The sequence below is a fragment of the Oenanthe melanoleuca genome, chromosome 1A (assembly GCF_029582105.1).
Source record: "Oenanthe melanoleuca isolate GR-GAL-2019-014 chromosome 1A, OMel1.0, whole genome shotgun sequence".
Lineage (NCBI taxonomy): Eukaryota > Metazoa > Chordata > Aves > Passeriformes > Muscicapidae > Oenanthe > Oenanthe melanoleuca.
The window spans coordinates 22,491,234-22,613,129 of record NC_079334.1 but is presented as its reverse complement, the minus strand read 5'-3'; the positions used below and the strand labels follow the sequence as shown (position 1 = coordinate 22,613,129).

Below are 121,896 nucleotides of genomic sequence, written 5' to 3'. Positions count from 1 at the left end.
AGCACTGAATCGAGGGCATAAGGAGCTCAAATGTCCTTGAGACCAGGACCCCCAGCAGGCTGCAGCTGGAGAAACCATTCTCCAAGGTTCCCTTAATATCCTTTTCCCTCCCCACTCCAGCAGACTGGAGCCCTGAAGCCACCACACGTGTGTGCCAGCCAGGCTGGGATGTCCAGGCACCTGAACCCAGCAGCTCAGGGAGCCATGCTAGTGGCAAGAAGGAAATAGCTCCTCAGATAGGATGTGCCATGGCCCCATGCCAAAGGGAATAAGCACTGTTAAATGGGGGTAGCAGCAGCAAAACAAAACAAATTAAGTACACATTAAGTAGTTAAAAACAGCACATCCAAAATCCTAAAGTAATCCCAGTATCTCCACACACAGGTGCTGCTCCAGCACACCACTACCTTCCCTGCACAGCTGAGGCAGGACTGGAGCTGAACTAGTTTTACAGACCAACTCAGCTACAGCCTTGATAGTCAAATTTTTATTTAGTTTAAAATTTGACTAGTGCCTGGGTTAAGAAATAAAGACTATCACACTGGTACAGGAATGTGACCCATCAGTAAGAGCACTACAGTATCCCCATCCATCGGGCCCTGTTCACACCAGTTTGCCAGGGCCAGGCAACGGCTCCTGCTCATGGTTTGGGCACTTGGGAGACCCACAGGGACATGAGGAACCCACATGCAGTTAACTCCCCACTCTTCGGTACTCACTCTGGGTTTGTCTATCAAGTGCTTCCTTAAACCAGTGTTCGTAACTTACTTTGTCCTCAAACCCTTTTCCTCTCTTCAGAGAAATATCCAAGTCTGAAAATAAGCACCTCCCACCCCCCTACCAACCTTGTGACTCTCCAATCCCAATGTTTCAACAGGCTCACAAATTTGCTGAAAGCCCTGAGGCACCCCAGTATGATCCCCTCTCACTTTAGTGTATGTAAATTACAGGGGGCAACAGGTCAATTTGTGGGCTGGAGTTTGTGAGCGTGTCCTGGGTATTCCTTGGCTCCTGCTGCTTTAAACACTCTACAGACACCCCAGGTCAAAGCACTCGGTGCACTTGCACTGCACCCACCACCCAGAACAAGCAGCACAAATGACATGCTGCACTCTCCAAACACCCCTTGTTGTGCTTGTACTTACTCCCAGGTGTTGTTCAAGTTATGCTGGTTTTACAGGTACCACTCATCACACAATCATTGCACATTTACTACAAAATTATTTATTAGACAGCAATACACAGCTTTAGCAGGAAGCTTATATACATGCACACAACACTGCTGACCAGCCTACTCGGGGACTCTAGTTCTTTTGCCCTTGGCCTTGCGGACCTCTTCTATCAGATCTTTTAAGTACTGGATTTCCTTACTAAGGGAATCTGCTTTCTCCTTCAGGGCCTGGTTCTTCTGCTCCAACTCTCTGCACTCCCCAGACAGTGCCTCCTGTTCCGCCCTCTTCTTCTGCCGGTAACGCGTGGCAGCTGTCTTATTCTGCTCCATCTTTTTTAGTTTCTTATCTATCTTCTTCTCTCCTTTCACCTTTGCTGACACTACCTTCTCTGCAGGATGATCGTATGGTTTGGACCGCACAGAGCCACAGGGGGCATCTGCAGGGAACTGGTTGCCATTGGGGGATCCGACTGAATTGGTGGGGCTGTGTTGGGGGGTTCCCAGGTAGGAGTCTGGGCTCATGCATATTCCACTGTCATCAGAGTGGTTCTCCTCCTCTTTCTCAGACTTTGTGATCACCACCACAACAGTGGGGAACTCCCGCTTTCTTTCTCCTTCCAGAACATCCACTTCACTACCTAGTTCTAAGCTAAATGAGTGATCTGGAGTGGAACTCAGAGACCCTGGGCAGAGGGGAAAAGACCAAAGGGAAGTCAGTGGGGCCGCTGGATCGGCTCCAACTGGGGATTCGGGGACATGGGTGATGACATTATTTATCAGTGGAAGTTCTTTGTTGTGAAATTCCTGGATGGTAGCATTAAATAGATCACACGTGTCTTCCAACGTGGCCATCAGCTCGTCTGGTGAGACGGTGGCTTCCAGATGTTCCATACCTAACAGGGCATCAAAATCAAATTCCTTCAGATCCATCTTCTCCACCATCCACTCCATGCCAGAGAAGGCATCCTCTGCACAATACAAAAAGTAAATTACCACTTCAGTAAACCATCACACAGTGCAACTCAACCTTATGAAAACAATTTCATCATCTTTCTCATGTATTAGCACAAAGAATAAGTATCAGAAAAAAAATACTCTTTCACTGAGCTATAAACTGCAGGGTACAAAGCAAGCAGCTCTTGTGACATTCCAACCCTCTTATTTAAAGACCAGAAGAATTCAGGGACATTTGCAACATGCAACCACACTTTCTTATTGCTACCTCTGCAAGAAATAGTAGCATTGACATCTGCTGTGTTATTTCACGGCCAACACAAGTGGCACTTTACCACAACCAGCAATTGTGTGTGGGGTAAGAAGCACAGCACCCACTCTTTCCAAGCCCGGGTAAGGCATGCAGGATTACCTTCAGATTTATGAAAACCCAGCAATTTATTTTCAACTGGAATGTTGTGGTACTACATAATTGATGCGCTTTATGAAAGTAAGTAATACCTTACCCTGACTGCTATCTATGGTGTTGCCTATACTGTCCACAGCAAGCCAATTGGAGGAGACTGCCTTAGCCTTGTCGCTGGAGAACCCATGCGAACCGAGGGGCTCGGCCACCTCCAGGTAGTCATCTAGGAGTCCCAGACTTTCCTCAGCCACCGAACACGGCTGGCTGAAGGGGGATATTGAATCCCCCAACAGCATCTCGTTGTTCAAGAAGCTCATTTTCGTCAGCTTTTAACGCTTTGACGCCGAAGGATGTAGACAAGTAGAAGGTTTTGTCGTCGACTACAGCAATGCTGCTGTGCGCTGCCGTGAAAAACCTGCGAACAGAACTTACAGCCATCAGTATTTGGTCTGACAAACATTTTAACCTTGTCTAGCAGCGGCACCTCAGGAAGTATGGCGGAACGCAACAGATTTATCTCACGACTTTATTTCTGTGCCGCCGCGCGTCCCCGCTCCCTCGGGGCCGGCCCCGCCCACCCGCCGCCATTTCGCGGCCCCGCCGCCATTTTGTGTCCTGCCACGTTTCACCGCTCAGCGCTCTGCGCCCTTCGGCCAGCGCAGACTTAACGCTACAGCACCACAGTGTTTAGTATTAGCGATGGTGCCAGAGGAGTGACAATCCCCGCTCGCCGATCTGCGATTATACCACGTGGTTCTTACACTTAAAACCCTAAAACCCCTAATGCCCCATTTTCCCCAGCACTTCCCCCTCACGAGAGCAAAGAAACCCTCCCTGGCAATATTCCTTCAGTCCTATGAAAATCCCAGAAAAAAATACTATTAAAAACCCAGATTTCTTGAAAGCAAGGTTTCTCGAACGATAGGAAACACAGACGTTTCTCGTAAATTCTTCGAAATGGCATTTCCTGCTATTTCTGACACTGGCCGCACCCGGGGATACTGAGCCCTATAAGGATCTCCGCACCATGCACCCATTTCGCCATAACTAGCTTAATTTATTTCCATTTTAGACATTATTTTAGTATATCGAAGTATCTCCTCCCGCTCCCCGTGAGATACACACGTAACAAACCCACCCCAGAAGCCCACTTCAAGAGGGTACGGGGGCGCCTATCAATACACAGGAGAGGGAGCAGCCGTCCCTCACACACGATACTCACGCCATGGTTGCAGATGCCGGGGGTGTGCTGAGGCCGCCGCCGCTGCTGCTGCGCCTGCTGCACTGGCCGATGCCGCCGCTGGCCCTGCCGCCTTAAAGAGCCATGGCGGCCAGGGGAGGGGGGCTGCTCGTATCCGCGCCGCGCGGGAGGTGCTGCGCACACTGACACGGGCACTGACACGACCTCGCCACTCAGACACAGGAAACAATGAGGTGGCACAGGCGGCGCTCCGCTCTTATATATGAGAGCCGTCAAACCGGCTGAGACCGTGATGTATCCTTCCGCCAAGCGTCACCAGCCTGTCACCAGCGCGCCTAGAGGCCTGTGGCCTCTATTTCTGCGCTTCTCTCCTGCCGTTCTGCTACGAGTTAAACACAGGAACCGCCGACAAGACGGCACGGCTCCGCAGCGGGACAGTCAAGTAGGGACTATATGATGTATACATGCGCGCTGACACCCCCCCTTCGGGCGCGGCTGTGCCACGTGACCGGAGCGACTGAGGACGCTCCCCCCGCGGGGAGCGTTGGGGGGGAAATTTTACCCGCCAACAAAGACGGGGAGCTCGCGCGGAAAACGTCACTCAGCTCAACACGTGGGAAGGGCGGCGCTCATTGGCTACGGGCGAGTCGTTCGCGTGCACCGTGAGCTGTCATTGGCCAGGCCCGGAGGAGACCAATGCGGAGGGGAAGGGGGGGAGAAGGAGCAGAAGGAGCAGCGGGGCGGGGAAATGGCGGCTGGGTCGGTGGGGGAAATAAAGATGATTCTGGGAGCGGGTGGAGAACGAACAGCCGGGCAGGGAAGTGGTTCACAGTCGCGGCAGTCCTGCGTTTCCCCTCACATGCCCCTCTGGAAGCAGTGTGTGCTCCCCACTTTGATTTCCAACGGCCCCTTTTGTTCTCCACACAAAGCCCCGCTGAGGTGAGGCGGGAGCTGCGGCTGCGGCCCAGCTGAGGCGCTGGCATAGCGCCCCTGAGGCGGCGGCAGCCCGCCATGGCTTCCCGCTCCCTGAGATAAGGCGCTGCCTTCCCTCCCTGCCTGCCCCACACATGGAGCGCGTAGATTACGGCTCTCCGGGCTGGTGTTTGTGTGCGTGCAGGAGGGTGTCTGCCCGCAGCCTGCCTCCCTCACGGCGGCCATGGCGCCGCCTCGGCGCCGAGAGGCTGCTGGGGAACCCGGCTGCAGAGCCGCACCCCGGGCAGCCGGGAGTGTCAGTCTAACTAGTGCCTTCAACCATGCTGGGGCTGAACATGCCACAGCTGAGGAATGAGAATGGCCTCTCCTGCCATGCTGTTTCGTGCTGCTGCAGTTGCTGCTCTGTTCTCTGTGCAGCCATCACTCGTGAGAGCATTAATGGATCTCCTATAGAGACTCGCGGCTACAAAGGGCAAAGCTACCTTGGGTAGCTTTTAAAGTGAAATTTCGCACTCAGTTTTATCTGATCTAAATCAACATGCTTCTAGGAAAGAATTCAGACCTCTTCCCCCACCCTGTTCCTGCTGAACAGTTCCACCGGCCGGCCTGGCCCCAGTGAGACAGCTCACAGCAGGAAAATCACTCGGGTCAGCAGTTTTCCTCTGGCTTCAGTTCCTTCATCATCCTTTCAGTCGGGTCACACAAGCACAGGACAGCTCCGGTGAGCTGGGGCTTTTATACCTGTGTCATTCCTCACTGTGTCAGAGTTACCCAGATGCAAAAGGTTGATTTTTCCACTTTGCCAGCCTCACGGCGCCATCAGCTCTGAGAGCTGCGGTGGGACCTTGCTTGTTCAAACACCATCATCCTGCAGCTCAGCTTGCTCTCAGCTATTTGTGCAAAAGGCTCCACTATTTTCCAGTTAAGGCCTCAGCAGTAGTCGTGTAAAGCCATAGCCTTTATGTTGTTTGCTCAGATCTAACTGCCTGGAACATCTTAAACAACTTGACTGATGATTTGCAAGGATGGAGTGTGACCCAATTTCTGCTTTCAGCAGTCTAGTCTTAGCACTGTCGCTACAAAGCAGGGTATGTCACTCCGCATCTGTAACATGAACGCTGGCTGCTGAATTAAAAACAGCAATTTTCCCTACATGTTGGTTTGTCACTATTTTATTTTGGCTGGTTGGTTTTGGTTCTTTCTTTCTTTCTTTGCAAGCACAGAACTTGAAATTACTCATTAAAATCGAGGAGGCAGAGAAAAATGACCTCCAATGCCAAAAAACACCATTGTAGCAGTTGAGATAACTGTTCTGATAAATACACTAAGGAGGAGGCAGATCTTACTTCAAAGGAAAATTGAGAGGATGTGGCAGCTTTTAAAGGAGCTGAGTGGGGTGATTGGCTGTGTGGATGGGTGGACAGCACTTCCATGTCCTCACTGGCTAAGGGAGAGCTCTCACATCCCCTGCTGTGCCTGCCTTCCCCTCCTTCAACTGAAAAGAAAAGAGCGATTGTGTGACCATAATAGCAGCTAAACAAACAGAAATGCACCCAATACATATACACCCAATCCTTCATCATGAAAAGATAATTATAGATTTCTCTGAAAGGACTCTGGGAATGTGTGCGCAAGAATCACGTAAGCAAAAATGAAGTATGCAATGAGGAACTTAACCCAGATCTGCCTGTTTCCTAGCTGCCTGCTTTCCCTTTTGTGTGTGAACTGAGGTGGAAATTTGTCTGCATTATGAGTTCCAGACAGATTTTCTGTAATCTGCAATCCAGAAAGTGAACTCAAGTAACAAGAAGCCAGCCATTTAGAGAAAAGCACATTTTTCCGTGTTTGCTGCAGGACTGAATAATAACTGTTGTTAAATCATTTAATGACCTACAACCGCAATTCCTTCATAAATTATCTTTTTTCTTTTGCAGATATTATGTCAGAGATATCTCTACTGTGGCTAGACTTTTTTGACCAAGGTTGAAGACACTATTTTAAGCACAAATAACAATTTTTGTACAAACAATAATACAAGTATTTTCTAAGCACAGGACTACTATCTACTCTTTACTAATCAAAAGTTAAAAAAATAATTTCTTTCAAATATGACATAATATATTTGTGGCTCAGAGACTGAGCTGCTCTGCAGAAAATTTAATTTCCAGCATAAAAAGGTGTCTTCTGAGGAAATACCCAATTTGTGTGCATGGTGAGCGAAGTCCTGATTTATTAACAGCTTTATTGCTGTGGATGTTATTTTCCTGTCCTGGGCACCTCAGCATGGGGAACTCCTGGGATAAGTAGGATCCATCCTGACACAGAAACGAGGGCCAGCTGCAGGAGAAAGGAGCTGCTCTTCCAGAGCTCACTGCAGGAGAGAGGCCAAGGGCCTGGCTGGGAAGAAATGAAGTGCCTTGATAAATCCAGCACTGCAGAGAGCCACCTCCAGCCAAACAGCATCACCAGGAGGTGGAAAACTAATACTTCTCCATTCCTCCTCCTCATCCTTAGGATGGAAGGTCAATATATGGGCTTTAATAATATCTTTGGATTTAGGTTTGTTTTTTTTTTTTTTTTTTTGAAGTAAACATTGCAAAGGAAAAGAGGTTTTCTTCTTCCACCTGCAAGGATACAGGAGACAAGCGTGCTGAAGGCTGTTAGCACACCCCAGACCGAGAGGACGTAAATGTTTCCATAGAAACATCCCTCACAGTCTGGGCCGGCTGCTTAGGATGCTCTCAGGGAGTGCCAGTGGTAGGGAAGCTCCTGGGCCCTGCAGCAGGGCAGCAAGGGTGGTGGGAGGATGGGAACAGCAGGGGAACCAGCAAAAGTAACACAGATGTCTGCTCGTGTCCGGAGAGCGAGGCAAGCCCCACGGGGATTCTTGTGAGGGATAACTTGAGTCCTTTGGAACTTCCATCAGGAGGGACAGGAGGCCTTACTCCCACTTCAATGAACAAAGCATTTCCAGAGACTAGCAGGAATTTTTTCCTGGAGACAGAGTGCTGAGGAAAACACAAGGGAGGAATAAGGCAAAGCAGAGAAACATTATGAGCAATTTTGAGGGAGAATTACCTACAACCTCTATGGCACAGACTAATTCACTGTGCTTGCTTGCTTCTTTCCTCATGTGTTACAAACAGATTTCTGAAAGATCTTTGCTATCAGATTCTCAATGATTCTCATCTTCCATATTAAAACTAGATCAAAAAGCAAATATATATGATTAAAGATCAGGCTGGGAGGTATTAACATCCATCTTTTATTACATACAAAATAAGTTATCCATATGCTCTGTCTCGTTTGTTTTGGACTACTACACCAAATGGAATCTGTAATAAATCATTCCCTGCTTACCCACCCCCTCACTGTCTCCTGTTTTCATCCTGCAATGTAAATATCCCTGACATTAGAAATGAGACTAATAAAAAAGAGGATTAAATCTGCAATTTACATTTGCAACTTACAGTTCAATTATTTCACACAGTTATGGAAACAACCCTGATTGTCCACCTACATTTTTCTTACTGAACAAACTTGGGCATGCCAAGCACATGCTGATAGCTCACAAAATACATGTCTCCAGTGGCTTAGTTACTCAGAATCAGCCAGGCTGTGGCCAGCTGCCACAAGTAAAAACATTGTGCAAATCTAGTAAGAGGGAGGTGAGTTGTAACTTGCCCAAGCATGAGTTTCCTAAGCAAAGCTACAACTGGCTGAAAATTATGTTTAGCAAAAAATATGCATGAAGGAGGGAGAGGAGGGGGTGCTGTTCAGACCATTTTCAGACGATATTTTTAGTTGTCTCATTGTCCAGCCTCGTTTAATTATGATGAAAGGGGTCAAGAACCATCCTTCATGTGCATTAGCATGTGTGGGCTCAGTTTAGTACACAGACAAAAGCCTTCCAGTTATCCAAGCAATAACAGAACAGAAACACATTTCATGTCAACTGTTGTTCTTTGTGGGCCCCCTGCAGACTGTGTGCTCAGCGTGTACCAAAATGTGTGTACCTGTAGGTTAGCAGATCTGCTGGAGTCACACGGGCCAGGTGTCCTGTGCCCTCCTGTGCAAAAGGATGAAGAGAGTGACAAGGCACATTGCTTATTTTTTAGCAGTGTGAAGTTAGGAAGAGTTGAGGCCTGACATGTGGGTACGGGTTATGAGACTGCAGCATCTCGGCTCAAACACCAGTGAGTGAGTGAGTTAACTTCAGTGGAGCTCTCTCAGTGTCTCAGTGTCCCTTAGACTGGTCAGCACCAGCAGCAGTTCACTGCACTCCTGAACCTGGTGCCTAAAGCAGCAGCTTCAGCTGGAAAGGTTATTTGAGCTTATTTCAGCCTCTCTGCACAATGAAAGGATAATACCAGGCTGTGCACTGTGTGCTCCTTTGGGGGATTTGTTTTTCACTTCATGTCCCTTCAGAGTCTTCTGATGAGGCCAGAGATTGTGCACAGGTGTACCCTATGAGTGAGATAAAACAGAGTTCTAGGGATATCTTGTGTGTGTGTGAGATCTCTCATTCTGATGCTGGCAGGCAGCTTCAGCAAGAACACTGACACAAGTAGTTCAGAGGAAGCTCTGAAACTCATTTGAGGATAAGTCACTGTTGAGGCTGTTGCTGCCCAGCTCCCTGGGGAGGAATGCTGCAGCCATTATTCAGTAATAATTTTCCACTCTCCATAGGCAGCAGCTGCTCAGTGATTTACCAGCAGACTTTGCACTGTTTTAGCATATATTTGTTTACAAAGGAGGAGAGAAAAAATCCGGATGTTGACACACTTGTCAAGTTTATAGCTTTTTCCTGAAGGAAAGTCATTTTCCCTCCTAAGGTCTCTGTGTTAGGGAATTTGGCAAATTATGTCACAAAGATTCTTCCAGAAGACTTTGAGCCTGTTCTGCTCCCTGTACTTGTACATGGACTGACAGGTGGCCTCAGTAGAGCCTCCTCTGGTGTGTTACAGGCAGACTGGCCATGGGCAGGCTGGATAATAGTCCCCAAAGAAGACTGTAGCCATAATATTGCTGTGGCTTCTCAACCCACCCTTAGTGCCATTGCTGTGGTGCCTGGTGAGGGAGGCTTGCAGTTCTCTTAATGGGAAGAGGTTTCTGTGCTTGACTGCTGAGAGAACTGGTCTGAGGCTAAACCCAGGTGTGTCAGGAGCCAGCCACAGCAGCTCAGCTCTTTTAGGGAGGTACAGCTGCTTGCTCTTCTGGCACTCAGAGGGTGAGAGTGTTGAGGCTGTGTCCTGGCTTCAAGAGGAGACATCTCTGGGTTTGATGTAATGCTGGTGCTATCCAGGAAGGTAGCATTTGAGCTATTCACCTCAGTCATGCAGCCTCAGTGAGACACATTTGGATGCTGAGCACTTACCAGAAATACAGGTCTCCCCTAGGCAGGGCAGGCTCACAAAAGGGTAAGTCTGTCCCAAGGCACAAGGCTTGGGAGTGCACCAGTCTGCTGGTGACACCAAACATCCTCCTTGGCAGTGCACATTGATGGACTGAGGATACATTATTCTTTATTCATGATCTTGTTTTACACAGACAAAGAAAAAATACAAAATTTAAAAAAAGAAAAAAAGAAAAAAAAGAGAGAGAGGAGAAAGTCTCCTAGCACAAAACATAAGTTCATTGCCCCTTGTCCAAGAAAAGGCACCAGACTGGATGCTTTCTGCTGTCTCTGTCATGACCACAGGCAGTGTTTGGAGAAGAGAAGGTTTGTGCCTTGGTCACATCCTTGCCTCAGCAGAAAGCAGCCTCCCTGTGAATGCCAAGGGAGCTGGGCCCCTGCCAGCTTGCTCTCTAACAAGCACCATGGGAGCTGCAGCTCTGCAGCCTCTGGGAATCTGTGCCTTGTCCTGCCTTGGCTCCCGTGCACCTCGGGGCCTCTGGCAGCGCGTCGCTGCTGCTGCAAACAAGCAGCAGCTAAATATGATTCACATCTTACTATCCATGCAAGTGTTGGTACTTACTGTCTCCACGTCCCCTGTGCTAAATAAATTCAAGAATCTGAAGGCAAAAATGTCATTCTGCCTTAGTGCTTACAGGAACAATTGCTTCTTGCCTTTCAGAGAGGTAAGGAGCCTGCCAGGGCTCTAAGGGTTGTGAAGTAATGCCCATGTGGGAGAGGTAAAAAGCCAACACAGACTGGGGTCACTGCAGTGGGATGCCTTATGGGACAGTATCACCCCTGTGCTTCTGTAGAACAGTGATAATTCTGCCACAGAGAGAGGAAGGGGAAGGGTGGAATTGCACTGAAGCCAGGGAATTGTTGCTGAACAGAAGAAAATCCTAAACAAAACAAGGAACACAAGTGAGCAACTTTTGCCCATTATTTGCATGGAGAAGGCTTTTCATGAAGAATGTGGTTAGAATTAATATATATATATTTCCCCTGAGAAGCTTAGCACTGAGTGTTAATAGAGAGATCAAAGAGCTACTTAGCCACAGGAGCCAGGGAAATTGAACCAGGGCAGCAAAATAAAAATCAATCCAACTTTTAGTGTGTTTAATGTGATTTTGTTCAGAACTTCTGCATGAGTACTTAGGAAAGCTTAAGATCATGAGAAGTTTGAGTTCTTTGAGCCAAACTCTGTGTCCCACTCTCTTTGCTTTTTGTAAAATGATGGGAATGTTTCCTATCTACAGAATGATTTCAGATCTTCCCTGCCTTACCCATTGGTCTTGTTACCCTCCTTTGCCTTATTGTTTGCAAGATTATTCCACAGGATCACACACCGTAAAGAAAGGAATAATAGCCTGCTCACCAGCATATTTCTGTGTCCTTGACTTGTGAGTAATGCTGTCCTTCACAAAGTATGCTAGTAAAAATTTTATCCTTGATTGTGTAAGTTTAACAATGAAAGCTATTCCAAAAGATGTTGCATCTTAAAAAAAAAAAAAAATGTATCAAAGGTAAAAGGGAGGGGAAGGTTATTTCTTGAATCCCTCAGATTGTAAACTCAGATAGTAACTCAGCCTGACAAGGATAAAGAAGATAAAATCCAGATATCTCAAACAGTTCCCTGATTGTCTGGACTGCAGCAGTTCTTCCAGGGCTGGAAGACAATACTGGGTGTCACTGGTATGGGAGGCAGAATCTCCCATTTCTTGCTTGCTGCATCTGTGAGCAAAGCCCCACATTTCAAGATCCAGTCCCAGATTCAGTGAACCATGCTAGAGCCATTGAATAATGCAGGTAGTGAGCAAACATATCTTATCTGAAAGAGAAATTCCTCACTTGGAAGAGGCTCCTCTTTTTTTTTTCTTTTTCTTTTTTTTTCCTATGAGACTAAATTTAAAAAGCAGCAGCTGTGTACAATTTTATAAAGTTTAGAATATTAAAATAATCTTTAAAAAGCCACGGATGCAACTAAGTATTTGGGAACAAAAAAAGAAACATTATTAATGTAGTTCAACAGTTTAGCATGATTATCTCAAATTTGGGGTTCAGTCATCCTTTCTTTAAGATTAGATACAAAACAGGCTAGAATTTATATATTTGTTTTTAAAATTAAGAGATTCAAAACTAAATAAGTAAATTATAAACTCAGCTACATTAATATCCAGGACAGGACTGTGGTTATATAACAAAATGGGTGAAATATTTTGCTTTTTTCAAAATTCACTTACTTCCTTAGCTGTTTGTTCCTTAGGCTAAGAACAAAAGAGATTCAAAGTCTTTGCAGCCTGGAGAACTACTTGAGCTCTTCTTTGTAGCAATTTTTTCCATACTTGCAATAATTATCATCACTCCCCTCAATTATTTCTTCTTTACATGAAACAGACACTTATCTTTTGATCTTTCCTCCCAATTCATGCCAGGACAGCTTTTATGCAAAGATGCAAACCGCTGTATATATTAACCGTGCATTGCAGGCTCTAGGCATTCCAGGGGCTTTAACTTGAGGGGGTAATACTGTCACAGATTTCACAGAGCAGCTTATTTTAGCTGCTCCTGTAAGACTCTGTATGGCGTGAAATGTGCTTGATCTCATCTCATCTGTTTCTACCACAGGACAGATTAAAAGAAAAAAAGCCAAAGCAAGGCAGGCACGGAATATTAGAAAAAAAACCTGGAGATGTAGACTCCCTTTGTATCATGAAATACCTTCCAAAATAATTAATTACAGAGTCCTCATTAAGACAAGTCTTACAGGACAGTGTTGCCAGAATTAAGCAGCCTGGGATCTATCAACAGCAGCACGACTTCACACTTTATTTGACATTCAACATTTCCACTCCACCGTCCCAAGCAGGCACATAAAACTGAGTCTTACTGTAAAGAACTTCAGCACAGCAGACACGGGCCCCTGGCAGAGCAGCTTCCTCGCTGCCTGCAGGCTGATGCCTGGATAAGAGAGGAGTGCATTAGGGAGGGGAGAGGCCTGGCACACAAAAACCAAGGTGTGCCTGAAGAAGGGTGGGGAAGCCCACACAGGGAAGTCTAATATTCCAGAAGCCTCTGAAGTCTGGGGAGCCACATGAAAAGCAGGTGCCTGTCGGGGCACGCGGACGATCGGGAGAGGATGAGAGGCTCAGCGCCACAATTACGCATCATCTTGTGACTGCTGTGAAAGCTGCCAGGAGCCAGGATGCTGCTGCTGGAGCTGATTGCTCCCTCGAGACAAGCTGCAAAGTGCTGACTGCCCAGAGCTGCAAAGGGAAAGCAAGTGAATCAGCAAGGGGCAAGTCAGCCCCCAGGCACTGGTGTGGTGCAGAATTATATCAGCACCAAGGTGATGCACCGAGATGAAAGCAGAGAGAAATTTTCCTTTGTTTATAAACATGCCAGAGACAACCAGGTTACTGTGGAAAGTAATTTTATTTCAGAATTCCACACACTCTGTCACAGATCATGCACTTGGACTTTCCCCTTTGCAAATCCACAGCCTCCAGGCCTGGGAGAGATGAGGCATCATCTCTTCACTTCTTACTGTGTGCCCACATGCTAAGAATGAGGGCCTTGATGGCAGCTTGCCAGGGGGCAGAAAGCAGCCTCTTGATTCCATAATTGCTTTTAAACACGGGAAAAGAAATCCATCTGACTTGAAAGATTAGCAGTGGAGCTCAGCAGCAGTGAAACCCACAGCTGAGCAAATTGGTCCTCATCCTGTGCTTACAGGGAACAAGACAACAACCTCATGGGAAGCTTGTGTGAGCTAAGCTACAGCAGAACACACGGAGACATTCTTGGAGCTGAGGCAGCCACTCGCCCAATGCATGCCCTGGGCCTCTTACAATCAATCTGTCTCTGAGCTGCTCTGCCAGGAAGGTGGCTGGAGCTGCCCTTTTCACATTCAGCTTTAGGTTCTCCTGCTCTGTGCTACAGATTTGACCAGGAAGTAAGACAGCCCTCCAGGCTGTACATCAACACATGTACTGCATTTAATACTGAAAGGTGCCAGTTTGACTCTGCAACATTCTGCTTGACCCACAAGGCTGGGTGCAGCCTTACTGCAAGTTTTCTGCATACTCGCCCTACACCTTCTTCCCTGCTTCTATTGCCCCTTATACCTGACCCTGCTCTTAAAATATCCCAGTTGCAGTGTCCCTGTGACCCATCACATCTTTGGCCTTTGTCAAGACTGCCACTGCCAGGGCACTATTGCCTGCTGTGGTGGCTGCCTGTAGGAAGTGATCTTTTGCCTCCTGAGAACAGGCTTGTGGGTAGCTCAAAGGAGGGCAAAACTGAAGGGAAGAAATTATGGAGATGGTTGATGGAAGTGAAATGGAGCAGAGTTTACAGAAAAGGCAAAAAGGCAGCTTCAGTCTCTATTTGATATGCAAATTGAGCTCAATAGCAGCAAAAAAATGGCCATAAAATATTAATTCATTAGGTTGCCAGGAAGAAGTAAAAACATTCATGTAAAAAATTATATATACAGATATGTATGTGACAACTGTTCCCAAGTCATATACCACCTTTTTTTTCTTCTTTTTTTGTATCTAGAGTTTTAATAATTTCCAACCATGCTGTTAAAATGTGAAGACCACAGTACTGGAGTCAGCACCAAGTGAGGGGTGACATCACACTGAAGAAATGAGCTTTGGGGGAACTCCTGACAACCCAGATATTTTAATATTTTTGTTGACCTTCAAGTAATTAAAAACAAGGGGAATTCCCCCCAATAGCCTACAGGCTCCAAGTCTCATCTGTCTGCTTTTAGGGTAGGAAGGCTGACATCAGAAAGGCAGTGGGGGGCAAGGGAAGAAAGAGGGGGAAAAATCTGGGAACCAGAGTGAAGAGCAATCAACAGTTGACCAACACTGACTGCTGCAAAACCTACAAAACATGAAGTCATACAAATGGGATTCCTGTTAACCTTTGATAGACTATAGACTTGATATATACACACACACTTCAAAGTACACATCTGGCAGTCTAGAAAATACCAGTACCCTAAGGATTAAATAATTTAAAATGCAATGTTGCGTTATCACTGTATACAGAATGCTACCTGACAGATTGGCTAAAATGGACGGATTGTCCGAGAAAGATGCTCCCTCCCTCACCAGCACTGCCTCTAGAAAGAACCCAGGGTGAAAGACTTCCCTCCGTGGTTCCACTCCTGAAATTCACCTTGAAACTTCTCTGCCAAAGATGGGAGAAGTCCTGAGAGGAAGGGAGGAGAAAAGGAGAAAAGGATTCCTGCTCCCTCCAAACTCTGCTGCTGCAGTACTCCACTGGCTAAGGAGGCTGAACAGCAAGGGTGAAAAAAGCTGCTAAAGCAGGGAAAAGGCAAATGTGTTTCTGAAACAGTAGTTATGCTGTCTTTTGAGAGACACACAGAGCTCCAGACTCAGGGGGTACACCTTCTCTCCCACTTTTTGAAGACAGCAGGTGGCAGAGTCTACAGCCTGAGAGCAGCCATAGACAGGAGTGGGCAGAACTGCACTGCCAACAGGTCCTAACAGAAGGAATGGGAAGGTGTGCCCTCACCAGCTTTCTAAGGGTATTTGTACAATTGGAGCACTGGAAGGTCAGCACATGGGAATGAGGAAGGGGATGGACAGCCTCAGATCTGGGGAGGAGACTAAAGCACACAGAGCAGATGGCAAAGCTAATATATCCCTAAATGCCAGCTTTGTATATGTACCCTAATACCAGTGTATGGGACAGAACCTTGCTGATGACACCAGCTCAGTTCTGTCACCTTAAGAGCCTTTAGAGCTGGTGAGAATCTGGCTTGTGTGTGCTTATTCCAAAACCCTTTGAGGCATGCAGTCTTGTTTCCACCTCAAGTAAACCAGAACAGCCATAAACTCTTGGGAAAAAGATGAAAAAAAATAATCCCCATTCCCATGTGTGTCTCCCACCCCTCCCCTATAATCACCCTCTCTTCCTCTAGGCCAGACACAACTAAAGAGCTGCCTTGTTCTCCACTCCTGATGCCATTCCCAGCAGATCTGGCTAGGCAGGAACAGCAAGCTCTGCTTCTTCAGCCTCATTATACAGCCAGACCACAAAGGTTCCTTCCTCCCCTGTGACAGCTTCAACAAGAATTACCCGTACAGGAGGTTCTGTTGCAGCAGACTGGACAAATTTTGGCCCTTAATACCAAACCCAGCTTACAAAGGATGAGACGGCTCCATGGGAGCAGGAGCTGTGGAAATTCTCCAATTTCAAGCTCTACAGCCCTAAATACTGCCAGTGTAATCATTATCCACTCAGAAATACAAAAAGAACCCCATCCAAAATATCTCACTCAGTCTGCCCTGCATGACTGGGCCAAAAGGACATAAAAGAAAGTGAGACAGTGTGGGACAGCAGAGAAAAAGAAACATAGGGCAAAGTCAGGCTGTGGAAATTAAACAACCTCAGTGCAAGTCTGCTAAAATCATCACTGGATTTACCAGCCCAGTTCCACCTTCTTCAGACCAAAAAGGGTTTGCTGCAGTAAGTGTACTACAGAAGAAAGAAGTGCATAGTTTGGTTTATATTTTTGGTAGACACTTAAAACTCAGCAGAATTTATGTGAAGATCTCAGAGCTGCAGTTTTAGCCTCTCTTCCCTAGCCAATGGGTACCGGTTGGGGCAGAGATGGTGGAAATGGACCAGTAGCACCAAGAAATTCAGTGGGAGCACCAACTCCACAGCAGGAATTACTAATGAACCAAAAGGGGGGAGTGGTGAAGAGAGAGAGAGAGAGGGAGATAGGGAGAAGTGGAGGAAACATCATTCACGGTAATCAAAGTCTGCATCGGCTAAACCCTATCAACACTTCCCTAGGTAAGGCCCCATTACGTCTGCAGCAAGACCTCTGGCTCCGACAGAGAGCTGTAGAGGGTGTAGCCCAACTCATCCACTTCTTCAGGGGTGAGCTCTGAAAACAAGTTCACCTTGGGGTTCAGGGCACTGGGGAGGACACCTGCCTCCAAGTAGCGGATCAGCCCCTTCAGTGCCTGCAAGAAGCGATCAGCCAGCACGTCCTGGGACCAGTCGGACTCCTCCTGGGAGAGGTGCAGGATGACGTTGGTGAGCTGGCTGGCAGTGAGGTGTCCAAGAGCTGGGTTTAGCTTGCATACTGCTTTGAAGATCTTGAGGCACAGGCAGCGGCAGCCGGAATCCCCCTGGTCCAGGGCGTGGAGGCGAGCCGTCTCCGCCGGCCGCAGGCTCAGGCGCCACAAGTTGTCATTCTGGGCCAGTCGGTGAGGTTTGGCAACGAGGACGATGTCCCCCAGGGTCAGGGATGGCAGAAAGTCAATAAAAAGATGCCGATCTGCATCGTACTGGACTTCCAGTGTCAAATCTGCCGGGGGAGCTGCCGGACGGATCACATAGTCCAAGAGGCTCCCGATTGCTGGCCAGTTGATGGACCCAGCTACAACCTTCTCAAAGGTGTCTGCTACAGTTTTGGGGGAAAGGTAACCTCCCACCACGCAGCGGTCCCAGTAGCTGCTCCCACGAGGAAAGTACTCCAGGTTTTCTCGACGCACCAAGTAGAAGCCAGGAATGTTCATGATGGTGTCCTCCCCGGGGATACACGACCACAGGTTCTGCTCCAGCATGAGAGGTACAATGAGCTGGATGTGGTCAGCTGTCACTACCTTTCACAAGAGAGAAAAGTCAGTAAGAATAAGCTTTCTCTCTCCACATTCATTTTATTCACCACCTTTAGATAGCCTTCTGTCCAAAGGAACCTGGAATAAGGATTCAGCTGTCTCATTCTCCTCTCTGCGTGGGATTCCCAGCCTCCCTTTGTTAAAAGGCATTCTGAAGGACTGTTTCCAACCATCAGTGGGATAATTTCAAGGTATAGCCAAAGCTAGTGCTTACGTGGAATGTGCTATTTAGAGACCTGACATGGACTGCATATAGATGAATCATTCTGCCTCATACTGCTCTAAGTCTGCTCCTTGGTTGTGAGATGCAGCTGGCCTAGGGCATGGCAACAGCACATGACAATTTAAACAGGAGAGAGTATAAAGTTCCTTGACAAGCTTCTGTTGCCATGGTTTAATAATCCAATGCTACAGCTAGGTACACTGCCCTCACCTGGTCTGCCACATTGTTTAGAAAAAGGTCATTAAAGATCCCTTTTCACCAATGTGATTAAGATCCCAGGTCTAAGTTTCACTGGACATTCCATGCTCCATTCCAGAGCTCTGACTCAAACAAAGAAGTGTGCCTCTGAATCACTCACTATAGCCATGGGCATCTTGCCATCAGGGAGATATTGCAGCAGGGACTGCTGTCCAATCCAGGTCTGTCATGCATTAAAAAAAAAAAAAAAAAGGGGTAGGAAAGACCAACATGAATATTTGGGAGTTCTAAGGGAATATAATGTATTTGGATGGTTACAGAGGGATGCAGAGACAACAGATGTCTACCAGAGAAACAACAAGAAAAGCACAACTACAAGGAGAGACAGAAGGGAGGCAAAGAAGGACTGAGATATTTTGGAGAAATAAAGCAGACAATGACAGAGCAGCCTGGTCATGCCTGTGGAAATCCACGCCTGGCTCCACAGCGGGAAAGGCAACACCAGGGGCGTTGGCAGTGCCAAGAGGGAAGCCTGAGCAAGGAGCCGTGCTGCTGGCAGCAGGTACCTGCAGGCCGTCGTAGAGGCTGCCGCTGAGGTACATGTCGCGCAGGGGCATGTCGGGCAGCTTGGCGCGCAGGAAGCTGCGCAGCTCCGCGCAGATATCCACGGCCGCCTGCTTGGCCCGAGCCTGCTCGGCCGCCGGGATCGCCACCCGCCGCCGGTAGTACGCGAACAGCTTCTCCTGCAGCGACAGGCGCAGGCGCGACTTCTTCAGCTCCACCTGGCTCCTCCTGGCAGATGGCTTGGGCTTTGTGGGTCGGAAAATGTCTGCGAGACACAAGGACAACTGGTGAGGTTCCAGCTGATTTCGCTGCGAAGTGTCGCGCAGAACAGAATCTGCGGCGCGGAACTGCGGTTCCCAGATCTCAAAAAGGCCTTGGCAGACATTTTGCAGGCTTTACGCAGGTACTACTCCAAAGGGGCTTGCTGAGGAACTCAAAACATACTGCTAAAGCATCAAAAGGGACGAAAACAAGTTACTAGATGCGAAATTTAGCCAGACTAATGTTGTGTACAAGGATGTGGGCAGTATCTCAGCTCAATTTCATCAAAATTTCAGCGCTGTTACCAGTTCAAAAGATTTCAGTGTGATGCCAGACCAGTGAATAAAACACTTTTGAACACCCATCATGATCTCTTTGAGTTTTTAACATTGAAACAGATTATTACAAATTAGCAGTGAAATCCAGTCCTGACTACCATATCAGAGAAGACTGTGCCACCTGGAAATGAAATAGCTGTTGGGCGTCTGATCAGCACAGTTATTAGGATGATGAGCTGACAGATCCTGGGTCTGCCCCAGCTCAGGCCATCATAGCTCCAGTGATACCCCCCTTGAAACCTTCACTGGAAAGAGACTCAGAGGCACAATGCAACAACACAAGGCTTACATTGTCATCTGCGTTACTAAACAATGTCTGACCTGCACGGATTCTCTGAGCCCCCTTTTCTTCTGACTGGTTTCCCAAAGAAATAAATCAGTGCTTCCCATCCATTTCAGATTTCTCTTAGCATGGATGAAGAGTTAACAATGAGAACTCAAGGGGAATTACAGATCTAAGAGAACTTTGGAAGGGCTGTGATACCTGAGGGGTGCAGGAGAAGTCACCAGGTCATTGGCTCATTAAAGCAATTGCCTGTTGCAGATCTGTTTTGTGATAGGCATTTGGCCACAGTACGTGAGGAATGGCTGACCAAGCTGTACACAAACCCATCTAGCCCAGCCTCAGCAGCTGCTGCCTCTTTTCCCACTGGGTTCTTTTGGACAGATCTGAGCTTTTTATGTGTAAAGGAAATAATGCACAAAACCATAGGGAACTGGATTTCATTGTCTATTTATGAAAAAAAAAAAAAAAAAAAAATTCCATACTGAGTTTTAATTTACTTCTAATTGAAGAATTTAAGGCACCATTACCAATGTTTTTATTACTCAGTCCATATGCTTGGGGACTCCAATCAAATGATCTAGACCCATTTAACACAGCTGTCTAGTTTTTAATGTTTCCTCAGCAGAAAACCTATTGCCTTCCCAAAGATAACTTCCTTTAAAATAATCTGGAAACCAAGTGAATAGCTTGATTCTGATTTTTGGTTTAAATCTCTTAAAATGAGTGACCAGGGATAGAAAGTAAAACCATTGAGAACAAAGAACCAACCACGTGTAAAAAAACATGGCTGGATTCTAAATTACTGATTATCCCACCCAGAAAGAAAACTACAGGACACTTTCTACAGACTACTGAAGACAAACCAAATAAGCAGCACTAAACAAAGAAATGTCAGTCCAGGAATTATTGGGAAAATGGTAGCAATAATACAGAAAATAGTGTTATAAATTGCTAAACTCGAATACCACCCCCCCTTAAAAAGATGCAAGCAAACTGGAATGGCCAAAGAAAGGCAACAGAGTGCTTGAAACAAATGGAACAGCTTTCTATCAGGAAAGATGAGATATTCAGATTGAAAGAGAAAAAATGAGGGAAAATAAAGCTTAACACCATGAAGTCATGAGAGGAATGAAGAGTGCAAATAGATGACTAGTTGACTAGTTCCCAGTGTCAGTTCTGATTCTTGAAGTTACCAGTGGACCTGCTTAAAAGAAAAACATAAAAATCCCGGACCAGACAGGGTATTTCTTTCCCTGCATTCCTCTAAACAAATACAGGGTTTATAGGCCTGGATGACCCTGTGATGCAGGAGGATGGCCATGCCTCTTACCTGTGTCTGCAGGTGAAGGATCAGTGGGAAGGGTCTGCAGGGAGCGGCTGAGGCTGCTCTTCATGTCCTGGGTCAGCAGGCGTGAGGAGGAGCCCAGCCAGTTTGGCTCTTCCCAGCTTCTCTTTCCCGACTGGCTCAAGCGAGTGGGGCTGCTGGGAGCACTGATGGCCCGGTCGTACATCTAAACCAGAGAGAGTTTGAGTCACCAGGGGCTTGCATCTTACCCAGGTCTGTTGGGTTGATGTGGCCAGAAATGTGTATTCTATCACCATCTGTTAAAGCCGGGTGGGGCAGTGATTCCTTATCTCTGTGGCACATACCATCTGCTAATGGGCCATCTTTAAGAGTAGGTGGGGCAGTCATCTTTATCTTTTCCACAACCCATCCTCCCTCCAGGAAGATATCATCTGCTGCTGGCCCATTCAGTCCCACTGTATGACTGATAAAATTACATCATCCCACTGGGAGATGCTTCAGCCAGGGGGAGGAGCCAAGCCTTTCCTGCCTAGATAAAAACTGAGATTTTGGACAGCAAGTTACTTTTCTTTCCACTGGATTCCAGAGGAAAGCTGCACCTTTCCACATCATCCCTGGACCTTCAGAGGAAAACTGCACCTTCTACAGGAGCACTGCTTCAGCTGAACCACTGCAGGAGGACTGCAGCCACCATTTATTGGGACTGCTACCAACACCCTGACTGACAGGGTGTCAGGCTGTATTCTGACTCTGTCAGGGTTGGGAATGTTCTTTGTAATACTGTATTTCTATTTTAATTTTCCTAGTGAAGAACTGTTATTCCTAATTCCCATATCTTTGCCTGAGAGCCCCTTAATTTCAAAATTACAATAATTCCTCCATTTCAAAGAGAAGCTTCTGTCTTTATGGGCATAACTGTCCTCCACACCAGGACACCAGGCACCAGCGGCCCCGGCTCCTTGCAGCCGTGGCACTCACCCTCTTGACGGCCAGCGTGGCGATGCCCAGCATGGCGGCGCCGCCCACGCCCAGCACCAGCCGCGCGTTGGCCAGCACGAAGTCGATGGCGGTGCCGATGCCGTTGTCATCCTTCTTCCCTTTGCGCTGCCCGGCGCCCGCCATCCTACCTGCAAGGAGCGGGAGCGTTACGGGCGCCGGCCAAAACTCCCTCACCTCACACGCGCTGCTCCCAGCTCTGCCCCAGGAAGGGACCACCCAACCCTGCGCCCTCCTCCAACTCTGCTCCCTCAAAGAGCTGCTTGTTCCCGGCACTGCCAGGACAGTAATATCAAGACACATCCAGATGTGTTCCCACATGAGGGAACACATCCAAATTTCCAAGATTCCTAATAATTGAATAGGTTTAATGAAAGAAAGTAGAATTTACTTCCGCAGTATTTTGCGATAAAATCCTCCATATTGAGCAAAATTCAGGTATTTTTCTTACAATTTGTGCTTCTCAACCAAAGCACAGCCAATATATTTTCTAATTTCTAAGGTAACAAGTGTGGTTTTGATCACATACAAGGCAATACAGGGTTGGTCAACTGTCTGGAACAAAATGGAACCTTCCCCAAGAATTCACAGGCAGTCTCAAAGCTCCCATTCACAGATTAATTTCTAGACCGTCCAATCCCAGATACTTCAAAGACACCCATGAATCAACACTAGAGACCGCAACACATCATAAAAGGAACAACTTGCCTTAATTTGATGTTTATTCCTACCCTCGAGGCTGGTGGGTTTAACTCTCAGACAAATCATGTAAAACACTGATGTGAATATTTTCTTACATGTGTACTTTTGTGTCCTCAAGTTTCCGTTTAACCTGACCTTGAGATTTAAATTTAAAGTCTCTCTGGCCAACGTGGCCTCAAGCTGTGCCAGGGAAGGCTCAGGCTGGACATTAGGAGGAACTCCTTCACAGAATGAGTGATTAAACATTGGACTGGGCTGCCCAGTGAGGTGATGGAGTCATCACCATCCCTGGGGGTGTTTAACCTGGACGTGACACACGTTAGTTACAAGGTGGTCATCAGTCAAAGACAGGACTTAATGATCTCAGAGGCCTTTTCCGACCTAAATGATTCTGTCATCCTGTAAAACAGACTTTGCCATCACAGTACCCATAGGTGGATCCTCAGTGAACCTACACGGAAACACCAAAGAAACTCTGTACTGTGACTTTAGGTGTTTTTTCTGAATCAGTGTCCAAGGCTCTGAGCCCGCCTGCCTGCCTGGGGTGGTTTAAAACTGCCCTTTGTTTTTTCTAAAGCCAAGCCAGGGAAAATGTTCCTGCCTGGATGAACCAAGAATACATTCACTTCTCATCCCCATGCAGGAAGAACCCGGCACTTTCGCAAAGCTCACAGTAACAGCAGCACAAAGAAGAAGTTATATCATTGTAAATGACCTACCTGTGACCTAATGCATTTGTGAAGAGAACAGGAGAGCCCTCCTGGTGTGCCTGTGGTAGCACCTTCAGGCCTTCTTTCAAGAAAGTGGTGGGTAGTGAGTGTTAATCATCTCTTCTGGTTGGCGAGGGGATTTCGGAAAGAAGAGGGAGGTAAGTGGGCGCAGTGGGAGCTACAGGGAATCCTTACACCAGACCCCCGAGCCCGCTCTGCAGGAAAGCCTGCCCCTTCTCCAGCTGCCTTTCCTTGTCCTCCAGCCGCTGCAGCCCCTGGTTCCGGCGGAACTCGCGGCGGACGGAGGCCAGGTAGAAATCCCGGTCGGTGTAGCGCAGGCCGCGGCCGCGGCGCAGCAGAGCCCGGTACAGACTCAGCACGGCCTCCCGGGACCACGCGGCCATGGGGGACAAGTGTGCGGGGCGAGCGGGCGACCTGCAGAGGAGTGACCGAGCGCGGATCCGGGTCCGCTTCTCCCTTCCCGAGGGCCCCGCCGGCCGTCGCTCGGTGCCGGGGCCGGGTCGGGGAGCGGGCGGGGCGCGGGGGCCGCTGCAGCCCCGCGGGAGGAGCGCGGCCGCTCCGCTCTCACCGGGCTGCGGGCGCTGGGCCGCTCCGGGGCCGCTCCCGGGGTCACCCGGCAGGGCCGCGCTTCCGCTTCCGGGCCGCTCCGGGCCGCTTCCGGGCGCGGCCGCCAATGGCAGCGCCAGCGCCGCGGGCAGCGAGCCGCGCGGGCCTGAGGCGGCGGCGGCGCGGCGCTGGCGCCCCCTGGCGGCCGGGAGGAGCGCTGCCCGCCCGGGATGCGCCCGGCGGGGAGGGCCCGCGGGCAGCCCCGGTGCGAGTGCCCTGTGGGCTCCGAGTGCCGTGTGCCGGGCCTCTGAGGCCGTGGGTCCAGCCTCTGACCGAACAGCACCTTGTCGAACACACCACGGTAGTGAGTGACGCGTCCAGTCCGTCCTCGAACGCCTCCGGGGACGGTGTCCCCGCCGCCTCCCTGGCAGCCCATCCCAGTGTCTGATCGCCCTGTCTGAGAAGGAATTCCCCGTAATGTCCCACCTGACCCTCCCCTGGAAGAGAGCAGTGGGTCAGTGCTCTATCTCAAGGTACTTGTGACGTCTGGGATGGTTTTTACAGGCTAACTTACCAAATTCAAGCTCCTTAAATATAAGGAGCCCCCAGAGAGCAGGGCTAGGTCTGGAGGCCTCAAGGCTCTCGGAGAAGGGCAGGAGCTGGCAGCCTCTCTGGGCTCTGCCTGAACTGTCCCAAAGCCAGAGCTTTTTGCTACAGTGTCCAGGTGCAAATCCCACTTTTCCATTCTCACCTTCTCTATTATGAGGCGTCTCTGGGGCATACATATTTCTCCTTAGCCTTCTCCTCCTTGCCATGTCCTACCTAAATATAAAACATAATGTGCTGTGCCTCCCCTGGAGGGGAGGGTGAGAGAAAGAGCAAATGGTATGTGACAGAGGAGAGCCACATCACTTCACACAATTCTCAGCCACACCAGATATGACAGTGATAGAACTGAACAGGAAGAAAAACAGAAGCTCTGGACTGGCTCACTCTGTGCCAATCTCGTCTTGTTCATTTCCTTTCTGAGATAAACAACCCCAATCGTTTTGATCTCTCTGTGAACGAATCTGCCATGCCCCTAATCAGCCCTTTCTGAGAAGGGCTTACTTGAACTGCAGACAGTATTCCCAGAGAGGCCGCACTAGTGATTTACATAATAGCATTATCATATTTTCCATATTATTCCCTCCTTCTTCCTTCTGCATGCTAATATTTTGTGTGTGCTTTTTTTTTTTTTTTTAACCTGCAGCTACTCTCAGAGCCAGGGTTTGTGTGACATCCATATTATTTCTTGGGTTGCTATAGAACATCTGGAGCTTTGTAATTCTTATGTGCAATTGATTTTCCCTCTTCTGACCTTGCACATACCCAGTTAATCCTTGGCAAATATGTGGTGTTCCCCATTTGCCACATTTGCATTTTACTCGGTCTTTTTTTATCTCTTCAAGAGTCAATAGCTTTGATTCATCTTTTAAAAATGTTCGGTGTATTGCTCATCTTTGTTTCCAGATCATCAGTTCATATACTGGGCTATCCAAGACCTCAGAGCCAGCATTCAAATTCCCTACTCTTTACCTGCTGCCAGAATGAAAATCGATCTTTGAACCTTCCTCCCAGCTTCCTGCCCCCTCCTTAGGTTGTTAATCCTCAGAAATACTTCCCTTCTCACAAGCGGGCTCTGTCACCCCTGGGCACGTGTGCTGATGAGCCCAGTCCCCAGAACTCCCAAATCTGGATCAAAACTTGAGCAGCCACACGTGGCAAACCCCCGGTGCACTACCAGTGGGATCTGCTGGGTCAGGCTGTGCAGTGATGCGCTTCCCTGCTGCCCTCCTGCCACGGCAGCCAAGGACTGCCAGCTCCCTAAACGCCCCCTCTCCAGCCCGGCCCCCTTGGGTTGGGCCTGTTTTGGTGTTTCTCTCTGTGCTTTCCCCCCAGGCTGGCTGCCAGCTCCCGGGCCCCTGGCCAGCAGCTGTGCGTGTGTTTTGTGAGCTCCTCCACCCGCACAGTGCAGTGTCTCCAAAGTGCCCCCGCCCCTGCTGCACCTCGCTCGCTGTGCCGCTGCCCCACGGGGGCTGCCCACGTCTGCACGGTGTGGGCAGGGGTCTCAGCCTGCTCCTTCTCTCCTGCAAAGAGGAGGGTGAGTGCCATGCCCAGCAGCATATGACTGATGCCACTCCAGCTGCCGTGCGAGTGCCCGACCTCTGGTGGCATGCTGGGGGTTGTGAGTTTGAACTCTGCCTTGAGACAGTGAAGCTCGATCCCACTGTCTCCAGGGCTTCCCAAACTCTGCTGACCCACTGCACGCAGCTGTGGGACCCACCCAGCACCCCCAAACACCTGTGCTGCCCCGAGGGACCTTCACCCATGGAGTCACTGGGTATGGAGTTCTCCCTGTGACTCCAGCCTGTGTGTGTCCCTGTAAAAAATGGAATTTACTTGCCCTGGCAGGCCAGGTGCAGGCAGAAAGGAGGGAGCACACCTTTGCTGTGCTCCTGGAGAACAATAACAACCTTTGTTTCTAGAAATGACCAAGTGAGCTTGAAATGTCAAAGGCACCATGTGTGACAGGGCACAATAACCCGTGCTGTTAGCTGGAATAAGACTAAGACATCCCCCCCTGTCCCCGCCTCCTCAGGAGTCTCCAGAGCTGCCACTCCTGTCACCAGCCAGCAAACCCTCCCTGGGCAGCAGGGAGGTGAATGTGAGCCTCAGAGCTGCAAATGGCATCTTGGAGGGGCTCTGCAGGGATGGGAAACAAGCTGTGCTTGGAAGCAGGAGGCTGATCTCTTAGAGGAGCCAGAAGCAGTTCTAAAATGTGAGGGGGAGGATGGATAGTGACCCACCAATGATATCTGAGCTTGAGCTTAATATCCTTAGCATCTTCTAGTAAATGGACCTTGTAGGAGGCCTTTTGGCAGTCTCAGCCCCATTCAACAGCTCTGTCTTTAATTGCAGCCCTGTTTCTTTACTTTTCTTGAGCAGTTGTAAGTATTAATGGCATTTGAGGTTCTGCTCTCCAGCTGTGACGAGCCAGGAGGGGCAGAGGCCCAAGGGTGGCACACTTGGCTTCATTCCCTGAAGCCTCAGCAGCTTTGATATTGAGTGCATGCAGGAAGGAAGACAGGTGGTGGGGAAGGAGAGACCACTGGGTCATAGCCTCCTTTCAGGGAGCATTCCTGATTTAGAGCCAGGACCACGTTTTAGTAGGAACAGTAAACATCTGATCTGGGGAGCCATGCTCAGGGTATGTTTTTGACAGGGGGGAGAAGAGAAAGGTCCCAGCCTTGATGCAGCTGAAGTGGGGCTTTTCAGATCCCCAGACTTCCATCCCTGCAGTGCAGGGGGCTGCAGACACTGTCAGCAACAAGCGGTGTCCTGTGTGAAGCAGAGCTGCTGTCCCCACGAGGGGATGCACTGACACTCACTGAGGAGGCTCAGTTTTATTACCTAACACATTGAAATTGCATCTGTAGTACTTTTACAATCGGGCTGTGCCCACCTTCACTCCCAGCATGACTCGTGTTCCTTCAAACAAATTTCCCTGTGGCTGGGTTTGCTGGGGACTTTTCTCATTATTCCCTGACCAGTAAGATTCCATGCCCTGGTCTCCCCTACCCCATTTTCCACTTTGCACCAGCTGCATGCTGCAGGAGGTTTACAGAGCCATTCATGGACCCTGCTTTTGTGAGTGCTGTTGTCCTTGCAGTGTTGCATCCCTACAACAGCCCCTGTTTTCTGCAGGGGAAGTGTCAGCAGAGAGCAGAGGGCTTGCAGCTGGTGGTACCACCTGCCTGAGCTGAACTGCACATGCTGACCTCAGGCTTTCTTGTGCTCCTTCACCTGCTGTGTGCTGGGATGAGGCCCTCTCATGGGATTTTGCTTTGTGTAAGGGTTATCTGGACTCCAGCATTAGGTGGTACAGACCTGAGAAGAGCATGGCTGCTGCATCCTGCTGCTTCTCTTCTTTTTCTAAGCAAAGGCACCTATTGCACACCTTGCCCCATTAAGTCACAGACCCTTAGATTTATTTCTGTCCCATTTACCTGGTTTTGGTTTTGCTGTGGTCTGACATTCACTTCTGGGTAACAGTTTGAGACAAATGCCCTAAAAACATTGCAAAGCAAAAATAAGTGGGTAGATGTTTTCTACATTCTTTTATTTTTGTGTCTATGCCTGGTTCTTAGTAAGTGGGGGAAAAAGAATATATATATAACTGATGATTTGTTGCTCTCTCTTTGGAAAAAGTCCAGACTGCAGAACAGGGCTAAAATGCCAGGAAAGAGTTTGCTGCATAGAAGCAGGCTTATGTTATTTTATTTTATGCATTCCTTTCATAACATATTTTCTTTAATTCCAGATCCTGGAGAAGTCATTTTAGATCTTTATTCAGCACAGTTTATTTGCTCTTCTTCTGAGTTTTCCTTATTTTTAGAAAGGTGAAGTGTGTTCCCAAATTAAATTGTTACTGGGATGGACTTCAGCCAAGAGGATCCATGGTTCAAGCCGTAAGGCACAGGAAACACAAGAGTAAAACAATAGAGTTCTATATTGTGTTTCATTTGGCAGGGTGAGGAGAGATATGGCCTTGAAAGATTTGTATTCTTACATAGCTGTAATATATTTTAAAAGATAGCAAGAACTATTTTCACTTCTCACTTTGCTTAAAAAAATAAGCACACACAGAAATGCTGAAAATGTTGGGATTGCCAGATGCTCCTTAGTTCCAAGTAAAGGTTCATGTCTGGGGATCTCAGAGATGCTTACAGTAACATCCCAAACATTAGCTGAAGAGGGCTGATCCTTTACCTTTTTGCTGATGTGCTTGCCCCTGCTGCAGCTTCAAAGGCAGAGCTTGCAGCAGCCTGGCCTCAAGCCAGGCTCCTCAGTGAAGCATCCATGGGTTATATTCCTTATGTCAGCTTCTCACTTGAGTGATCTGGAGCCCCTTCTGTAGATAGGACAGTTTTGCACTGACAGAGCAAAGTCCTGCAAAGCACCCAGGTGAAGCCTTGCCTTCAGCACACCCAGGAACCTCAGGAACACACACCACTGCCAGGGAGCAAGAACCTTCCATGCCTCCCTTCTGCCATGGCTGTGGCCAAATCCTCTGTGTGGCTGTGCTCTGGAAAGCAGGGCAGCCACTGCCTGCAGCTGTGGGCACGTGATGTGAGCATGAAGCCATTAGCTGGTGATGCTCTCTGGGGCTGGGTGACTCTCTCTGGCTGCTCCATGGGCTGCCTGCCAGCCAGCTGAGACCTCACTGCTTCCCCAGCTGAGCTGCTAAAGCTGCAAGATTTAGGAGCATAATATAAAATTGCATTAATACTTAAAAACTAACTGTCCCTGCTAAGCAGCACATTAAAACGTGTCCTTGCACAGGGAAGAAATGTATCCCAGCAACAAAAACAAACAGCTGGCAAAATGGGGTCTGGCATCCCCTCTCCTGCTTTCTGAAAGGTGTTTTGAGTTTATAATGAAGTCACTTTGTTTCCAAGCACCCTGGTGTTTGGAAACAGCATGTCCATCCCTTTGTCAGCTAGCCTGATAGGCATCAATAAGGAATCAGCTGGAGCCAGCCCCTTCATGAGCCAGAGACACAGAGCCTCCTGCAGCTCCTCCATGCCCAGGATGAGCACCAGACATCCATGACAGAGAGCAAGAGCTTGGGAGAAACCACTGACTTCCAGGCAAGGTCATGCCAGAGCTCCTCCATACTGCATCACCACATCTAACACATCTGCTGGGATACTGAAATTCTGCAAAACACACAGGATTGCTTGGCATCAGATGGCTGGCAGGATCCTGATGCAATATGGTGCTTAAGGCTCTGTATCCATACCCAGGATGCACACTGCATATACCAAGATCTTTTTTGGTGTGTTGAGGGACCCTCTGACGTGGTAAATGGGGCTTGTGGTGTGGCCACGTGCTCCCTGCTGCTCCTGCAAAGGAAGGTCTCCACCCCAGACTGGTTTGTGCAAGAGCCAACCCCTCTCACTCACAGAGGCACTTGAAGGTCCTGCAGCAGAAGCTCATGCTTTCCAGGGAAAAAGGTCTTTTTTCAAAAGAAACAAAAGAAATGTCATTTATGTTACTTTTTAAAATAATATCAATGTCAGTAAAGATGAGGCAAGAAAAATAATGTGGGAGAACCTTTGACCTAGTCAACTCTCATTTCTTAAACTGTCTCACTAAATTGCCATTGGTCTATGCTTAAAGACTTATATTTTCCTGCTTGAAAAATTGAACCTTCAAACATGCTGGTCATCACTTATTTTTAGATTAATCCCCTGTTCAGGCACAAAAATACAGTGATCACTAAGAATGCTAAAAATTCTAAACAGAAAACCTTAATTGTTAATTTTGAGTGGCAGGTTTCTTTCACGCCCTTTGTTCCAGAGACGGAAGCAGCAGAACTGCATTCAGCAATGCACAACCCTCTAGTTTGATGATACCCTTTCACAAGAGGAAAACTGAAAATGTTAGACTGGTATGGATGAAAGAAAGACAAGGGAATTCACTGGAGCTAATACTTATGAGGAAAATAACCTATGATGCTTACAGTCACTATCTCTAAATGGAATCAGGAATGAACCTGAAGCACAAGACACTTACAAAGGTAAAAAATTAAATAGCTGTGGATGGCACATGAGCTTGCAAAAGGCTCTTGCCAAAAGCACTGCAGAGGCCAGATGGTTAGGAGGATTTAGAGCAGGACAAGGCTTTGATACCAAGTAATGGGAACAGCCAAAACTACAGCAGACAGGTTTAAAAATAAACCACAACAAGGAGGTCATGTTCTTTCATGCTCCGTGCCAAAAATCAGCCACCAAAGAGGCATTTCTGCAGTGGGGAAGTTTAATTTGGGGCTCCAGGATTTCCAGGGCTTTACTTGGGAAAAGGGATGCATCCAAAGGAGCAAAGATGGTGTCAAGGGACCATTTTATGAGATGCTGCTGGTTCCCTCATCCACTAGATCTTCTTGAGAGTCACGTAGCAGCCATCGTTCCCCACTCATGTGCCTTTACATGTTCATACTCACCTACCATGCAGATTAGGTCTGACATTAGCCTACAAAATCAGGGATCAATCTCCCTTCTTGGGAACAGTGTTCTGCCAAGAGAGGAAACTCCCTCATTCCATTTTCCAGCAGCCCCCCCCAAGCCTGGCAATCAGAAATAAAAGCTATCACACACATCTTGGTTTCCTTTCATACTTTGTAAATTTTTTTAAGTTTTTATTATTATCTCCTCCTTTTAAGCATCCCTTTAAGGGTGAAATGAAATCCAACCATTTACAGAGAAAATGATTTCAGAATGTACATTTGATTTATCCTTACAAAAAGTTCATTATTACTTGCTGTTTATAAATTACAGAGTTGAAAGGAGCTTTGCAGATGCTCTTATTTGTTCTTTTCTTTTTAGTTTTTGGCAAGTCCACGCATTCTTTTTCCAAAGCAGGGTGTCCTGGAGCTCCTCCAGGAGCAACACCAGCAGTAGGTCCAGGTGGACCCCAGGCTCAGAAGTGGTGCTGGACCACCTCCAGGATGACACTGCATCATTATCCACACAGGCAGGAAAAAACAGTGGTTTGAATTCCTAGTCTCAGAGTATTTCAGATCCCTTCTTAATCCATTACCTGTAGTGCCCAAAGCTTTAGAATGTCAGTGTATTGCATTAGAAACAGTTCTGGATCTGAGCCCCTCCTGCCACCCCCTTCCCTTCCCCTATCAGCAGTGAGCTTATCCAATGTCTCAAATCAGAAAGGAGGGGTTTAGGGAGAACACAATGATGGAGGGATACAGGATCCATTCTCCCACTCACTTCCCTCCTTTCTCACCAAGGTTAGAGGTCAATGAAGCCAGGATGAGCCATCCCTTCCCTCTTCACCACCAGTGTTCACCACTGGAACCAGGAGTGACCCTGGACCCGTGTCGTCACAGTGCAGAGGCATAGCAGCCACAGAGATTGCCAGCAGGAGCTGGGACACAGCTGGGGACACTGAGGAGGGCAAGAGACACCATCCCACAAGGAAACAACAGGCAGGCAGAGGGGAATGAACACCCATTCTGCTCTCACACTCCCCCTGCATGCCAACTCAGTTTCCTTGTTTACTTGTCACAGAGACACAGAGTAGGTTGGCCTGGGCAGCACAACAGCAAACACCTCAGCAGGACACAGGGATCAGAGAAAGCAACAGCAAGAGTGGGCTTGAGCAAGTCATCTTCCATACCAACCACAGGCACAAAGTCACCATTCTTTTCTGTCATTCTTTTTCTGGGGTGTGGCATTACCCCCAGACGGGCAAATATGTCTAACCTGCCCTAATCTGCTTTAGGCAGCTCACCTGCTGCAGGTCCACCAAAGCCCATGCCCTTCCTTTCACTTGGGGCAAAAGAGGAAGAGGTGTTCTCCAGTCCAAAGCCATGCACAGGCACATCATCTCTTTCTAGGTGGGGAGCACAAAGAAAGACAACAAGAGACAGAAAGAAGTGAAGGCTTGGGTGTGCCATGCACTGTTTCACCTGTTTCCTGGCCCCTCTTTTTACCAACGTGAAGGTAAAAAAGGTTTTGGGAATGAAAAAGCACAAAGCTGAAGAGAGCTGCAGGAAAAGGCTGGTGATGCATTCCCTCCATCCATTGGACAGTTTGGTCCAACAGAGACCACAGGATTCACTGCCCATTGTATGTGGGCTGCAACAACCCACAGACATCAGGCTCTGGTAGTCAGATGCCAGTTCCAGTCCAGTGCCACGACAGGGTTCTTGGTCTTTCCCTTCTCAAACCTCAGAACCTGGTTCAGATCAGGTGAAGGAGCTTCAGTGCTCACCTCAGAGTCCAGCACTGGGAAACAAGGATCTGACACAAACCTGCCTCCTGCTTTGCCTCTCTTACCACATCACACACTTTTGACTTCCCTCTGGTGGCAGCTGCCTGGAGGGGTGGCTGTGCCACCAGGAGCTGGCTGCAGAGGTCCCAGCAGGTAGCACAGGCAAGGCTGAGCAGAGGGTAAGCCACCACCTTGGAAAACCACTGTGTGAAAGCCAGCTTAGTAGTGTCTATTCCCTCTAGGGACAAGAAGGAAGACTTTTAACGACAAGCACTCTAGCTCCCTAAGGATAATAAACACAGGGTTAACCAGACAAATTAGACAGAAACATTGACTGGTTTGGACTTAAATCAAAAAATGTTTAAACAATTCTTGAGAAACTATAAAGAATGCATTTCATCTGTAAAGCCCCTTCCTCCCACTACAACAGAAGTCTGGTTTAAATTTAATTTCCTAAGAATAAGGAAATGAGTAAGTTCAGGAGGCAGGCAGGGCAGGAGTTCTGCAGAAGAGCTCTAGCATTCCTATTCCAGCAACACCCAAGGGAGCAGAAGTGAGAGGCAAATCAGAGGAAGAAGAGGAGAATGGCGGAGAAGAAAAGGCAACAGAGAAGCAGATACTGCAGCTGTAGGCTTATCAAACTCCCAAGAGACAAGGGCTGTACCTCAACACTGAAAATATGACTGTTGTGCACTAAAAATCTCCAAGGATGGCTGTGAATGGGAAGGGCTGATATTGGAGGAGAGGCTGCTCCCACTGTGGGAGATAAGGAAGTGTAGCTCCAGCATCTGTGAACTTCAGCTCATGTGAAATGGGGCTCTGGTGCTGCCAAAGCACCCACACAGAGACTGGCTTGTCTTTCTCCTCTATCTCCAGCAAAGCCTGGCACTGGCCTTGTATTATCATCATCACTGAGCCTAGGCAAAGCCAAAATGTCCAAGAGTGGAGCTCAGGCTTCCTCCTCAGAGTAAAAATGAGAAATGGCTTCTTCATTCTGTACTTTTCTGCTGCTGAATTGTATGAGCTGACACACCTGCTCTCCTCCAGCTGCCCCTGGGGAAAGCATCTTCCTCCTGTGCTGCATCCTCAGTGCTATGGCTTTTATCTCGCTCAGTGCAGGCTCCTGCTTTCTCAGCTGGGACCCCATCTCTCTATAATCCCCCTACACCTAAGACTTCCACACAGTGGCTCAGTACCAGAACCCCACAGCTGTGACAGGAGTTCCCTCTGCTGCATCAGTAAGTCTGGACTTAAAAAAGCCACAACTTCCCTTTGGTGGAAGAGCATTCTGCCAAGCAAAGTTTTTCTCCTCCACCCAGTTCCCAAAGGGGCTTCTCTGCCTTTGGGGAAGACACAACAAAACTGAGAACAGTGATTTTAATTAAACTAAAAATAGTAACAAAAAAGAGGTTCCTTCAGTTCTTCTAAGCAGGCATTATAGCACACAACATGTGGAAGGAGCTAAGGTGAGCTGCATCTCAATTTGATCAGAAAAAGACGTTCATCTTTCTATTCCAGTCTCAGCCTTATTAGGCAAGCGAGTGGTTTTTGTTGACAATTTTCTCTTCTCTAGAGAGGGACTAAGAGGGAAAAAAAGAGAGAGAGACACAGGTAGGAATGAAGCACAAGGGTGGCACACAGGACCATGGAGCCCTGATGGAGTTCAGGGCAATAAAAACCCTTCTGCTTTAGAACAGCTGGCCAGAAGGGCCACACTGCTTTGTGCCAAGGCCTCTCTCTTTATCCTCCTCCATATGACTTCTGCTTGGAACATGAGTCAGTCTTTCCACTGAAGGCTAAGAGAGCAAGTTCATTATGTTTTCACCCTCTGCCCACTGTGACCCAGGCTCTGGGCACCTTGTCAAGCCATCTGCTAAGGAAGGGTGGTGGTAAGGGTGGAGACAAGAATCTGCCTTCTCAGTGAGCTGAACAATACAACAGCAGGCCAGCTCCTCAGCCCATGCCTGAGCAGACACCAGCCCAATCAGCTGCAACTAGCACCCTCCTAAATCCCTTCTCCTCTCCATGGCCTTGTCTGCATGGCCCAGGCTGCAGATGTGGGCTGCACACACTCTGTGCTCCCCTAACAGTCTCTCGGCCCATGGCCTGTTTCTTCAAGAGCTCCCTCACACCCTAACAGCAGACAGATCCCGTGCCCTGATAGGCTTTGTTTGTCTACAACAATTAGAACTTTGCCCTTTCTCTTCTCCCTTTTATTACCCCCTGGTAAGTAAGGAGTAGCAGCACTGTGCTATAGGCACAGTCTGCAGGCAGCCAGAGAGGCATGCAACAGTCCCATGTGTGCAGCACTGCTGTGCAGAGCCAAGCTGTGCCTGCTCTGGTCCTCTCCTCCAAATTGCCCAAGAAGTCATCCATACCAACACTGAGATCAGCTTCTAGATCCCAACATTTTCTGAAAGCACACACAGCCAAACCCCACTATGCCCTCTTCCCTCCCCCAACACTGGTAACAAACACCCAGGTGCACACCAAATCCATGCATGTGGGCACTCATGCACACAGGCAGCCATGCACTTGCAAACATACACTCCCACCATCTGACTGAGTCCCCTGCAGCTTATCCCAGCCCCAACAGAAGCATGTACTGCAGGGAAGATGCTTTGGCTTCTGTAGGACAAGTCCATGCAGTGTTGTGGGGGCAGGGGGGTAAAAATGAGCAGAAAAAAACCTCAAAACCCAGGTTTCTCCTCTACTTCCTATTCTGTCTGCTCCAAGTTTGGTAGAGTACTGGGGCAAGAGCCAGCCCACGCCTGTGCAAGGGCTGCATCTTGAGAAGGACACCTTGGAAGCAAAGGATTTCCCTTCCCCTAAATACCCTTTGAATATAGAGGTATTTAAAAAAAAAAAAAAAAAAAAAAAGCACACTGAGATGCTTTTGCACGTTCACTCATCCAAAAAATGCCAGTGACACACATCTGCACACGCAACCACTCACAAGAGTTTGTGCCTGCTGACTCACACGCTCACTGAATAGCCCAGGCTTGCATCTATGCTTGCTCCAATCCACAAAGGATGAGGGTGGATGGGAACAGCTGCCTTCTCTCCTCACGGGACCCTCTCAGCCTCCCCCAGAGGAAAATCAGCCAGCTGGCTGCAGAGATTCTCTGCAGCCAGCAGGAGAGGTTCAGAAGATGCAAGGTAGTCTTGATGCTACTACAGAACAGGTCCTCAACATCTCTCTTCCTCCTGTCCAGGCCTCCCTTCATGTGACTGAGGAATTTGGGTTCCCAGGCATCACCCTGGGATGAAGGGAAGAATAACAGGAAGCGAGGGAGGGAAGAGGCCCCAGAAAAAACAACACGCCCTGCCCATAAACAAAGGAAACAAAAGAAGAAATGGAACAGATGAAAACACCTGACTCTTTCCCTTTGTTGTGAAGTTCTGATTTCCCACCTGAGCCTCGGTGGCCTCACCCAGCACCCTCCACCTTTCGGTAGGGGTTCTCCAGCAAGTATCGGAACCGCTGGTAGTTCTTGAGCAGGTACTTGGGAGCGTACATCTGCTCCTTGGGGTCAGCAGGGGGATACTCCTGCATAGTACCATCAAACCAGCCACCAGTCCGGATCAGCTCCCGGATATAATTGAGGTCGCGCTTATCCTCGTAGTCACCCCAGCGGGGGAAGTCCCCGTTCTGGGCTGACACCAGTTTGAAGTAGATCCCCTCTGGGGTAAAACACCAGGAGCAGTGCCAGCCAGCAAAGTGGAGGGGGCTGCCCAGCGACCACTGCACCAGGATGTGTCCCGTGCTGTTCTCGTACTGCCGAAACCCCGGCATGGTGTAGTAGTCGCGGCGCCGCAAACGTATCCCGTCGGTAGCGTAGACGGCCTGGAGCATCCCCATGGTGCAGCCCGAGACCACCTCCAAGGTGCCCGGCTGCTTCCAGAAGAAGCCATAGAGCGACTTGCGCATGTGGAAGGCGAAGGGCTCTGTCCAGCCATCGTAGAGCTTGAGGAAGAGCACGCCGTCACGGGCCGGGATCTCATCGGCATCATCGATGATGAAGACGTCGTCCGGGCGCAGGTTGCGGAGGCGGGAGATGCCGTCCCGGGTGAGGAAGGTGCGCAGGTAATCGTCAGCGATCCAGCCGTCCTGGCGGCCGCCGGGGGGGAAGTGGTCCAGGAAAACGTAGAGCACCTTGTGGCGGATGTAGTCGAAGGAGCCGTTGAGCAGCATCTCGCGGAACTTGAGGGGCCGCGGCTCGCCGTAGGCGGTGAAGTTGGACTCGCACACCACGAACGCGTCCACCACGTCTCCCAGCTCGTGGAAGCGGACGTCCAGCAGGTCGAACTCGTGGTTGACGTTGATGGCGTTGATGACGCGCCGGGGGACCTCCCGCGGCACCAGGCGGTCCTTGGTGGGCAGGTTGGAGTACTGCACCACGGTGGGCACCCCGCAGCTGGGGCCGTGCCAGCCCGGCAGGCACACGCACTCCACCCACTTGCGCCGCTTGGCTCCGCCGGCGCTCAGCGGCTTCCGAGCCGGCCGCCCCGAGGCCGCGCCATCCGCCCGCTCCTCCTGCCGGCCTCCCGCCGGCGGCTTCTCCAGCACCTTGGTGCCTGGCTTAAAGCAAACGCCGCCGGCTTTGGTACGGACAAAGTACTCCGTTGAGTCTTCCGGCAGCACGAACTCCACCTTGTGCAGCTCTTCGCTGGCTCTGCTGGGGGACAGGGGCTGGAGCAAGGGGGAGTGGGAGTACAAAGGTGTGCGGAGGAACTCTGCACCCCCCGGCTCAGGGCTGACCTGGGGCGTGACGGGGGCATTGTTCCAGAAGAAGCTGGAGACGAGGTTGGGACTAAGCGAAGCCAGCTCCCTGGGGAAGGTGACATAGGAAAGGGCCTTGAGGAAGTGCAAGAAGGAGATGAGGCAGAGACCAGCCATGCAGAGAGTCAGAAAGAGTTTATGGCGTCTCATCTTCATCCTGTGGAAGAGCCATGAAAAGGAAAGTCACATTCAATGGTTACTGAGGTGCAAAAAGTTTACTGTTAGAAAAACAGGCTGGGGAAGGCAGGAATGCTGGTCCAAATTCAGCACACATCTTTAGAGACTTGACTGCAGGAATTACACCCCCACCCCCTGCCATCTTCAGTGGGCCTTTCACTTCAGATGAACCTCCGCTAGATCAAGTCTCATAAATCCACAAAGACAAGAAAGGCACTGGCAACGGGGTAGAAAGACAGGAAATCCAGAATAACAGGAACTCATGATCTAGTGAACTCACCGCACTTGGCAGATTTGTCCCTGTTCACCAATGGAAATTAAATTAATGTAAACCTCCTCAGAGGTGCATCACTAGAGGGCTTGGGGAAAATGATGAGAGCAGAGAGCAGGAAGGGTGAGAGAGCTGAAACATGGTTGAAACATGACTGGTGCAAGAAAGGCAGTTTTAAAGGACCAAGATCATTAGTCAGACTGCCAAAGGCAGCCTACACTCTTCAGATCTTTACAATGTTTGTTCAACTCACACCCTAAAAAACCACTCTTGTTCTTAGGAAATACTACCCAAGTTCACATGGAGGACAGGAAAACAAGAAATAAAATTAAAGATCCTTTCTTATTTATTCTTCTCCCACCTGTGATTCTCAAGTCCACAGTATCTCCATATGTTGCTGCTTTCTTTTTACTTTCTGTGGACCAGATGCCGAGGTTTTTCTGCATCTGGATCAAGGTGACAGAAATAAATGCCTGGCTGTCTCTGCCGGTAATACTGTGCCATCATGATGGATCCATGTCAGGCCAGGAAGAAGCCAGCAGTGCAGAGCCCTTCCCTCCAAACAACATGAAATATTGCCTTCATCCTCCCCTCCACAACCTCCCCTCCTCCAGCCCAGGCAGGGAACACAGAGCTGCTGTCAGGCAGAGAAGTGATTGAAGACTACAATTCAGAAAAAAAAAAAAAAAAAAAAAAAAAATAAAACCTAATCTCTCACAGTGCTTCACCAAGGAAAAGTAGAAAAGTTCACCATCTGCTGTTTAGGGAAAGGCAAGTTGCGGTGAAAGTGGGCATGGGAGAAAGGTCATCTAAAAGCAGTTTTCAAGGCAGAGGCTGTCCTGGAGCGTGACACCCTTCCAGCAGTGACAGACAAAGAGGCAGAGATCCCCACATATGTGACACATACCACTTCACCCCCTCCACATGCTTCATTCCGGTGGTTCTCTCCCTGGTGCAGTCTCCCTTCCAGGGCCAAAGCTCCTGAGAACACTTATAAAAGTTCCACCTGACACACAACGTACCAGCAACGCCTTCACTGGAGGCAGTCCCTGCTCTGGGGGTCATGGGGGAGCTGCCCCACACCACCAGCCCCACAGGCTGACATGTGGGACCCAAACTGCTCCTGCCACTTCAGAGGGTACGGGGCAAAATACAGCAAAGCGTGTTTACTGATTAACTTGAGGAGAAATTAATATTGAAGTGAAAAGCCATAAAGCATTGAGACAGATGGCAACTGCCCAAAAGAAAACATATCTGGCTTTCCACAGATGGCTTTGACATGGACTTTGGTAGAGGGGCTGTCCACAGTTGCACCTTACAGCTCAGCAACAGCGTTTGTGGACACTTGGTGGTCACATTTTTGGTGGAAGTCACTATCCACTGACACGGTCCCCAGTGCTCATGTGGCAGGGCAAGGAGTCCCAGATTAAGCTCTGACCAAAGGAGTGCAAGCCTGAAGCTGGTGTAAAAGTTACAGCATGGCCAAGGGAGGGGAAAGAAACTGAAAAATAAACAAGGAAAAAGAAGAAAGAGCTTGATTCTATTGGTTAATGTTTAGTAGGGGTTTTGATATACTTTGCCACAACACAAGTCAGCAGCAGGGCAGGGTGCTGGCTCTGGGCACCACTGGGAGACCATCTTGTCAGGCACACAGAAAGGGAGGAAACTGCTTTCCTCAGGGAGCTGCAACACAGCAGACCCTCACCTCCAGAACTCATTCACCCAACCTCACATGCCTGGTCATGGCTCAGCTGATAGGACATCGCCTTTGTAGTGCCCCAGCCATTAAGGGGCTGGATATTTTTCTGTTAAAAACCATAAAAGATCATCCTGGGGCTTGCTGTCAAGCTTTCTTCATGGGGGCAAAACAAGGGGCTGCAGAAAACCCCATAAGCATCTCTTTCTATCCATGACCTTTTTTTCTTAAGGTTCTGAAGGTTCTGTTAATGTCTTGCAGAAGCAGCAAGATCACTTGTAAGGTAGAGGAATATTCAGTGCCTTTTCCTTGCACATCACCAGTTTTCAGTCTGTTTTGAAGTGTGGGGAAGAGAAGAGCACAAGGAAGCCAAAAGCCCACTAAATGAGCAGTGACTGGGTGTCACTAAGAAGTATCCCTCACTGGTAAATGAGTACAGCTTTCTGCAGTCAGGTGTCCTGTGACTTCTCCAAAGCATTACTTCCAGCCATCAGGCTGCTCTCTCAGGCACTGAAACCCAGGCAAGATGAACAGCTGACCTGCTCCAATACAGCAACCCCAGTGCCTGCCAGGTAATGCTGGTTTTGCTCTAGTTCCTATGGGACACACAAATGCAGGGCAGCCAGCTTCCTCTGGGCTGGCTGAAGGAATCACTCAAGGCACATCATCTTCTCAGATGGCTGTGATGCTTTGCATGCCACAGTAAATTCCCAGACAAAAAGCCATAATTCTTGACATTCAACAAACTGCTCTGCCTTCTGAGATGTAGCACACCGTGTCAACATAGCAGGACTCATGGTTTTAGGAGGCAAAGCATATTTCCCTCACTTGGCATTTGCATCCATCAGTATCTGCCAGGCTCAGCATGTGGTTCTGCAGCTCTTCACCCAGGGGCACAAGGAGGTCTGGGCAGGGCTGCCCCGGGCTGGTGTGCACAGCTCTCCCCAGCTGCTGGCCCTGCAGTACCCTCTGCTGTTCCGCTGCTGACACGGCCCAGGAGGCAACTTCCACTGCTCCGCTGCTTTCGCTAGGGAGGGGGAACACAAACCCATTTCCTAACCCCTCCTGGAAGAGGGGAAGCAAAGAAGCAAGGTGTGTCCTTTTCAAAATCTCTTCCCTGGGAACCACCTTCATTCTCACATGCCAGGGATTTTTCTGCCGGGGCGTGGAGAACATTCATGCACCCTTGGGTGAGCCAAGACACGAAATACCATCATGTGTCCCTTCCCATATCCTCTCATCAGCCCTGCAGTGAAACACCTGAGTGGTGGCAGCCAGCTGGAGACAAAGGCCATCAAGGCAGGATTACCCACCCTCCCCATCCAAAACTTTCACATGTGGTGGAAATGAGAAAGGAGATGCCAGTCAGGGAGACATCTCAGTTTGTCACAGAAGAGCCCAGCTGCTCCAACACAAAGCAGCCATCAATGACCAGGAACACAGAAAACAGCAAGAAGAGGTATTTCCCTTCTGACAATTTTGACTGAGGAAGGGGGAAGAAAAAGTTAATTTGATCTCTGGGAGAGTGATCAAGTTGCTGTCAGGTTAAAAACAGCAGCAAGAAAAGCTTTAATGTTCAAGTAGAAGAAAAAGCCTGAAGTAGTATGGACAGTCAGCTCCATTAAGACAAAGCTCTTTGGGGAGCACACAGTTATAAACTGCTTCAGCAACACTCAGTCCTGGAGAGACAAGCCAAAAGCTTCTTTTTGTAAGGGAACCCTTTGATATCTCCTTGCCTGAAGTTCTGTCTCTACTTTGCAGGGGAAGTGCTTTCAGAAAAGGAGGAAAGCTAGAAGTGTTATGCACATGAGTTATCCCCAGGCACCTGTTACAATTTTAGTGACCAGTTGATTTATACCATCCTGAAATAATATACCTATTTCTCAAGAAGCCAGAGAAAGATATGCACCAGTAAGAACTGGTTGCTGGTACAAGCAATTCCATCTTGTTAGACTCCTTAGACCTCTCCCATGGTTACAAGGAAAAAGCAGCTGTGGAGAACAAGTCAGAGCTTCTGGTTTTCCCCTGACACTAAAATGCTCATCTCCTCTGCCTGAAGTTATCCCATAACACCCATGCACTAACATATTTGCAGATCACTTCAACACAAAGCAGCAATTCAAATTAGAATCACTTTCACAAGGCAGATTAAAAACCCAGCATGACTTTCACCCCCCACTCCATGTAGAGGGCCCAACTCTCTCTCTCTGCTCCAGCTAGAGACAAACTAACAAGCTCCACGTTTCTGGAGTACTAGGTCTGCCTGCCATCCCCAAGCACAGGAATCAAGCAGGCATCAGAGCCACAGTACCTCTAAACACTCTAAAAATCTCAAGTTAGTTTTGTCCTGCAAACATCCACAGAAGGAAAACTCATAAAACTTAGTATTTGTCAGCAACTAAAACAAGCTCAGGGACAGCAGGACTGCACTTTCCTTAAAGGCAGGAAAAGAAGATTATCTGGCATTGCAGGAAAATCTGAGAGAAGCAGGATGTACCAGAAGGTAGCTAAGGCTCAGCATCTCTCACGTGAAGGATGCCACAGTGTTTTCAGGGACTGCAAGCTACAAGGACATCAGCAAGAAGCTCTGGCAGTCACAGCACAAGGTGGTTTGAATGTAAACAGGTCCGTATCGGCTTCCCTTCAAGTTTCAAGGACAGAATAAAACATTCTTCAGTGTCCTTCATCAAGAGCTGCTGCCCACAGCACTAATGCAAAACCTCACACTCTGTGTTTCCTTTGCAGCCTCAGGGCAACCCACCACAAGGTGCCACTGACTTGGTGCCAGCCCAAACAGCTGGATTGAGACATCCAGAACAGCCACTCTTCAATCAAGGTCAGGCTGAGGCAGAGCAAGGCTCTGCCCTAAGCACCTCCCCTCCATTTCTGCAGGCAGGTAAGAAAAGTGACCACTCAATGTGCCACCATAACTTCCATTTGCCTCCCAGAGCTGCCATCCATGCACCAACAATAGGTCTTGTCAAGTCAGAAAGAAAACCAGATTGAGGGGAAAAAAAAAAAAAAGATAGCTAAAGGGTGAATCTACACAAAAGTAAGGTTTGAGGTCAGCCAGGGAAGGGGGACAGCACAGCAAGAAAGGCATTGCCTTCCCCTTCCCAGGGATGTACATGTCAACCACAAGCCTCCAGATTGTGTGCAAGACCTTGCTAAGTGTGAAAAACACGGTTCACTGTTTTGGGAGAATTAACAGGTTTAATAAAAAAGACAATAGGAGACATACATAAAGCAAAGGGTTAAAGCCAGGTGCTTGGCATGCTGCTGAGAGCACATTGCTGCTTTGGGAACACTTCTTTAAATACGTTTTACAATTTATTTATTTGTTACATATTTATAGACTTTTATGCAAAGTTAACTGGTTTTGGGAACTGTTTAGCATGGCCACTTTTTGGGTCTGCTTTTTTAGAGCATGTGTGTTTTTTGGCTTGTGGTTTTATTTTTTTCTTTTTTTTTTTTTTAAATTTGGGCAGTGGTTTAGCTGGTGAGTATTGATAATTGTTTTGCCAGCTGCAGGGGTTTCTATTACATGTTTACAGGCTATTATTTTTGACTAAGTGGGTAGTTCAAGCATACTATTTCTAAAAACTTATGCCTAACTTTTACTATTAACTAAGACTATATCCATATAGAATGCTATTTTAACATTATACATATAGCATTGATCCCAACACTTGTGAAGAGCCGACAACATGTTATGCATTCATAACACTAAGTCTCAACAGACATGCAGCATCTACAATAAAAAAACCCAAACCAAGTATCTTTTATAAATTCCTCTAGGAGACCCAAGTTCTCCACACCAGTAGCTACTATCTGCTGCACACAGAAACTAAGATGGATGAAACACAAAGCCTCCAGCCTTCTAAGTGCTACGGCTGCTCACCTCTTCACCTCTGCAAGCACAGCATCTCCAGAACCCACACTTCCCATGGACTTTCATTGCTTCAACTGTTCTCTCAAGCATCTTGTCCTGCCCTTCAGTGGACTAAGCCTTGGTTACTTTAGATGCTGCACCTCCAGTCACAGCAAGACAGCTGCATACTGTGGGACAAAGCAGCTCTTAACCCTCCATACAGAACACATGGGACCTGGAGATAAAGTGGTCTTTGCTGACAGGATTTTGTCTCAAGACTGATCTTCCAGAAGCCAGCAGAGCAGACCAACATCTCAACACCTTCAGAGTCCATGATAAAACCCTCCACTCAAACAGACTGTTCTTACTGTAGCTACCATATTATTAATAACAGCATAATTATATAATTCTCCAACCCTCAGTTTAAAAGAAGATCTCAGAAAAGACTAGAAAACTCTAGTGGAATCCAGTAAAGACCTACAAGATACCAATTTAATTTTATCCAAGAAGTACTTGGACGTCACAAGGGTGCACTACTGCATGCTAAAGGAAACTAAGCTGGATTTCAAACTCCACCGAAATCTATCAAATATTCTTCTCAGTATCCTTCAGATATGCTGGGCTCCCTTGTAGCTAATCTTCTCTCTCCAGCTAAATCCAGTCTCACCACAGGAATTTCCACTGCTTCAGAGATGCTTCTGCACACTCTAATCCTTCAGAGGCTCTCAGAAGCTGCACCTTTGATTTCTCAGCATCACTAGTCTGAGCAGCACCTCTCTCCCTCACTTATGCCTGATGTCCTGGAAGGACTCTTCCTCACCCCTGCTTACTGCCTCCCCAAAACATCTGGTTCCATGAAGCCTGCTGTGATGGCCCTGGAGATTGCATCAGCACTTGGCTCCAAGGTTGTGCCTCTCTGCACATCAGAGGGTGAGTGAGGCACTGCTCACTGCACTCACCCAGGATATGAGAAAAACACAGGACTGCTCCAGCTGCACAGCAGTCTCTGCGGAACAGTGGTTAGGTCTCCTGGTATCTTACAGGGAAGGAATACTCCATCATGAGGAACAGGAAAGGGAAAAGGGACAACATTACTCAAAAAAACCGACTTATGTCTTCAGACAGACCATGGGGTAATCAAACAAGTATGCAAGATCTCCCTGCTGGTTTTGTGCCCTGCAAAGAGGGACAGGTCAAAACCAAATCATGCTTTCAGAGACTTCAAGTGAGGCATGACAACACAGGCTGTTGTGTCAGAGGTTCTCCCCCCTCACTCACCACCATCACAGCTTACCCATCCCTCAGTTGTCAGTTGTATGACTTCAAGTTGTCAATCACATGAAAGTCTGCTTTTACAGCCATATCAGCAGCAGATCTAACTGGGTTAAAAATAAACTCGAAGAAAACGCCTAGGCATGGGAACAAGCAGCTGACCAGCAGAAACTTTCTAAATTATTTTACCAGCTCACTTCTGATCAAAACACGTAGATGTAGATACATCCTCAGATAGTCAAAATTATAAAACTGTAGGCGCTGTTCAACTAACCAAATCTCCAACAATTCAACCACCATGAGCTCGCTAATTCTTCCCAGCAGCATCAGAGAAGGAGCACATCTCAAGGAGGGAACTGGAAGAGCCAGCAGCAGCAGATGCAGATCCTGGCAGGCACTCCATGAGGGCCAAGCAAGTGGAGTACAACCACAAATCCTGAGAACAGCTCCAAGATGAACAGCCCAGGCTCTCCCCAGAGCTGTGGGTGAAGGCACGTGGCAGACACGCCGGATCAGGCACACAAACCCTGGGCAAAGGGAAGCAGGGACTGAGTCACAGCCCAGCAGCAGGGAGATGCAGGTTGAACAGCCCGGAGGAAGGTGAAGTGTGTGCCCTGTGGGCCCAGAGCAAGGCAATTAAAAGAGGAAAGAGGCAAGAAACACTCGATGCCATGGTGATGGGTGAAGTGCACAGACCCACGCAGGCAGGAGAAACCACATTAACTCCAGCTATTTTTGAAGCGGGTGGCAGTTGTTTGTGCATCCCCAGGATAAAGGCTCTCCAAGATGGATCGAGGAGGGGAATAATTAAACCCCAGGAAGACAATAAATAAGAGAGGCCATGGAATAGCAGCAAGATCCCAGTGACCAGGAGAAGAGCTAGCCCTCCATCCCCACCCTCTCTCCTCCCCCATCCATCACCAAGGACTTCGGGTTTGGCAGTGCGCTCATTTTCCCACAGTAGCCGATCTATTACTGTTTGGAAGAGCCTCTTCCTTCCCCTCCTCCCCTCCTTTTCAGGCCACAGGGGTCCTGCTTGGCAGCCCCCGGATCCCCCTCTACTCTGAATGTCTGGTGACCAGCCAATCCCACGCACAGAGCATTAACCCCTCTCCGCCAGGAATAGCCGGAGAAATCCGACTCCATGCTGAGAGGTTTCTCCAGGGTGTTTCTCCCTCCTCCTCTCCTCCCCTTCCCCAACCCCCGCTGCTCATTCTCTCGCCTTTCCTTTCATTTCTCAAAAACTAACTCCAGCCCAGGGAGTGTCACATCTTCCCGAGAGTGTTACACAAGCCCATGGGAATTTTTCTTGGACCACGAACAGACCCTTATTTATTTGTCTCTTCTGCCTTTGTTCTTCATTTCCTCTTTCAAGACTTAGGCAAGACCTCGACACGGCGCTGCCTGGATCCCCCGCTGCCGCTTCACTTTGTTATTATTTTGGGAAAGAAAGTGCTGATAGGCAGAGAGCTCTTCAATGCCTTGCCCCAAGGCAGGAATAAGTCAGCCCAGACTCCCACCTCTGGGGTGGACAAAGGGCGTGGGCTCAGGGGCTCTGGCTTGCAGAGACAGCCCCTGCTCATGTTATCCTGACTGCAGCTCGGCAGCCCCTCAGATTAAATCACAAATCAATCCTGCAGCCATGGCTCTGCCGATAACAGGCATATGGCACCACCAAGAGGGGCAGGTTCCCAGAATGAAATCAAAAGCCTCCTAATGCACTTAGCTCAGGGTCACATAAATCTCCCTTCTGCCTCCCACAGACAACTGGATCTTGTTTACAGGCATTGCAGCAGGCCTGGGTCTCAACAATATGTTTACTACTTCTGCACAAGCAGTCCCTTTCACTAAGCAAAGCAGTACCCTGATCTCTCCAGATTAATCCAAGCAGAAAGAACTGGGAGCAGGTCAGTGGGGAAAGGAGGAGAAAGTTTGTCTTCATCAGCAAAATCAAATGCCATCCTGGACATCACATGGATTTGGGGATTACCTGTATTCACATTCTTCCTTTAGGTTGCCTTATTTCTTGAGAAGGATGAGGAGGAATTTTGTGTTTAGCCAGATGGTGATGCCCCTGACAAGAGGTAAAACCATTTGATGGAAGAATGGGGTTTTTTTCAGGCTGATGAGACCAGGAACAAGGCCAGGGCAAGGTGGGACAGCACAGCTTGTCCAGAGAACATACAGTGATGACCTGTCCAACTTTGCCCCAAACACAAAAGCCACAAGTGGATACTATGCAAATAAAAACAGGGAAGCTGAGCATTTCTGCTCAACTGTACAACAGACAGAGCAGTTTACTACCACAATCACTTGATTACAGGCCAAGTTTCTTTCCCCACCCTCAGCTCTTTTCCTCCCCTTTCAGGTCTTCAGTAACACAAACATTTATACTGAACTGTGTTTCTGAGAAGTCAGCTGCCACGGACAGGTCAAAAAGGAAGGAAAGGAGAAAGACAGAACTTATGTGTAAGCACATTATGAAAATGGAAGAAGGACGTGTAGGAGGGGAGCTGTGGTCAGGTTGAAGTCAGGAGGACAAGCAGGGCAGAAGCAGGACAGCCCACACCTGTGTGGTCCAGCAACCTGCCACAGTGAGGCACAGGCACAAAGGGCTACCCAGCTCATCTGCATGATGTTCCACTGCTGCAAGAGCCTGCAAAGAACTGCCCCAGTCTGCCTCTGCCCTCAGTTGGTTTCTCTTCAGGGTTTAATCACTGAAGTGATGGGAATTTCAGCTGCATGGTTCACTACCCAACCACCTGATCTACCCAGTGCTCAGGTCTTGATGATCTTGTGTAAAGTCCAATGGACCATGTCATGACAAATCTAAAAAACACTTTGGCAAGACAAGATGGGCCTTTGAAGGAAGAAAAATGCTTTCAAGCATCTAAATATTTTAGAGATCAGTCCAGAAGATCCCTGTCCCCAGTCCACAACGCAGCACTGTAATTGAGTGAGGGACCAAATCCCCACAGCAGATTCATTGTCTGCAGCTTGTCACAGTCTCTTTACTCAAAGACAACGTTCTGAACTCGGGAACCTCTCGCACAGTCCCAAGCCACAGAGATGCTCAGCAGTATCACACATCTGAGCGATGCAGAAACCAGAACCACATTTTCAGGGCAGTTCAGCTGCACAGGCAAACAAACACAGGCAGAAAGGAAGCCCACAGCACTTCCTCATCACTAAAGTGATAGACTCTGGATGCCTGACAAACTCCCCTTCCCTCCCCCAGCAGTGCTCACGGGAAGCGAGAAGACTCTGTTCCAGAGCACAACTGCACTATAAATAATTTAAGAGACTGCTAAATTATGCAAAAGCAATCCCATCGTCCCCCCTGGCCAAGCTGAATGCAGGTGTGGTCAACCCTTCCTCCAGAAGTTGCTGTAGGTGGGGATTCTGAGGCCACAGAGGCTTTGTGCCAGCAGCACATATCTGAGAGCACACTGGCCACTTGCTCACAGCATGAGAGGAGGTATTTGGGGACACAGGGCTGATGGGGAGACAGCAGCTCCTTTAACCCACCTCTTCTCCAGAGACCTTGCATGGCCCCAGGAGCAAGTGTGGAAAATCGTGTCCCCTTGGAGCAAGGCTGCCCAGTAGGTCTGGCCTCCATGGATCGGATTGGCTGGGAAAAGCTGCAGCTGGACAGCACTGGCACAGCGAGGCAGGCAAGGAAGGACTGCTGGGGCAGGTGGGAAGGAAAAAAGGGAACAAAACACCTCTGGAGTGGTAAAGAAAGAAGAGTTTTGCTAACACAAATAACATACAGGGAAGGCTGAGCTGAAAGCAGAGAGAAACACGGTCAGTTCTGCTGCCCCAGTCTTCTGCCTTCGGGAGATCCCGCTTCCCTGAATTTCCCTTGGAAATGGGGTCACTAAGCAGCAGAGTGCAGCTCATGCTGATCACTCCAGGGCACTGCTCTCCTCATTTACCCTGCCCTTTGCTCTGCCTCAGAGCCAGCCCTCATGCTGCAAGCTCCACAAAAACACAACTTCTCACACACAGTGAGCACCACGCACTCTCAGCCCCTACAGCCAAATCCTTCTTCCAAACCCCTACCTTTCCTAGCTGCTGCAGCCTCCAGGATCTGTCTGTGCTCAGCCTGCACTGGCCTCCATCCTGCTCCTTTTCCCTGCTGCCCAGCTAGATCTATCTGTTAGACAAAGAAAGAACTGAAAGCACTGCCATAGCCCTTTCTCAGCCTCAGCACAACCAGCTTAAAATCTCAGGGCTTTAGTTTACCTTCCACTTCTTAAAGGGCTCAGCATATAGGAGAGAGGCTCCCTTTCACGCTCTGCCACACTGTCTCCCTGGCTTTCTGTTCAGTTCTGTATCTGCACACCAGGACAGGAATACCTGTGCTCAGATCACAGCTGTGAGCCACTATGCAGCAGGGCTGGTTTGCATCAGTCTCTCAGGTGTGCTCCAAACCTGCTTGCTGCAGCTTTGCCATCATGCAAGAGACATGCAGCAATACCCCAAGATAAAAATTACCCCAAAGCCTTGAAGAGAGCATGGAGTTTGAGTCTTCCCACTAACCCCAGCCCAACCTGCAGAGATCTGCACACCGAGGGGAAAATGACACTTTGAGGGAAAAGCAGCAGGGAGCTGGGATTATAGATTATAGATCAAGAAGGAGGAGATGATATCCTAGGTGAAAAGGGCTGCAGAACCCAACCAGTGACTAGAAAATTATCAATAACCCCTGGCTTGGCACCCACAGCCAGCTGTTCTCCAGGATTTCCGAGACAGCCAGCAGCAAAGAAAGGACAGGAAGGGTGGCACTTTGCTGCTCTCCTGACAAGCCCCTGCGTTTGCCACTGGGCACAGCACAGCCTTGCTCCGTGCCTCAGTTTCCCTGTGAGGGACTTTTCTGCTCTGGGTAAGGGCTTACCTAATTAAAATAACCTGAATAGGTTGCTTCAAGGTCCTTGGAGAGAAATTCTGTCAAAATGCAAGACAGAGATGATCCTCAGAAAGATGAGAAGCCCACTCTGCTTTTCTCTCTTCCAGCTAGCCACATCCACCTCTTCTCACCTCTCCTCTTGCTTGCAATTTGTGCATTACAGACTGGAAAAGACTTCTGGCAATGCTCAGTGTGGTCATACCCCACAGCCACGGCTGATGTTTTGGAAAAAGCCTATTTAGACAAAGACCTGAGCATTCCCCTAGGTGGGGAAACAAGGAACCTTAGATGAGGTCATCAAGCTGCCTATTCAGCTCAGGGGGTTATCTTGGTACAAAAGGTCAAGGCCCCAACAGCGAGCAGCTCACATAACTTTTGCTGTCCTAAAGCAGAAAATAATCACTTCCAAAATCACAACTCTATAACAAGCCCTTGCTGTTTGTAAGGCAGCCGGCTCCCTTCACACTGCTTCTTCTCCCAGAAAAAAAAAAAAAAAGGAAACCTCAAAGTGCAGTGCTGAACTCCCTTTCAACTATCAGCTCTGCTGAGCAAGTTTCTCAGCACAAAAATACTCCCATCTTGCTACAGGTATTCAGAGGTCTGAAGAGCAGGAGGTACCTGTTGCACTTCAGGAAGAGCTTTGGGAAGTAAAGGGTCTGCATGCCAAGGAACACAAAGAAGTCTGAAAAAAAAGGCAAAGAAATCATGTTTCTGCCTTCCTCAGATATGCAGCCGGAGTTTATTCCACAGGGATACAGGCATAGAGTGCTTTTGTAAATCCTACACCACTGCTCCAGCACACAGCTTTTCTTTCACCTTCCCCTGGAGAAGGGGGAGCTCACCAGCTCTGTGACAGCACCTCTTGCCCCGGTCCCTGGTCAAGCAGCTGGTCCTGGCACCCCACCCAGCATTGCTGCAGAGGTACAGCCCAGTCCTTGCAAGACACTAATGCTATCAAAGCACCCCAAAGCTGCCCACAGTGCCAGGCTTGGCCCCTCCATGCAGCTCTGTCATGGCTCCTCAAGGCCAGCCTGCTTCACTGACTCAACAGCACAGTCCACATGTGCACTGCAGGTATGTCACCACCTTTCCAGGAACATCCAGGATGGGGAACAGCAGCATTCCTAAGACACTCCCCACAACCCCCTAGATTGCACTGCACCCATGCCTACCCTCCTCAAATTTCAGATCCCACTGAAATGTTTCATTGTAGTGTCCTGATGGCATTTTGTGCTAGTGAAGTACAGCCTGACCTTTTGTGCAGGACTGATGGGTGACAGTGGCAGAAAACACGTGGGCACAACTGCTCACACTTCTCTGCTTCTGCAGTCAGAGCTGGTAACATGAACCAGCCCTTTGAGGTGCCTCCAGTGACCCAAAGTCATGAAGGCATCTCTTGTGCCAGTCAGCATGCCCTCCACTCTCTGCCAGAGTTACTGACAGCTGTACCAGCCTTCGTTAGCACCACCTCCTCCAGCTACATCCCACTGATTGGGCCACAGATTCCAACAATGTACAAAGGGCTCATTTTAGAGCAACTAACCCCACCTAGAACCTAATCAGCCGTTAGGAATGAATGCTGGCCCAGCTTGTCCCATCTATCCATCACCAAACTCTCCCACTTCCTTCCTCCACCTTTATGATCCAGCACAGAGGCTGGGAGGTGTAGGGGTGTCAATTTGTGATAGCAGGTGCACCTTAAAGATGCTGTTCTCAAGAGAGGAGGGAGCTCAGACACAGCAAGCTGAAAATTCAGCTATAAACCCTTCCACGAGACAGTTTATCACTGCTTGCTTATCACCGCAGGTCAAAGCAAGGGAGGGACAGAGAGAAACTTGTCTATCCTCAGGTGCCCTTCACCTACTGAACACGAATGTGCTCTGCCCTGAACAATTGCCATACCCATGACTGCTTACATTTATTACATTTACACATTCCACATTTATTGCAGCCATAAACTCAGCAGAAGTGCCTGTGTTCCATGGTAAGTGCATCCAGCCTGTGCAATGCCTGTGCATTGCCACACACACCCAGCAAACAGCCACCCACGTTTGTCACACAACACAGGCATCCCTTAGAGGCATGCAGTAAGCATGTCACACCAATCTGGCAGGCCCCAGTGTCACACTGCACTTAGCCAGTTGTGTGTGGGAGAAGGAGGAGAAAGGTAAACACAAGGCACATGGGAGGCTCACAAGTACACAAACCCCACAGGTACGCTCCTCAGGTAAACACACCGAGTGTGTCTGTGCCTCCCATGTGCCTGGCCAAGGTTCAATGGGCTCTGTGCTCACTATGTAGCCTCCAGACCCCCTATCCCTGTCTCATGGTGGGCACAAATGCTCCAGGTAAGTTCATTGCTGTGAGCATCCACTGAAGCTAACATTCCTGCAAGTACATATTTTCCACCCGTTCTTCTTGACCTCCTTGCTAAGGCAACCCCTGTGTGCCACAAAGGCAACTTTTTTTTCAGTCCTACCAGTATTTTCAGGGAGGGAGGAAAGCAGGCAGGCAACTCAGTCACCAAAACCACTCCAGAAACAGAGTGTGGAGCGCACCTCCAATGGAGGTGAGCCATGGCAGCACCCAGGAACAAAAGTGTACTAGCCAAAAGGCAGCAGCCAGGCCACCAAATTAGCAAGAAAACACACCTGCAGCTAGCCAGGATCCATCCCCTCTCCTAAGGATATAATTGCCATATTCAGGGCATTAATAAACAAGCTATGCAGGTATAAATGAGTCCTCGAAGGGAGGAATGCTATACCTTGCAGTGGATTTCTTACCCCTACTGCAAAATCACCTGAGGCTGTAGAGGAGCTATAAATCTTTGAGAGACTTTTACAACATGCAGCAGAAGAGCCACAGCTTCACTCCTCTCCTGCAGTTTGCAATGGTTTTCATTTAGTGTTTGTTTTATAGTGCTACAGGGAGGATGGAGACTCCCTCCCCAGGAAAGGCTCAAAGGACTGCTCTTCTCCCACTCTAGCTTGGAGGACATGATCCCAGTTCTACAGCAAGGGCAGAAACAAGCACAGGTGCTAGAGTTGTGTTTAGGGGGGCTTTAGAAACTGGAGGTTTCTAAGGGGACACCCATAGTCCTTCCTCCCCCCAGAGATGTCTCTCCATTGTCTGAGGGTCAAGCAACAAATGATAGATCCTGCTTGATTTCTGCCCTTCTCTGAGAAGTTGGCAGCAGCCAGGCTACAGCAACAGGAATCTGCAAGTGCTTCCTAAATCACAGGTGCCAGCTGGACTTAAACACCACTGCTGCAACTGGGACCCACAGAGCACAAGAGACACCCTCTGGGGAAGGAGCTTGAAAAGTTCCTGCTGACTCAGATCCTGCCATGGCAAGGGACACAAGGGCAAGACTACGCAGGAATTTGAAATTCAGTTTGCACAGGCTTGGGGGTTCCTGGTGACTCAAGTAATATTTGTTAGTAGAGGTGCCACCGAATGTTTTCACAGGCTTGAACTTCCCACTCGAGAGATTTGGAATTAACTGGAGTGTTGTTCTATAGGAGGAGAAGTGCTCAGCACACACGCTATGTTCTGGAGACAGGGCATGCACGCCCCTGACCCAAGGTCTGCCCTAGGGTATCAAAGGAGAAATGCAAGACCCCAGCATAATATCTGGGAAATAGGCAGGGTTCCCGTGCGACCTGAGGAAACGCAGCGTGTGGAAATCCCCGAAGGAAAAGCAGGAGCTCTCCATCCCGCGCCACGCTCCCTCCCTCGCTGAGCTGCCTGAGGAAGGCTGGAGCTGCAGCAGATGCCGTGCTCCCCATCAACCTGAGATCGCCCAGGGAGCGAAACTCTCCCAAGGACCGGGGTACCCCAGCCTGTGTCACCCCGGCAGGACACGCAGCTATCCCACAAACAGCCCGAGAACCCCGCAGGAGCGGGGACAGCGCGGGTGCCAGCGCCAGCCCCGACCGGGGGAGCTGCGGCCGCCCGACATGGAGACCGAGCAGGGCAGAGGGGACGCTCGCCGGTACACATTTATTTGTATGGATGTTTTCCCTCCCACGCACGCACTCCTGTTACTCCTTCTCGCTTGCTGCAGGCTTGGCACGCATCCCCAGCCCGTGCCCTCCCGCAAGCCGAGCCCGGGCAGCAGATGGGCCTTCCCTCGCTGCAGTGCCCCGGCCGCAGGGAGGGTGCTCCATCCCCGGCGAGCCCTCCGCTGCGGGCAGGGGGCTGGCAGCATCACCGCCCTCCTCCCCACAGCCGATGCTCCCTAGCAGGGGATGCCGGGATTATGGGGGGGGGAGTGGGGAGGATGGGGGGGAAGAGAGAATAAAAAAAAAAATAGCACTAATATAAATAAATAAGGAGCGCGAAGGTGGGGGCTCGGTGGGGGAAGCCTCTCCGGCAGCGCTCGCATGACGCCGCACCCCCGGGCCGAGGCACAACTTGCAGGTGGCGACAGCGGCGGGGGGGGGACGGAGCGATGGGGGGACGGAGCGATGGGGTCCCGCCGCCGCTGCCCAGCCCCAGGCGCGCTGTGCCCGCAGCCCGGCCCCGCTCTCGCTCACTCACCCCCGGCCGGCGCGCTGTCGGTGCCCGCCGGGCCCCCGGCGGGGCGAGGCTGCCGCTCGCCCCCAGCCCGCCCGCCGCCCCCCGGCATGGCTCGGCGCCGGCCGCGGCGAGGCGAGAGGCGAGCCCGGAGCCCGCAGCCCCCCGCCGCCTTCCTCCGCCTTCCTTCTCCTCGGCCCGGCACCTCCTCCCGGCCGCGGGAAAGGATGCGCTGCTGCGCTGCGGAGCCGCGGCGAGCCGAGCCGCGCCGGCAGCGGCGGGCAGGGCTGCAGCAGCCCCTTTTGTGCCGCCCTCCCCGCCTGTCTCCTCCCCCGGCGCGCCCGCCCGCCCCCCCGGGCCGCCGCCGCGGGCCGCCCGGCCCCCGGGGCTCGGCCCGGCCGCCCCCCGCACAAAGGGCCGGCGAGGGGCTGCGGTGGCGAGCGCCGGGCCGGGCGGTGCCCCGGGGATGCTGCGGGGCCGAGGCAGGGCAGAGCCGCCTCCCCAGCATCGCTCCCGCGCCCCGGGGGGCGAGCGGGGCGGGAGCGCTCGGCGGGAGGGAGGCGAGGCGGGCTGGGGTGCGGGAGCTGCCTCGCCCAAAGACATCGGGAAGTTTTGCTGCGGTGCCAGAAACAGAACCTGCGTCTGCTGACTCCCGGCCGTGCACCCTAACCACAAAAGCTACCTTTTCTCAATTCAACTTTTCCCTGCCTTCTTCCACGCCGGGCCCATCTTTGGGAAGGAGAACAAAGCCAAGCCAAGCCGTAACACCAGCACCCCCTCTCCCCTGGCTGAACGGCACCGCTACAAACCTGCCGAAATACAGCCATGGGACCTCACCCCTCGCAGCCAAGAGCGAGCGAAAGGTCAAAGGAAGCAGAGTTAGAGTACACCCTTCCTCGACATTTCACGGGAATTTGGAAAAGCAAAGCATTACAAAAAAAGCCTCGGTGCCAACGCCTTTGCAGCTTGCCATTTATCATGTGGGCACACCGGGCAAAGGCGAAAAGTGGCTCTGTCAAATTTTCGCTGCCTCTTCCGAGCACTTGTGGCATCCCAACGGGGACACACGAGAGTCAGTCCTGCCCTCTGATCTGCTGCCTGGCCACCGCCAGAGAGGGTTTCCATGGGTAAGGGTCGCCCTAATTTAGAGTTTTAAGGCCAAGATGGAGAACGTGTCGGAGCTCAGGCAAGGAGACGGTGTAATTGAAGGGGAATTTTCCCCGATGCAAACTCAGCTAGAAGGATGAGTAAAGACAGCCAGAGGTCAGCTGGATTCAGAAGTGCCTCTAGAGTATTGTAGAAGTATTGAGGGAAAGGAATGAGGACATAGGAGGAAGACAACGATACAGCAAGGGAAGTTCTCACGACATGAGGGAGGTCATTTTGTGGCAGACACAATACCACACCAGCACAAGTCCTTGAGGACAGTGAAAGGCTCCACCCCGATGTCAGCAATATCATATTGGTGGGAGCACACTGGGAGGACAACAACATCCCCATCTCTGTGAGTCTGGGATGAAGTTCCTCTCTGACAAGACTGTGCTCATCAAGACAGTCATGGGTCCCTGGCAGAGAACTGGACTTGAAGGGAGTCCCCAGCTCCTACATCCCTAGGAAGAATTTGACAGCTATGAATCAACTTGCATTGAGTCCATGACTGCTTTCTGCTTTTGGTTTGGTTTTTTCATTTGAGATGGCTGGCAAGTGACAGCACTAGCCTTGCATGTGTGGGTGATTTCAGCTCTGGGAGTATAAATCCTATTAGGGATGGCCAGCCATCACCAGTTCATTTCCCCCAGCCAGCAAACACCCATCACAGAAGGGATGGTTGGTATTAATGGGAAGAAAACATCGCTATTTCAGACCTCCTTTGCTCATAAAACATTATCCTTTTGCTTCAAATATTACCCCTGGGGTGATGTAAAGACAGCTAACACTTTCCCATGTTAATGTGATAAAACTGAAGGCTTACGGGCTCACCCAGAGATTGCAAATGTTCAAGAGCATCAGACCACAAACCTGGAGGTAGAATAACATTCTGAGCACAGAGAGGCATCTGCAATACCACAGCTCCTCAGTCTTGTGACAGTGTTTGCCACTCTCTCCTAACAAGGGAGACAGGCTCCTGCAGCCTCCCCGAGGTGTCTGCCCCTCAACGTGCAGGGGAATGTGGGGTTTTAGCTTCGCCTCTGAATCTTTGTGTGAGGAAAGACAAGATTCTGCACTTCTTTCCTGTGCTAACCCCAGGGCAGAATGATGCAGAAGGCTGTTGTTTCTGCATGTGCTCATACACTGCCAGATGCAACAGCATGCTGGTATCTCCTTCACACCAGTGCAACTGCATCTGTACCTCCTCTAAAGCGGGACCTGCTTTCCAAAGCCGTGTGGTTCTGGGTTTGTGGGTCCAGACACAGAAGTTGGGGGTTTTATGTATTTTTACTAATGGTATTATGTGCTTTGATGGCACCAGAATGAGGCTGTAGTTCTTCGATGTAGTATCCAAGAACCTTGTGATTTCTCATTTACTCAGTTATCATCCCTTCTCCTAAAGATAAAACCCCAAGCCTTTGCCACTGTTTTACATAAAAGAAACAGAGGATTAGAAAAGTTATGTGATTTGCTGGAGGCCAAACAGAGAGGTTGTGGTAGGGTAGAAAATTGACTGTGGATCTTGAATTAGCACCGTAACCATTGCTGTCTGAGAAGTGTTTTCTCTCTGTTTTGCCTGCTTTGGTTTGAGGCATGCTGGACAAGCTCCCTTGGGATAAGGAGTCATTTTTAGCCCAATTCCTTACTGAAATGAAGCTCTCACAATCACGTTGTCTATCTGCCTGTCTATCAGCCACCCACAATATGGTTTGAATCCACTGGCCAATTTCAACCCAACCCAGCAGCAAGGAAGGGATTTGACAGCAAAACAATTCAGATGAGCTCCATGATGAGGGGAGGGAAGAGAGGAAGAAAGAGAATGCTCCTGTGTGCCTGTGGGCTGCATGGCATCCAAACACCACAGTTCTGGCATGGCAGGTGATGCTTCCAGCCCCTCTCTGGGGCAGGAGAGAGGGATTGAGCCCAGGTCGATGTTTGGGGGTGGTAAGGCCAGGAAGGCACGCTGCAGGGATGTCCTGGGCATGCAGCAACCGCAGGCAGGAAGGTAGCAGAGCTGATCATCCTGCCGCTGGCAGAGCAGCCTCTGCTCTCCGCGCTCCCTAAGCCCCGCCGGCTGCTCCTCTGGGAAAACAGCCGATTAACATATTGCAATGAGTTAACCTTAAATGGTCTAAAACCCAAATGTCTGCATGCAAATGAATTCTGATGGAAGCAGCAAGATAAAGCACCAGCCAGCCGCAGTAAACCTGAGCCTGTTTACTAACTGAGGCACTTTTGTGTTCGCAGCTGGAGCCGAGGTGCTGCTCTCTGCGACGATTTGCTCCTCCCCACTTCGTGCTCCTGCCTTGCCAGGTACAAGGCTTTGGAGCAAAATATTGTTCTGTATGGGTTTGTTTTTTCTTATCTTTTAGTGGCCACGATCTGTGACATGGCCCATTTTCTTCCTCTTGGGCAATGCCAGAAGTGGCTGGTGTGGGCAAGAGCCTGCAGGCAGGGTGTCAGGCACATGCTGGGCTTTACAAACCCGGCAGAGCTGGGAGTTCCAACCTGCCAGCCAAAGGCAGGGCATGGAAAGGCCCTTCTCCATCACTTCTGGCTGAACCTGGTTTGCACCCAAGGGGATGTGATTAGGTAACTTCACCCTGTGGTTTTTGCTGATAAGTGGCTCTTGGTCTCGCTGTGTGCGAGTCACTGACACTCGGTTAACACCTTCGCACTGAGTTACAGCGCAGAGTTGATGGTGGCAGAGCCAAACTTTCACTGTCGCTCTTTCTCCAGAAGATCACCAAAAGGTCACGTCTTCCCCCCCACCCCCCTCTGGAATTAGAGTCCTTTTAATGCCCTTTGGAGCCAGACTCTGCAAACAAAGTCCTCCTTTGAGCCAACCAGTCTTGAAATCCGATGCCCTTGTTCACTTTGCACTGCTGGTGGCAGGGAGGGAAACAACAAAGTGACATTTCTATCAGTCACAATGCAAACGGCATGAGACAATGATATTTATCTCCTCCTTGAGTGCTCTGAGACCTTGTATCCAAAGAAAATTACAGTCACTGGCAATCACCATTTCCAGCAATCAGGCTGTAGTTGAGCAAGTGGGAAGATGAACAAGTGCTGGTACACATACTCAGGGACTAACCCTAATAGCAGGATCCACCCAGAAAAGATGCCTTGTGTGCAACAGAAACAAACAAATGCCTTTAAACTTGCGCTGGTGTTAAGGAACATAAAACTTTGCCAGATAAGGACTGTTTGCTCTCATTTATGGATTTCTGGCAGCCCTGCTCCTTGGATTATTTGCTGAAATGCAAATAGCATTTGGCTGTTTTTCGGTTTGCAATCTTAAAGGCAAAGAGATTGAGTTTCATCCTCATCTCCTACTGCAGGACTACTCTGAAAATCCAGTCTTTCTGCAGCTAGGAGGGCAAAGGAGGACAGTGGGCAGAGACAAAGAGTGTTTGCTGCCACCAGCATCCTGACAGGCCCAGTTCACACCACATGTACCTGCTAATGCCTCTCCAGCCTGCAAACTCCTTAGCGTGGAGCTATATTTTGTGGTAGAGTTTCAGACCACTTGATGTATCACAGCTTCCACCACTGCCTCTAAGAAGAGCGGAAATGTAAGTGATACTGAGTCAGTGGTGGCTTGTCAGAAAGGTGAAGCAAAAATTTGGCTTGGCAGCAACTGAATGTGTTTCAACACAGGTTTCATAAAAAGCTCCACCATGAAAAACAGAAGAAAGCAGCTTCAGAGGCATCTCTGCAGCAAGGCAGAGGAGGTTTTCAACAGCAATAGAATATATAATCAGCTCAGGGCACTGAGAATCCTGATGTCACTGCATGCTCCTGCTCTGAATCACCTGCTCTGAGAATGACAGCAAACCCTTCTTGTGGAAGAAATGTTGCCTGCCTGGGTGGTTTCTGGTGTCTTCCCCTCAGGAGCAACAGCAAACAGAAAAGGAGAATGTTGTCTGCCTTCATTTCTCTAGCTCTTTTTGCTCCTTGAGCTTGGGTTATCCTGTACCTTCCAGAGTGCAGGGGGTCAGGAACTGCCAGCTCTCCCAGCAATGGACACACGAGCCAACAGGCAATCACTATTTGGCTTTAGAAACCAGATAAGCCAGAGGAATTTTTTTTTTTTTTCCTCCAGTGTGCAGAACTGGACAAAGCAAAGGTGAAGGTGAAGTCAAAAGGAACACATCTCTGTGAATGATGCAACAGCAAGGGGGTGGAAAGATTCTGGGAACATGCTGGAAGCCATGTATACCCCAAAGGAATGGCTGGGAGCCTTGGGAATGCTGGAGCTGTTGCTGCTGACCTCTTGGAGAGAGGCAGTTTGGCTCCTTCCCTCCTTCCCAAGGCTGAGCTTTGCTCTTCACACTTGAGCGTTAATTTGCTTTTAATTATCACAACACGAGGGGGGAAAAAAAGAAAACTGGAGAAAAGTGGACTGCACTTCTCTCTCCACACACAGCACCTGTGGCTGTCACCTGTCACCCCTCTCCAGTCCTCGGTTCACAATTTTGCAGACACTCACTCTGGGTTTCTCCTCACTAAACCAGGCTCAGCTACCTCCCTGCTTCTCTGGGGCTGCTGCTCCCCATCTCAGTGCTCCTCTTATCCCCCTCTGCTGGGGGCTCCCAAAGCAGAGCTGAAGAATACCTTGGGGAAGGTAGGGGAAAGGGAGTTTTCTCATTTTTCTCATTTGCCACTTGGGGATAGTTTCCAAATCCTCTAAAAAGGAGCTGTGCCATCAGAAAAGGAAGTCCTTGTCCCATGGAGGTGTTGAAGGGGAAGACAAGACCATTGCATGCTCTATCCAGCCTTGCTGTCCTTAATCCCCACCAGGGCCACTGCCAGACCTGAATTCCAGCACCTACATGTCAAGTTACTCACCAGTCACAGTGTCTCCAGGCATATTCCCTCCCAGCATTGTCCCAGGCAGTAACCACAGCCAAGACATATGAGAAATGCCCAGTTTCTTCCATCCAGTGCAGCACCAGCCATGTGCTTGGGCATGCTGAGATGCCAGAGTCACTTTGCCAGCATGGGCAGGAAGGAAGATAACATGCTGGGGTGTTTTGTGCCTGGTGGCCCTAATCTGAAGGAGTTTTACTCTGCTGTTTGCATTCATTCCAGATGAATCTTCACCTCCATCAGCTTGTGGGTGTGTCTGATGCTGCCCATATCCAGCACCCAGAGAGGAGGAAAAGCCCTGGTGCCACAGCACTGCAGTGGTGTGTGCCTCTTACCCAGAGCCTGCTGCTGATCTCAGTGATTAATGCCATCAGTATCTTCTGGGGCTGGAGAACAGTAATGGTTTGAAAGCAAAACCAGTGAGAGACTCCAAGCCAGAAATACAATTTAATAGGAAAAAAAAAAAAAAGAAAAGAAAATTACATGCAATAGTACAAAAGAAAAACCACTGACAGAGTCAGAATACAACCTGACACCCCGCTAGTTAGGGTGGTGGTAGTATCCAGATGAAGTGGTCATGTTGAAGCAGTGATCCTGTAGAAATCCTGGCAGTGATCCTGGTAGCTCTTGTCCTCTGGAAACCAGTGGGTAAGGGTTGCCTTCGTGGTCTAAATCTCAGTTTTTATCTAGGTAGGAAATGTTTGGCTCCTCCCCCTGGCTGGAGCATCTCCCAGTGGGATGATGTGATTTTATCACTCATGCAGTGGGACTCAATGGCCCATTAACAGAAGATATCTTCCTGGAGGAAGGATGGGTGTGGGAAAAATAAAGAACATTGCCCCACCTGGTTTTTAACAGATGGCCCATTAGCAGAGGATATCTCCACAGAGATAAGAATCACTGCCCCACCATTCAGCAGATGATGATAGAATACACACTTTTGGGCACATCTTTACATTGTAACCTGGGACAAGGAGGAAACTTGGGGAAATGCTGGAAGGTGCTGTCAGACTTAGACATGGCCAAATCCCAGAGCCCACATCCTCTCCATGCTGTGAAGCCTGAGTCATAGCAGGACTCTCACCTGTACCTGCAGCTCAGCTGCTTGGCTGCAGAGCCTCTGGCTGAGCAGCTGTGCTCAGCTTGCAGCCAGAGGGATGCCAAGAGCTGCTTGGGCAGCACAGTTGTGGAGATATGGATGGAAAACGGTGAGAGAAACCACAGGGAGCTCCCTGTGGCATGGTGGAACAGCAGTTAGCTCTTCTCTGCATGCTGTGGGGGCCTAAAGTGCTCACCAGCAGCAGGAGAGATTTACATTGGGGCACACAGGAAGGGACACTCCTTTTCTGTGGGAGTTGGGGCTTGTGGCCAGGACCAGGCAGCCTCAGCTCAAGCTGTGGATTTTCTCTGCCTGCCTGTTGCTTGGGGATGGCCCCAATACCTCTGAATTGTGACTTTTCCTCTCATAAATAAGAGACAGGAAAAACATATTAAACCATAGACATCCCCAAACACTTGCAGAATTGCTCCTGGGACAATGTTTTCTGGGTTAGCTTTGAAACATTTCCCACAGTGTGGTTTCCACACAGCCACCCTGAAAGCACATCTTTGACTTGAGGCTCTCAGGTGAGATGCTAGTCCAGCCATCCCTTCTGCTTTCCCTTGCCCTCCCCTCTTAGGCCTTGATGTTGATCTGAGTCTTCCTTGATTTCACATCTTTTTCAGCATCTTTTCTTGTCTGGTTGTGAACACAGCTATCAAAGAGCCACAGGCTGGGCTTTAGGCCCCCCAGACATGCAGAGGCACAGCAAGTGGTTTGGGAAGGGGGTGAGGGTAGGGCCAGAAGTGCTGCAGCCCCTGGGAAGCTCAGCCCCATGCCAGGTGAGGCTGTCTCACCTTGCAGCCGAGCACAAGAGCTGCTGCTGCCCTCCCCTTGCCCCATCCAGCCTCCAACACAGGCAAAGGCACCGTGGGACTCGCAGCCAAATGAGTTAAACTGCTGCTGCTGACTGAATGGGTTTTAACTGGGGCTGGATTGATTTTCCCAGCCCCTGTGACTGATTCAAGCATGTCCAGACAGGTAACTGTAAAGAAAACAGGCTTGAAACCAATTTTATTGTAACCAGTGCCAGCTTCATGCATTGATCAGGCCTTTGATGACATTGTGGAGAGCAGTTATCAAGGTACTGCTCCTTCACCATGGGCAGAGGGGAGATGGATGCAGGTACCAGCACCTATAAGACATCCCTTACAATTAGTGAGCAGCCAGGACAGCCCCATGGGGGGCAACAATCAGGACATTAGGGAGAGCTCAGCCTGCCCTACACTGTGCTGGCAGGCTGCTTGTCTCAGCACTGCTTGCACCTCAGTTATATCAACCCACAGCTCCTCCACCCTTGGCAAAGAAGGGGACACAGAGCAGTGACATCCTGGAAATCCAATAGCTGCCTTCCCTTCAAAGGGGACCCCCAAGGAGGGGACTGTTTTCTGTGTCTGGAACTGGCAACTACAACAGTGGGCAATTTCCTCTCCCCTTGTGTGCCTGTCCTATCTACATCTCATTTTATTGCTCTTTCCTGAAGTACTTGTCAGATACAGAGGCTTATCAAAGCATCCCAGAGAGAGCCATTTAAACTGTCTTGGAGGGGTGACAGGCACAGGCAGGAAAGCCAGCAGAGCCACCATCAGCAGGACTGCTCTGACCCTGCAGACTCTTAGTAAATTTTGGCTGCATTGGCTTAATCATGGTGCTCTCCTGGGCTGCACTGAGTGAACCACACGTGTGAGGAGTGAACCAGATCGGCTCTCCAGGCTCATTAATCTGGCTGAAGCATTAAACCCTGCTCGGGGTGATGCTTTATTGCAGGGTTAATGTGGCTGTGCTGCCGTGAGCTGCACGCTCTGCCTGGCCTGGCACGCTCCCACAGGGACCCACAGCCCCTGCCTGCACAGGGGCTTGCTGCCCATCTCAGTGGAGATTCCAAGCCAGGGCAGATTCCCAGCTGCCCAGAAACAGGATTTGGAAAGCCAAAGGAGAGCTGGGAAGGAAATGACACAGAAAGATGTGATTGCATCTGAGCAGGGTTAAAAGGTAGCTGAGCCCGACTTGCTGTCACCACCATCACTTGCTCCTCACCAGCAGGCTTGGCCTCCTCCCTGGCACTTCCAAAATTACTGGGTCACTAGTGGCTCAGGGTAACCACAACTATTTAGTGGCCAGCCTTTGCTTGCCCAGCTCATGCTGCCTGTGCCAGTGCAAGCAGAGCTGCACGTGGGGTGGTTGGCCAGCACCAGCACTGTCCCAGCCAGGCAGAGGGAGGGAGCAGTGACTTTATGTCAGGGTGCAGCTGCCAGCTGATCCCTGTGGGTCACTTGGGGCTGCAAAGCAGGCTTTGGTAGGTTTGCATGCTCCAAAAATGTGGTGTCACAATTGACTGCTGTGCTTGGGGCACCTGCTAGGGAGGAATGTGAAAGAGGCTGCTGCATCTGCCCCTCTGACAAGCTCCTATGGGAAAAATACCTGGCCAGGTGTCAGAGCACAGGAGGGGGCTGGTATTGTCTCAGGATGCAGCACCCGTGTAACTTTAGCTCCAGGCCATCCCTATTTGTCTTTGCTTCTTGCATGTTGTGAATAGATATTAGCTCAAGCTCAATGGGCTCCATGCAGGTCTTGGAACCAGATGATTCAAGCTGGGATTTGTTCTATATCTCGGGTTTCACATGTTTTCTTTAGCTGCATTTTAATTGTGGGGGTTTCCTTTTTTGATTCATGAGATGTTTTGCTCAGGTGCCATTCCTTCACAGCTCTAAATATCCCAGATAAATCCCATTCCTGGGGTATGTGAGGGTGAAGAGGAAGTACCCTACAACGTAATAGGTGAGGTTTTTATCACAAATCTTCATCTGGAAAACCATTGGGAACATGTACATGGAAAATGTCCGGTGCTAGTCTAGAAAACTAAAAATGTATAATGTCAGCAAAGCCCCAAAGAGAGGAATGTTAAACAAAGCTTGGATTGGGTTAGCTCACCTTTATTTCCAGCTTCAACTGACACACCTCTCCTCTGACTGCAGCTGAGCTCAGGTCCTGCTGGTGATGGGGAAAGAAAAATTACCTTTTCCCAGCTGCCCTATTTTTTGAGGGTCATTCCTGACAGGCTGGTGTTGCATAACCCTTGGGGTGTTTCACACATCCTGAACCATGAGGGGCCAGGAAGAGGCTGCTGGCCACAAACGCGCTGGTCTGGTGCTATGTGTCAAAGCTCATGCCATGAATTCCCATGTCCTGCTGCTTCCTGCCCTGACAGCCATTTGTCCTCACCAACCACAGCAGCTCTGTTTGGGCCATGCAGGACAGGGGCTATAAGGTACCTCCAAAGAGGGTCCTGTGTTTGGGGGACCCACCCCCCAAAACCAACACGTTTTCCATCTGTGGGTTGGTGCTGGGAGCCTTGCGAGGGCGATGAGAATGCTCAGAAGGGTTAATGACTCTTCACTCAGCTCTTCTCCCATGCCAAAACAACTCTGTCCCTGCTCACCACAGGGTGGAAGAAGCAGTATTACAAGTTGTGGGCACTCCCTCTAGGTAGACCACAGCGTGTTTGGGCCATCAGCCCGAGTTTGGCAGGGCTGCATGGGGTCTGCATCCCACTGGAGCTGCTGGCTTGTCTGGGCAGGTACAGCACTCTAATTCCTCCAAGGACTGGTTTGACAGGCTGCTCCTGCCTTCGTAACTCCCACTCCCAAATTAATTCGGGGCAACTTGCCACAGGCTGCCCATCTCACAGGTGCCCCAGAGCTGGGTTTCCCTGCTGTGCTCACACACTGCTGGCCGAGGGCCAGACCGCTCTGAGAATTATCGCTCTCCTTGCTGCCAGGCTGCTCCAACAGCATCTGATGTGATTCCAGAAGTGTCACAGCCTGGGGGAGCACAGGATGGCGCCATCCCCAGGGGTCTCCCAAGAGCCAATTGCTTCCAGCTAGGATAACCATGGCTGGTGTGGAGGGTGGGGCATTGCTGGTCTGGAGGGTGAGCTGTCCCCGCTTCACCTACCCTCACAGAAATCTCTCCTGAGCAAGAAGTGACTGAGGGGGGCTCTGCATCCCCCTGTGCCCGAGGTGCTTTTGTCAGCCTGCTGCATCCTGGCTGATGGATGGCTGCAGGCAGCAAATTTGAGCAGCATCTCCATGCCAGTTTAAATAAATAAATGAGTCTGAATGCTTCGCCTTGCAGAATGGCATCTCATTCAGCCGTTCAAGCATCAAATACCTCCGGGATTCTTTGGGTCTCAATTTGCAGAACTATTTCCCTTTCAAGTGCTCTTTTATTTTTCTTTTTACTTATTTAAACCTGTTTTTCCTGTAGTGAACAATCCTTGCACGTGAAAGCAGGCAGCTTTTAGATGTTGGTGGAGCTTTCCTCCAGACTGAAGAGGGATCAGTGGACTCTATTTAAAAAGGTCTTCCCCGGCCCTTGCAGCTTGGTGGGGATGCAGAGTGATGTTCTGTGGTCCAGCTTTAGTCTGAGTTCCCCAGGGCTGTCAGATTGCTTGCAGGAAGCTCGTTGCTCACAGCCAAGGCTGAGCTGATGTGCTGGCCCTGCACTCAGGGCCAAGCAGCAGCTGCGGGAGCTCCTGCTGGTGGCAGCTGCAGCCCCCTCCTCAGCCCTTCAGATGGGTCTCAGGAGCTGGAGGGTGGGAAGAACATGTCTGTGTCCAAAATACCACAGATGCCTTGAGGACAGAACAAGCTCAGGCCTGGTGAAGTTGCATTTAGCGTCAGTGGGATGGGGGGAGTTGATGAGGTGGGGAGAAAGGTGAGGAGATGATGTCTGCATCCCCTCTGCTGAGCCCCTCTCACTTTTCTGGGAGCTCTGGGCCCCGGGGGTTGCCAAGAAGCACTTGGATAAGCTACCTGAGGCACCTCAGAGGCTGGAAGAACAGAACACAGATGGAAAGAAGCTGGTATTATTTTTGCCAAACACAAGAATATTGAGCAATCTTATTCATGTGTTTGAACACTTGGGCGTGATACACAGCAGAAGCACTAGAGTTGCCCTGGGTATAATCTGAAACAAACATCTTCTAGCCAATCTCTAATCAAGGCATGATGGATCAGTGAATTCATGTAGAGGCTTAGTTAAATCAGCAAGGTCTGTGTTACTGTTGGTGGCCATGGTGGTGTTTTTTGGCTACTTCATTCTGTGTACCCCCTCAATCTGATCACCCTCTCCTCCTCCAGGTAATCTGCTCAGTGCACATCACAGGCATTTAGGAACGAGCTGTGGAGGTTCAGGGCAGGCACAAAGGCTCAGGGTTCTGCAAAGTAGCTGAGAGCAGTTCTCCAAGCACAGCTTCCTTTTGCTGACACTTGCATCCTCGTGATTTTGCACCACACTTTCGTGTGCAGCAGTGCTGCTCCTGCAAGGCTGTGCTGGCCTTTTGCACTGGTGTAGGAGGAACTGCAGGGGTTTGTGCTGCTGCCTTTCTCAGGGTAACTAGTCTCTCTCCAGCAGCAGTCACTGTGCTCAAAATGCTGCACACCAGCCTGGCCATAAAGAAATGGTTTGGCCTCATGTTTTAGACACACTGAGTAAACACAGTGCAAACTCTGCTCTATCCCTTCAGCTCCTCCATCTTCCTGCCAGCTCCTCATGAGCCCCAGCTGCCTTCCCTGTGCTGCAGATAATGGAGAATTGACTCAATCCCTCTTGTGGATCCTCCCTGGGAGCTGTGAGGAGGATACACTCCCCAGAGGGTTGATCTCCCCTGGTCTCACTCATTTCCAGCCAGCCTGTGTGCTCAGTGTAGCCAGAACAAGGGGGACTAAGAGCATCTCTGACATGCCTCAGTTAGCCAACACTGGCACCTGCTCCCCTGTGGGAATGCCAGTGCTGCTGGAGTGATAAACTAGAGGTATTTGGGGATTTGAGAGGAGAACAAGGCAGCTGGGGATGAGCAAGACATTGCTGTACTTCTCTGCAAACAGACACCAGCAGCACATGGGAGGCACCAGCTCAGCAAGGCCCAGTGGAGTGTGCTGCATCTTGCTGATGTTTCCAGCCCCGTGCACTGCTGCAGTTGCCATCCACAGCACAACGCCCACGGTGGGAATGACTCCAAACTCCAGGGCTGCAAGCAGCTCGGCTGCACGTGAGTCCACTTGCCAAGCCCAGCTGGGGAACTGATCTGGCTGGAAAAATATTTTCTTTTTTTTTTTTTTTCTTTTTTTTTTTTTTTTTTTTTTAATTTCTTTTTTCCCCTGGGTTATTTTTTAATCCAGATGAGCTCCTCGACCTGGTTTCCTCTGGCTCCTCCAGAAGAGCTGAAGGGCAGCCTGGGGGTAGGCTGGAGGATGAGGACAGTGCAGAGTTCAGCCCACCAGCAACAGAGCTGCAATGTCAGCAGTCCAAGGCAAGCTTGAACACTCTGGAGCCACTTCCTTCCCTTCCTCCCCACAGATCAGGAGTGACACCTTCCCACAGAACAGCCAGTGCCCAGGGAGCACAGCCACTGCTCCCAGCTCACAGGAGCTGGCTCAGATTAGAGATTCCTTCTCCTCTGCTGCTGAAGCCCTTTGAAATGTGTTTACATACCAGGCGGGAATAAAAAGTCGGAATTTTATTGGTGTTCAGCCAGGGAATTATTCTGATTTGAAAACATTTGTGTGACTTGGTTTTTTTAGATTGTGCCAGCAAAAATAAATGGAGGCACTGAAGTGGGCATGGAGAAACCAGCAGATCAGGATGCTTGGCCATCCCAGCTCCACAGGGCTGTCTCTCCAGAGGTTGTCCCACGTGGTGTGTCACACCCAGCCCTTGGGGTTTCGATGCCCACTATATTTCCCTAAGGCTGTCCCCACCAGAGCCCCTTCTGTGCTGCCTCCCTGCCACGTGCCCACACCAGGTGATGTGCTGAACACATTGGTGGACATGCCTTCTAATAAGGCCACCACAAGCCCAGCTGTGCTGCCTGGGAGTGTTTCTGCAGTGACACTGCTGCAGTTGATGCCTCTCAGAGCTGTTTTCCACCACAGGGACTTCATCAGCACCGGATAAGTTGGGAGCCTAGAGCAGCTCCCTTTGCCATCCTCCCTTGAACTCATTAGTGAAGATGCCAAGGCTTGACTGGATATTTAGTTCTCTGGCATGTCCTTAGGCCTCTGTGCCCTAAATAGCACTCAGCAGTCATTTATCACCACAGCCCAGGTCCTCCAGGCAGCGCGCTTTCGCATAGCTGTATTTATAGCCCTGTCAATTTTCATTCTCTTTTTCAGAAGCAGAAGTACTGATATCCTCTGCTGAAATTTCCTGTCGAAGCTGCCACCCACCTATGGTTCAATAAACACCAGCCACCTCTCAAGCAAAGTTTGTCACAACATAATCTTCTCTCATTCCTTGATCTTCCACTAGCTGTGGCTGCTCTTCTTCTGGAAACTGCCCTCACTTCTGTGTTACTGGGCACCAAATTTGCTTTCCCAGGGGATGCAGAACCTTACTAACCCTTGGACCCTGTCACAGAGTCATGGAACCACTTAGGCTGGAAAATATCTCCAAGATCAAGTCCAGCCATCAACCCAGCACTGCCATGTTCACCATGTTTTGATTTTTGTGGTGGGGTCTGACTGCCCTGAGGGCAATGTGTCCATCTGGTAGTGAAGTGTGGGAAAGGCTGTGGCAAAAGGCTCTGTGACTCCCACCCTCCCTGCATGGGGGATCCTGCGAGCCAGTTTGGCAAACAGCCCACGGGGCCATCTATTTCTCCAGGAATCACAGCCCTGCTCCAATGCTCCAGCTGGAGAAATTGGTCTAATTAGAGAAGAGTGAAATGCTTCTCCTGCTTGGAGAGCCTCAGGTCCCCAGCCCACTTACAGCTCCACACAAGACCATTAGCACGGCAGCGTCTCCCCAGGAGGACGCGCTTGGCAGGCGGCCGAGCAGATGTAGCCAGGCTGGAGGTGCCAAGCATAACAACTAACAGCAGCTCCATGGCAGGGCTGGCAATGGCAGTGATGAGCCATTGCTCCAGGTATGGCAAAGTCCTCTTGCACCACTCCAAGGGGCACTGCCGGGGCCAAAGGGATCACAGCAAGGCGTGCCAAGCAGCTGCAGCACCTCCATGGCTCACCAAAAATGAAGCCCCACCAGCTAACATGTTGTCCTGGTTTGAAGGACAGGTGTCTGCCAATAAAGGCAGAAGCTTTTCTTTGAAGTGGAGAATGTAAACCCCCTCCCTTCAAATTATTATAAATTTGAAATTAAGGGGCTCTCAGGCAAAGATATGGGAATTAGGAATAACAGTTCTTCACTAGGAAAATTAAAATAGAAATACAGTATTTCAAAGAACAATCCCAACCCTGACAGAGTCAGAATACAACCTGACACCCAGTCAGTCAGGGTGTTGGTAGCAGTCCCATTAAATGGAGGCTGCATCCTCCTGCAGTGGCAGATGTGGTTCAGCTGAAGCAGTGCTCCTGTAGAAGGTGCAGTTTTCCCCCAAAAGTCTAGGGATGATGTAGAAAGGTCCGGTTTTAATCTGGAATCCAGTGGAAACACAGTATCTGCTGTCCAAAATCTCTGTTTTTATCTAGGTAGGAAAGGCTTGGCTCCTCCCCCTGGCTGAAGCATCTCCCAATGGGATGATGTAATTTTATCAGTCATACAGTGGGACTTAATGGGCCAGCAGCAGATGATATCTTCCTGGAGGGAGGATGGGTTGTGGAAAAGATAAAGATGACTGCCCCATCTATACTTAAAGATGGCCCATTAGCAGATGGTATGTGCCACAGAGATAAGGAATCACTGCCCCACCTGCTCTCAACAGATGGTGATAGAATACACATTTCTGGCCACATCAACTCAACACATGTGCCTCAGCTACATCGTTGAATATTGTGCCTTATTTCTGCCTAAGTGCTGTATTTCTTTGGGTTTTTTCATGCTGAATGGAGCTGCAATTCTGCAAACGCAGTCACTCCATGCAGGTGAGCAGCCCTTTGGAGTTTGGGAGGGAGGCTGCCACATTCTTCACTTGCTGCAGCAGGCACAAGCTGCTTTATTAGGTCTTAATTACATCCTTGCTATCCAAAATTCTTAAATTTGCCACTAAAGGCAGACAGAAACAAAAATGTCGCACTTTTGCAGTTCAGATATTTGCAGCCATGAATAATACACTCACACACTCATTTACTAATGGATACACATCTCCTCTAATTTCTTTCCCCCTCCAGACATTTGCAAAAGCTCTTTCCATATTCCCATCACACCTTTAGCTAGCAGTAAGCCATTCTATGTTTTGTTGCTCTTATCTCTGCTCTGAAAGCTTTCATTGACTGCATGTGGGTTTTTCTCCTCACCTTTTCCATTTCCCATATTTCTTTTTTTTTTTTTTTTTTTTTTTTTTTTTTTTTTTTTTATTGCTGTTTCAAGCCTTCAGATCTCCAAGAAGTTCCTTGTGGAGCTATTTTGATTATTCCTCAATGCAGCAGCTGAGAAAACCTGGAAGAGCTAATGGCAGGAACAATAAGGAAAAGCAGAGTTGGCTTCAGAATGAGTTTGGATTAAGAGTTTAGTAAATTATTGAACTACCTGGATGGAGAATTCATATCAAAACCTATTTTGCCTTAGTGCCTGACTCTCATTTCCATTTAAGAGCTGTAAGTATTTTAGGGATGAGCTCTGAAGCTGCTTCTCTTTATGTTTCTTGCTGCAAAGAGAGGGATGAGCCACTTCTCTCCTTACACAGCAAGTGTCTGCAGGACTGGGTCCATCCTCCACGCTGAACCAACGAGCAGCACCTGCCAAGTCCATTCAGAGATGAGTTTGTGTTTCTGCCTCAGAGCTCATGGATGCATGGGGGCTTTGGCCATTTTGCTGAGCAGGTTTGCAGCCAGGACAGGCGTCGAGGGGCTCTGGCAGCAGCAAGGGCAGGAGGAGCCCGAGCATACAGGCAGACAAGAGCAGCTACCTGCTGTGCCTCAACACCAGCTGCCGTGGGAGCAGGGACTTTCCCAATCTCTGAGGCATGAAACCACTAATAGCTCAGTTTTCATCCCACCTCTTTGAAAGGAGTCCTGAATTTTCCAAAGCAACCAACTCTCATCAGAAGTTGGAGGCTGCACCTTCGCCCGTTTTCATTTTGGTTGGGAACTCTCCGAGTTGTGTGTCCGGAAACGCGCAACTACCCCATGGAGCCTCAGTTCTGGATGACTGGGCTTGTGGCTGCTTTTGAAAACAAACCACAGTGGCTTCCTAAGATATTTTGGTGGCCGATGGCCACCTTAGTGCTGTAGTAACCATAAGGGTTTTGTGCAGAAGCATTTCTGTGATTTCTGAAGTAGGAGGTGTGGTGCTGTCTGCCCTTCCAGAACCTCTTGCTCTCTGAGTCTTGACTTTCCTCGGTACCAGTCCTTTGGCCATCAAAGCAGATGGCTCACTGAGGACCTCGCTCTGCAGGAAAGGCCTGGTGTTCTCCACCATCAATTGTTTTCTGTAAGGAAAAGAAAAACTCCTTGCCCAGCTTAGGGAAAACTAGCAGAGTTTCTAGGTCATGCTGTTTTTGAGAGATGAGACAAAAAGAGAAAACAGTTTAGAAGACTCTTGAAACACCTAACAGTGAGAGGGCCAAGCATTGCACATCCCAGAAGATCAAATCCTCTTTCCCATGCCTTGGAAACACCTTGTCCCTTCTCACAGGGCTCCTGCTGTTTGCACCCCAGTGAGCCCATGCATGAGCTGATGCCTGTTTGGGGGAAGCATAGAGGGGAATGTCTTTGAGTTTAAATATAGGATGTGGCCAGAAATGTGTATTCTATCACCATCTGTTGAAGCCAGGTGTGGCAGTTATTCCTTATTTCCGTGGCACATACCATCTACTAATGGGCCATCTTTAGGACTAGATGGGGCAGTCATCTTTATCTTTTCCACAACCCATCCTCCCTCCTGGAAGATATCATCTGCTGCTGGCCCATTCAGTCCCACTCCATGACTGATAAAATTACACCATCCCATGGGAGATGCTCCAGCCAGGGGGAGGAGCAAAGCCTTTCCTACTTAGATAAAAACTGAAAAAAAAACCCTTCAGAGGAAAACTGCACCTTCTACAGTAGCACTGCTTCAGCTGAACCACATCTGCCACTGCAGGAGGATGCAGCCACCATTTAATGGGCCTTCTACCAACACCCTGACTGACAGGGTGTCAGGTTGTATTCTGACTCTGTCGGGGTTGGGATTGTTCTTTGTAATACTGTATTCCTATTTTAATTTTCCTAGTAAAGAATTGTTATTCCTAATTCCCATATCTTTGCCTGAAAGTCCCTTAATTTCGAATGATAATAATAATTTGGAAGAAGGGGGTTTACATTCCCCATTTCAAAGAGAAGCTTCTGCCTTTATTGGCAGATACCTGTCCTTCAAACCAGGACAGGGGAGATTCACCTTCAAGCAAGTAGTGCTGCCTCCATCCTATCTGCCCTGGCTCTCTGGAGCACTCCCTGCCTTTTTCTTTCCATGCTCCACTGGAGTCTAATCCTGCATGCAGAAAATTCCTCATGCATTTTGCTCTTATTCCTTCAGGGCGTCTGTTTTCTCTTTCATTCTGTCTGGCTGTTCAAAAGCATGAACTCAGTTACTGTAATCCCTCCATCTTCAGCGATGTTCTCAGCTCCACATAATAAATATTAACAGCTTACACGTATCTTGGGGTTCTTATGCAAGGGCTCCAAATAGCTTTATGGTTCATAGGCACATGGGGCTCACTGTATTCGCCAGCACAGCGCAGCCACCGATGAGGCAGCAGTTGTTTAGCAACCTACAGTGACAACACACAATAGTCAAGTCGGGAAGTGAAGATAAATATCGTATCCATTTGAAACTCCAGGAGGGGATTGGAGTTGGCAGAACGTAAGCACTCATGCTGAATTTTTGCCAGAATGCTCTGAATAGCATTCCTGTGCTTACAGAAAGAGCTATAGGATTTAAAATACCTAACCCATCCCGGGTGGTTTATTTACAACTCATGTTGATGGCACGGATGTTTTAGGGTGCCAGGGATGCTCTTCACTGGAAAAAGGTGAGTCACTTGAGTAATGAACTGTACAGGATTACTCTCAAGCCCCTCCTCAGACATTCTGAGGAAGGAAAAATCAGATTATTTTGTATAAACAACTCCCTACTATCTATCAAACAAAATTATATTTATATCTTTTAGGCAGATTCGCCCTTCAGCTATGGCTGTCTCCACCCTGAGAAGACACCAGGCCAATTGTGGCATTTTTTCAGTGGTGCCATAAACTCTTGGATCACCTAACACTAAAAGCCTTAATGTGGTGGGGGAAAAAAACAGAGGAGAGGGGAAAGGAACACATTCCTTCCTCTTCCAAGCGTGGTGGCTGAGGGAGCAGGGACTCTGATTGAGGATGCTGCATTACCCTTGTGTGGTCCAGGGAGCACTGGTAGCATCAAGTGGTACTTGTTCACCATATGCCTCTTCCCTACTGGAAAGTTCAGGTGTGACAAAAGCAACAAAGTGAATGGGAAAAAAAACAGCCTGTCTTAGCTTCAGTTGATGCCTTGGCTGCTGAAGAAACCCAAGCCCTGTGTGACTTAACCACAGGCCATGTACTGGAGCTGAGCATTAGCTTCTGGCCATGACCCTTCCTAGCTATTCTCTGCTATTTGAAGATTTTGTTATAAATGGGTGTGCTGTTCAGCTAAGGGAGAGCTTAAAATAAAGAAGTCCCTGGTGATCCTTTAGCCACAGAGATGCTGAGAACCTCAGTTTTAGGTGGCCTCCAAAGGCCTGTCTCACTGGCCTGAGCACCTCCAGTGACCAGAGGTCAGGGATATGCAAAGCATTCCCACTACCCCTGTTCTAGGGATAGAACTTCTCATTTCTACCCTTGTCTCACAGCGGGGTGCCTTTTGAAAAATTGTATTAGCTGCCTTTAAGACAAACTTATCCTGCATATTCAGATCTTAATTTGCCAGCTTCTCTGCAGCAGTCCTGTGAAGCATAGCTGCACTGTTTTTCTCTCTCTAGGTCTTTACATTTCTAGTGGTTTTGTATTTCACTACAATGCAAAAAGGCCCCTGCTCTTGTTTCTAGAGATCGCTCTGGTTCTCCCCTCTCCCAGCCACTCCTTCGTTTTAAAGGGGCAGGGAAGAGGAGGTTTTTCCACTGTTGTTACAACCTGCATCTTCCCCTCTCTCCCTGAGGACAATATTAAATACCAATATTGGCTCATGAGCCTCCTGCCCCTGTACACAATGTTCAGTCTGTTCCTTTGACCTGAACTCCTAAGCCATGGCTTACAGAGCATGCACAGAAAACCTATTTTCCTCATCTTTTTTTCCCAGTGGCTGTACAGGCACAGCTTAGTGTGATCCACCCGCTCCTACCCGCATTATTTTTTTGTACTTCCTAAACTGGTAATGATGCCTAAGGATCAGTTTGTTTTGCGTGATCTGCTTTATATAAGTGTGTTGGCAATTCTTAAACTTTTATCTGGAGCATCCACTTGCTGGAATATTTCCCATTGGAACAGTTCTCGGTATAAGTTCACAAATACCAGAGATAAATGGGATGGGAGAATAAGCAAGAAAAACTTGTTTATACAGCTATTGAGATCTGTGCCAGGTTAGGGAACATAGAATAGGACAAAACCTTTTAAACTCCATTTTAGTCCATACCAGGATCACATTATCCTGTTAAATAGCCACACAACAATCTGGAGGATAGGACCCCCAGGTCAAATGACATTGTGGAGCAGCCCTGGGCAGCAAGGCCAGGCTGGGCTCAGATACCTGAGCTCTCTGCACCTTGAGGGCAGAGGCAAGGGCTGAGGACAGGGCTGAGGGACTGCCAGCCCCTGCCGTGTTCAGCCTTGGGGACGAGGCACCAAACCTCCTGCAACCCTGCAGCCTTTGCCTCCAGGCCACTGAACGTCAGGTCCCTGGCAGGGCTGGAAGGGTCTGCACAGGAGGAGCCTGTGCTGGCACATCCAGCACACCCAGCCTCCCTGGGAATTACATGGGAGCAGGGAAACGCGAGCTGCTGCAGGCAGTCGGGCAGCACACGGGATCCCGCAGGGCAAAGCCGTGCCAGCGGGACCTGGAGGGGCACAGGCAGAGAGCCACCCACCCACGGGCACGGCAGGGATCCCTGCCGTGCCTTGCCAGGAAACGGGCATTTCTCACCGCTCTGATCCTGCCCACGTATTTCTCAGTGAGCTCAGGTCTTGCCCCTGGGCACTCAGTGCTACTTAATTTATCCAAAGGGATAAATCCTCCTCTCCTACTTTCCAGGCTGGCATGCCACAAGTGCCTCAAAGCCGCACACCACACATCAGGGCTTGGCTACACACTTGGCTACAGCATCCCGTGCTACATCATCCTAAGCCTCTCATTTCCCTTCTTCCTAAGGTGCCAAGCCTGAACGCAAATATAAACCCAGGAAAGAGCCCCAGCCAATTCTTACTCTTTCCCTTTCTCCTCTCCCGGGTCACCCCCGGGGCTTCCCGAGTTTGCCGGGGAAAAGCGAGGCGGGCTGGAGGCGGGAGGGAAGAGCCTCGCTTGCCGCCTGCCGTCAGAAGTCTGAACTGAAGAGGAGGACTGCCGTGATCCTCGGCCGGCACGCCCAGGCTGGGCTCACAGCGGCGTGCAGCCACAGGACCCCTCCTCCGTCACTGTGCATCTCCCCGCTCCGACATGAGGGTGCCCATGAGGGTGCCCATCTGCATCTTCAAGGCACCACGACAGAGCTCTGACTCCCAGCTGTGCAGAGAAACTTCATTACAAGCTCCATCTGCCCTCTACACTTTTCCAGATTGCCTACATGAAGGGAAAAAAACCGTGCATTTTACCTACAAAAAACAATAACCTGTATTTGTGGTTTAACTCTAAGCCATAATTCAGTGCCAAAGCTCAGCAAGTAAGTAAACAAGGAGCTTATGCTTTTAAGTAACCTGCAGGGCTTCAGGCCACTTTTTCAGCAGCTTTCCTCCTGCAAGGTGCAAGTTCAGGAGGAATAGAAGGTTTCACGAGGAGGAGCTGTCACACCCACACATAACATTACGAGGAAGAGAGCAAGCCACATGAGTGCCAATGACTGTAGCTATAAGTTATTTATTCTGCAAAATAGAGGTATCTTCTATGGAGTTGAACACTGGAATCACAGCATTTTGAACTGAGTTGTGGAAACATTATGACAGCACACACACACACACACACACAGATGTGTACACCTACACACGCGCGCACACACGCGGCCTCCGCAGGGCCCGGCTCCTGCATGATCCACAAGGAGCCCTCTCTGCACCTTTACTTGCAAAAACCTGCAGTGAGGGCTGCATTCAAGACCCCTTCCCCTATCCACAGGGCTTCCCAGGGCTGGCAGCATCAGGAGCATGGCACAGGCAACACGTGTGTAGTGCACAAGATCCCCTGCTCAGCGTGCAGCACGTCCTGGACAGGAGTTAGCTCTGGGCAGAACGCGGCCCTCGGTGGAACACTCTCTACTGCTGCTCAGTCTTTGCTCATACAGAGGAGCACAAGGTGTCTGCAGGCGGCAGACACAAATTAGGACACAGTCAGTGCTCCCTGCTCGCCATGGTCCATGTTCCAAAGCCGGTAAAACTCTGCAAAATCCACGTAGGGCTCCACACGCCCATCCTCATCTGGCTGGAGCGAGTGGGTGGGTCGGGAGCGGAACAAACCTCCATCTGAGCTCGAGCTGCTGCTCTGCGTGTGAGTGTTGGTCGACTGCAGCGTCACAGTTGGGCTTTGGCTAAGGAGGGAAAAGCAGACAACATAAACATCTTTATGCTACTCCACCTGATGCACTGGACAAGAAAAGCACCAGAACAGGCACCAGTTTCTTCACAGATCATGCTATCTTAGCAGACTAAAAAGTTGCAGTCACTTGCTGTATGAGAGCACTCAAAGTGTTGAGAACTGATTGTCAGAACTGACAAGCATCAAAGGTATCTGATTCACATTAACTGGAAGGCCTTAAGTACAATCAGGCATCTGAGGAACAGAGAGGAAGCAGAAAAAACCAGGCATGCACTCTGCTGGCCTCCCCTTACCCAGAACAGTATGAGCTTTACGGGAAGAGTCTGGCAGCAAGGAAAGCTGTTCTTGCATGACCTGTGCTGCAGCCAAAGCAGCTCTAGTGCGTCAGCCTCATTGTTTCTGGAGCTACAGAGCACAATACCCACAGTGCTTCTTCACTGTGCAGTGTGTACATGCCATGCTGGGCCAAGGGCTCAACCTAAACCACAGCCACTAACTAGTAGGACCCTGCAGAGTGGATCCAAAGGGGACCCAGTTCTAACCTTTATCCACATTTTTTTCCCCAGCTGTGCCTGTAAAAAAAATCAGCTTCAGTAGCACAACCCCTCAAAGAGCCTTACAGGTGACCTGCATAATCCCTCTGCCTTGCTGAAATGAAGGGCACCCACACTGCCTCTGTGCACAGCACCCAACACACTAGGCACATGAGATGCAAAGAGAGGGGCTGCTCACTGCCAGAATGCCCTCCACGAACAGCAGCAGATGCTGCTCCCAAGGCACATAGCCAGAGCTGTTCAGAGCTGTTGCTTTGCTCATTCCCACTCCTCACACAATCGCTTTCCAGCTAACACATGATGCTGGCTGTCAATACTGTAGTGGGGGGGAGCACACTCCAGATAAGGGACTGACTGGCAGGTAACTGACAGCAGTCCCTGCTTTTCAGCCACTTTATACAGTGTGAGGTGCAGGGAAAACTGTGGGTAGCAAGAGAGCAGGACTTTACTTAGTGAGGGTGGGGGTGGCTTCATCCAGAGTTGAGCTGCTGTGGGCACCATTGACCATCTGGCCTTGAGAAGGCATGACAAGAGACAGCGTGACACTTGTCTTGCTTGTGCTTTGGGAGCTGGAGTATGGCACAGAGACTGGGTAAACACGGCCTCCTGAGAAGGGAGAAAACAGAAGTTATAAAATGCAGTTCAGACATGAGCAACTGGGGGTGCAACACAGCAGCAAAAAACCCCAAGAATTTGTATCAAGGTGCCCTTGATGCTGTACTGTATCCCATCAAATTGTCACAGGTTTGACATCTCAAAAGCCAATAATCTTGTCTAATAAGAAAATTCCTTCTACACCAACTACCTCCTCTCCCAATGTGAGATGAGTGCTGGATCAATCAAGAGATCGTCTCTTCCTCCCCCCATTTTGTTTCATTCTCTCCCCAACACACCTTGCGTTGGTGTCAGCGTGGGCTGGCTCATCTCACCCAGAGGGTACCCAAAATTCCTCACAAGCAGTGTCATGTCTTCGTGACGGGGACAGAACTTGGACCGCTCCCCACCGCTGGCAAAAGTGTCACAGTGAATGCGCTTAACGCGGTCCACCACTGCTTGTGCCACAGCATCCAGTGACGTCTGCTTGGCAAACTCTGTGGCTATCATGGCTGCAATTTCCTGAGCAGAGAACGGAAAAAAAAATCACCAGAGGAAAGATTTCTAAGAGATTGTGGAGGAAACCTTTTCCTGCCATCTGATCTAAGAGTGTTTATGGCAACTCATCTGATTGTGATGCTTACCTGCTGATAATGTGCCTTTGTGCCTTGAGTCATCCCACTCCCTTTAATGGGCTACTCCTAAGGGACAGACAGCTGCCTAGAAGAACTGGCTTGGCAAAGCAGCTCCCATATTATTAGACTGGAATGGGGTGGCACAGGCATTCAGCCTGGCCAGCACTGACAGCACAGATGAGGACAGCCTATCTGAGAACAGCTGACACTGCTGCAGTGAGTCAATGGCCACAAGAATGTCTCACCTGGTTGGCCTGCCCAGGCCCATGAGCTGCCTCCAGAGCTTTGTAGAGCCCTTCCGACATGAGCACCAAGAAGCCCGTCACCCCATCCAGCGAGTGCCCACCGTGGATTTCAGGCTCTGCTATGATGGGCTTAGATTTAGCAGCACTGGAAAGTGAGAGTAATTTAGCATTTAATGGTGACATAGTAGGTGAGAATTGAGTGATCATGAAGAAGAGGAGGGCTTGAAACCCCACAGTCGAGGTTTTCTGACCTGAGCAGTTCAATATCAGTATAGCCGTATTTGACTTTATAATCTCCAATGCGCCGAGTGCTTTCCTGCCCACGAATAGTTCCCACTTGTTTTATTTTCCCTGCATCCAAGCCTGCCAGATTGAAAACCAAAAATGCTTCGTTAACTTTGTGAAACTTGCAGAACTTACTCTGAGAAAAGAAATATCCACAGTTAGAAAGAACTGTACAACAAAATGAGACACAGAAAAATCATCATGACCTAAACAGGGAGAAAAGGAATAGTTGTTTTCCAAGGGACACCTTTTAATTAGTGAGAGAGAAGGAGGGAGACACACACAGCCCAACAGGCATACTCTGAATGCAACAACTGGCCCTGAGACAAAGCCACCAGCACTGCTGGGCTGGCTGCACAGGCAGCTGAAAAGGCAGGGGAACATCTGCGCCTGTCAGCTCTGGATAGTGTAAGGGAGGAGAAGGCAGGAATGAGGAAAACACATGTGAAGGATTCTGCTTTTTCTTCCACCTGTAACTGACCCCTGCTCCAAAGCTCCACATGGCAATTTCACTAATACTAAATGCTAAATGAGACTGCAGAGAAAGGCTGTGGAGTCTTCCTCACTGGAGATCTTCAAGAACTTGTACAACGTGCTTAGGAATGACCCTCCTTGAGCAGGAGCTTGGACCAGATGATCCGCAGTGACCCCTTCCAACCTTACCCATGCTGTCAATCTGAGAAAAGGAGAACTAGCTACAAGAGGCAGAATTTGCCTCAAGTGCTCAAAGTGATGTGGGCTACTCCTAAAATAAGAACAGTGATCAAAAAAGCATTTATTTAAATAAACTTACAGTGATATAACTCTGGCAGGGGCTAGGAAGCAATCCCATCTTGAAGAAGGTTCTAACAGGGACCATCTGAGGGCTGCTACTATTTGAGGACTTGGAGCAGATGATCCATTTACCTGGTCTGTTCTGGCAACCCCCTTTCCTCATTATACCTAGAGCTATCAGCCAGAAAACAGAGATTTTATCTAGGGATGACTGTCCTCAGTACAAGGTGAAGGCAGGGGTCCAGCTGAAATTCTCCCTTTGAGTCAAACCAAGCCTTGCTGCACAGATGGCTCCACACCTACCCCAGCAGTAAGACACAAGTCCTCCATCTGCTGCAGACCACAGCTGACTCATCAACATGGCCTGGCTCATTTGCCAGCTCCTGGCAGGGAGGTACATGCCACTGACAGACACAAACACAGGGAGGCTCACAGGACACCAAGAGAAGTTGTGTCTAAATCACAGCAACTCTCCCAGGGCACTGAACGAGCTGTGATGTGCCAGCTGAAGAATCACAAAAGCACAAGACCTCTCCCACCCTTCCCTCAAGACAGGGGTGGCACAGGCACCATCATGACAAATCCTATCTCCAGTACCTCTTATCACTATACTTCAACCTAGCCCAAAACCAACCTCCCTTGACCCCCAAAACAGCTTGTGCATACTGTCTTGTTCCACAGGATCTTCCTTCTGCTGGGACTGTAAGCAGGAGCACCAGTGCTGGGCTAAGTTAAAGTTGGTACATCTAACAGATCCCTGTTCTCCTATGTACTGCAGCTAAATTCTGCATTTTTGGTAGTAAAAACACACTCAAAAAGTCTCTTTCCCTGGATTCTTGTATTTAGTGTTCTGTTTCCCAGCACATATCCCTAGTGCAGGCGTAGGAGTAAAAGTGGGAATGAAAGAGAAACAGAGTAAAACAAGACCCAGTAGCAAAAATTACCACATCAACAGCCTCACCTGATAAGAATATATCTGACAGGTGAATCTAATAAAGAATGCCACCTTAGATCTACCTAAATAAAAGTACAGGACTCAAGTATTTCAATAAGAAGTATTTGGTACTGGCAATCACACAAGTGGTGTGGGTTAGCTCTAGACCAAGAAAGCAAACATGTCAAACACTGTAAAGGAAAAGGGAAATTGCCTAAAGCAAAATGTCAGCATTAGGAGTTCAGTAGTTACTGATGCAAGAGGAGTAAATGCCAGTGCTTGGCCTGGCTCTGTCTGAAGTGAAGCTGCTTTTTTTCAGCAGCAGCTTGTACAAAGGCAAATTGAAATGTAGCATCCTGAGGGTGAGGCATCACACAGAACTTAAAGCAGCATAACTGTGGCTTGCCTCCACAGGAGCCGTCATACATTGTCTGCTCCACTTCTACCCTCTGGCTCTGTGCTTCCATTCCTGCCTTCCTATCGACTACAGCAACAGCTGGAGGGCAAATCAATGCCACTCTGGCAGCTGGACACAAAACTAACACTCAAAACTTGAAATAAAAGCGTTGTTTTCTGCTGGCTCAGTGAGATGAGCTTACTCACCCTGTAGCCCCAGAACGGCTAGAAAGGCACAAAAAGAAGGCACTGAACTTGTCATCTGAAAACATAGTAAGCCTCTTTTTGTGGTTATTTATTGTTCCTGTGGTTTGAGTCATTCTTAGTGCCCCACATAAACAGTCATGCAATGTTTTCAGCTAAGAACACAAAACCCAAATACTCACCCAGCTGAGAGAAGCGAAAAAGTTCATCCTCATTCTCCGTTGTGTGGTCCACGTTGAGCTGAGTCACCTGCAGCCCATCCACCGTGGACTTGCACAGCAGTGCCCGATTGGTACCTGCAGTGGGAGCAGCGACATGAGGCACCAGATAGCTCTGCCATTAACAGGGACAACATATCCAAAGGGAAAAGGAACAGAGACAGGAATAAAGACAGAAAAGAAGAGAAAGGCTCATGTACTGTCTTGTCATGATCTCCAAAAAGCAGCCCTGCTAGCAGCATAGTGGGCCTGCTAGGCAGCTCTCCACCCACACCTGAGCCACAACCTCCCAGGCAAGTTCTCTGTTTCTCAGGGAACCTGCACTACTCCTCTCGACCCGTTTTCCCTTTGTTCTTTGGCCATATGCACCACATCAGCCAACATCTGCAGGGATGAAGAGCCAGGCTGATTTCAAGTGCTTGTGTAAGTAACAAGCATATCACTGCCTGGCACAGACCAAAGAAGCTGCCTTTTACTTATCTTTTACTTCCTAGAACCCCTGCCATCCTCAGGAATGCTGACACTGAGCCACTGACAAAAACCAACTCACCCACATTGGCGATGTAGAGCTTGTTGTTGAGAACGACAGCAACAATAGCCATGGCTCCTCCAGAGATCTCCTGCTCTACAACCTTCAATCTCTCCACAATCTTCTGGTACTGAGGAGGGAGCTGGTGGTGAGGGACACCCTGGAAGCCAAAATGACATGGAAGCTTAAACACACAGTCCACAACACAGAAATCACAGCTGGAATAAAAATTCTGTAGGGAGGGGACTTATCTTGACACGTCTTAGCCTTAGCCTGTACAAGACATAAAATTTCTGTTCAATCCTAGTGCATGACACAGCTTTGATGCGAGTCTGGAGAGGAAAGTCCAGCACACTTGAAGAACAGAGCTCATATTTGCCCAGATGCCATGCAAATTTGAGGCCTTTCTTCTCATCTGCATGGCTTTGTCCTGGAAGAGCCACATTTAAAGGCTGAACTCTTCTCTGTGTTCCTTGCTCAGATAACCAAAGTCAGGTCTAAGCAGTGCCAGTATGAACAAGGGGAACTCTGGGAAATGGACCAAGGCACTTGCTTCACTTAATGAAAGCTTCCAGAATAGATGCATGGAGAAGTAACCTTCACTTACAGCCTCCCTTGGATCAAACTGACTAATATGCCCAAACCTCATGCAGCAAGCTGGAAGGTGGGACCTCCAGCAAGCTCTGCTCTTAAGGTTACATTACCTCTGGTAGCTGAGATTGCAGACTGGCCTTCTCTGCCAAGGCATCATCAATGGACTCCAGGAAACTTCTTTCCACCACATCAAAAGCCTAAAAAAGTCCATAAAGATAAACTAAGCTATTATCAATGCCTACAGACTTTGGGACTACCCAACCTCACCTCTCTAAGACCAACTCATCAGAGTGGATGTTCACTGTACATACAGACTTTCAAGGACCACTACAGCACATTGAAACACAATTGTTTCAGCACAACCAGTTAACAGCTTGTAAAAACAATTTGCAACAACTCAAAACAGAAGACAACACCATAAAAATTACATTCACAGCAATGTCAGAGACCTATCTGATCTTGTGTGTTGATCCTGTCACTCAAGAAAGCGTGCTCACAAATCCATCTCCCCACACATTAACTTCTCCCCTTCACTCACTGTCATCTCCTTCACAGGATGACTTGTTCCTACACGTCCAGGCTGCAGCTTCCTGGAGAGCTCTCAGCACTGTGCTGACGGAGCCAGGGGACAGATGGGATGAGGCAGGAGTGAAACAAAGCACTACAGATGCTCAGGATGAGTGCAACTGCAACCACCAGATGTTTCCAACCCCCACAGAAAGCAGATGCTGCTCCCCTGATGGCAAAGAGGAGGTGGGTAGTGCAAGAAGCAGGAGCTGCTCCCACTCAAAGCTTCTTTACCTGCAGCAGAACCCGACGCACGTCAGCATCGCTGTGATCTGCATGGAGCTGGCCCAGCAGCAGCTCTGCAGAGAGCCTCTGACCCACGAAGTTGGTGACTCGGTTGCCATCATAGCCATTGAAGACACCATAGAGGTAGCAGTTGTTCTCACTCCTGACAAGAGGGCAGAAGCAAAGAGGTCACAGATCTCTGTAAGACACAGATATCAGTAGCAAGTTCCTGCAGATGCCTCTAGCATGCTCAGGCCCCACCCTCTTCCTCCACGTCCTGTGCGACAAACTAAATACCTCTTCTACCTGCCCTTGTGCCAGCAGGAGTTGGTGTCCCAGGTGCAGCCCACTTACCTGAATTTTAACCAGTTGTCTTCCAAGGGGTGACCCTCTGTCCCCTTGCCGTCTGCACTGTAGGAACGGTTTGGAGCCGAGCCCACCCCAGAGAGGTGGCAGGATGGTAAGTCATCTGTCCAACTGGGCTGCTGCTCCTGGCAGATGGGAAGAAAGAGACCATGTAAACCCCAACCAGCGTGAAGATCATGGTCCAGTGCAGGTCACCAGTCCAGCCTCACCCTCTTCTCAACCCTTCTCTCTTTGCTAACTAGTAGCACATCCAATAGCTCTGCATTTCCCTGCTGCAGAACAGCACTACTTACCACATCCCTTCCCTCTGAAGCTGAGCTCTGGCTGCACTTCGGCTCTTGTTAACAAGAAACCAGACGCGGAATTTGTACTCAAGTTTTGCACTCCACACAGCACAGCACTAGCTTAGTTATTACTATGGCAAATCAGATCCTCACGCACCCCTGGCACGGGAGTGCAGGGAAAGCTCTGGATTCTCCCAGGACTACTCAACCAGCACAAGGGACTGGGGCCTGCTGCTGCAGCCAGCAATTAGAGAGCCACCCCTGGGGCCGCCATCTCCGGCTCGGCCTGCAGAGCCAGCTGCCCCCTCACACAGCGGGACACCCCGCGGCACCGGCACGGCCCCCAGCCACCTGCGGCCCACCGTGCGCTGCAGAGCGGCCGGGCAGCCCGGCCTGCGCACGGCCGGCCGCGACCCCCTGCCCTGCGGCGGCACAGCGGGCGGGAGAGCAGCACCCACCGCCCCACGGCGGGGGGAACCTCCCCCTTCCCACACGGCAGCGCGGGGGGCGGCGAGGAGGAGCCCGGGGACTCCCTCGCACCCACCTGGGGGGCGCGTGTGCACGGAGGGGGGGAAGATGCCACTCACACTCTGCAGCAGACTCCTCCTCTGCGCCGCCATCTTGGAGCGGGAGCGGCCGCCTCCCTCCGTCTGTCCGTCCCTCCGTCCCGCCCTGCGCCGGCCCGGCCCGGGCCCTCAGCCCCGCCCCGCCTGAGGCGGTACCGGCCCGGCCCGAGCCCTCAGCCCCGCCCCGCCTGAGGCGGTACCGGCCCGGCCCGGGCCCTCAGCCCCGCCCCGCCTGAGGCGGTACCGGCCCGGCCCGGGCCCTCAGCCCCGCCCCGCCTGAGGCGGTACCGGCCCGGCCCGGGCCCTCAGCCCCGCCCCGCCTGAGGCGGTACCGGCCCGGCCCGGGCCCTCAGCCCCGCCCCGCCTGAGGCGGTACCGGCCCGGCCCGGGCCCTCAGCCCCGCCCCGCCTGAGGCGGTCCCCGCCGGGAGTGTCGCCTGTCCGTGCGCCTTCCCGGCGGGCTAGGCGGAGTGCTGCCATCTCCATGTCTTACGTGATAATTGATAAATGATTCGTGTTAATCATGGAAGTTTTAGAGTTTGTATAAACCAGAATACTTAAAATAAGACAAGAACATGGACCTAGATAAAGGGAAATATATGATTAAACCCACTCTGTTTAAATCCCCCTGTTATGAATATTGTGTATACCAGTTTGTGGAAAAAAAGAAAAGGGGGGTTTTCCATAGTCTGAAAGGGTTTTTTGCAGAATTAGATTTCCTGCCTTTGTGTAATTAATCGCAAACTATCTGCTAAAGATCAGGCTTCCTACTATGACCAGTTGTCCGAAGAGCAGTTCCACGAAGTTTGGAAGTTTCTTTAACTACCACTGCTTACCTTGCAGAATTATTACAACAAAACAAAAACAATTACTTATTACTACGAGTAAACCATGCTATAAAAGGGAGCTGCAAACCAGGTTCGGTGCAAGTGTGGAGTGGGCGGTGACTCCCTCACATTTTTCCCAGCACTGCTTGCTCTGTCTATATAAAATAGAGCAATCTAAATTTTGCTGAATATCGAGACTTTTGCATCTCATTTATAACACTTACCTATGTCCTCCTTGTGCATGAGAAAGAAGCACCCGTTGGCCACCACTGGCAGCATGTGTGTGTGTTGAGGAGGAAGAGGAGGAAAGAGCGGCAGGGTTGTGAGTATAATCGATAAAAGATTCGTGTTAATCACAAAAATATTGGGGTTTGTATAAACCAGAATAGTTAGGTCTGAAATGAAGCATGACACTAAAGAAAGGAAAATATATGATTAAATCATTTTGTTTTAAATCCCCCTGTTATGAATATTATGTTTCTAAATAAGTTGTATCTACTGACAGCTTGCAAAACAAGGCTTTCACACAGCCCAACAGATCCTGCAAAATCAGGTTTCCTTTGTGAAATCAATTGCAGCCTATCCCTAAGACCAGACTTTCTGACTTCTGCCATTTCTTTATCTACCAGGACCAGATGGTTATCTATGAGACTTGACAAATTGTCTAGAGACTCACGTTGTTCAGCGATCCCACAGACCACCACTGCTTACCTGACAGAATTATGACAACAAAAAAATAACAATTATTGATACATGGAAACTATGCTATAAAAGGGAGCTGCAAACCAAGTTTGGTGGAGCATGGAGTGGGCTGTGACCCCTCTGCCTCCCCAGCGCTGCTTCCTCTGTCTATATAAAATAAAGCAATCTAAATTTTGCTGAATATCGAGACTTTTGCTTCTCATTTATAACATGAGGATCATATAATCTTGGGATCATCAGGGCTGGGGGAGACATTTGAGATCATCCAGTCTCTAAGCCACATCGCCCAGCACCAGATCCAGTGGTGCTTAAATACCCCCAGGGATGGTGAGACAATCACCTCCCTGGGCAGCCTATTCCAATGTCTGACCACCATAACAGTGGGGAAAAAAAAATCAAATATCAAATCTGAATCTCCCTGTCTCAGCTTAAGGCCATTTCCTCTAGTTCTCTCACTGCAGGCAGAGTAGGAGAGACCGGCCCTGACCTCACTACAGCCTCCACACGTTGTAAAGAGCAATGAGGTCACTGCTTAGCCTCCTCTTTGGACTAAAAAAAACCCAGCTCCCTCAGCTGTTCCACATAGGATGTGTTTTCTAGATCTTTCACAAGCCTTGTTGCCCTTCACTGGGCCTGTTCCAGCATCTCAATGTCCTTTTTAAGTGAGGGGCCCAAGATTGAACACAGTCTTTGAGGTGCAATTGGTACCGTGAATCCTGGATCCTGTGAAATGGGGTCACCCTGAGTGCCTGGTATTTGTAAGAAATGCTTTGTAAGAAATGCTTTTCTTAGTAGCGCATCATGTTCCAAGCAACCTCTAGGGAAGACAGCCCAGGTACCAGCTCTCAGCTGCACCCTGTTCCATAGGCACCACATCCATGGTATCCATGTGTCTCAGCTTGCAGCCTGTGTCCTGCCCTTTCCCTCTCTCTTTTGCAGGCCGTAACAACGATGTTGTTGGACATGGCCTCAGGGAAGCAGCAGGAAGGTGTCTAGGACAGTGACAAGTGGTTCTCAATCCTCACCGCACTTTGGAGCAGTTCTTGGTAGTCTCAAGCATAACAGTAAAATCACTTGTGTGCCTGCCTGAGCAATACAAACAAAATCAGAAATCACTGATTTTGTTCTTATTTAAGATCCTTTCTTGGCACGCAGAGGCCGTTTCCATTGAATCAGCTCAGCTGGGGGAGGAGGGAAGACACAAAATTCAATCTCACTACTTTTCAATATTATAAATCAGCAGAAGAGCCCTCCAGGAGTGTGAATGGCATATCTTAATGTGAGTGATGGCCAGCAGTCAGGCTGTGGCAGCAAGGGCTTCGGGAAGAGCCCTGTGTGTTTCCCTGTGTGTATTGTTGCTGCAGGGGCTCCAGCATGAGAGATGTGCAGTTTCAGTCATGGGCAGCAGTGCAGTCATGGTGAAGATGGGAGTGTTAAATAGTCTTGACTTCCAGCAGTGGCTTAATACACTTATAACGACATCTTTGTGGCAGATATATTTGATTCGGGTGCACTTCAGATATAATTGCCAGTTAATTAATCTCATTCTATGGAATGATGGCTTTTGCTGCAGGGGTTTCTGCCAGAGGATTCCAGCTTCCTTTCCTGTAAATCCTTTGTCGATTGTTTAATTTCTTTCTTCAAAATATACGAAGATTACAGATCCTTCCCCTTCATGCAAGGCTCACAAATATGCAGACATTCAACCAGAATTAGGCACATAGGCAGAACTACTTTTTTTAAAGCTTATATTATGCAAAAATAGAAGAAAATTATAAATTTAGAGGCTGGGGCTACAAACAAGTTTCCTCAGGTTTAGGCTTCTGTATAAGCTTGGTCTCAGTGATGTCACTCAGAGTATTCCTGTGGGTAAAGCTGTGACTAGGTACAATAATAATAGGAATAGGTCTGAAGTCTGTATTAGAAGTAGGATGGACAGATTTAGTACTGACAAAGATTTGTTTTCTTGCCAGTATCAAAAAAAGAATTCCCGGTGCTGCAGAAAAACGCATAGCACAGCATTGTCCGTGTCATTAAAAAGCTACAGGCAAGTGTCTTTGCTTTAGAACAGGATGACACTTTTTCAGCATTGCAGCAGCAGCTTATGGTTATTTAATGCCATTGAAGGTTGCAGTCATGCACCTTGATGAGCACAGTCAGGCTCCGTCCTTGCTCAGAGTGACACTGTGATCAGCAAGGCGTTGGGTGTGCCCAGAGACTGTCAGCATGTATTGCATTGCAGGACTGAGAATCCAAGAGTCATTTCTGTCTCCTTCTATCCATTAAGTGAGTCTTTTTGAGACTAACAAGAGCAGAGTCTGTGTGAGAGTGCGATAAAGCAGAATGTGAAGGCACCGAGAGAGCAAAACAATGTTCCTAAAGATACAAGATAGAAAATCTGCCACTTTCCTTGTTTGTACAATGGCTTGTCACCTCTTGCAGTTGAAAATGTGCCCTGTTCCTAATTTAAATATCTGGCTTCAGCTCGTAGTCACTAATCTTTGTCATTTGGGTTTATCCTTTTTCTGCCAGTTTGTACTGGAATGCTGACCTGGTGCAAAGCATTTTTTTTCTTGGTGAAAATACTTGTGCCAGATTCTGCCTGGATACTCCTGTAGTTCTGTCACTGAGCTTCTGCCCTAACCTTAGGTGAGTCAATTAACTACTTGACCTGGAAAAAAAGTGAATAGTAGAATTTAGCAAACGAGGCCATTTGCAGCATTAAATGCATGTTTGTCCAGCATTTCGCAGTCCTCCAAAGGGAAGTGCTACAAAAGCTGGTGAGCTGCTCCATTAATGTCTGCTCACTGAAAGCTTTATGCAGCACTTGGAAGATGAAATAGTGCACCAAGTTTCTGTTGGCTGTATTGATCAAACATTTGTAACCTCTATTTATGCTTCTTACTTTCTGCAAATCCTCTCAGAAATTGCCGTGCTGTATTCCTATGCAGCCAAGATCTCCCCAGGAATGCAGGACATTGGTCACTGAACCTCACCATCCATGCACGAGTAAATGAATCACATGCCTCAGTGGCTATCAGATATACAGCTTCCCCTCTCATGTTAAATTCCCACATTTCTCATTCCTCCCTCTCTCTCTTTTTGCAATTATTCTCCCATTTTCTCTGTCCCCAGTGCTAGGGATTATACACACAGTATTTCTGGTGCCAAGCTGTATTGCTGCTTTCCTGTTTTTATGGCAGCTTTCTCTGCAAGAAAGGAAGCAGCATGGTGATGAACAGTGGGACTGAGCAATGTGCCATGGGGAGCAGGGAGCTTGGCGCAGCCCCTGCACAATGCTCTTGTAGGTGCTCAAAAACTGGGAAGCATTTACTGGATGCCCAGCAGAAGCCATCACATTATTTAGTTTCTCTCTATTGATCATGCGTGAGATATGTTTAGGGAGGTTGTTTTTTTCTGTTTTGATGCTAACAGAGGCTGGGGCTGGAAAGGAAAGCCATGATTTTTGGCAAAGCTTGCAGGAGGATGGAAAAAAGGAGGGGTCTCTCTGGCAGGGCCAGCTTGCCACACTTGCTCTGCTCCTACTGCAGACAGAAAGGGAGGTGGGGCTGGCATTGTGAGGCCTCACACAGCTCCACCCCGAGGTCACCTCCAACTTCAGCCTGATGCTTCCCACAGGTACAGGTGCCCTAACGTTCCTCACTTCTTTGCAGGCATGCTGGAAGGGCACAGAAATAAGATGGGGCAATAAAAAAAACAAATGTTAAAGAAGGAAATCTGGAAACAACAGATTTCATCCCCCAGCACCCTCTGAGAGTTGGAGAGCCAATGTGGAGAGCTACTGCCAGAGAAAGGGGGAATGATGAGAATGTGCTGATCCCCCCAAGAGAGAGTCAAATACCTCTGCAAAACAGAGTTTGTACAGTTCTAGGCCAGCTGAATTTTTGAGGGAGGGAAATGGGTTGTTTCAAATAATTTTATTGAACTCCTTGATACACTAAACAGAGTTTCATCTCCTTGAATCCTGGGATTATGTGAACTTTAAAAAAAAAAAAAGAAAACAACTTTATAACACAATTGTTTCTAGATGTCATGGCTGCAGGGAGAAGCTTTGAAACATGACTCATAAGCATGTGAAATACCAGAGCAAAACTAAAGAGATTTCAAATGATTAGAAAACACAAACAAACTAGTAATGTTGGAGTCCTACTCATCTGAAATGCTTTCTTTTGGCAACATCTTGTCTCACCAGTTCTTAACTCCACCTGTTGCCAACACAGACATTTGCCTTTCTGTGGGCTTGGTGTCTCCACAAAACATCCACCCCAAAAGCTGTGACTGTAGGAAGGGTCTTTGTCCAAACAAAGATTAATCATGAAACAGATGGGTTGGTCCACCAACACTTTTGCATAAAATCTCATGTGCATGTGCTGCAGTGTGTGCTCAGTAGTGGCCCCAGATGGAGAGACAGTTTGGAGGACTGGCTAGAGCCTGTTCACCATCATGTGCCTCTGTTTGATGTCCTCAAACCCCACAAAGGTTGGGAAATGTGATACTCAGGTACTCGGTTCACAGACTCATTAAAAGGGGATGAGAAGAAAGCTTTAGCTAAGCATCAGCACAGGATGAGATTTTGAATTTATTTTTTACTGCAAAGCCTGTTGAAACAAGATCATTTTTAGTGGTGGGCTACCAATCACTGACACCCACTGTGGGCATGGCCTTGAGAGCTTGTTTACCAGGATTTGCTTATGTTTTGAAAACCTGCAGTACACCAGACACCCGAGCAATGGTCACACATAGATGAATAAAGACACATCAAAGGACTAAACAGATCTGCTTCCCTGGGTGTGGAAACACAGGTGTTTATTTTCATATGGATTTGTATCCTATATTCTGGTAAGTCCCCCATCCACACCTCCTATTGCCACATCTTTTTCACATCGAGAGTCCACTTCTAACACAGGTCAGGTTCCTCAAGTGTTCCTACTGATTAGGTGAGAGACACTTGATGGTGTGTGTCATTTGAAACTTAGGCCACGTAAAACACGTAACCATTAGCTCCCACTGAAACATCTCAATAAGGGCAATACTTTAGGTTTCTTTCCTCCATCCAAGCCACGGATTGTCATTCAACTTGCCAGCTTGGCCATGCAGGAGCACAGGAGCTAATGCTCTTGTAGCAAACCAAGTTAAAAAAAAGCCATCCCTCCCCAAAGAAGAAAATCCAGACCTTGTTTTTTGTTTTTTTTTTTTTGTTTTTTTTTTTTTCCATATAGTATGGTTATTTTGAACGTCATAACTTTATTGAGACACCAGTAGTTACCACCTTCACTTTGTTAACCACAAATATATAGGACATTGTAAACACAGGTGCCGAGGTGGCGGGGTTCGCTGTAGTTGAATTTTGGAAGGGACACGGACAGGGACAGGGACAGGGGGAGGAGGGCTGAAGGGACACTCGGGCTTAGACAAGACCACTCAGAGGATCCTGTATGCGGCAGGCCATCCATGAGTCATCGTATATACGTATATATGTATAGCTTTATATTATACATCTTTGTAAATATATATATATAATATATATACTATACACAGGCAGTAATGTGGCAGGGGAAGAGGCAGGACAGCCCAGGTGGTGTTGCAGATGCCACACAGGCAGCAGGGAGTTGTCTGCATGGATGGTTCCAACTTGCTGCATGAGGTGGCCTCACTGGGTTCCTTACCTTGTACCTGCTCTGGGGATGGGAACTGAGATTCCTGTGGGAACCACCCTGTAATGCTGCCTTCCTGGGTCCTCCCAAGTGTTTGCAAGGGTACAGGGACAAAGATACCTCCTCCCCTGTGGGAACTGCCAGGAATAACGCAGAGAGGAAGGGCGTGTGATGAGGTGATGAACAGGGTGGTGGGGATATGGGTGATCCAGGGATGGATCACATCAGGAGGCTGAATCCACAGACAGAACTGGGGCAAGGTTTCATCATCTCTTTGCCCTTCACAGTGTCTGCTTCCACAGAACAGTCCCTTACTTGGGGGCTTTGTAAGATAAGATGACATCAAGGGGCCATTGCTCCCAACAGGGGATGTGTAATCAATCCTCTGTAATCAGAACAAATGGCAAAGGGGGAAGAAAGCCACCTTATCATTTTGCTTATACAGCCTTCCCTCTGATCTCCTAATCTCTAGAGTGGGGCTGATCTCACCCACACTTAGAATGTAAAAGGGACATGCTCCAGTCAGCTGCTCAGGTCTCGCCTATGATCACCAGAAATAGGCAGCACCTTATCAGAAGCACCTAAGATAAGATAACCAGCCCTTTGCATAGGTCTGTATATCTCATCAGCTACAGAACCAGCCAAATGCCACTGGAAATTGCATTCTGCATTTTGAAGGGCTCCATGCAAATAAGCAGAGTCCCACTCCCAGGTCTGTCACCACCAACCCTCCACTGCCAAGGCTGAAAGCACATGAACCCAAGCAGAGTGTCTTCTCCCATGGGCAAAAGCAAGAAGTTGTCCAACTACCTACTGTTGTAGTGTCCCCTGTCACATCAATGCTTTTCTCATGACACAAAGCAAGGAGATCAACAGAGGGATGGGAAGTAAGCCAAGATGAAGTCACCTGGCTCATGTCTCACTGAAGTGCTGGTTCTGAGGGGGAGGCTCATTCCTGCCTCAAGCCCACCTGAGCCCATCAGCTGGTTACATGAGGGAAGCAAGCCCAAGAGGATAAAGAAAAGCTTGCTCATTAGTCAGCCCCAAATGGTGTTTAACCACCTACGTAACTGATGGGAGAAGGGGCATGCAAGATGCTCCTGCACCACACTCCAGAACAGAGTCCCAGGTAGATCCCCCACATACTGCCTGCACCTCTCCTTATGTGCCTAGTCACTCAACAGAAGAGGGACCTCAAAAGGTACAACACATTTTTGTGCTGAGGGTTGGTTACTTATAGCCTCCACCTCCTCTCTGTTCTCTCCCCACACCCCAAAGGAAAGCATGAAGGATGACACAGATGAGTCTGGGTGAGTACAACTAATTTCTCTCCTCCTCCACCTCATCATTCAATCATTCTTCTCCCGTGGTGGGAGACAGACAGGAGGGTGCTCCCCCCACATCCAGTCACAACAAACCTCTCTCAACAAAGTAAACCCATCCCAAGCCTAAATATTAGGCTGAAACCCAGAAAATGAAGCCTGAGGGGCTTCCTTCCAAAAAGCACCCCTCCTATTTACAGTATTGCATTCACTCATAGCCACAGAGCAAGGGATGTGTGCCTGTGCCCAGTCATTCCTGCTGTGAGCTTAGGGCTACCTGATTCCTCACTCCAGTCCTCACCAGAGGATAACCACCAGCAGGCAGGGCAAGCCTGGGGAGGACAAGCCATGGGGGCAGGAGCACAAGTCTGCTGGTAGGAACTGGGAGAAATGGTGCCTGTATACAGTGGAGAACACTGCTCCAATTCCCTCTGGGGGGCCTGCTCTCCACAGTTTCTAGCCCTTCCCTATCTTTCTGGGGCACTGGGAGGGAAGGACTGGTAATCCTGGTGTCCTCCAGATGAGGAGATTTTGGATCTGCTCCTGATCTCTACTACTGGGACCAGTGTTGCATCAAGCAGGGTGGCTGCCTGGGGGATGGAGCTCCTCACTGCTGCAAGGTAAAGCCTGCTTCTTGTGCTCTCAGAGATGTTTGTGCCTGGGAAAATTGTCTAGGTAGCTATTGCTGAACTACTTCCATTTAGGGGAAATCTGGCAATCTGTCTTCACATGCAGACCTAACTTGGAACAGAGAGTGGGCTTCCACAGTTGTGTCTTTACTTGGAGCAAAATCATGAGGAGTGTGGAATACCCATATGAGCTCTATCTAAGAGTCACTGCTGCCACCTAGGTGAGGCTTTAAAGTCAGCCAGGATCTGAGATGCTGCAGAAGAGCACTAAGGTATGGTCTATGGCAAATACAGAAAGACTCATTTTCAGACAACTCAGTCTGGCCCCAACCAATTCTCTGCACACCGAGACTTCTTCCCTATCTGAGTGGGAGGCAAAGTGCAGCTGTACAGGGCAGGGCCCTTGGCAGCTTGGCTGCACTTCTGAGCAAGAGCCAGACACTTGCTGGCCATCCCAGCAGCAGTATTTCTTTCTAAGTGGGGTCCTGCTCCATTCCTGTGTGCTACAAAGATGGTGTCAGCAAGAGGCTTTGCACTATTGCAAAGATACAGAAGAAGGTTCAGCAGGACCTGAGGAGCAAAACTGTCTCTCTTCTCCTCCTGCCCTGGGTGAAATGACAAAGGTCCCCTCTCCTGCTTGAACCAGCCCAGCTGGGGTTGGAAGCTCTCAGGGCTCTTTAGGAGCCCACCCCCTCCATCATTCCTCCCACAGGCACTGCATCTGACCCCAGAGACTGGGCATGGCTCCCCTCTTGCCTTATCAAACACTGGTCTGGGAAAAGCAGTGACTAGTAGATGCACAGGCAAGGGGAATCATCTCCATCTCAACCTGAGGGGGCTGAGGAAGGAGTGAATCTCCAGGTATTACCCCTCTGCTCTGCTCGTCTCTTGCTGTAAGCTACAGACATGCCTGTGATTTCTGATTGTACCTGCAAATCTTCCTTTTTCCCTTCCCATTTTCCCTCCTTGTGCTTTCCCCCCTCCCCAATATCACTTCTCCCAAACCCTCTAAAAATAAAGCACCCCTCCCTCACAAGCATATGGCAGGGAAAAGCCTCCCTGTCTTTACATGGAGGACACTGTTCCTTCTGTCCTCCAGGCCCCTCCTCACACTCTTGAATGCTGGCACCACTCTCCTCTCTAAGCCACCAGGTGCTCCAGACCAATCTGGATGCTCCCACATCTACTCCAACCTTTAGTGATACCATCTCTTCTAGGAAGGTCCCCGGTCTCTCTCATTTCCTCTTTTCTGCCTCCAGCACCCTTTCCCCTGCCCTGCTGGTACCATAGCTCCTCTCCTGTCCACAAGACAGACTCTGCCCTCTGTAACAAGGCAGGAGGGAGAGGAGGAAAGTGGGAACCTTCCTATCAAAATGCAGATTTTTGAAAAACTCGGTTCTGGCAGATAGCTTGGTGGGAAAGGAGAAGGAATAGGTGATGGAGAAACCTTTTTTCCTTTTTTTCTTTTTTTTTTTTGTTTTTGCCTTTTTTAAAAACAATAAATAAAAACAGATGACCCAGAAGGCTGGAGCATAGCTGAGAGCCACCTCTTGTACCACTATGCACGTGTCTTGTTTGTGCCTCGGCTTTGTGCCGGCAGTGGGAACGGGGGCAGAAGGGAAAGGGGAAGGGCAAGGGGCGTCAGTGGCTCAGTAGTTCTGCGTTTGGTACCCCTGTGTCTCGGTGTCGAAAGCATCTGCTGGAGGGGGCTGCTGGTACGTCCCCACCGCATCTGCAGCATCCTCCTCGTTGGTGTAGGGAGCATAAGGCATGCCGGAGTCCTGGCTTGGGTCCATGTAGTCCTGGGAGAAGAGGGCCGAGTCGGCACCCAGCTGGAAACGCTGATACGCCAGGAATGCCTGGCCCACCTTTAAGGGAGGAGGTGGAGGGAAGAGATGGGAAGCAGAGAGGGGAGGGAAAAGGAGAAAGAGGAGGAACGTACCGAAAAAGAGAAACAAACAAAAGTGGGGTTAGTAGTGGTTATGGATTAGTGTGCGAGGCCCGCCTGGCAGATCGCTGGTGAAACACCCCACGAGCATGGAAATCCACACCCTCCCACAGAAAGCACAGCCCACAAGGAGAGAGGAGGACTGGGCAGGGATGGCTGCAAGACCAGCTGGCTGGGTGCAGCCTGCCAAGGCTCCCTGCTTTCTCTGGGATGGTCAGGGCACCTCCTGTCTGCTGGTGGGGTTTCACCAACATCACACGGGTCGCAGAGGCTCAGCTGGCACGTGGTTATCCCAGTCAGCCCCTCCTGGCTGTGGGAAGGCAATCTGCCTCAGCAACACCAGAGGGCTCAGCTGCTGGGCTGCAAGGCCATTTGGCTTGTAAAGGCCAGTAAGGAGAGCAGGATTTGACACCAAGTACTGAGGTAGAGGTCACCCCCTGCTACACCTTGATCCGCAATGTGTAGCACAGACCTTGGGAAGGAGCAGCAGGAAGCAAGGCAGCTGCTTCCCAGACCAGGGGACAGATAGCAGCAAACTGCTGTCCCCTGCCTCAGGCACTGCAGCTTGTGGTGTACTGGGGGAGCCTGGGCACAGGGTTCAGCAGGCATGGCTCATTGTCCCAGAGCATCCCTGAGAGAGGCAAGCAGTCTAGCAGGTGATGGGGGAGAGGTTTTTGGGGAATGAGGTCTGGGAAGAAATGGAAGAGATAAAGTCATGGGGGCAGAGGGCATCTCCTGGCTGAAGAATTAGGTCTGAGCAGTCATCAAAAAAAGGCACAGTGGTGTTACACAGCATTAGTTAGGGTATGGGTGAGGGAGAGAAGGGAGCATAAGAGGAGAAGAAATTGCTAGTTCCAACTCTCTGGAGGGAGATCCCCTCGTTCAATGGACAATCCCACTTCAATTCAACGGCCCATATCTTCCCATCCCATGCCCTGCAGTGACTACACACTCATAGTCAGGGCATTGGAACCAGCTCTGCTCAGTGACCTCCTCCAGCTGCATCCCTCCACCCCTTCCCCCAAATTCTCCCATCAGCAAGGGGCACTAAGGCAGCAAGGATGGGGAGTTAGGGAACAGGGTATTGTATTCCTCCTGAAAATTAATGTCTCTGAGTCTCCGGAAAGCCAGAAATGCGAGGAAGCCCTGTGAGGAGAGAGAGGGGTGTGGGAAGGAAAATCAGTAAGGTAGAGCAAACCAGAGTGTTTGACTGAAATAAAACAAACCCCAAGGAACCAGAGGGCGAGGACGGCTGTTTGGCCACTTGCAAGCCTGTGCTTGGGAGAGGATTACTGCAGGTGATGACACCTCCAAAAGTGTCCTGAGAGACCCCTTGCAAAAACCCTGCTCCTTGTCTCACTTTCTGCTGGAGCTTCAGAGGGGCTTCTGGCAGCACTTGACAAGACAGCAAGACACAGCTCATGAAGGGATCACACACTGCTGTCCCTCAATCCTGTCTGGTGTCACCATGGTGAGGGTGCTGACAGCACAACCCTTTGCAGCCCCCCTTCCTCTGTGACAGCTCCGTGGTCTTAGGGCACCTTTCCTGTCTTGCCCCTGCCCAACATCAGGGCCTGTAGGAAGAAGCCACAAGGGCTTATGCATGGAGACAAAATGCTTTCCTACTTGGCACTAGCCTGTCACTTCAGAAAAAATCACTTGTGCTTGGTGCTCTCAGAGGCAGGAGGAAGTCATCAGAGATATTTATATTGCACCCAACATTTTTTCCAGGAAACTAGCAATAAAGAGCTGCTGGGGAAAGGGCACTCTTAAGACAGCACCATCACCTCCCTAAAAGGCGACCCAGTGAGGTGGTACTCCAGTGGTGGGTGCAGAATCCAGAAGAACAATGATGCCATCTTGCATGATGGGAGCAAAGGTGGGAGGGAGATGGGTGCAACCCCTGGCCTGCAGCTCCCTTCTCTGTTTAGTGTCTGTAAGGTGAAAATGCTGTTGAAGTCCTCTGACACACAGAGAAAACGGTAACAGGTTGTCCAGAGAGGTGGTGGATGCCCCATCCCTGGAAACAAAGTCAGATTGAACTGGACTCTGAGCCACTTGATCTAATTGAACATGTCCCTGCTCTTTGCAGAGGGTTGGACTAGATGGCCTTTAAAAGTCCCTTCCAACCCAAATTATTGTATGATTCTATGACAATGGTGGTTGGGATCTGGCTTCTCCAAGCTCATATTAAAGGTCTGTCGAGAACACTCCTTACTAGGAAATGGAACTCTCTTTACCACTGTGCTTATTAGTGCCCTAAAACCTTCTTCCACGTAAGTTTGAGTCCTTGTTTCCCAAGTTTACTTCCTAACCACCTCCTCTCCTGCTTTTCCTTCTCAGAAGCCATGTGAACTGAGATCCAAGAAGGAACCACTCTTAGCCAGTCACCTTTCATTCCCCACAAGGTAACACAGCCCAGAGGGCACTTGATCCAACATCATGGCTACTGTACTCACCCAGGTGAAGATGGAGAAGAATGAGAACGTGATGGCTGCTCGGGCTGCATCCCCCCCCTCATTCAGTGGGTTGTCCTCTGGTTTTGAAGCTTGCCACTGGTTGGTCAGAAAGCAGAAGCCAACGAACCAGAGGAATGCCCAAAAGGCTGGGATGGACCACCACAGGCATGCCAAAGGGAAGGACAAAGACAACCAGAAGATATGTGTGAGCATAACATATCCATATTACATTTCTCTGGACCTTTCAAGCCTCTGAGACCCACCACTGTGCTGCAGGCTGGGCCAAACTGATTGCTCAGCCAGTCTGAGACCAAGTGAGCTGGCAGGCTCCCTGACAGCAAATTGTCAAGGTGACCAAGAGATGTCTGCAGAGAGCGCCTCAGGAGAGTTCATTTGCTTGAGTTTGGACTGATCACAGGACTTGCATTTGGCCTTGACAGGGAGCCTGAAGGGCTTCCAGTACTAGAGCAATCACCTGGGCTCTATGAAACAGGCACTGCTTCACAATCCTGTCCTGCAAGGACAAGCAAAGAGCAATTCCTTCCACAGGAGCTGCAAAAGAGTGAGAAGCAGCTGGTATGCAGTTACACAGAGACCAGCTTGTGCTCAGGGACTCACATCAAGGAAAGATGCTGAAAGATCACTACCATGCTGTGCCCCCAGGAAAGGGGTGAAGGTAGGAGGTGCTCACCCTCTGCCAAGCACAGACAGACACCTGGCAGTGAGGGAAACAGGCACTCTAAAGCAACAGATAAACAGGTCACGATCCTTCCCCTTCTCCCGTCAGCTGCACATAGGATTGCTAGGCAAGGGGCTAACTGTGAAAGAACTTGCTCAAGTACTTCACCTGATCCTGCCCTCACTCCACCCCTGGCCCCTCTGACATCCTCCAGGGAGAACCTGGCACTGAGCAGGCTGCCTGCATGGCTGGAGCGAGCCAGCAGGGCCGAGGGGCGGGAGCTCACCCGAGACGCCGATGTCCGAGAGCACTGCCTTCTTGCGGTCCTTGACGCTGCTGATCTGCGGGAAGTAGGCATCCAGGGCCAGGTAGAGAAGGCAGCTGAGGAAGGCCAGCACGCCCACGGTAATGCCATAGTTGCAGGCGTTGTGATTGCGGTTGAAAATGCAGTGCTCCTCCACCTCATCCACGCGGTTCACGTAGCCTTCATTGACAATGGAGCCGAACACCACGATGGAGAACACCTGGTGGGCAGGGAGACACATCTCAGGGCAGAGCTCTGCAGGGGGCAGACACCCTTCAGCAGCACCTTTGTGCTCTGCTGAGCTCCTGCCCTGCTGCCTTGACTGGGTTGTAGCCACAGGGAATTTACTGGGAACGTGGTCTCATTTTATTTCTGAGGATTAACTTAAAATAGGACATTTTTAGATTGAACCTTTTTATCCATCTGACCTAAAGCAATGCAAAGCAGTTGCAGTCTGGAGTAAGGGTGGCTTCCCACAGACACAGGGAGGTGACATGGAGTATAAACTGGGATATGGTTTTGATGGGGGGTGCCTGCATACAATGGCTTCAAGCAGTGGAAATCCGCTTAGTTTGCACTTACTCTCCCACTCACTCCTTTCTCTTCAAGAGATTAATTGTTTCTACCATGCATCTGCTCTGATTTTATCTATCAAGCTACTATGCTCCTTTCCTCATCCACCCTCCCACAATCCACAGCCCTGCTTGCTCTGCAGCTCCATTCTGCTGGGCTTCCATTCTCCCCATTTCCCCATACCACACACCTCTCTCCACCAGTTTCCCACCAGCTCACTCCATGACACCACCTATCCTTCTGTTCACTCACCCATATGCCAACAGCCTCCAACCTTCCCCACAGATTTCAGGGGCCAACCATCCCTGCTCCAAGTCCACTTGTTAGTGTGAATCCTCCCCACCTGTCACCACCACTGCCACTACATGTTATTTTAAATCAAGCAGAGTTAAGGATGAGTCCAGGTAGAAATGCCCTAATCCACAGTTGCTGGTCTAATCTTTGCTCAAGGGCTTAGCCTTTGTTGCCTGCCACAAGGCTGTCCCTCTTTGACACAGCAGGTTCACCAAAGCACAGAGCTATTTACAGCAGCCCCAGTCTTGCACTTTGCGTCTCAAATAAAGAGCTTCCCTTTCCCCACTGAAGAAAGAGGGGAATATTAAGGCAGCATGTACAGACTTTTCTTTGCAGAGCACCTGGACACCCTCACTAGGAACAGCTGACTGGATGCTGCCTGCAAGAAGAGCCTCAGGGAAATGGGAGTTAGACCTCAGGTATGGGATGAAATTACATATGAAGTGCACTAGGACATCGCCAGGGTACTCTGCCAGCCTGGGAGATGTCTGCAGAAGAAGACCTGGCACCCTTGGAACCACCACCCCATCCCCAAGGAGAAGCCAGCAGGAGGCCAAGTCTCCTGCAGGAAGTCGAGCTAGGTCTGAGTGTTTGCCTGGTCAGGACTCCAGTACCACTAAACCAAACCAAGCACCAGAAGTCAACCCAGAAAGCAGAGAAACAGCTTTGTGAGTGCAGGGAAAATTACTGATTAATGCCAACCCAACACACCACCTGTCATCAGTGAGGTTGGAAACCTGAGATCCAAAGCACAGACCTCTGCTGCTTGGCCTGTGGCATCAAGAACCAGAGGAAAAGCCTTACTCAAAGTCCCTCAACAGCTCTTGGGCAGATACTCAACATCAACCACATTTCACCTGCCTAACTCTAACAAATATCCACCGACACCAGTATTATTTTTTCACCTCAAGTCTCATAATTGGGTCACACTTGGGTTGTTGAAATTGAGTGTATCACACTAGAGCAAACTAAAAAAAGCTGGAAGCTGGTGTTCCTAAGCGTAGGAGCTGTATGGGTTCTCTGCAAATCACAAGAGCTTTTTAAGTTTAGAAGTAAAATAACCAATTTGTCCTCCTCCTCCTTCTTCTTGCAAATTGAGATTGATCTTATTTTGCAGAAATTGCCTGTGAAAATTAAATAAGAATCTCTTCTGCTAGAAGGAAAGATTTAGTTCTTAAAATTTCAGCCTGAATAGTTTGGAAAGCAGCGAAATTGCAGACAATTACAGCAAGGCTCTTTCAGTGGGATGTCTCTCACACCTTCACAACAGGCTGGGCTGACAGGTCTGCTTAGGGTCACTGGCAATAACATCCTGTTCCTCTGACCTGAGGAAGAGCTGACAGACTACTGAAGTGACATCCCAATGTGAGGCTGTGACCAGCACTGATGGTGTCACCTGGAGTACCAACGTCCATATATTGAGCTTACAAATAAGTTTGGGTGCCCTGTTTTCTGCAGCATTAGACAGAAAGCTCATCTTCTCTTTGAAAGATGAGGAACAGACCCTAAAGTAGCACAGTCAGGTGTTCAGCTTGGTTTAGGACTCAAAACTGGTAAAATGTTGATTCCCTGAGTCAGACAAACCCTTGCAATGAGCTGTACTGTGAGTCTCTGCTTACTCATTTGGGATGAATGAACTTCTGTAATGGTCTCTCCCCAGAGACATCTGTGGAGATACATCCTGATACACATCTTCTCTCTGCTCTTACCTTTGGGTTTGCTGCTTTCATACCTTTTTATGCTGGCACATCATAAAGGCACAGCTGAGTCACAAGACTAGAGGAACATCTCCTTCTCCCTAATTTTCAAGCTGAGGTGGCATTCCTAACTTTCCTTCTCCATCTGCAGTGAGTCAAGATGCCAGACACCTCTCCTGTGAAGAGAATCTTGTTTCACAGCCTGGAGGTGCCCAACGTATGATTTACAGGCAAGCATCTGATTTCAGATTATCTTAGGAGTTTTCTGGGGAGATTCCACTAATCATGTTCTCACTTGTGAGCAGAATAGGACACTGTGGATGCTTATCTTCTCTGTCCTGAAACAGCCATCCCAGACTCTCTGTCCTTTGGAAAGCTTTCTATGGATGAAAAACAGTAGCTTAAGATATGTCTCCTCTCTGTGTTTTCCTCACCATTGGCATCAGCTCTGATCCCCACTCCACTCTCTGGCACTGCAGAGAGGACAGAGAGGGCGTGCTCCCTTTGCCAGCCTGTCACCACCCTGATGGCACAGCAAAACGCTGTGAGGTCCCACTGTGCACAGGAGCCTTGAGCTGGGTGGGGTTACACTGACCTGGCAAGAATGGGCAGGCTCAAAGCAGAGATTCCAGGCACAGCTGGACACCAAAAGAAGCAATTACTCCTCCTGCTGCTGCTGCTGCTGACAGGCAACACCACCTTTTTTATTCCCATGATGTCCATACCCGCAAACTGTTGTGACAAACAATTTTCTAAAAAAAAATCATAGTTATGAGAGCTTGGATCTTGCAGTCTTTAGGAGGAACAGTTGCACACTTCATCCATGGCAGCTATTCCTTGCTGGCAAGGGAGCAGCTGGGTGAAGCTCACTGACGTGGCAAGTCATCTTAGAAAGAGCAAATATAATTTATTTCCTTGATTTCACAATCCATGCCCTGCAAGATGATACAAGCAGCAGATGCAGAATGAATGACTGCCTAGATTGTAAACAAAGCACCAAGTTTACAAGGATTGAGTGTTTAAGTTCCTGTTCCTATCACATCTGCAGCACTTGTAAGGAAATGCCAGTGACCAGCAGAACAAGCACAAGCCTCTTTCTGCTCTATGTTAACATTGCTTCTGTCTTCTCCTCCCATTTGGCACTTGCTGCACAAAGCCTTGCCTATGGCCACTGATAAAGTGGCCCAAAAAACACATCCAGCTGCACTGAGGAGGCAAGGAGATGACAGAGGTCTTCTCCTGACTGAGCACTGAGATGCAGGCAAGTGGCAACAGGCCACAGGCCAACAGGAGGCTTCCCAAGGCTCCCAAATGCAGCCCAGCTTTCCACTCTGCAGAGGGAGATCCCTGGCCACTTTCTTATGCCTGGAAACAAAAACCAGCCAACCATCCCCAGCTCTGTGCACTTAAGCTCCCTCATTTCTTCAGCAAGGCTGCTTCAGTCAGTTAACAGACTTGAACTAACTAGATTTTTTGGTTGAGAGGGTTTCTTTAAGCCTCCAGGAGCAACATTAATTGGGCAGGTGTGCAGCCTGTCTGGAGGTACACATTCATTAAGCAGTAATATATTTGGCTGCACTCAAAAAAAGGGACAGAAAAGAGCACTTGGAAAAGACCTGACCAACTCAGCCCTGCTTCTGGGCCCAGCTTTGCTCCACTTTACTGCTCCTTAAACACCATGTCCACATAAGTTGTTGCAATCATTTTCCTCGATCCCTGTTTTCATCCAAGAGCTTCGAAGACAAGTGCAGCCCAGAGCCAGGTGCATTGCAAAGCTGGCACAGGCAGAGCAACGTGCCAAAAGACACAGCAAAAGGAACTTAATGCTTAGCACTGCAGGGAGGAGACAGAGAAGCTGAGAGTTTTCATCTCCTTGTTTTTCAAGGAGTTCATGCTGGCCATTACAGGCATGTAAAGGCTCATTAGTGCAAACCAGGCAAAATTCTGCACCTTGTCATAAAACACCTTTTTTTTTTCCTCTTTGGTAAACAAGGTGATCTGATTTTGCCAAAGGTGAGAGATGAAAAGAGAGGCTCTCCAGTCCCTTCCCACTGCAGGCTCAGCCCTGCAGACAGCCAGGCAAAACCTCCTGAGCATCATGTGAGGCATTTTCCACCATGCTGCCCATCCCCAGCCGTGCATCAGATGCTCCTGAGCATCATGTGATGGATGCAAAGCACGGCCAGCCTCTGGCAGTGCACTAGGATTTTCCTGCACCTCATCCCAGGACTTTGTCACGCTGCCCTCCTGACTCCATTGCCAAGATCCCCACGATGGCTGTGGTGGGGATGAGGCTGAAGAGGGTTTCTGCCAAGCTGCCTGCTTGGGCTCGCTGCAATGCCCTCCAGTCACAGCCTCTGTCGCACTGCGTGCTGCCTCTCCCTCTCACACACCCCCTTCTTTATTCTGTTACAGAGAGGAAATAGTTTGATGACATAATATTCCTCATGGGACTTCAAATCAAATCCCCCTCAGGCAGAACGAAGCCATAACCTCTTCTGAGTCTGATCTGGTAATGACCAGAAATAAATCTGTTTAAAAAGAAAGCAAGAGCAGGAGATGGTGCAAATGATAAACTGGCAGAGATGATCTGGCTTTTCCTTTCATTCAGCCACTTGCAAATGGAGTCTCTGGAAAGCTTTGGAGTGCCCTGCACAGACATGGAATATTATTATTGTTATTGTCATTAAATCTACTTGTATTTAGTTCATTTTGAAGAAAACACATGCAGCTTTTGAGGTGCATAGGACTGCCAGCTTGGAAACAGGCGGCCTCTATTTATTCCCCCCAGCCAGAACCACGCAGGCAGCAAGCAACTCCAGCCCACAAATCTGAGCCTTGTGCAGGTGCTGGAGGAGGCCAGTCTCTCTGGACCCCATTTCCCTGAAAGTGGGACAGGGGAAGAGCATGGCTATGGCAGCACCTCCCTCCCAGCTCACCCTCCCTGGCCATCAGCCACGTGGCACCAGCTCCCCAGCCGGGGCTGAGCTGGAGCAGGTGACTGGACAGACAAAGGCTCCACATCCCTAATTCCTGCCATGGGATCTGGGACACACTTTCCTGGCCAGCCAGCTTTTTTTTCACACATGGTTTGGCAGCTGACTGCCTGGCCATTAACCCTTCCGCCTCCCACCAGACCTGTGCTCAGGTCTCATGCACTTCCCACAGTTAAACAGCATCTTCTGTCCCACCATTGCTGGTGACAACTCTCCACAATCACACACACCCTGGTGGTATCCAGGTTCTTCTGTGCTTGGTCCCTACATTCCTGTGCCACTGGTCAGTGAAGTGACCACCCAAAAGCTGCATCTTTTTCCTAGACGAAAAGTTCCATTTTCTTTCTAGCAACACCTCTCCCTTCCTTGGCTTGGCTGTGCCAGCATAGGCAGAGAACTGCAGCCTGTGCCACCTGCAGTGCCTGCTCCTCTTGCAGCCTTGTTTTGCCACAAATATTTGCTTTAGCCATGTCCCATCACCAGGCAGTTCCTCTGCTTCTCCCCTGCATGCTTCTCATGTTTTGAAACAGATTACATATGGTTGTCTTATTTTTCGCTCACGCTTCTGACCGTCTTTGGTCCCTATTGCTACTTCTCAGATTTTTATCTGAAAATGTCATTAATGAGAGATTTGTTTCTGCTCCAAGATCCTTCCTGGAAATGCTATGCTGGAAACAACATAACCTGCTGTATCCAACCTGAATCACTGTGCAACTGTGCATATCTGTTTTTCATCTTCTGACACAGCCTTTCACCCAATCTCAGTGACAACAAAACTCCAAAAATCCTTTTGAAGCTGACCTAGGCAAGGGCATCCCATGAAGAACTGTCCCTAGGGCTCGACTGAAAGCACTGAAAGTGCTTTGAACCACTGTGTTCTTTCATCTGCACCAATTTACCTCACAAGCACACAGCCAGTGAACGTGGTGGCTGCAGCAAAAATGGAGTGGAGGAGCAGAGGCAGAAAGCTGTGGGTCAGGAACATGGCAATGTCTCAGCTAAATTAACTGGGGACAGAAAGAAGGAGGGAACCCAGTTGCAGCTGGTTGTAGACTAACAGGGCCTCCAGGCTCTAGGGCTCAGTTTAACTGCCACTGCAAGCCCGTATTACATGTCCTTGGAAAGAGACAAGTGGTGTAAGCCAAGCATGAGTGTGGCAAGGCAGGAGATGGGGCTCTCTGCCATGCTGTGGCTAGCTCCCATCCTCCAGCTTTCAGGTGCCAACCTCTCATGGGGAAGCCAGGAATGTGGTTCCTGTCCTTCACCTGCCTTGTCCCCTCAGCTGGAGCTGCTTGGGATGTGCTGTGCCTGCAGACACGGGGGACAGCCCTTCCCATGCCAGTTCAAATGTTCTGGATGCTCCTATCAGCCAGATCACTTGGTAACAACAGTAGCAAGTGATGGAAAGGGAGACTGAGTGCCTCTCCTCATCAAACCTCTCTTTGGAGAGGCAGTGACCCTGGTGTCGGAGGGGGACTCAGCACCTCAACCTACGTGACAAATTTTAATGGGCTGCTTTGTCTGTGCAGCTCTGGTTAGAAATATTCTTACTCAAGCCCACGTCAAAGCAAGCTGGGCCTGCTTCCAAAAACTGAGTTACTTTTGCCTTGTTAAGCAGCACTTCAGTTTCTCCAGCAAGCAGGTTTCCAAGCAGACAGGAGCACCTGGAACAACCTGTTTCAATTAGCATTTACTTATTTATGGCGCCAGCACTACATCCAACGCCTGCGGGCTGCAGAGGAGCCACCCAGCAACCCTGCACCAGCTGTGGAGAGCACTGCTGCACTGCCTGTGGGTCAGGGCACAATGGGAATAGGTAGGGATGTGCTCACACTCTCTGCTTTATTTCAAGGATAATCCTGCAGCTGTGCAGCCCTAGCTCGGCTGGGTCACCCAACGCCATTAGCTCCAGCTGCAGCACCAAGAGCTCCAGCTTCTGGGTCACCTGAACATCCAAACCCGACAGGGGAACCCCACTGAGCCACCACTGATCATCAGCACACACAGCAGGCAACCTTTCTGTAGGGAGACACTCACTTTGCTGTGCCTGCTGGCATTCAAAGCACCCACGAAACCTGAGCTGCCTCACAACACTGTCCTGGTGAGCAGATGTTCCAGAATTGCTAAACTCTTTCCATAATTTATCATTCTGCTTGTCAAATTTATCCTATCTCCTCTTCAGCAAGGAGCAACACAAACAATCTTTGGTCACCCCATCCATTTTTTCCTGATCCTGCAGTTCTCCTTGGAGATTTGCTGCCACCTCAACTGGGCTGCAAACTCCCTGGGCAGGAGCCAGTTTTGATACCTGTTGGCAAAAAGCCATACACACCTCTGTGCCATCATGAAGTCTGCTAAAAGGCAGCATGACTCAAGCACAAGGTCACCGCCTGAGGAAGAGATCATGAGAATTTCTGGTCTCAGGAGGAGCTCATCATGTGAAACAGGCCAAAAGGAGCCTCCAGCTTGCCCTGGAGAGACAATGAACCATTCATGCCATGAGCAGGATAAAGGCAAATGAGATCTCAGGAGATGGGAGGCAAAATACTTTCAGTGTGTGCAGAAGCATGTGAAAGGAAGGATTCTCAGAGAGATCACAAGGAGGGAGAGCCCATGGCCACCAGAAAAGTTTGGCTCACAGAGCCTGGAGCTAGAAAGTCTAAGTATGGATGCAATCACAATTTATAAATACCCAGGGGAAAACACCAGGGATGGAAAAGCACCATTTAAACTGAAGGGCACAAGATCACAAAAGTAAACAGATATCAAACAGATTTACAGCGGAAAGCCTCTGACCACTGGAAACACGGAACCCTCTCTCAGAGGAAGTGAGAAGGGAAAAAAACCACAATCTAGTCTTTTCTCAGCAAAGTTCATCCGATTTATGGAAAGGGCCATAAAGGGTCTGATGCTTGTGACAGCCTGAAAAAGGATTTCACTGCCCACAAGGACCCCTCTCGGTCTCAGGTTTAAAGAAAAGACCAAAACTACAACGAAATACTTGGGGTGAGCTTTTGGGTTCCCCTGCTTTGTTAAAGGAGAGATGCTCGGGAGGACACACAAGACCAAGCCAGTGGAAAAGCAGGAGAAGGAAGGCATAGCCTTGCACCATGATGGCCATGCCACCCTCCCTTGCTGAACTGCTGACCTGGAGCACCTCCAGTTTCTGCAAAAGGACTTTAATTTCAAGGGCCAAGCGAAGTGCCTGGGGTAAATCCCATCCTGTCCTCTGTCAAGGTCAGATGGGCAGGGAGAAATAGCACTGGGTCCCAAGGAGATGCTGCTCTCCAGAAAGTGCTTCTTGCCAGGAGAGACCTTGCAGGGCACAGAAATGAGCTCAGCAAACAAGCCAATAGTCTCTGAGATACTCTGAAGCAGATTAGGTGCCTAATTAAAAAACAAATGTATTTCTTGTTCTCTCCCTCACCTGGCGCCTCCGGGAAGCCAGAATCCTGCAGCGCTTGGACGAAGGGGGAAAAAAAAACTCACCAGACTGAGAGGCACATAGAGAAAGATAAAATTCTGGCAGAGAGATTAGCAACGGGAGAGCCTTTGTAGGTCACATCACGTCCATCATGCCCGGGCACACAGGCTGGCTCCACTCCAGCCTGTCGGGGCGGGGGGCACGCAAACCCCCTCGCCCTGCGCCCAGCAGCAGCCCCGGCGCTGCCAACCCGCCCCAGCGCGACGTGCTGAGCTGTAAACAAGCTCGGGCAGACGGACCGACAGACAGAATGCCCGCAGTCATCAAGTCCTCAGCTGTCCTGGGGCTCTCCGGCCACCCTCCGAGTCACTGCAGGGGATATCATGCACCCACCCGGCGGGGAGGACAAGGACTGCCTCTCCACCACCACCAGCAAGCCAGGCCACCTTCCCCTTTCCTCCCTGTTTCCACCTGGCGCTGCTTTTATTTTATTTTCCCGAAGGCAGACTGCGCTTTGCCTGCCAGCTCCCATGCGCATGTGTCTCCCCGGCGCTGTGTCCCTGCCCTCCCTTCTCCGGCTCAGACCTCAATCTCTCCCCCGCCAGCGCTGCTGCAGCTCCCGCTCCCTTAATCCCAATGACCTTCTTGAACAAACGCGCCAGCCCCATGGGCAGCCATGGGATCAGCGTCACGGCAAGAGCGAGAAACCTGCCCATGACACTCCCGTTAGGCTCCTCTTTCCCCCTGCCCCCTTCCCCACGAATTGCAAAGAGGAAAACATTACAGGTTGGGGGGCTGAGAGGGTCAAGGTACAACACAGAGCAACATCCAGCCCCCACAGCCCCCTGAACTCACCCTAGCACCCTGTGAGCCACAAGGAAGCAATTCCAGGTTCCCCCTGTCACCCCATATCCTGTCTCCCTGCATCCACCATAAACACACAGGCACGGAACAGTGAGAAGACCCTGGAAACCACCAGAGATGGAGACTGGGTCATGGTGCAACCTGACTCACCCCTTCCCTCCCCAGGGACGAAACCCCAAACCAGCCTGCTCTCACCCTGTATGGGTCTGTATCCACACACGCAGACATAAACATACAGCAGCACATCCGTGTGCACGCATACAAGTGGATATACCCGGAGATTTATACATGCGGAGATATATAAACCCTGATCCCTACATCCAAACATACCTGCGGATATACATAACAGAGACACAGCCATAAATGCTAGGGAAGGATATACGTACATATCTCTTATACAGATCTAGGCTGTGTGGAGACATACTGACGGACACATGCATATTATATATGTGGATACATGTACATATAAAGCATATAATAATAAATATGTGGTACATAACGGCAATGATGACAACATATAGTAAGTATAATGCGAAGTGGTTCTATATATATATGTGTGTGTGTGTGTGTGTGTGTGTGTGTGTGGACATGCAGGTGTGCAGGAAGGTCAGCTCGGGGCCGGTGGCCGGCCCGCCCCGGAGGGAGCCCCGCGCCCCCCTCAGCCCGGCGGGTCGCCCCCCGCCCCGGTGCCGGTGCCGGTGCCGCGGCGGGCCCTTACCCAGGAGACGAACCGCAGGATGGTCTGCGGCTGCCGGATGAAGGCCTGCGGGTCGAAGGCGCCGCCGGCTTTCCCCGCTCCGAAGGCGCCCCCGTCCATGGCGGCGCGGGGGTGGGCGGGAGGCAGGCGGGGGGCTCGGCGGGCGGTGCCGGGCTGCGCCGAGCCGAGCCGGGCTGCGCCGAGCCGCGCCGAGCCGAGCCGTGCCTGGCAGCCCGGCGGCGACGAGCCGCGCGCGCCCGCCCACGGGGCCGCGCCGCGCCGGGAGCGCGCACCCCCCCCTTCCCCCCGCCCCGCCGCCGCCGCTCATGGCGGGGACGAGCCCGGGCGGGAGGGTGCGGGCACTGCGGGGCTGGGAACGCCTCCCGGTTATACCGCACGCCACCCCAGACCCCCGGGGGAGGGATGGTGCCGATGCCTCTCAAGGTTTGTGTGGGGCCAGCCCGCCCACACCCCCCGCTCGGCCCTAGTGAGGCGGCGTCCGGGGCTGTGTCCAGTCTGGACACCCACGGAGCCGCCCCAGAGGGTCCCGCGGACACCACAAAGATGGTTTGGGGTCTGCAGCATCTCTAGAAGGAGAGACTGCGGGAGCTGGGCCTGTTTAGTCTGGAGAACAGAAGACTGAGAGGGGATCTCATTAATGCATATAATTATCTCAAAGGTGGGTGGATGGTGCCAGACGCTTTTCAGTGCTGCCCAGCAGAGCAATAAGCTAAAACACGAGAAATTTCACTTCAGCATGAGGAAGAGTTTCAACTGGAGCAGGCTGCCCAGGGAGGTCATGGAGCTTCCCTGGAGACACCTGGATGCCTTCCCATGTCACTGCTCTAGGTGTCCCTGCCGAAGGACTAGCGATCTCCAGAGGCCGGCAATGGCAATTCTGTCACTCTGGGATGCTGCCCACAGAGGGGTGAGGCTGGGCCCTTGGGCACAACCCATACCCCTCACCAGATGGACAAAGATGCTCGGTGAGCCTCAAAATCACTCTGCAGCAAAACCTGGGGCTCTCGCTCACATTTCCAACATCCAGCACCCTACTGCACTGTGTCCGTGGGAGAGGGTGGGAAAAGGCCCTCTCTGAATGTGGGAATCCAGATTTTGGGGACACCCCCTGAGTCTAGGAGGCAGAGACTGCTAGATACACACCTTGTGCTCCAGAGGCTGCAGCCTTGAGAGTAACTTGGGCTTCTCCATTGCCCACATTACCACCATGGCCCCTGGCATGGCCAGGAAGGGATGTGTGGGGAGAAGCCTTCCATCCTTAGGGGCAATCCCAGCTCCTTGGCCCATGCCTGCTGTGCAGAGTAGCTGGCTGCTGCAGAGTCCCTGAAAAATCTGTATTAATAGGACTGCAAGCCCTTGGGTTGTGACATGGTTCCCAAAGCTCAGCAGTGGAAGCCAAAAATGCACAAGAGCATTTAAAGCCAACCCATAGGCTCCCATTGGGAGTTCCAAACAGCTCCAAACAGCCTTTTCTGGGGCAGGTGGTGGAAGATAAACACTCCTCCATCACATCCTGCCACAGAATCCTAGAATGGTTTGGGCTGGAAAAGATCTTAAAGGTTATCTAGTCCAAACCTCCCTGCAATGAGCAGGGACATCTTCAACTAGATCAGCCTGCTCAGAGCCCTGTCCAACATGACCTTGCATCTTTCCAGGGATGGAGCATCCCTGTTTTTGGAAGATGAGCTGCCAGCACAGCTCTCCAGTTCAGTCTGGGTGCAGGAATCTCCCCATGGTGTTGTATCAAACACATCCCTGTCTGTGAGCCCCAGGAGATCCTGAGGGCAAACTCTGCGTGCCCCATGAGTGCTCCAGACCACCGAGCTCTGGGTTCCACTGATAGCATTGCCTTGGGAAATACAATTTTATTCAATGGAATAAAATGAAACGACGAAACGAAGCTCGATGAAATCAAATGAAACGACATGTCAACATTTCATGACATGAAATGTCAAAATTTCGTTCATTTCATGAAATATCGTAGAATGAAATGGATTGGAACGAAGTGAAATAAACACCTGTTATGACCGGTGACCGTGCGCACTGAAGTTCCCCACAAACCCCGCCTGATGGTGTTTTTCCGCGCATCGCTGCCCGCGAACCTTTATGGCCGCGCTCGCCGCCCGTAGCACCGCGCGCGCCGCGGCACCGCCCATCCTCTCGCGAGACCGCGAGGCGGGGCGCTTATAAAGGCTGCGCGCGGCGCTGGCGGCCCTTCCGGCCCGGCGCGTGGACAAGATGGTGGGTGCGGAGCGCTCGGGCCTTGCCGCGCATCCCGCGGGCATCGCCGCCATCCCGGCCCTGCCCGCCGCGCCGCCCCGCGCCCGCCGCCCCCGGCACCTGCGGGACGCCGTGCGGGGCTCATTGCGGGGCGATGGCGAGGCGGGGCGCGGGGAGGCCGGGCGGGCCCGTGCGGTGCCGGGCAGGGCGCGGGGGGCTGTGGGGGCATTCGGGGCTCTCTTTTCTAGGAACGGTTATGACCTTTTTGGGGCTTTAAACTTCGCCTAGGGTAACTCAAGTCGAGTATTTTTTTCTTAAAATAAAGCCCTATTTATTTTTAGTTCTGTGTATAGCTCCACGGTATTTTTCTTTAGTTGGCGTGTGAGATTGGATGGGTAAATCTTTGTTTTGGCTGGGAGTTCTCCCGATGGAACCCAGTCTTTATATGGCTCTCAGGCTGCAGGGGTGGTACTCGAGGGAAAAACCTTTGGAAAAAATATTGCGCTTCCACCCGGAGTGACCGACTCAAAGGTGGATGTTGATTTTTCTAGACTTGTGGGGTGGACTGAAATGCTGGTGGCACGCTGTGACCAAATTACAGTTTCTTTGGTTCCCTGGCTACTAGAGTGGGACTTGGTGACACCTTAGAATAAGCGTGGAATGGGCACTAAAGAAACTACTGAGAATTACGTAGTTATTGCACGGGGATTACGTCGCTGTTACAAAGTGTTGGTTTTCTCTGCAGTCTCACCGCAAGTTCTCGGCCCCGAGGCACGGCTCCCTGGGCTTCCTGCCCCGCAAGCGCAGCAGCAGGCACAGGGGCAAGGTCAAGAGCTTCCCCAAGGATGACCCCAGCAAGCCTGTCCATCTCACTGCCTTCCTGGGCTACAAAGCTGGCATGACCCACATTGTCCGGGAAGTGGACAGACCTGGATCTAGTATGTATTACTGTTCCTCTTTAAACAGGAGGTGGGGTTGGTCAGGATGGTGCCAGGTTGCCCTTTCAGTAGCAGCTCTGGATTTTAGCTTGACTTCACCCAGTTCCAAGTCCAAGTAGCTGGTGTATTTCTGCTGTAACTACTGGTTTGGTTTAGCTGTACACTAACAGGCTCGTTGGGATGGCTCTTCTGGATGGGGGGACATCAGTCAGCTGCTTTTGGTGTTTTTTTGGAGATTGTCCAGTCCTGAATGTGTTCCTTGCTGCCATCCATTTTGCCTATCCAGCTTTGCTGACCTTTCTCCTGATCCAACCTCAAAGTTTTGCAAGGAATTAAATTATGACTTCAGGGCTGGTTGCTTTTACCCTGCATCATCTCTGTGAAAAGAACTTGAGTCGCTTTTCTCATGGAGGACTTGGGAGCGAGAGAAAACAGGTGGTATTAAAGAGTTGCTGCTGGAATTAACGGTGCTGTATTTCTGTTTCCATCCAGAGGTGAACAAGAAGGAGGTGGTGGAGGCAGTCACTATTATAGAGACTCCTCCCATGGTCATCGTGGGCATCGTGGGATACGTGCAGACTCCTCGTGGTCTCCGTAGCTTCAAGACCATCTTTGCTGAGCACATCAGCGACGAGTGCAAGCGCCGCTTCTACAAGAACTGGTGAGAGTGCAGGCCCTTGCCTGGTCTCAGGCCAGGGTTCATATTTGTACTGCTGGACTGCAGTGATCCTAGCACAGCGTTTCAGCAATTAGTGTTCAGCTTTGACAGACTGGCCTAATAATGGGGTAGGTGTAGGAACGGCTGCATGAGGGTGGCAGCATTACTTTGGGTAGTGCCCTTCTTGGTGTGGGTGTGGTGGCCTCGGGTGTGCCTGAGAGCCTTAACAGGCTACACGTGATGATACTTCGACGGGCGGACATAAGGAAATCGCCTCTGGCGCTTGTTGTTGAGTGTCGAGTCCTGACTGTAGCCCTGTTTTCTCAGGAAAGGGGAATACAAGTGTCTCTTGTGATTGCTGTTCCAGGCACTGTTGTTGTGATTGAGAGTGTGCATTTGCCCGAGTGCGGCTCCAGCGTGTCTGGAGCTTCCAGCCTGTTTATGAACTTGGCAGGCTGAAAAGACGTCAGAGTGGAGCAATAAAGTTCTCAAGGGTGTTTTAGTAATGCACACAAGGGAGGGAAATTAGGGTATTTTGAAGCAAATCAGAGTCTTCTCACAATTGCTTTAAAGATATTTTTTTTTTCTGTTATTGTTTGACATCTCCTTACAGTCTTTTGTTTTCTGTAGTGTGAATGTTAATGTGCTTTGGAATTCATGGCAGCTCCGCTCAGCTTTGGCAGCTTTGCCACTGTCTGATGAGCTCCAGGCTCCGCTTGCCAGTGGAAAAGAGTCATTAGAAGCTGGCAATGAGCCAAAGCCAACTGAGGTGGCAACTCCTTCCGCTCACCCCGCTTCCCTGGGGATTGATGAAGGGCTTAGCCAAACCTTGTCTCTGCTCTGCTCCTGAAGGCACAAGTCCAAGAAGAAGGCCTTCACCAAATACTGCAAGAAGTGGCAAGATGAGGAGGGCAAAAAGCAGTTGGAGAAAGATTTCAATAGCATGAAGAAGTACTGCCAGGTTATTAGAGTCATGGCTCACACTCAGGTGAGTGCCTGTGGGCTCAGGTATGCTGGAAACTGCTGAGAGCAGGCTTGAAACTTGATCCTTCTCTCTAGGGAGATTTCTGCCTTCCCTGCAACTTGATCTCTCTTCAGCACATTACACATTCATTCTCCTCAGAGCTGTGCTTACAGGATTTTTGAGGACCCTTGACAATCACAGACTGGTTTTGAAGGAGTGTCCAAAAGAGACTGAGCTTAGTAGTAAATTTTTGGGCTCAGTCCTTTGCTGATACCATCTAGACCTGGACTCTCTTAATTTCAGCTACAGATAAAACCAGACTGAACATTGAACTCAGGTTTGTGTAATCAGCATCATTTCAGGCTGCATTCTGTTGAGATAGCAAGCACTCAGACTTTTGGCAGCTCCTCTTGCTCAGCTGGAGGAGGTGTTCTGTGAGTGATGTGGTGTCTCTCCAGCTGTCAGTGCTCTGACAGCTTTCTTGGGAGAGGCATTAAATCTTTTGAGTTGGCTGTAAGTGCAATAAGATGACTAATTTTATAGAATTAATTTCTTATGGTAGACAGTACAGGTAGTGTTGCAACCTCTATTGGTTTTCTCACTGGTTCTCTCTACTAAATAACAGTAGAAGTTAATGTAAATGCAATCCAACCCAAAGTGGCCTTAAGTGTGGCAGGCTTTATCAAACAGTCAGAAGAGTTTGATATTGGATTGGAAGGGATCTTAAGGACCATCCAGTTCCAACCCGCAGGAGCAGGGATACTTTCTGCTTGACCAGGTTTCTCAGGCCCCTGTCTAACCTGACTGAACAGTTCTAGGGGTGGGGCCTCCAGAGCTTTCCTGGGCAACTTGTGCCAGTGACTCACAACCTTCATAATAAAAATAATCCTTCTTAGCTCCAATTTAAATCCACACTGTTTCACTTTAAAACTATTGTCCCTTGTCTCTTGTTCTTCCTCAGTGGAATTTCCCTGATGGCTGTGGGGTTAGAGAACTCTGTACTCCTGTGGGAGGCATATACTTCCAGGTGCAATGATGTGTAAGCTACTACACAACCTTCCCCCTTATTGTAGAGCTTGCTTTAGGTTCCATGTTTTGGAAAAGGATACTAGAAAAATAGATGAGACCAGGGCTAAAAGGATGCTGGCCTTACTAATAGAGGGTCCATTTTAAAAGAACAGGAGCTGAAAGTCATGCTTTGTGTTGTAGATGCGTTTGCTCCCCCTGAGACAGAAGAAGTCTCACCTGATGGAGATCCAGGTGAATGGTGGCACTGTTGCTGAGAAAGTGGATTGGGCCCGGGAGAAGCTGGAACAGCAGGTGCCTGTGTCAACAGTCTTTGGCCAGGATGAGATGATAGATGTCATTGGAGTCACCAAGGGCAAGGGATATAAAGGTAAACGCATGGAAGTTTGTGACAGGATACAGTTTTTAGTAATTTAATCCTGGCCTTGAGTTTTCCCAAGTCCACGTGCCAAGAGCTGGCTAGGTAAATCCGTACTGCTGTCACAGTTCAATGATGAGACCATGGAATGAGCGCTGGGCACAGCGCCTGACATCCGTGAGGAGTCATTCCATGCTGCCTTCCTTCTGAGAACACAGCCCAGGGACTGCACCTTGAAGGGTGGTTGAAGACTTAGGTGACATCTCAGCTTGACAGCCTTGGTCCCTTGCAGGTGTCACGAGCCGCTGGCACACCAAGAAGCTGCCGCGCAAGACTCACCGGGGGCTGCGCAAGGTGGCCTGCATCGGTGCCTGGCACCCTGCCCGCGTCGCCTTCTCGGTGGCCCGTGCTGGCCAGAAGGGCTACCACCACCGCACCGAGATCAACAAGAAGGTTGGTGCCTCTGCTGCCAGGAAACAGCGAGAGCTGCCTGCTGTCACTTGCTCTCTGACAGTGAACAGAGTGGGGAGTTTTGCTTGGGGTGTTTTGCTCTGTTAGAGTGTTGTCTTGGGGATAGTGGCTGTGGTCTGTTATGTTGGATAATTAAAATTCTTGCAAGGCCACGTGTTTTCCAAGTGCAGCAGCCTGTTTCCTCTGAGGCTGTATAGAATTCTTGCATTTTATCTGATGACAGGCTCTTAGTCCTACCTTTTGGTAAGTAGACTTTCTTTATGTTTTCAGATTTACAAGATTGGCCAAGGTTACCAAATCAAGGATGGAAAGCTGATCAAAAATAATGCATCAACTGATTATGACTTGTCTGACAAGAGCATTAACCCTCTGGTGAGTTGTTAAAGCTCAGTGCCATGAGTCTGCTTGTGAGCTGCAATCCTAAGAGGCAAATGGGCCTGGTACAAGTCACAAAATGGTTGAATGAAGAGCTCTTGAAGTAAGTCAGCTGCTCTTTGAGGTAGTGGTGTTTAGTCAGCCTCAGTATTGATTCTTTAACACAGAAATTGCATTTCTTATGTGGCAATAGGACAGAGATGTTGCAAACTTTAAATGGTACTTGTATACAGAATAACTTGGCAAGAAAATCTTTTGCTGTTTTGTCAGCCTCTTAATAAAAGCCCTACAGCAACAAGTAAATAGGCAATACTGGAAACAGGATTTCAGTGGATGTGGGAATGGCCAAGGCCCAGCAATTGTGTGGATCTGTAGGCAGGTGTGATCACTGGTCCTGATAGGTACGGAGCACTGACTGTTCTCTTCTTGCTCAGGGAGGCTTTGTGCACTACGGTGAGGTGACCAATGACTTCATCATGGTGAAGGGCTGTGTTGTGGGGACCAAGAAGAGGGTCCTGACCCTGCGCAAGGTGAGTAGTGCAGCCTGCTGCCACATGGGCTGGGACAGTTCAAGGGAGCTGTGCTGCCTCTGGTGCAGGTGATATGTGTGCTGTGCTGGGGAATCATGTGGCTTGCTAAAAACAAAAGCCTGCCACACCAGCCCACCTGATAGTAATGGCCTTGAAAGTGGCACGAGGTCATTTCTGCAGATAGCTCTATCCAGGGTTGTCTGTAGTGATGGATGTGGTTTAAGCTTGAGAATTCTTGTGACCAGAAGGACACTGGCAGAGTGGAGCTTGTGCTGTGGGGAGCTGACCAGTCTTCAGCACGGGAGGGCAAAGGTGCAAGGTAGATGGGTAATGGTCCGGTGTTCCTTGCACATGGCAGCAGCTGAAGTCAGAGGGACTGAGGAGGCATTAGCCATGGAGGTGACAAGAAGTAGCCAGTGTACTGGAGGATAAGAGGGCGCTGTTGTTGCTGCATACTCACCTGGCATCTCTCTCTCTCTAGTCCCTGCTTGTGCAGACCAAACGCCGGGCCCTGGAGAAGATTGACTTGAAGTTCATTGACACAACCTCCAAATTTGGTCATGGCCGCTTCCAGACAGCTGAGGAGAAGAAGGCTTTCATGGTAAGGGCTCTTGCTGGCACATTCATTGTGTATCACTTTTGTCTTTGAGCTCATGGCAGCTGATAGCTTGGCCTTTGGGCTGTCATGTGGCCTGAGTTGCTGGAAACAGAAACTTCAGTTGAGAGGCCTCCTCCTGCCAACTTGGTTATAACTGCAGGGGCCTGGGGTCTTGTTTCCCTGTGACAGCTCTTGGTGTCTGAGGGGTGTTGCCATGTTTGAGCACAAGTTGCTCAGTGGTAAAGCATGGAAAAGCACTGCTCCATTTCCTCTGAGAGCAGCTCGGGAGGAGGGTGCTCACAGTGGTGGCATTCCCAGTTTGTCACTTGCTGGAGAAAGCAGCGGGACTGCTGTGAGCAGGAGTCTCCCCACCAGGTGGCACCAGCGTTGCTGCCTCACATCCAGAGCCACCCAACCAGCCCAGTGCAGCTGCAACAGATTCAGCTTTTCCCAGAACCTCTGACTATGGGCATGGGGTGTGGGGTTTCCAGTGAGTTGCAGCATGGAGGGCTTCTTCTGCCTTGATTTCTTTACAGCTTTTGTGATTAGGATGTTACGTCTTTTGTGCAGACTGCTGTTTACATAGCTTGTTTTTTGTGGGTTTTTTTCAGGGACCACTCAAGAAGGATCGCATTGCAAAAGAGGAGGCTGCCTAATGGGTGGAATGGTCCTGTGGCCTTTGTGTTCTCAGAACAAAAAATAAATATTTTAAAGAAATTAATTTTGCCTGTGTATACACTGCTATTTCAAGCCTGGTACTCTGACTGCAGGTACTACATGTGGATCAAACCAGAGAAGCATGTAGTTTTAGCTCATGAGCATCCACTTTAGGGCAGGTTGCTCTAAAGGAACTGTAGCTGCTGTTGCTGGTTCTGCAGAGCAAATGCTGTGGGTCAGAGCAAAGTGTTTCTGGTTGTGTGAAGTAGTGAAGCAGCAGGGGCCCTAAATGTGTTTGCAGTTGCTGAGGTATTAGACCACCTGTCAATACTCTGCTGGGTGGACAGAGAGCTTTGAGGCAAGTGGGTTTTGAAATAAACCACACGGTTCAAACCACTAAATTTTAGGTAGCTGGTGGATGCTGGTTGTTGCCATGGAAACCTTTCAGTGTCTGTAAGGCAGGGGCTGCAGCCTGCACTTTGCAAATGCGGTTTGTTGCTGTCCCTGAGAGCAGCAGAATGCAGCAGGTATTCTGAAAAATCCCAGCCTCTCAACAGCTTCCCTGCTGAAAGGTGGCAGAAAGCAGCCCTGCCTGGGCGGGGAGGGGCATGATCTGCATCCCACCCTCTGAGGAGGCAGGAGATCCATGAGTGCTGCTGGTGTTGTGTTACTGCCTGACCTAAAATACCCTGCTGGCTCCCAGAGAGATGTTTGGTGTCCTTCACTGACCATAATTGGAGACATGGCAGAGATTGAGACAATAACCCCAGACCTTCACACCAGAATGTAGCACTGCCCTGAAAGAGGCCTGGGTTGGCCCTATTTGCTCTTACCTGAAGTGGGGAAAGGTGGGATGTAGAGATTTTTTTCCTGTGGTGATGCATAAGAGCCATTTAAGAGTTAAAGGGTGGCAAGAAGTAGGAAAAACATTTACCTTGTTTCCCTAGAAACCAGACTGGGTGACTGAAAGAGCTGCCTGGCTCACTGTCAGCCTCATTTAACACATGAACCTGCTGGTTGATTTCAGCCAAGTGAAATAAGAGAGGTCTCACCTGCTAATTTTTTTTTTGCCTTGTCACAAGTCTCAAATTGGCAGGTAGCTGGAGAAGATCCTTTAATTAGTATTCCTCTGATGCAGAAAAGTGGAATGAATTCCCAACCTCTGTCTATCCCAAGCCTGCAGTTTTATGGGCAGTTCTGAGGAGTGAATTTTTTTTCCCCCACCTGTTAGCCTTAGGTGTGCTTTTTACTTTTTAAAGCTGGTGTGTATTAGCTGACTAGGGAAGACATAGCTCCAAGTCAGCCCTGCATGCTGCTATTTCCATCTCACCAGTCAGGTGCATCCAAGGGAATTGGGATTATCAGGATAAATGGGTGTGCTGGGGGAGGGAGCATCCATGACAAACTATGGACTACCTTGTTGAAAATCTAGAAGCATTGATTTTACTCTGCCTTGTGGTGGGAGCTCTGGGATGCTGCTGATTTTATTTTAAGTGACAATGGTAGCAGAGGGAATTTCTAGTTAAACTGGCACCTAAGTAGGTGGAAGCAGTCCTGAAGGAATGTCATTGTTGAAGATGCTCGGCGTGTGTCTGGCAGGAGGAGTTACTTTGTCTTGGAGCCCAGTGCCAGACTTGTGTTTGTTTATTTTTGAAGCGATTGTTGCTGACTGATAAAACAGCGGATGGTGAGGGGAAAGAAACCCACAAAAGCGGTTTCCTGGAATCCTGGGGACATGCAGCGTCAGGAGGTGGCGCTCCTTCCTCTGTAGAAACTGGGGCTGGCCTGGAGAAAAACCGTGCTCAGCCGGGGCACCTGGGCTGTGTGGGTCCTCTCAGCCGCTCTTAGGGCTCCCTGGAGCCTCACAGTAACACCCGGCTGCTTTGCAGGGCAGCTCCTGGGAATCTGCTGTGGGAGGGTCCTGCCAAGGCATGTGGGTAGGGAGTGAAGCCATGGGATGCCACACTGGCTTTGGCAAAGCCTCTTGCTCCTAAAACCTGTGTCCACCCTGCAAGTCTCACCTCCCAGCCTTCCTGCTCCTGCAGAGCATGTGTCCTCTGTTTTGGGGACAATCCCCAGTGCAACAGACAGAAGTTATTGCAGATCACACATTGGTCCAGCAGTTCCTGAGCACCCAACATTTTTAAGGTGACTTACATTTATTTTTAATTGATTTTTTTCTTTTTGGCACTGTCATCTCATATCCACAGCTCCATAAGTGCTGTGGCAGTGCTGCATGCATGCGTATTCCCTGCTCCAAAGTACCCAACAACATCCCAGTCCAGTCAGAGCAGATCCCACACCCCGGTGATGCTCAGACCAACCCGAGAGCCGCAGGAGGACAGGGACAGCCCTGACCCTGCTGGAATAACCCCAGAAGCCGTGGGAACATGCCCTGTCCCAGCTGGGGGAGGGAGGGCTGCGCTGGGAAGTGGGGCTGGTTTCCACCCCAGCAGCCGGTGCTCCCCAGCTGCCAGCGGTGCGGGGCTGGGACCCGGCACTGCCGGGGTGGGAGCCGCTTTTCCAGCGGCATCTGGCCCCAGCCAGCGCTGCCGCCTCTGTTCCTTGCCGAAGATGAAACGAGATGCAGCTGTGATGCTGGAGCAGAGACCTTAGAAGTGTGTAAGGATGCCTTGGGGTGGGGAAAATCGGGTTCAATTTGGAGGTCTTGGCTCCCGCAGTCAGCTTCACAAGTGGCCCAGCTGACACCCTGCCTTCCCAGGCGGCCCCTGCCTTTGATCCCAGTGACAAGCAGGGAGCTCCAAGCACGCTCGGTGGGGGAGAAGGGCTGACGAAGGTGCCCCGGGGGAGCCGTGGCTGGGTTCACACCGCAGCAGCTTCTCTGCCAGAGCAGCTCCACGGGGCTGTTCCGAGGGCGGCGTGCCTTTGATTTGCAGCCCCCCTCCAGCCCTAGGACTTCTTTTGTACCTGACAACTTGCTGGCTTCTCACCAACCCTTAGAAGTGCCTGTAGGACCTGGAGGCAT

General features: G+C 49.7%; 6 protein-coding genes and 1 non-coding gene across 11 annotated transcripts; 2 read left to right on the top strand and 5 right to left on the bottom strand.

Moving 5' to 3' along the window:
- Positions 1-1,201: 1,201 nt before the first annotated feature.
- On the bottom strand, positions 1,202-5,812 carry ATF4 (activating transcription factor 4). Its single transcript, XM_056508361.1, has 3 exons — positions 3,754-5,812; positions 2,632-2,946; positions 1,202-2,139 (listed from the first exon to the last, which is right to left on the bottom strand). The coding sequence occupies exons 2-3, from the start codon at positions 2,846-2,848 to the stop codon at positions 1,292-1,294; spliced, it is 1,065 nt and encodes a 354-aa protein (XP_056364336.1). The 5' UTR covers positions 2,849-2,946; positions 3,754-5,812; the 3' UTR covers positions 1,202-1,291.
- Positions 5,813-13,476: 7,664 nt separating this feature from the next.
- On the bottom strand, positions 13,477-23,962 carry MIEF1 (mitochondrial elongation factor 1). Its single transcript, XM_056508347.1, has 5 exons — positions 23,330-23,962; positions 21,891-22,039; positions 20,937-21,117; positions 18,724-18,986; positions 13,477-17,721 (listed from the first exon to the last, which is right to left on the bottom strand). The coding sequence occupies exons 2-5, from the start codon at positions 22,032-22,034 to the stop codon at positions 16,915-16,917; spliced, it is 1,395 nt and encodes a 464-aa protein (XP_056364322.1). The 5' UTR covers positions 22,035-22,039; positions 23,330-23,962; the 3' UTR covers positions 13,477-16,914.
- A 7,130-nt stretch (positions 23,963-31,092) lies between these two features.
- Positions 31,093-54,486, bottom strand: MGAT3 (beta-1,4-mannosyl-glycoprotein 4-beta-N-acetylglucosaminyltransferase). Of its 3 annotated transcripts, none has more exons than XM_056516086.1 (2): positions 54,247-54,486; positions 31,093-37,662 (listed from the first exon to the last, which is right to left on the bottom strand). In XM_056516086.1, the coding sequence occupies exon 2, from the start codon at positions 37,659-37,661 to the stop codon at positions 36,153-36,155; it is 1,509 nt and encodes a 502-aa protein (XP_056372061.1). In that variant the 5' UTR covers position 37,662; positions 54,247-54,486; the 3' UTR covers positions 31,093-36,152. The 3 variants fall into 3 exon arrangements, with proteins under 3 accessions (XP_056372061.1, XP_056372053.1, XP_056372069.1); XM_056516078.1 differs by lacking the exon at positions 54,247-54,486 and adding an exon at positions 38,861-40,113; XM_056516094.1 differs by lacking the exon at positions 54,247-54,486 and adding an exon at positions 38,315-38,835.
- A 21,864-nt stretch (positions 54,487-76,350) lies between these two features.
- TAB1 (TGF-beta activated kinase 1 (MAP3K7) binding protein 1) lies at positions 76,351-85,142 on the bottom strand. Its single transcript, XM_056511102.1, has 11 exons — positions 85,027-85,142; positions 84,144-84,280; positions 83,799-83,952; positions 83,108-83,194; positions 82,425-82,563; positions 81,839-81,952; positions 79,315-79,426; positions 79,064-79,208; positions 78,483-78,705; positions 78,039-78,195; positions 76,351-77,027 (listed from the first exon to the last, which is right to left on the bottom strand). Exons 1-11 carry the CDS (start codon positions 85,057-85,059, stop codon positions 76,820-76,822), a joined length of 1,509 nt encoding a protein of 502 aa, XP_056367077.1. The 5' UTR covers positions 85,060-85,142; the 3' UTR covers positions 76,351-76,819.
- Positions 85,143-94,062: 8,920 nt separating this feature from the next.
- SYNGR1 (synaptogyrin 1) lies at positions 94,063-110,361 on the bottom strand. Of its 3 annotated transcripts, none has more exons than XM_056511105.1 (4): positions 110,116-110,360; positions 99,532-99,769; positions 98,567-98,712; positions 94,063-95,961 (listed from the first exon to the last, which is right to left on the bottom strand). In XM_056511105.1, exons 1-4 carry the CDS (start codon positions 110,212-110,214, stop codon positions 95,809-95,811), a joined length of 636 nt encoding a protein of 211 aa, XP_056367080.1. In that variant the 5' UTR covers positions 110,215-110,360; the 3' UTR covers positions 94,063-95,808. The 3 variants fall into 3 exon arrangements, with proteins under 3 accessions (XP_056367080.1, XP_056367078.1, XP_056367088.1); XM_056511103.1 differs by having other exon boundaries at positions 94,063-96,027; positions 110,116-110,358; XM_056511113.1 differs by lacking the exon at positions 94,063-95,961 and adding an exon at positions 96,790-97,253 and having other exon boundaries at positions 110,116-110,361.
- Positions 110,362-112,274: 1,913 nt separating this feature from the next.
- RPL3 (ribosomal protein L3) lies at positions 112,275-118,974 on the top strand. The gene is made up of 10 exons (XM_056511663.1): positions 112,275-112,356; positions 113,081-113,273; positions 113,766-113,934; positions 114,784-114,919; positions 116,105-116,291; positions 116,572-116,732; positions 117,021-117,122; positions 117,560-117,655; positions 118,137-118,256; positions 118,865-118,974. Exons 1-10 carry the CDS (start codon positions 112,354-112,356, stop codon positions 118,907-118,909), a joined length of 1,212 nt encoding a protein of 403 aa, XP_056367638.1. The 5' UTR covers positions 112,275-112,353; the 3' UTR covers positions 118,910-118,974.
- On the top strand, positions 116,404-116,496 carry LOC130248726 (small nucleolar RNA U83B). Its single transcript, XR_008839691.1, has one exon. It is a non-coding gene; the product is annotated as a small nucleolar RNA U83B (small nucleolar RNA).
- Positions 118,975-121,896: the final 2,922 nt, after the last annotated feature.

Coding starts and splice junctions, on each gene's coding strand:
- ATF4 (XM_056508361.1), bottom strand. CDS start 2,848: ATGAGCTTCTTGAACAACGAGATGCTGTTGGGGGATTCAATATCCCCC. Junction 2,140..2,631: donor CACCATAGATAGCAGTCAGG/GTAAGGTATTAC, acceptor TGTATTGTGCAG/AGGATGCCTTCTCTGGCATG.
- MIEF1 (XM_056508347.1), bottom strand. CDS start 22,034: ATGGCGGGCGCCGGGCAGCGCAAAGGGAAGAAGGATGACAACGGCATC. Junction 21,118..21,890: donor CCACGCTGGCCGTCAAGAGG/GTGAGTGCCACG, acceptor TCTCTGGTTTAG/ATGTACGACCGGGCCATCAG. Junction 18,987..20,936: donor TCCTTCACCTGCAGACACAG/GTAAGAGGCATG, acceptor TGTGTCTCGCAG/ACATTTTCCGACCCACAAAG.
- MGAT3 (XM_056516078.1), bottom strand. CDS start 39,018: ATGACCCCCAGAGCAGGGACTGCCTCCAGTGAAGGCGTTGCTGGTACG. Junction 37,663..38,860: donor CATGTGGAGGGGGTGAAGTG/GTATGTGTCACA, acceptor GCTCTTCCACAG/GATGAAGATGAGACGCCATA.
- TAB1 (XM_056511102.1), bottom strand. CDS start 85,059: ATGGCGGCGCAGAGGAGGAGTCTGCTGCAGAGT. Junction 81,953..82,424: donor GCTCTACATCGCCAATGTGG/GTGAGTTGGTTT, acceptor CTCCCACTGCAG/GTACCAATCGGGCACTGCTG. Junction 78,196..78,482: donor CACGCTGACACCAACGCAAG/GTGTGTTGGGGA, acceptor CTCCCTTCTCAG/GAGGCCGTGTTTACCCAGTC.
- SYNGR1 (XM_056511103.1), bottom strand. CDS start 110,214: ATGGACGGGGGCGCCTTCGGAGCGGGGAAAGCCGGCGGCGCCTTCGAC. Junction 99,770..110,115: donor TCCTGCGGTTCGTCTCCTGG/GTAAGGGCCCGC, acceptor CCTGCCCACCAG/GTGTTCTCCATCGTGGTGTT. Junction 98,713..99,531: donor CTCGGACATCGGCGTCTCGG/GTGAGCTCCCGC, acceptor GGTCCATCCCAG/CCTTTTGGGCATTCCTCTGG.
- RPL3 (XM_056511663.1), top strand. Junction 114,920..116,104: donor GAGTCATGGCTCACACTCAG/GTGAGTGCCTGT, acceptor TTTGTGTTGTAG/ATGCGTTTGCTCCCCCTGAG. Junction 118,257..118,864: donor AGGAGAAGAAGGCTTTCATG/GTAAGGGCTCTT, acceptor GGTTTTTTTCAG/GGACCACTCAAGAAGGATCG.